General features: G+C 52.7%; 4 protein-coding genes across 7 annotated transcripts; 3 read left to right on the forward strand and 1 right to left on the reverse strand.

The window, feature by feature from the left end:
* The first annotated feature begins 11,057 nt into the window (after positions 1 to 11,057).
* Positions 11,058 to 14,964, forward strand: SRP14 (signal recognition particle 14). The gene is made up of 5 exons (XM_068162876.1): positions 11,058 to 11,156; positions 11,866 to 11,938; positions 12,507 to 12,619; positions 13,821 to 13,853; positions 14,210 to 14,964. The coding sequence occupies exons 1-5, from the start codon at positions 11,133 to 11,135 to the stop codon at positions 14,297 to 14,299; spliced, it is 333 nt and encodes a 110-aa protein (XP_068018977.1). The 5' UTR covers positions 11,058 to 11,132; the 3' UTR covers positions 14,300 to 14,964.
* An 818-nt stretch (positions 14,965 to 15,782) lies between these two features.
* On the reverse strand, positions 15,783 to 55,666 carry EIF2AK4 (eukaryotic translation initiation factor 2 alpha kinase 4). Of its 4 annotated transcripts, none has more exons than XM_068162875.1 (39): positions 55,586 to 55,666; positions 51,085 to 51,200; positions 49,789 to 49,891; positions 48,884 to 49,057; positions 48,536 to 48,616; positions 47,928 to 48,076; positions 46,427 to 46,542; positions 45,305 to 45,462; positions 44,367 to 44,902; positions 43,900 to 44,009; positions 43,218 to 43,375; positions 42,149 to 42,552; positions 41,530 to 41,599; positions 39,107 to 39,190; positions 37,984 to 38,106; positions 37,469 to 37,573; positions 37,216 to 37,273; positions 36,476 to 36,555; positions 35,706 to 35,807; positions 35,104 to 35,154; positions 33,584 to 33,820; positions 32,322 to 32,397; positions 30,588 to 30,709; positions 29,518 to 29,567; positions 29,263 to 29,431; positions 28,685 to 28,801; positions 27,957 to 28,022; positions 27,264 to 27,434; positions 26,517 to 26,651; positions 26,303 to 26,410; positions 25,442 to 25,570; positions 24,616 to 24,702; positions 23,229 to 23,341; positions 21,844 to 21,905; positions 20,675 to 20,772; positions 19,505 to 19,573; positions 19,032 to 19,076; positions 17,848 to 17,972; positions 15,783 to 16,237 (listed from the first exon to the last, which is right to left on the reverse strand). In XM_068162875.1, the coding sequence occupies exons 2-39, from the start codon at positions 51,180 to 51,182 to the stop codon at positions 16,183 to 16,185; spliced, it is 4,794 nt and encodes a 1,597-aa protein (XP_068018976.1). In that variant the 5' UTR covers positions 51,183 to 51,200; positions 55,586 to 55,666; the 3' UTR covers positions 15,783 to 16,182. The 4 variants fall into 4 exon arrangements, with proteins under 4 accessions (XP_068018976.1, XP_068018973.1, XP_068018972.1 ...); XM_068162872.1 differs by lacking the exon at positions 55,586 to 55,666 and adding an exon at positions 52,936 to 53,177 and having other exon boundaries at positions 21,847 to 21,905; XM_068162871.1 differs by lacking the exon at positions 55,586 to 55,666 and adding an exon at positions 52,936 to 53,177.
* Positions 55,667 to 57,655: 1,989 nt separating this feature from the next.
* Positions 57,656 to 84,282, forward strand: GPR176 (G protein-coupled receptor 176). The gene is made up of 3 exons (XM_068162877.1): positions 57,656 to 58,688; positions 79,627 to 79,879; positions 81,311 to 84,282. Exons 1-3 carry the CDS (start codon positions 58,460 to 58,462, stop codon positions 82,416 to 82,418), a joined length of 1,590 nt encoding a protein of 529 aa, XP_068018978.1. The 5' UTR covers positions 57,656 to 58,459; the 3' UTR covers positions 82,419 to 84,282.
* A 5,857-nt stretch (positions 84,283 to 90,139) lies between these two features.
* On the forward strand, positions 90,140 to 111,140 carry FSIP1 (fibrous sheath interacting protein 1). The gene is made up of 10 exons (XM_068162879.1): positions 90,140 to 90,207; positions 90,335 to 90,507; positions 91,369 to 91,467; positions 92,801 to 92,973; positions 93,954 to 94,041; positions 98,950 to 99,042; positions 102,161 to 102,267; positions 102,944 to 103,051; positions 106,108 to 106,254; positions 110,683 to 111,140. The coding sequence occupies exons 2-10, from the start codon at positions 90,405 to 90,407 to the stop codon at positions 110,875 to 110,877; spliced, it is 1,113 nt and encodes a 370-aa protein (XP_068018980.1). The 5' UTR covers positions 90,140 to 90,207; positions 90,335 to 90,404; the 3' UTR covers positions 110,878 to 111,140.
* Positions 111,141 to 138,309: the final 27,169 nt, after the last annotated feature.

Consider the following 138,309-nt stretch of genomic DNA (forward strand, 5'->3'; position numbering starts at 1 on the left):
TACTTTTTCCTCCATACCCACCAGTCTCCCTCCCTCCTCCCTGCCTTTCCCAGACTGTGTTTATTTTTACTGCTCGTGAATCAGCCAGGAACTTGCTCCCTGCAACAGAATCAGCTGAGAACAAGCTGCAGATTGAATGTTCCCTGAAATCCTGAGTTTGTTTTGTGGCTTACAACCAGCAGCAAAACAGTGGAGAAAAGGAGAGAAAGTGATACATGTCATCTTCTACCCGGGGAGATGGGACCTTCATTCTGCAGAGAGGGACTTCCCCAGCTTGCTTTGAGTGCATGGCAGCTTTCACTGAGATTTGGAGCACGCTTAGCTTATGTAAGACACTTAAACTGTGAGAGCTCTGGGAAGGGAACCATTGTTTTAGACAGGCGTGCCTGAGGCTGGCAGTAACCCAGCCCCACCGCACCACCACAGCATCTCTCCTCTCAGCCAGTATCACAGTATCACTTAGGTTGGAAAGGACCTCGAGGATCATCGAGTCCAACCTGACACCGCAGACCCCATGACTAGACCATGGCACCAAGTGCCACGTCCAATCTCCCCTTGAACGCCTCCAGGGTCGATGACTCAACCACCTCCCTGGGCAACCCATTCCAATGCCGAATGACTCGCTCAGTGAAGAACTTCCTCCTCACCTCGAGTCTGAACCTCCCCTGGCGCAGCTTGAGACTGTGTCCCCTTGTTCTGGTGCTGGTTGCCTGTGAGAAGAGGCCAACTCCCTCCTGGCTACAACCACCCTTCAGATAGTTGTAGAGGGCAATAAGGTCACCCCTGAGCCTCCTCTTCTCCAGGCTAAACAATCCCAGCTCCCTCAGCCTCTCCTCATAGGGCTTGTGTTCAAGGCCTCTCACCAGCCTTGTTGCCCTTCTCTGGACACGCTCAAGTGTCTCAATGTCCTTCTGCAGCCCCTGCAGTACCTGCTCCCTCCAGCCCCGTGCTCAGGCATTCCACAGGCTTCTCTGGCTTTTGCCCTTGGCCCACTCCTGTGACCTGACTGCCATGCAGCATTGCGGCCCGGGTGCTCTTTGGAGGGCCGGGAGGGCTGCCTTTTGGGAGCTCACTCCGGAGGTGGGAGGCTGGGTCCCCCAGCAGCACTGTGCCTGACCTGCCACTGGGGCACCAGCCCGGTGCAGAGCTGCTAATCTCGGTTGGATTGAAGAAGCTGTTTGCTGCCAAGACTTCTCTGCCAAAAGATAACTTTATAATGCTGATAGTCAGGTGCCCTGTGATGATAAACTGCCTGTTGCTCGCCTCTGCAGCGAGCGTTTCTTGCTGACAAGCTGCCTATTCCGGCAGGCCATCTGGTTTCAGGCAAGAGCAGAGCCTTTTACGGAAAAGCAGCAAACCCAAAATCTTATCTTAGCCTACAAGTGGAGAAAGTGCAATTAATTAATTTGTTTCTGAGTCTGACCTCTAGACACACTGTGTTTTATAGCACAGCTATACATTGCAGTTCCAGGACAGAGTGAGCCTGTGCTGCAGCTCGTAGCTGAGCGTGTAATGAGGAGTGAAAGATTGATGCTGAGGGTGGTCAGGGCAGTGACGCACTGGGAACAACAGAACAGGTCCAGCAGGAGTAACAGGCACCTGAGATAGCATTTAATGCCTTGCTGAATAAGGATGTTGTTTCCTATGTTGATTATCTTCCTCTAACCTGGTAATTAACTTGTCCTAACAGCACTGAGTACAACACAATGTTCAAGACACCGCTGCTGCACCAGAGCCGGTGTGGTGCCACCGCTCTTCCCTCTCCCTGAAGAGCACACAGACTGCACATGGCAGGCCTGGCTACACAAACACGTGTGACAGCTGCCCTCTGAGACACCTGTGGTGAGGATACTGGGAAAACAATGGAAGGAAAGCTGAAGGTGAGAGAACATCATACTGCAAAATAACATCAGGTAAAGCTTTGGTGCCAATGAAGCCAGTTTCAGCCTAGGATCCTTGGGAGCATTTGTATGGCCTTAACACAGCTTTTTTTTGTGATGGTCTGCATAAAGGCCTAAAGCACTCTTCCTGCACTGGAGTTCAATGGAGCTCTAGCTCTCCTGCTCTGTGCAGATGATGGTAAAACACTGCTGGCTTTCAGCAGGATAGATGCCCTGCATTACTGTGGCTCACTGACTAAGCTCTTTGCCAAACTTCACCATGCCCTTGCTGGTTTAAGTCCTGCTTTATACTGGCACTAGAACCCTGTCACAACTTGGCTGAAAACAAAACCAAACCATAAGACAACAGGTGGGGTTCTTAGGTGAATTTGCAGGAGAGGAGAGGGGTGGAGAAACTACACACAAAAGAAGTCCTTTGCTGTGGAGGTTTCTGGCAGGCTGTTCCTTAAGCCTAGTGCAAAACTCCAGTGCCTTATCTTTAAGCAATGCCACTCCTGAACTTCAAGAGCTGTAGGAATCGATTGGCACAGCTTTTTAAGGCTACAGGCAATAACAAAGGAGCTGCATTTGTAATACCTCCACTGCTTCTGAGAATTTCCTTGACAGGGTTGCACTGAGTGCTCCTGAGCCTGACTGGTAGCGGCTGGGTTACCTGCTGCTGCAAGCAGGGCTGACTCACCTGGGATTTCCACAGCCTAAGCTCTAACAAAGAGCCTGTGACTTCCAGTCTGCCTGGGGCTCCTGTCTGCTGCTCTCTGTGCTTTTGAAGACTGCATGTATTCAGAAACAGAGGGGGAGGCAGAAATAAAGGGGCAGGAATGGCACAAACTCAGATGACAGTTTGAGTGCCTGTGCCTCCTGTTTCTGAGTGACTCCAGTTGAGTGACAACGGTGAGTTGAGGCTGCTTCACAGAGCTACCTCTGCAACCCCTGGTCTCAGAAGGTGCTTTTGAAAAACAAGGGCAGTAAGTGAGGTAGGACTTGGGCATGGACAGAGATGACCAGAACCAAACTCCAGCGTGGTCGCATGGGATGCTGCCTGGGCGTGTAGGCAGTAGGAGAGGAGTAGGAGCATAAGAGCACTTTGTGAGCTGATAAGAGTGGATTAAGGATTTGGCATTAAGCAAACCATTAGAGGAGAAGAACATCATTCAGAAAGGCAGAGTGAGGAATCTCCACCAGTGCTGTTCCCACCCTAATGAACTGACCACTGCTGGAAATGCTTATCTCAGGACAGTGCTGAAAACCTTCTCCTCAGACAGACAAGATGCTGTAGGTGTTGTAAGAAGCCATGAGTGCCTCTTGTCGACATTGACACTCCAGAAGTGCTGCACATGGATCTCATTTTCCCTCTCTTGGGAAGAAAGATACAAACTAGCGATGCTCAGCCTGCTGTTTCAGACCTGCTGCCAAGGGGTCGAGGCTGTTCAGGTGGCAGAGGTGCCCTCGAGCCCTCGCTGCCTCAGCCTCCGGTGCCTCTGCCCCCTCTCTGCTGCTGTCCCCTGGCCGGGGTGGGTGCAGGAGGTGGGGGGTGGCTGGGGTAGGTGGAGGAAGCAGGCAGACAGCTCATGTAGCAAACAGTTTTGCTATGCTTAGATCCTGCAGGTTTTTCTTTCCCCCTATTGTTAAGTGGCATTGAGCACCAGCAAAACAGGAAACCGCCTCCTCCAGCCGCTGACCCCGAGAGCCCTGGGCAGCTGCTGGCTGCACACAGCAGCCTCCCCACACCACCCTGTTCCTAGAAAGTGTCTGGACATTTGGAGCAGCATTAGGGAAGAGCAAGGAATAGCAGTGAAGCTTGAACAAGCAAGGACGCTTGGCAGCTCTCACGAGAGAGTCATACTGGAAATATCTGCTGGTGACCATCAAAACTCTCTGCTTTTCCAAAATTAGGGCTTCTGGGAGCGAGAGCAATCATGTCTAAGCCAGCCCCTGTCACCACACTCATCTGGTAACCAACTTCATTGTCCCTTTGTTGTGTCTCTTTGTCGGCTGCTGTATCAGACATCCTCACTCGAGGTGTGAAGAAACTATTGTTTTACAGGCACTGCAGCTTGTTGTGATCCTCAAACCTCAGGAGCCCAGCCAGGGCTCGCCTCGCTGGGCAGCCTCAGCAGAGGCAGGAAATAGCCCTGGTGAGGTGGTGGTGACCCTGTTCTTCCTCAGACAGCAGCACTCCAGGGTGTCAAGAGAGCATGCACTGCTTGAATCTCTGTCCCTGAGAGCAGGCTGCAAATGGAGCACAGCAAAGACCTCGTGGCTCCTTTTCTAATTACACGTTCCCTGGTGTTCTCTGATACCAAGGACAATGTTGTCCTCCTTGGTGACATTCTACTGACCTGGAATTCCCATTGAGTTGTTTTTGTTGGGTTTGTGGTGGTGTATTTTTTTTTAGCATGGTGTGATATTCTTCATTCTGTCTCTTAAATACTTACATAGAAAAAAAACCTCCTCTGTAACCTCACTGGGAACGGCTGGTGGAAATTTTTCACCACTATGTTTCTGTGTTTCTGAAAGTAGGACACATCAACGTGAAAGAAATGATGCTCAACCCAGTCTCTGTCACCTCATTACTCTTGAGCTCCAACTTAATTACCTCCCTGATGCTTTGCACAGCTCTTACCTAGACATTCTGTGTCTGCTTAGAAATCTGCCATACCAAATGAAGCGATGACTCTGTACCCTCTGCCTGCTGGAGAGAGGAGTCGCGAGCCTTGGGAAATAGAATTCCCTGAGCACCCAGAAGGTGCATCAGACTGTACAGGGCTGATCCTGCACCACTGGAGTTCACAGGTGACTTACCAAGACCCACTGAAACCACACTGAAAGCCCATATCACAAAACTGGTTTAAAGATAACAGCAGTTTTAACCCAAATGAATCTGTGGCTTATAGTTCACAGCTCCAAAGCTACAGTTACATTAACAGCTCCCAAAGCCTGACCTCCTGTGCACCACTATGGCTGTACTGATGCCAGTGGGATTGCAGTGGGATTGCCTCCGAGTCCCTTGTTTGAGCCCAAAGTGGAAAGAACCCCAACAGGCCTGAACCCCTTGCAAAACTTACTCCTAGTTCAAAGGCAGGCCAAGGTCTGCCGTGTGAGTAGCCCTCCAAAAGCGTCTGGGCTGTCCGCTGGAAGCACACCCCTGACAAACGCACATCCATTAGGTTTGAAAGGAACAGATAATAGGAAGGATAACTACCAAGAGAGTCTGAGCTTGGACACGGAGAAGATAAAGCCACAGTAAGCATCTCTGGGTTGTAAGGATGGGAGCCTGGCCTGATACTTTTGGTTTGTTTCCATGAGTGTCACCTTGATCTGGGCTCAAACCTGATGCTATTGCTAAGTCACTTTATTAGAATATTAGAATAAACCTTTATTAGAATAAACCAAACCAGGTTGGAAGAGACCTTCAAGATCATCGTGTCCAACCCATCAACCCACCCAAACAGCTAACCCATGGCACCAAGCACCCCATCAAGTCTCCTTCTGAACACCTTCAATGACGGCGACTCCACCACCTCCCCGGGCAACCCATTCCATAGCGCAATCACTCTTTCTGTATAGAACTTCTTCCTAACATCCAACCTGAACCTCCCCAGGCGCAGCCTGAGACTGTGTCCTCTTGTTCTGGTACTGGCTGCCTGGGAGAAGAGACCATCATCAGCCTGTCTACAACCTCCCTTCAGGTAGTTGTAGAGAGTGATAAGGTCACCCCTGAGTCTCCTCTTCTCCAGGCTAAGCAGCCCCAGCTCCCTCAGCCTCTCCTCATAGGGCTTGTCTTGCAAACCCCTCACCAACTTTGTTGCCCTTCTCTGGACTCGTTCCAGCAAGTCAACATCCTTCCTAAACTGAGGGGCCCAGAACTGGACACAGTACTCCAGGTGTGGCCTAACCAGTGCAGTAAGACTTTGAAAGACTCATCCTGCCACAGGTCAGTGTTCTTGGCCTCACAGTCTCTGCGTCACAAGGTGTGTTCAGGGTGGTGTCTCTTGCCAGCAGCAGCAGGCAGCCACTGGTGGGGAACCAGAGAGGCTGCCGGAGGAGAATGGCAGCGAGAAGGGACAGGGCAGCTCAGCTATGTCACCTTCAGAACAGGTTGTTCTGACACTTCCCTCTGCTCTGCTCACAGCTGAAAGCTAGCAGGACAAAGGTACCTTCAAAACACAGGATGCCCACACTGCATCAGTCTCTTTTCTTATCTGACTCTCTCAGGGCAGTGTTTTGCACTGGCCATGGGTATCTGTGAGACCTGCCCTGTCCTTCAACAGCAAGCCCGAGGTGACACACTGCTGCCTCTTGAGGTGACACACTGATGCTTCTCGAGGTGACACACTGATGCCTCTGCTGAGGTGACACACTGCTGTCTCTCCTGAGGCCCTTCCTCATACTCTGGGAGTTAAAGGAGTTCCCTCTTTGGTGTCACTGTTCCCAGAGTGTGCTATGCATGCAGCATTGTCCATGCATTCATGACAGGGCTGTCCCCTGTCACAGGCAGGCACTCCCTGATGCACTGTCCCCAGGGTGAGCTGTGCTTCAGGGTTTCCCTGGAGAGCACAGAAGGCACCTCAGGGGTACAGGTGACCACCTCTACATCTGGACTGCTTTCTTTTGGTGAGCTGGGGGCTTGTCAGCAAGCCATTCTAAGCACATGTAAGACACTCGGTACAGTATTTCATCATCCCTTGTCCCCCCTGACAGAGAAGCTTTCTAAAATCTGGACAGTACTTCAAAACCATAAAGCCTTTTCCCACCAGAGAATCCTTTTGCATCTCACTCCAGACAGGCTTTGGTTTGCACTGCAGCAGTAATGTGTGGAGTTGCAGCAAGTGTATTTATATCCATTTCCTGGTCTTCCTCACAAAAGATGAATAACCATTACCATTGCTGCTGCACAAGGCAAGCCAGCACCCTCTAGACTCCAGCTTACACTTAACCTATCTTTGGAAGTCACTTGGTATAAATAAAGCATAATATTGAATGAAACAGAAGGGATTGGCTGGGATGAACTGAACTGGTTAGCAGAGAGCTCAGGGTACATACTCCTAAGACATGAGAGAACACCTCCTGCTCCTTGTGGAGAGCTTCTCTTTGGAAGCTGGCCTTCTCCCCAGGAATCAGCAGCTTTCTGGTGGCATATCCTGGTCTCACAAAGCTCCTTCTAAAATTCTCTGTCTGGGTTTGTGAGATATTCAGAGCCCCTCTTAGCTCTCTGATCACTGTCCCTTCTTTTCTGTTCTTGAGGGCCATTTAAGAAGAAGGCTAAGACCTGATCCTGGGACTGATCTTCACCTGCAGCCATGCAACCTGCTGATTGCTTCGTTGGCAATCCACCGAGCGCTAGAAGAGAGCATCAGCTTCCTCCTCCTGTTAAAAGTGGTCTCTGCTTCCCTGGCACAGGGATGTTTTGGGAGCTCTCCCAGGGCTCAGAGTCTGCCCAAGCAGCCGCTGTTAACCCCTGGCTCCGGAAGGCTTCTCTTCTGCCCGTTGGTCCTGGCTGCGGCGGGGCCGGGCGGGCGCTGCGCTGCGCACCGCGGCTTTCGCAGCGCTAATGCCAGGCTGGCAGAGCGGGGAGGCTTGCTGCCGGCGTTTGCTCTCGCTCCTCTGCATAGCTACGCTTTGACTTGGTGTGCTGCAAAGGGACTTGCCAGCTGTGAGCGTGAGCCATTACCTGCTATTGACTCACCCTGGGCGCCGCGGCGCGCAGCCCTGCACTCAGATCTGTGCTCACGCTGGAGCGCAGTGGTGTGGTGGAACCTTTCCTAGCTAACGCAAGCGGAGCTCTGCCAACTTCTGCTAAGGCTGAGCAGGAGTTTAATTTGCTTCTAATAATTGTGTTTTTCTGCTTCCTGCTCCTCCCACCACGTTTAGGAGAGGAGAAGGTTTCACCTTCTCCATTTCTCTTCAGTACGTGCATTGCTTCCAGGAAAACTTGGAAGTGCAGCAGCAACCTCCTCCAGTTCTCTGCCAGATTTCCTTCAGGATTTAATGATTCAGGTGGCTTCATTTGCTCTTTTTTGGCCAAAAATAAAATACAAAAAGGGAGAAGTGGCTCTCTACTGACACCATATAATAAAGCTGAGCAAACAGGAGGGCTGGTAGGAGGCTTAATTTTATTGCCTGGCTCTAGTCACATGGCAGATCAGGTTACAAAATATGAATGCCCCTGCCAGCTCCGGGGATCCACCAATTCCTCTTGCTACCGTTTTAGCCGGTCTGTTTTGTTGATTTATTTTGGAAATTGCCCCCCTCCTTTTGTTGTCCTTCTCCTCCCCCCATCCCATTTTCGTTCTGAGGGCAGGGGCTGAGGGGAAAGGCATTAGAGCAGGGCAGGAGGCAGAGTGAAAAGCGAATATATCATGATTGGGAGTATCCCTTTAGCTCCTTCAGTGTTTGTTCAGCACTTTTTCGCCAGCTGAACAGCTTTTTCCCTCCCAGTGTTGGCAGCCTTTGGCAAGAGTAAAGCAGTGTCAGCATTCCCCTGCTCCATCTATTTCTTGGAGAAGAGTTGTTAAAAATATTCCATTTTCACCTTGTTTGCAAGTTGGGATGAAGGCTTCTCCTCCAATTAAATGGTGACATTCTGGCTTGAAAAGCAACTTCTAGATGAGGAAGATAAGCTGAGACACACACATTAACAAGACTCCTTTCTTATGGAAATAAATTCAGCAATGCAGCAGAGCCACTTCTATCAGCACTGAGACAGGCAGATTTTTAGAGAAATTGCTGATAAAAGAACAGATTTGGGGAAAAGTAAACCTGGTGCAACTCTGGAGTCCTTCCCAGGGGTTTCCCCTTTGTCCCTTCCTCCAGCACACAGCAGAACCAGCAGCTTTTGTGTTACAGGGTCCCGCAAGGAGTGTCCCAGACAGGTAGATGCCTGCTACCCCTGCACACTTCTCTCAGTACCTCAGCTGCACAGCGATGGGCACCACTGTGCCCACAGCATCCCCATGGCACACCCCAGCAACAAAAGTAACTCCTAAGAGAGGGTTGAGATTTTTGTGCAGAAGGGGTAAAAGCCCACAGGGTGCTCCCGGCACAGGCAGCAATGCTTTTCCTTGCCTAAAGGCACAGGAATAACCACAGCTCCTTCCCCACCATTACACAAGAGCAGTGGTACAGAAATTAGGAGAGCAGTTGAAGGCCACACGAGCCTCCTTTGCTGAGGTCAAGCATCAGGGCCCAGGTGAGAGTTGCAGTCCCTGTGTGTCAGCTGCGAGACCACCACCTTCTTGTGGCAAGCATGCTTGGAAACGCACTTCTGCCTCAGTGTCCATGACCATGGGAGCTCCCACAGGGAGCGTGATGGTTTAGTTTTCCCATTTCTGCCCTTCTTTCACAAGTAGCCTATAAAAATTGCCACAATAATGCATTCTCCTCCTCCAGAGCCACCCCACTCCATTTCTAACCAAGCAATGCCTTGTAGTTTGGGATTTGTTACCACTCCTCCTGCAACAGACAGGGTTAAGGAAGTGTCAGCAGTGACCCCCCACATCCACCTGCCTGCAGGGCTGTGGACACTGACAGCAAGTTTCTAGGGGCAGAGACCATCGCTTGCTGCAGCTGTGCGAGGCTCTGGCATGTCACTCCTTCCAGTCACAGCACTGCTGCTGTCCCCTTGGAACACCCATCTTCAGAAGACTTAAGAGAACATAAATTCCTCATTTTGGGTTTTATGAGAAAATGAAATTTATTTTTCCAAAGTCTTTCCCCCTCAACTGCAAATGACAGAGGTGTAAAACCCTCAGGAGGATAACACCATCCACAGCCAGGGAAAGGCAGCGTCGGCCCTCCGCACCTCCAGCACAATGGAGACAACAAACCGGCGAGCCAGGCCCGGCTGGGATGACCTTTCCTGGGGCAGTGCTTCCCTTGCTCCTCGGGCAGCTCCAGCGCTGTGTGTGCAATCACAGCACCCTCTGCTGCCCCTCGCTCGGTCTGCAAAGGGCCGACCGCGATCGCACTCCAGACACCGGGAGTGACCAAACCGATTGTGGTAGTGCTGGGTCAGGTGAGGCAGCATCCCCACCGCGAGCGGCAGCGCAGGGAGGCATTGCTGCTCTGGCTGTGCTGCAGCCCGGAGCTGAATGAGCAAGGCGAGTTCCCTGCTGGCTCAAGCACCTATCTGCCTTGCCCGGGTTCTTCCCTTTGAAGCTGTAAGGCATGATCTTCCACTTTCCCGGGGCCCATGGAGGAAAAAGAAATCCATTTTCCTAGTGAGAAACAAGGAAGGGCATCAGACCGAGCGCTCCTTCTGTGTGATCCCACACCAGCTAACGTGGGCCTGATGCAAGACTCCCCTTCGCCAGACTCTGCCCCTCAGCACCTCGGAATCCTCCCCCCGCAGCAGGCTCTGGTTCCCTTTCAGCTGCTTCTGACGCGCGGGGGCGCTGCTCCTCCAGCCTCAGTCACAGCCTTCCCCCTGCACCCCTGCGGCCAGCCGGGGCCGCCGGGAGCCCCTCGGCACCTCCGTCTCAGCGCCAGGCAGTGCCAGCTGCCAGCCCTGCCGGGGGACGGCGGCACCACGGCCTGCGGCGGCCACTCCGGTAAACGGCAGCAGGGAGTCGAAGCTGGCCTGTGACCCCCCCGCGCCTGCCACTGCTGCCCGGCGAAGCGTCCCCGCTCCTCGGCAGGCCCAGCGCAGCCAACCGCGGCAGCGCCGAGGCTGACCCGCAGGCGCCACCGATCCGGCCCCGGGTCGAGAGAGGCCGCGGGGACGCCTGGCTCAGGCAGCCACGGGCCTGAATCCCGGTGCCGCTCCTCCAGGCCGGTGCCCGAGTCGTTCGCCGGGAAAATCCCCGCAGCGCCACCGATAGCGGCGAGCCGCAAAACGTGTAACAGCGGGCAGGGCGCAGCGCGGCGGCCGCAGCGGCGGCAGAGACCACCGGGGCTTGCCTTTCCCAGCCACCCCGGGCAGGGCGCAGCGCGGCGGCCGCAGCGGCGGCAGAGACCACCGGGGCTTGCCTTTCCCAGCCACCCCGGGCAGGGCGCAGGGCGCAGGGCAGGCCAGCAAGGGGCGGGGGTTGGCGCACGGCACGAGCCAGGCTCGCACCGGCCCTGCCCGCTCCCCGCGGCCGCCGCCGACCGCACGACGCCGACGTGGCGCTCCCCGCGCGCTGCCACAGGCGCGAGCGTCACGGGCGGAGGAGGGGGGGGGCGTGGCCTCCCGCGCGGGCCCTGCGCGGCGTGGCGTGGCGTGCGCGCGCCCGGCGCTTCCGGCCGTGCAGGATGGTGCTGCTGGAGAGCGAGCAGGTGGGGCGGCCCCGGCCGCGGCGGCAGCGGGACCCCCCCCAGCCCCAGCGGCAGCGGGATCCCCCCAGCCCCGGCCGCGGCGGCAGCGGGACCCCCCCCAGCCCCAGCCCCAGCGGCAGCGGGACCCCCCCCAGCCCCAGCCCCAGCGGCAGCGGGATCCCCCCCGGCGGCAGCGGGACCCCCCCCCAGCCCCAGCCCCAGCGGCAGCGGGATCCCCCCCGGCGGCAGCGGGACCCCCCCCCAGCCCCAGCCCCAGCGGCAGCGGGATCCCCCCAGCCCCGGCCGCGGCGGCAGCGGGATCCCCCCAGCCCCGGCCCGCGCCGTCCCCCTCCTGAGCCCTGGCCTGCGCCCCGGCGGCCTGGGAGCGGCGCGGGGAGGCAGCGAAGCGCATCGTGGTGTCGGTGGCTTGGGTGAGGGAGGAGGGTAGGCCAGGAACGCTGGGGCCGGCTGCGTCCGGGCTCTCAGGCCTCGTTTTCCGGAGTTAGAGCCTCGGGCCGGGCCGTCCCGGGCCGGGGCTTCCTGTCCTGTGGCTTCCTGGCGGCGGAGCTGAGCCGATGCCCTTGCCGCCCGCGGACGTGGGGGAGCCAGGCCTGCAGGAGCGGCGGCGGAGCCAGGCGGCTGCCCTGGCAGCGAGGGGAGCCCGGGGAGAAGGGAGAAGCGCCCGTGTGGCGGTCTGCAGCCATGGATGGGGCTCTCTGTTCTCTTGCAGTTCCTGACAGAGCTTACCAGACTCTTTCAGAAGTGCAGAACCTCGGGGAGCGTTTTCATAACGCTGAAGAAATGTAAGTTTCGGTCTGCTACCGGATTAAAGGCAGGTTCCTCTGAGCCCACCCTAGAGCTGCCAGCACGCGTTTAGAAGGTGCAGTTGCGGTTCAGAGCATCTGAAAAGCAGAGGGGTTGTGTGGAAAGATCGCTCCTCTGAGCTGCAGTGCTGAGAGCCTGGAAGAGAGTCTGGTTCGGGCTGTAGGGAGTTAGGAGTTTCTCATGAAACAGTAGTTGTGGCTCCCTTGATGTCTGCCAAAGGAGACCCCCAGGGTTGCTTTCCTGTGTTGACGTTTCTCTGTTTTCTGGCTAGCTGGGACTGCTTGAGGAGTCAAGTCTGCAGGGCTGCATTCAAAGCAGCAGCTGGCAGGGCAGGGCAGGGCAGGGCAGGGGCTTGCAGCCATGCTGGGGGTGCAGTTCAGGGACCAGACGCTGGGGCTGCAGGGGAAGGGGCTGCGCGGTGCGGCAGCAGTGTCAGCACCGTCAGCTCGGACAGCCCTGAGCGCTGCGGTGCCGCACAAGGCTTGTGAGCAGGAGGCAGGGCTGGTGTAGTGCTGCTGAATCAGTGCTCTCTGTGCTCCAATGCAGACGATGGGAGAACGAAGCCAGTGCCACGCAAAGGCCACGTAGAGACCTTCGAGCCAGCAGACAACAAATGTCTCCTGCGAGCGACCGATGGGAAGAAGAAAATCAGCACAGTGGTGAGTGCCAGCTTTGGGTGAGGAGGAGAAGTGGCTCTGCTTGGCTTTCATTTACTGCCCCATATGGCAAGTGGAATCTCTCTTTCCATGAATTCCATGAGAGCTACAGACAGCTGAGGATGGGCTGCTGAAGCCTTCCCCTGACCCCCTGCAGATGGAACTGGATTTTGCTTGGGTGGTACTGCAGGGCAGTGAAAGGGAATCTGTCTGTCTGCAGCAGCAGCTGCTTTGAGCCAAGTGAGATTGTTTGGAGGGAAGGGTTCCACTGCTTGTGGAGATGTGGACAGGTATGGAATCTGCAGTGTGAGGACAAGTGGTGTGGTTCCAAGCAGAAGAGAGGTCCTGCACCCCTACACGCCAGCCTCAGGTGACAGAGCTAGTTTCCTCAATGGAACTGATGAATGTTCTTGCAACCCAGGGAAGAACTGAATGTTCCTGGAAGGGCAGTGCAGCAGTCCTTGTTTCCTGGCAAGAGAGGGTGGCCACGGGCAGGCTCACAATTCCAAGGCTGATCTTGCTGAGCATGCCTGTTTTTTAACCTGGTTTACAGAGCCATTGGTGTTTCAGGGCATGTGAAAAGCTGAGAGCCTGATGGGTCTCACTTGGAACAAGAGACTGGGAGAGGCTTTAGGTCTCCTCTGTGATGTAACCCAAGGAAAAATGTTGAGAAATACTTGAGGGAATCTGGGCTGCAACATATTTTTATGGTTCTACAAGCAAACTAAGTTTTCCTTAGAATGTTTCTTCACTTGCTTCCTATTTGCAGACAGATTTGGGAGGTACTCTTCACAGTGAGGGTGGGGAGACCCTGGCACAGGCTGCCCAGGGAGGCTGTGGATGCCTCCTCCCTGGGAGTGTTCCAGGCCAGGCTGGATGAGGCCTTGAGCAAGCTGGGCTGGTGTGAGGTGTCCCTGCCATCCCTGTCCAACCCAGGGGGTTGGAACTGGATGATCTTGAAGGTCCCTTCCAAGCCAAACCATTCTATGGCTCTCTCAAGGGGGTCCAGAGGGTTTTGGCAGTGGCTGGGTCAGGAGTGTGCTCAGTTTCCTCAGTCAGTGGAGTCCTCTGCCTGTCAGGACAGGCACTGAGCTGATCCAGCTGCTGCCACAAAGGCTGCATGGTCACTGCTGGCTGAGCAGGTGCTGATAGCCTGGTCTGCAGCCAGTGCTTTCTTGCTTAACCTCCAGTGTTGTTTTTGTAGGTGAGCTCAAAGGAAGTAAATAAGTTCCAGATGGTAAGTTCTGTATTGCCTTCTGTCTGCCTTCCTGTGGGTCCTGGGGAGTGGTCAGTAGGGAGCACTGGACAGCTGCCAAGGGACTGGCTGGGTGCTGACCTGCCCTGCAGATTAACCTCACACTGCCCCTCTGCCTGCAGGCCTGAAATACCCAAACCAAACCAAACCCCCACCCAAACCAAAGCCCAAGCCTGTGGTGTCATGTGTGACTCTCTGCACATGCACTTGCAGTGCAGGGTGTAAGGGCATGAGCATCTTGACTGGGAGTGCAGCTGCCTCCCCAGCAGTGCTAGCTGAGCTGTCACCTCTGCTGTGCTGTCACTTGTGTTCTTCCAGTGCTTCCAATTGTTTTTCAGGCATACTCAAACTTGCTGAGAGCCAACATGGATGGCTTGAAGAAGAAAGACAAGAAAAGCAAAAACAAGAAGAGTAAAGCCACTCAGTGATGGAGCAGTGTCCTGCTGGCACTGTGAGAGACTTGACCCTCGCTCAAAGCAAAGTCCATTTCTGTTTGTTCCCACTTTGTCTTTCCTTCCAGCAGGAGGTTGGGCTCTGGTCAGGATTGAAGAGAGCAGAAGGTGCTGTCTGTGGATTGTTGTGTGGCAGGAGCATTTCACTGACCCTGCTTTACAGCTGCCTGCCAGCTGGGTTTGTGCTGGGGCTGCTGCTTGCTTTCTGTTGTACCAGTGGGCAGCAAAAACCTGTCTGAGGGGTGACCCAGCTGCACTTACCTGGAGTGAAGCAGAGCTGGAGCAGGGGTGTGTGGCAGGTGTGCAGGTTTACAGCTGAAGCACAGTAGCAGGAGGGAAAGTGGGTGCCAACCTCACCAGGAACAGAGCTTTCCTGTTTCTGCCATCTTCTGAGGGCCCTGCCTGCATCGTGCAGTGCAGAGCCAGGCAGCTGTACCCTCCCTCCCTGCCGACCCTGGTTCAGTGTGGGGGGAGGGCAGGGCTCTGGACACTGTTCCCTTCAGACAGGGCTTACAACTGCTCCTGTCAGCTGAGCTTCAGCCTTAGGGATCAATCTCCCCCTACTGCACATCTGAAACAGCTCTTTGCCCTGAGCAGATGTAAAGGGTGACCTGTTCCTATTAAACACAACAAGAAATGGACTGGGCTGTGGCTTGTCTTGCTGAGCTGCTGGGGATGGGGTGCCTGCCTCTGCCCTTAGCACTGCCTCCCCTGCTGCCACCTGCTGTGTTTCCATTACAGCTTTCACACTCCCCACCAGTCCTATGGTTTGCCTTTAAAGTTTCTTTACATAGTTGAGCTTTGTCCTCCACCACAAGCAGAGGGCAGAGGAAGCAGGGATCAATGCAGTGAAGCTGCAGTGCTGAAGGCAGTGCTGTGGGGGTCACCTCTTTAACCAGGAGGTGCCAGGTGGGGAGGGTAAACAGCAGAAATCCTGAGTGGTTGTGCAGCTGGTGTGGCATGATGGCTGTGCACAGGTGACTGGCTGCTGGGACTGAGCTTTGCTCAGCTTCACTTCTGATGGGGCCGTGGTACAGTTCAGCATTGAGAAGATTCCCATCAGTAATGACTTCAGGCTTCATCTGACACCCCGTGAGAAATAAACTAGCTCTGCACTTCGGTCATGCAGGCTATTGGTCAGGTGTAGGCCTGAAAGGGTTTTTGCTGTATCAGGTCTTGTGTCACCTCCCAAAAAGCTGCTGCTTGATCAGCATGCACAGGCAGGCCAGGCAGGGAGGCAGGCCAGGCAGGGAGGCAGGCCAGGCAGGGAGGCAGGCCAGGCAGGGAGGCAGGCCAGGCAGGGAGGCAGGTAGGCCTGCAGCTGGGATGGAAAGCTACTGCCTTTCAGAGAGAAACAAACAGTAGCTTAAAACCCCCGAACAAACCAGCCCCCCAAAACCACTCCCCCCCAGCACAAGGAGCCTGTCGTAGACCTTTGCACCAGATGCCTCCAAAAGGCTCAGGAGCCAAACCCTTTATTAAATAAAAACCCTTCTGCAGAAAAGTGTAAACCAGTTGGGTAGAGCTGAAGATCATCCAGCCTCTAGCTCTGCAACCAAGTTTCTCCTCTCACTGCTGCTGCAGGTTGACATCAAAGGCTTGCTGACACTAGGACAGGTCTGGCAGCTGCCCAGCTGCTGCCCTCTGTCACAGGAGAGGCATTACCTGACCCTGCAGAGCTGCAGGCAGCCTCGCTCCTTCCTTGCCTGTAAAGCATCTCTGCTTTTGGACAGCCATGTGCAGTTTGTATTGCACATGAGACTCAACCTGGGCATGTCAAGAGGCAGCAGTTGCCTGCCTTGCATCATTAGCTCTTGATGAAGACTTGGAGGAGGCACCCAGGGGAGATGCCTCAGGCACTAGACCAGGACCTTGTACTCGTCGCGGTAGCTGTACAGGATGAGTGCGGGAACCCTGCAGAGGGAAGGACAAAGAGTCAGCAGTGCACCACAGCAGAGGCACAGCAGCAGCAAGCTTGGCTTCCTCTCCACTTACCTTGCCAGTGACCTGAAGCAGTGCTCCCTGTGCAGGCACTAAAATGGGAAGGGAAGCCCTGGCCAGGGACCGTGCTGCGTTCACAGCCCGCAGCAGGGAGCAGTGCTGGCCTGTGGTCACCGGCCAAATCAAAGCCTCATTTGATGCCCAATTGCCTTAGTGAGCATTAGAGATGCACCCAAATGGCTTCAGCTTTGCTAAGAACAAGCCATTCAAGTCCACTTCTATCTAAAGTTAAGTGGTAGCTTCAACATGGGTTTAAGAAAACATGCTCCATGAAGCCCAGAGCAGTGCCTAAAGCCCAGCGCAGCGCCTAAAGCCCAGAGCAGCGCCTAAAGCCCAGAGCAGCGCCTAAAGCCCAGAGCAGTGCCTAAAGCCCAGAGCAGTGCCTAAAGCCCAGCGCAGCGCCTAAAGCCCAGAGCAGCGCCTAAAGCCCAGAGCAGCGCCTGAAGCCCAGAGCAGTGCCTAAAGCCCAGCGCAGCGCCTAAAGCCCAGAGCAGCGCCTAAAGCCCAGAGCAGCGCCTAAAGCCCAGAGCAGTGCCTAAAGCCCAGAGCAGTGCCTAAAGCCCAGAGCAGCGCCTAAAGCCCAGAGCAGCGCCTAAAGCCCAGAGCAGCGCCTAAAGCCCAGAGCAGTGCCTAAAGCCCAGCGCAGCGCCTAAAGCCCAGAGCAGCGCCTAAAGCCCAGAGCAGCGCCTAAAGCCCAGAGCAGCGCCTAAAGCCCAGAGCAGCGCCTAAAGCCCAGAGCAGCGCCTAAAGCCCAGAGCAGTGCCTAAAGCCCAGAGCAGCGCCTAAAGCCCAGCGCAGCGCCTAAAGCCCAGCGCAGCGCCTAAAGCCCAGAGCAGTGCCTAAAGCCCAGAGCAGCGCCTAAAGCCCAGAGCAGCGCCTAAAGCCCAGAGCAGTGCCTAAAGCCCAGAGCAGTGCCTAAAGCCCAGCGCAGTGCCTAAAGCCCAGCAGATGTGCCCAGACCTTTCCCTCCTTGCCAGAATCCGCAAGGGGACAAGCTGAACCCAAGTGTTTCTTATGCTTAGAAATCAGGAGCAGTCTTTATGTGTTGGCAGAGCACATTGTGCATGCTTGGAGCTGGGCAGGCTGCCGGCTGTGCCACATCCCCATAGCATTCCTTCAGAGCAGGAGGAATTTGGTGGGCTCAGGAGCTTCAGAAGGTGAGCCCCTGCTGTGAGGACAGAGGGGCACTGAGCAGCAGGAACCCAGCATGCCTGAGTGGATGGAGTTGTTTGCCACTCATCTCTGACCAGAGCAGCAAAGAGCAGCAGCAGTATGTTTGGGGAGCTCCTGCAAAGCCTGGTAGAGATGAGGCGTTCTCATGGCCAAGAACTGACTTTGCCACAAGTGAGACCTAGATGAGTAAACTCTTCCCACAGCACTCAAGGAAGTCTGCACACTGGCTGAGTGTTTTGAGCTCGAGGAGGGGGAAGGGGAGAGCAATGAGGAGCAGCTTCCTCAGGACAGAGGGACTGCAGAAGCACTGGTGCTGCTCTCTGCACGTGAAGAGCCCAACAGATGTGTACCTCCTTTCCACCTTGATGGTGTAGATCTCATCACAGATTGCTTGCAAGTAGGAACACCTCTGCTTTGGCCATTGTGACATCAGTTGTCTCACAGTAGCATCAAAGGCTTGTCTGTCTCCTTCAAGCTGAGGAAAACAATTGCCAAGGAGCTGTGACACAGCTTCCATCCCCGCCACAGAAACGCCTCCCCCAGCAGCAGTCAGCCTCTGAGCACCCTCACTTCAGTGCTCCTTCACTAAACACCCTTCAAACAAAAGCCACACAAACAACAGCTGCAACTTCATTTTGAAGATTTGCTTTTTGGGCAGATTTCTCAGGAGCTGAGTGCCCAGCTGCTGCCACAGCTTAGCAGCGAGAAGACAGAAGGCATGGAAAGGCCTCCAGCAGTTTCATGACGCTGGACAGAACAAGAGAGCTGTGGTGTAAGGGTGGTCAAAGATGAATGGTGCAAGCTGATGGTGGGCATGGGTACTTCAGCTTTTTGAGGTAGAAAGCTGCTATCTTATTTCCATGATTTGGGCACCCTGGATGGCCTGAGTATGCTGAAAGTGCTCTCAAGTGGGGGCTGGTGACCAGCAGATGAAAGGTACGAGAGCACTGCATCCGCCTGCAGGCAGGATGCTACTCCTGAGTTTGCTTTCTGTTGGGGTGGGGAGGCAGCCATCTCTCTAGTAAGAGCTTCTGACTTCCTAACTTCTGCTCTCGTGGGAGGAAGCTTTGCCTTTGCTGGCTCTTCCTCAGGGAGCACTCTGAGTTGTTAAAGGTGTCAGTGCCACACATCCCCTTTTTATCCTGCCTTCACTTCTCAGATGCTGTCCCCAAGACAACTGCCTCTGGATTTTGGGCCCTCCTTTGTTAACAACCTCAGGAAACACTTTTGTTGAACCTGTCCTCAGTGCTTGCTTGTTCCTAAAAACGAGCATCAAGTCTAATTTCACTTAACAATCCTTGGGGGAAAAACAGCTGTGGCTTAGGACTCCCTCGCGGTGTCCTGCTTAACTTCAGCATTCGACAAGGCTTTTCCAGCCTCAGTCAAACTTCTTGGGCAGGAGTAGGTTTTAAAACCCAACTCAGACTCCATTAAGGAAAAGATCTCCAAGAGGGCCATTTTTCATCACACTCCATCAGGAGCAGCCTTCATCCTGCAGTGTCAAGAGTCTGAATGGCAGTACTCGGTTGCTCACCTCTAAGGACAGGAAGTGCATCACCGCTGCTTTTGGGAGATCCACCTGCAAAGACATCACCAAGACATGACTGCAAAGCAGTGCTCTGAGCACTTCACCAGCTAGGCACTGGCTGCAGTGAAGGCAGGCAGGTGTGCAAGCAGGCAGCATGTCCCCTGTAGCCTTTTGTGACACAGTGAAGGCTATAGGCCATGGACAAACAAAAGCTGTGCTGCTTTAAATGCAAGAGCAAATCTAGCAGAAGCCAGTTATCAAACCTCCCCCAGCAGTCAGCACAAGTACAGCTGCAGCATCTACAGCCAACTACTGCAATTCTGCTCCATGCCCCTGCCCAACACACCGCATTTGGCTACAGAAGGAACGTGCCAGGGGCTCCTTTAACCAAACTCGCTTCACTTGGCATCAGACAGCAACTGCATGCTCCAGGCCAACTCAGAACTTGCAATCAGTTCAGGCTTGTGGCACATACTTACTGCTAAGACCTCGATCTCACTGGTTCTCTGCTGCAGCCCAGACAGGAATGTCTGCAGTCTTGTTTGTACCTGGCCACAAAAGAAGGGCAAAAGTAAAACGTGGCTCTGTGCAGCAGGGTGGAACCCCTCTGGCTCACAGCTGGTAAGAGAAGAGGCTGCCTCCAACACAAGGGTAGATCTACATCCCATTGAAAGTAAAATTCCCATTTTCAGTAACCATTCCACTGTAATCCCTGAGGGGCAGATGGGAAGGAGCCTGGGGCTGGGCCCCTCTGGCAGCCATGGTAGAGCCTCACCAGCTCTGGTGCTGAAGTAAAGCAGAGGGCAGTGCAGGTCACAGTGCCAGCACAGACTGCCTCTGCTTTGCTGAGGTCAGAGGAACAGCAGAGCCTGGCACTGGAGCCAGGGAGTCATCTCCAGCTGGAAGAAGACTACTGATTTGAAATCCAGCCCAAAAGCATGGGTCACATCTCCCAGCACTTCCAGAGCAAGCTGTGATCCAGCAGCAGTAGCACTTTACACAGGAAGTTTCAGCCTTGCACTACTCTCTCTTTGGTACCTTGGGAAGATGCTTTTATCTATCAAGAACCTGCTAACAGCAGGCCTGTATGGCTCAAAGCTCAGAGAATTAAATGCCCTTCTTTATTTGGCTCCTGAGAACTCTTTACAGGGTGGCTTTCCTCTTGTGCATCCCAACTTGGCTTGAAAAGAGCAAACTCTGATCTTCCCTTAGCCCCACAGAATCCTTCCTGCATTGCTGTACACCACCTTGCAGCCCAGGCTCTGTGAAAGATCTGCAATGTCTTACACCTTCAGTCTGAGCCAGCATAATGAACTATGTACACAGAGTACCTCTTGGAAACTTACTACCAATCCAAGTGTGCTGAACTTGCACCTTGAACACCCTTCAGCAGCTATTAAACAGGACAATTCCAGAAGCCTGGCTCCTGCCAGCACAAGATTTCTGCTGCCTGTGTACAGTGATGGCTGAGCTACAGCAGCCAAGATCCAGAATACTCAAAAGGTGGTCTTGGCCTTCACCAGTTTCTCACAGTCTGGTGATAAATAAAGAGCCAACAGGACACATTTGTGTGTTGGGTGACAGTGAAGGTGTGAACTCTACCATTCCTGAACTCCCAGGAGTCACTTCCTGACAGGTCTTTGGTGTACCTGGATCTCCTGACGCCGCCGGGCGCTGGCAGACAGCTTCTCCGGAGCTATCACACTAACGTTAGGCACCACCAGAGTTCCATGGGGTTCAAACACACCTGAAATGCAGAGACAGGGACAGGCTTAGCTGATGCACTTCCTTTAGACAAGAAGCAGCAAGAACAGAAAATTCAGAGAGATCAGTGAGCTGGCATCTGCACAATGCAGGGCTCTGCTGAACCCCCCTGAGCCAGCCGGGCATGGAGGGAAATCCTCAGCGGCTCCCTTAGGATTCTGAACAACTGGTTGGCAAGACTAAGAAATTTGGGGGTTTGTGTCTGTCCCCTAAAACTCAGGAAAGGTTCCCAATGGCTCACAGAATTTTACAAAGAAAGGTGGCACAGCTAACACCAAAAAGAAAGCTCTGACAAGAACCAGGCAGCTATTCAATGCTCAGTCCCACAGCAGAGTCAGTGACAAAACAAACAGCCCCCAGCTAACAATAACTGGAATCTGAGTGGCAATCCAAACTGCCACTTCTGCTACTCACACACACAACTAAAAGTCAGGGTGACAGCTGAGCATGGCCACTCATCCTTCAGCCCTATGCCAAGGTGGGGACCAAAGTGTTTCTTTCAAAGCAAGCCGTGCACACTGCCTTGGTGCCTAAGCAAAGCACTAACAGTGCCAGCTTGAGCCACACAAGTAATGGCTGTTGTTACCTACACCCAAACTCCCCTGATCAGACTGAGGAGGGAGCAGAATGCACAGGCATTGTCACTGGAGAACAGCAGGCCAGAGTGCAGGGGTCTCCACTGTAGCACTCACAGAATCAGAGAATCCCCACCCCAAGCCATCTCCTTGGTCAAGCAGATGCCACCCAGCTTCTCCTCAGCTAGGAATGCCATGGGTTTGGGCTTCTCTCCACTCCTGAACCACTGCATCAGGGACTGCTTGTATGGGCACTACTCTGTCTGTTGTTCTGAGCACCTCTTTTGGTAGTCTGGAGAAAAACATTAGCTTTAGGTCACCTGGAGCAGCAGGAGGTGAGGCAGAAGTGCCTCTGACCAGAGGCACTGCCAGAGAACATTTTCCTCCTGACCTTTAACTATGTTCCAGCAATATTTCTTATACAATGGTTTTTAAGAAGAAAGAGAAATGGTTTTTATGTTCTGGAGGTAGAGACTAAATACCTGAAACATTAGTAAATGATCCCTTTTGATTGGGTACTGAAAGGGTGTCTGAGGTTTCTCTAAAAATAAAGAGAGACAGGAAAATGAATGTACAGAGATGAAGAAATCCTGCAGCAAGACAGGGTTCCAGCTTATCAAACACACTCATTTCATTCCCACAGACACAGGGATTGAAGGCCAGCTCCAGCACACAGCTGCAGAGCAGACTGAAATCAGACAAAATCACAGGACAGAATCAGACCCAGGAGCAATTTTTGTGAATACAAAACATCTGCATCTGCAAATCATTCATTTAATCACCAATGCCTCACAGCCAGCACTAGAGCATCACAGTGATGTTTGTGCTTAAGATCACACATCCAGAGAAGCTTTCAAGAGTTGCTTTGGATCCCTTCGCTTTCCACATCCAGGACTCATTACCAAAGCACTCTGCCAGGGTTAGCACCGTCACTGCATCTCAGCATTACCAAACAGGGGCTGGTCTAGAGTCTGTTCTCAAGAGCTACAAATAAGGTAACTTAGAAAGAGCAATTTTCTTTCACAGCCTCTGTTAGATCCTGTAGATCTGTCACAAAACACATGAGAACCAGGTTAGTTGCAAAGTTAAATGCTGAGTGGGTGAGGCCAGGGAAGGGAGAGTGCAGAGGTGGGTGGCAGGAGGCACCAAGCACCTGAGAGACTGCTTGGGTGAAGCACTTCCCAGCTTACTGATTCCCTTTCTGGTCAGGAACCCTTGCTGGTGTGCCCAGGCCACGCGTGTCCCTGCTGCCAGTACCTCCACACACAGCGGTGGATCCAGATGCATGCAGGATTCTGTAGTCCCACAGGGCTGGATGTGACTGCAGGTGCACACAGCTGTGCCCACAGCCTCCTGTGGCTTCCCTGCCACCTCCTGGTAACTTCAGCAAAGGCAGGATGATGATGGTGCTGTGCACTCTGCTCTTTGCCAGCTGGTGCCTCCACCCACAGCACGCAGGTGTGCTACAGCCAGACCTCCATTCCAGCCCTCTCAACACTACCTCAGAGGGAAAGCATCTGCTGCTTTGACTCTCTGACCACACAGCACACAGGGGGTTGGCCTCCTGCTCAGCAAGGGGCATGTGCAGCAGTCCTGCTGTCCACACCACGCTGGTGCTCTAGTGGCCCTTGAGCAAGGCAAGCACTGCACCTTTTCATGTCTGAATGTAGCAGCAGCTGGGGAAGTCAGCCTCTTGCTTCACCTCAATACAACTCTACACCCCAGCCTTTTGCTTCTTTTCCCCTCAGAAGGCATTTGGCAAAGCTCTTTACAAAACCAAGGTTTAACTGAGCACATCTTAAACCTGCTCCACCAAAGCAAACATGCAGTCCCTTCCCACGTGGCAGTGCAAGATGCCCCTTACCTGCTGCATCTTTCATCACAGATCTTGGTTTTCAGTTTCTGGATCAGGTGTTCCACTAAGTCAGACTCTAGAATCCTTTTCTCTGTCTGTCTGTCTTTCTCAAAGGACTTCACCTGTGGTACAGTTCAGTGGTTCTTAAGCTGGCTGAGTCAAAATGGCACATGAACAGGCATGAAAAAATGTCAGCCCAGCTGGATTATTCAGCCCTTAGAGGAGAAGCCATTAAAGGGAGGGAGCTGGCATCATTGCTCATCAATTGCTGCCAATTAGAGCTTTGATTAGCAATTTCCTCTGCATTGCCAAAGCTTAAACTGACTTGGCTACTTGTAGTCAAGGTGTGATTAATCCTTGACAGAGTGTTTCAGAGGTGCAATGTTAACAAGAGCTAGAAAGCACACCCAGAAGCAAGTGTGCTGAGAGGGCCTGCTAGGATGAGGCCTGCCCACGGGCTGCAAGAGTTGGGCAAATATTTAGAGCCTAAAGGATCTGCCCCAGCTTCACTGGGAAGGGACTGATTTGCAGCACCATTAACTTTCTCTTGGTGTTGCTTCAATACACAGAAAGCTGTGGTGGAAGGCACTGCTCTGCCACATGCCATCACCAGTGCTTGTTCAGACAGGGCTTGCAGTGTCTCTGCCCCCTCTGTGAGCCTGGCACGGGCAGCAGGCAGCAAGGCAGACCCAGCTGAGCAGAGCACAGCAGCGAGGCGGCACGGCCAGGGCAGGTGCTGTCCAACACTCACTGCTTTCAGTCAGAGGGGGGATCTTTAGTCAGAGAACAGTCAACTTCTTCCTAATCACCCAGAATCAGCAACTTTAACTTCTCAAAGGGTACCATGAACAGAGGCTGCAGAGCAGGTCACTCCTGTGGTGTGGGACACAGCCCAGCCCTTCCAGCCCAGCCTTAGAGATGAGGAGAGTGGTTCAGGCTCTGCTGCTGCAGCCACCTGGGGTTTCTAGAGGGGTGTTTTAGTTGTGTCAGTCTGGTAGCATGGAAAGCTGCCTGCTGCTGAGATCACAGACAGCAAATGAATTTTGTAGAGTTAAAGAAATGAGGGACAACAGGAACCTTTTTCCACATACTGACACCCATTGCTCAAAGCCAAGCCATGTTTGCACCAACTTTGGGACTTCCTAGGGGAAAGGAGGTCTGTGGGTGACTGCCCAGTTATGGAGGGGTAAAACACAGGCCTCTTCAGAAGAACTATCCACTGCTTAGCAGCTGGAACTGGGGTTGGACTTGATGATCTTCAAAGGTCCCTTCCAGCCCCTAAGCTCCTATGAGCTGTATGCACCTGAGTTCCACCCACTGAAACTCTTCTGGAACAAGTAGGACACTAGATTATAAATCTCCAGCACCATCAAGCATCCTCTGGTCCCACACTTACCTTCACATGGCTCCCTTCCTTATCTGACACAAGAGCCACATAGGTAATCCCAGAGCATCTGCAATATTCCTGTAGCTCTTCCTGGGACTGAAACAGGAACAGGAAGGGGAAGGGAACAGAAGCCAGACAGGTTATGAAACGGTCACTTGAGTCATCAAAGCCTCCTGGCCTCACTTAAACCAACTTGGTATGAAGCAGTTCACTGAGTGTAAAAGCTTCTAAGAGATTCCTCTCTCAGCTTTATTAACAAGCCCAGGAGGTGAAGCTTCTTCATGCCTCTATTTATGCATCTAGTGACTCTTAACACCCACGACCTAAGTCTGCACTAGCCAGAGGGAATGCCCAGGCCCCTGCAGTCCCACTGCCCACAGAGAAGGACCAGCTGGGCCAGACATGTCCTTTATTAAGGGTTAACTCATTCATTCAGAGATCTTACTTGCATCTCTCAGCAAAAGGAAAATTGATTGCCTTGACTGGTACAAAATCAGCTCCTGCTTTGAAACACCCTCACTGCACTTAACTGGAACTATCTGGCGTTATGTCAACCTCACTATGTGACTTTGACCCTTGATTTCAATAGGCTTAACTCCACTGTGCTCTGAGGAACACACTAAGATCCTCCATCACGCTTCTAAATACCCTGGGAGGTAGAAAAGAAGAATGCTGCAAGGTCAGTGAGCCTTTCTGAACACTTGCATCTGAACAGCACCCTGCAGGCTCAGCTTTAGGAACTCATAACAGAAAGTTCAAAACAAGTGAGAAAGCATCTCAGGCTGCACTGACCTCAGAGAGCAATACAGTTAACACATGGAGGTAGAAACTCTACCTGGGACCAGTCATACATGATCTCAGCTGGAATTCCTGCAGTCCAGAGCTTCTGAACAATATTGATAGCTCTGCCCATTGACAGCTGGCCAGCACTTACAACCAGGAGGTCACACGAGCTGACAGAAACCTGAAGCGCAGGGAAGACCAAAGGGGACAACATTAGCCACGAGACCTCCTTCGCCCCCCCAGGTGTCAGTTGAAGTACCAAAGAGGATAAATACACTAGCATTTTCCAAAAGACATCAGGCTGGGAAGAAGGGGTGAGATCCACCTCCCTTTAGAGCCAGGATCTGCCCAAGACTGTTCAAAGTCACTGAAATGGAGTCTTGGGCAAAAAGCATCTGCACCACCTCGGCCTATGCCGTTCCCTTCTTCTCAGCCTGCTCAGCAAGGTGAAGCTGTCCTTAGGAAGTTCCTAACAGCCACACTGCAGCTTGTGCACAGCCAGGTGCAGTTGTGTGGCACTCTACAAAGCAGTCCAGCCTCTCAAGTTTACTTCCATCTCCACCCTCCATACTTTGCTAAAGGGAGAGGTGGCAGGGGCCAAGTAACACCTACTGGCTAAATGTCTACTGCTGTAGCCTCCAACTGCAACAATCCTGAGGCTGAGGAAAATGTCCCATTTAGAAACATAAAGCACCTGAAGAGCATCTCTTCCCCTAACTCTTGCTTTACTCTTAAATAACTCTGTCTGGAGAAACACAGAAGAGCTCCTCCTGATGTTTGCTGGCTGCTCCAGCACAGCCTTAGACTGGAACACATCTGAACACCTGATCTTTTTGCCCAGCTGTGGCTGCAACACAGTCACCAAACAACCAGAGAGATGACTTGCCCCCAGCTCCCAACCAAAGAGACTTACAGAGTCCTCCCCAGCGGAAACAGCCGCAGTGATTTTGTCTATAGCTATGCTGACTCCGACAGCCGAAGGCACCGGTCCGACCGCCTGCGGCCCTCTGAACTGCGGAATCTGGAGAGACAAGGCCGAGTGCAAGGCCCCAGCAGGCCGTGCTGCCAAGCCCAGCACGTTTGTCGTTTCAGACAGCTGATTCATGAGAAGAGAGCTGCTCACATACCAGGTGATCGTATCTGCCTCCTGCTGCCAGGATCTCGGGCACAGTTCTCTGCCTCCGCTTGATGTAGGCGATGAACTGGAAGATGATGCCGTTGTGCTGCTGGATCTTGTACACCAGCCCCAGGTTGATGGAGACCTGACAAAGGGAGATGAATGTGTGCAGGACCTTTACCACCACCAGCAGCTGACAGAATTAATTTCCTATGAGCAGGAGGGATTGCTCTCCATAAGGAAGTATGCCCCAAGTAGGGAAGCCACACCGAAACAATGGTCATCCCCAGACAGCTCAACACACAGCTGGGGAAATGCTGCTCTAAAGCTCTTAAATGCTCTTAAAGCATCCCAGAGACCTAGAGCACAAAACTCAAACAGCAAGCCTCAGGGTGGGTGGAGAAGGGGAGGCCTTTACTAGGAATCAGCTGTCTGTGTTTTTAAAATATTCATAGTTTGCTTCAGAAACCAAAACCCTTCAGGCAATGCCCCCAAGCTGGGCTGGAGAATCAAATCAAGCCTGTGTGTTACTAGACAGAAAGGCAGTCAGAAACTTCTGACCAGAAGAGGCCTTCTTCTGAAATGCCTTTTAAAACCCACAGCTGCCAGAAGACCCTGCCAGCATTATTACTGGCTAGCAAAAGACACTTGGATGTGTTTTTAAGATTCTGAAACCTCATAGCTTTGTTTTCCCTCGAGTTCCAAGGCCCAGCAGCCTACAAGATCCATTAATTTATCAGCAGAGTATTTTACAAACCTGGAGCTTGATTCCAAGCTGCTTCAAGAGATGGATGATCTCCTCCAAATCCTTCATGCCATGCTTCAGCAGCTGAGTGACACCTGGCTTTTGTTTGACCATGGAGTTTAAGAATGGGAACACATTACTGGCCTCTCCCTTCTGCTCAATGAACCTGTACAGGCGAGAAAGCTACACCACAAGAATCAAATTAGCAACACACTGCTGCCAGCACTCAGCTCAGCTCACACCTGAGGAAATGAAACAGTTTTTTATCTGCTGGGAGTAAACTAGCTGCCTTTTTGGGCTTGATTTGCCTAGCAGCCTGGTTTTGCCCAGTGCCTGCAGGAAAAGGAATGGAGAAGTCTCATCCAGGTGTCCAGGAGTGAATCTCAGCTCCTTCTACACTTCCATCAACACTTGCAGACAGTTTGGTTTCAGCTTTCCTCAGTCTGCTTCACTAGACACCACTGTACACTGGTCCATTCACTCTCTGTCTCCACAGTCTGAAAAGCACATTTCAAAGAAGAAACTTGGACAGTTGCAATGCTGCCTTCCAGAGAGAGCAGAGGACAAACCCAGACCACTCCAGGAGATGGAGCTGCTTTGAACAGCAGATGAACAGTTTATTTTCCTTATTCTGGTTGATGAAACTGCAGAGGAGGTGAAACATTCCTGGCTTAGGACAATTCACACTGCATGGGAATTACTTACACTGTTTGATGTGAGAGAGAGATTGCAGAACTTGGCTTCTACTTCTCTTTTAGTCAGCTTTTCAGTCTGCAAGAGAAACAGACCCAAATGTGTTCAACAAGTAACAAACAGCAGTAAACAAATGACTGCTGCTGGGAAGAAGGAAAACACAGCTGGCCCACACACCTCAGCAACCTCTGCTCTTACAGACTTCAGCAACACTGCAAAAGAACAAACCCAAACTTTCCACCCATCTTACAGTGAGGTCACATTGAGCTTGGTTGCAAGAACAACCACAAGGATAAAAATCTCAACTCTGTTGCAAAGCTCTTCTGCAGGGATGCCAAACTGTTTATGCAAATGAATAACCAACAAAGAGAATAAAATGGAAATACATCAAGAAGGCATTTTGAAGGGACTGAAACACTACCTGAATGATTCACAGGAATTTCACACATCTCCTCTGCTTCTCAGGCAGCAAAGAGTACACATGCTAAAGTTCTTACTGAGTGACTTGCCAGTTCTAATTATCCAGGGGAATAATTCTCTCCTAAATACACATTTAGAACTCATAACATCCCAGAAGGAATTAACTGTGCAGCCCAAAGACAGGCAGCATTATTCTGTCCCAAGAGGGTACTCCTGCTCGTGCTGGCCGTGAGCTGTTGCTCATTCCTGAGGTAGCTCCACAGAACAGGATGCTCTACAGTGATGATTACAGAGATCAGACCAATAACTAAATATCTTACCACAGCATCATACAGAATGATGTAGACTTGATTGAGTTTATCCTCTGGTATCCCACAGTGCAGAAGTATGGCTTTCAGTATGGCAGTGTGGTTCAAATAAATAGTGTAATTCCTTTCCTGAAGAAGGGCACAGAAAAAGGGGGGGGAGGGGGACACCCAAAATAAAAAAGGTTTTACTGGCTTCCCATTTTGCTAAAGATAAAAAAAATTCCTAACCCTTTAATAACAGCTCAAAACTAACTCCACATCTCTCCTTCCACCACCTGACCTTTCCTCTGCTACTAGACTGGCCAGGCCTGTCCCCCTCTGCAGTAACCCTTGCCTGACAGCAGATGTCATTTCCATGTCGCTGCAGGGATTCAATTAACATTTCCTTTGCACACAAACCTGTGCTTCCCTTGAAGCTTGCCCAGCAGCCAGCTCTGTTGTTTAAATGGCAGTGTTCTACAGCTGTCAACCAACATGCACAGTGCTGCCCTTCTCCAGCTTACAGGAGCCTCCCTTTCCAAACACACTACACTGACAGTGTAGTGTGTTTCAGGATGGAAAAGAGCAAAGGGCATGATTGGAGAACCTGCCTGTAGCACTGAGAACTCCTGAATGATCTCTGAAATGGCATAGATTGTTTCTGCTACAGGCAGGAAGCTGTTTCCAGTCGAGGTAATGATGTCAAATGCACACTCCAGGAGCTCTTTGGGATGGCAGCGGTCCAGCTTCCGAGGTCTGAACACTCGCTCTATGCAGTACCTGAAGGAAACATTGCAGAACAAACTGGCATCTCCAGGGGTGACTCTCATGAAGCAGATGTGCAACACACCATCTCTGTCCCTTACCTTTTCAAGTTGGAGATGTTGTTTCTAGCTACGAATCTTGCAAAAGGAATCTGAAATGGATAAGAGAAATTGCTGAAGCTAACTGCTCAGCCTGATGGGCTCTGGGCCTGCAGGTGAACCACTGCTCTGCAGCAACGTTTGTGCCTCAGTGCATGTGCCACACAGCCAAAACAAAGTCAGATTAACCTGGCACCCCTGCTGCAAGTCGTGAACAAACACATACAGCCCACCACCAAGAGGGACAGAGGGACAGTTCCTGATGCCCCAATGCCAAGTGCCCCCTGAACCGACCATGAGCACACCAAAGTGGACAAGCAGGTGACTTGCTGCTTCCATAAAGATAGAAAGATGCATTTGTTCCTACATCTGTGGTTAACACACTTCCCAAGCCAAGGAATTCCAACAGAAAGGTCAGCTCTGAAGATCCTGCAGAAACCCTTCAGTGTGAATCATCCTGTACAGCTTGGCATTAGAAATGCAAAGGAAGGGCGAGCCAAACTGACCTCCAGTTAGGGAAACAGGAGAAGCCAGGCTCTTCAACCACCAACAACCACAAAGTAGAACTTGAAGCATGGAGGTATGAAATGAAGGGCAAGGCAGTTAGGAAGCATTGCATATGATTGGGTATTAGTGATGGAGGGAGCCCAGAGAGTCAGATCTGAACTGTGCAAGTGCCTCTCAGGAGCAGAATGATCCTGGACAACACCTGTCTGAGGAACACAAAACTGGACAGACTGTAACCCACATCCTCTATAAAGACATACACACAAGAGAGGGATGGGACCAGCAGTGACTTCTATCACATTTGTAACATGGCATTTTTAACACCTATGTTTAAAAAAGATGAAGTGGGGAGGGAGAGGAGAACGAAAAGGCAAATGAAAGAGCAAACACAAGTCAGTTTGTTCCCTCTGTCACCAGGGCTCCAGCTGCTCGCATCAGCAGAGCACCGTGGGATACAAGAACAATGAGAGATGTACAGCTTCAGCCCACACTGGTGAAGCAAAGGGGCCTACAAAGATCAGAGCAGCCCTGGAGCCCAGCCCGGCCTGCAGAGCTGTGCCACTCACTCTGAGGTCATAGGGAAGCATCACCAGCATCCCGCTGTGATCCATGAAGTAGGAGACCTCGTTGTGTTCATAGAGTTTCTTGTTCCTGGGCATCAGCAGTGGGGTGTGCAGCTTGATGGCTCCTGCAAAAACCAACACAGCATTGTTATCTCCCTTGTTGGGAGCAGCATCTGCTTTCTACAAGCTCATGCCAACCTTGCAGGGCATGATCATCTCAGCCAATACCCTTTAAACATGACATCATTCCAGGTGTCATCCATAAACTTTCCTCTTCCCCCCTTTAGAGAAAGCCATCAACCAAGCTTTAATGCTCTACCTGGCACACTTCCTGGCCTCAGCAGGCAGCCCACAGAGAAACAGATGGAAGCTGGCAGCTCCACAGCCCCAGCACAACCCTCAGCTTGCTCCCCCTCTTTAAAGCCCACCTCTCACAACAGGCTGCACACAAAGCAGAGTGACTCCACAGACACACCAGCAGCACTGCCGTGGTCTGCAGGCACTTCCACAGAGAGCAGATGTTGTTCAGACATGGTGCATCCTATGTCCCAAAAACATACCAGAGCTGTTCAAGGTTCACTCTGAAGCCTCATGAACACCCTTTCTGTCCTGGCTATCTCCTGCATGAATCCAGTCTCTGCTGCAACCTTACTATTCACAGTACCAGCTCTGAGCGCCGAGAAACGCCTGGCTGTCTCCAGCTCCGCTGCTTCTCAGGCAGCTCTTAGGGCAGCTTCACTCACATCTCACACGAACATCTGCATTAGGAAAGCACCCCCAGACAGGAGGGAATGCTTCTAACTGTTCTGGGCAACAGGTACAATCCAATGGGCAAAAACAGATACCCAAAAGCTGCCTTTTTTCCCAGAAGAATGAAAAGAGTCTCTAAAATGCTGACAAACACTTCCCAAAGGCTGTCAGACTTTACATGGGGGCAAGAGAACTTCTCACTTGACTTGGCACTTCTGTTTCTCTTTCTTTTGTACTGCCAAGCCCTGATCATGCTTCATCAGATTACATTAGGAAATCTCCACTTTCTCTCTAAATGCAGAGCAGTAGATATGAAGTGGTGTAGCATACCATAGTGTAACATAACACAAGCCAACGTAACATGAACTAGCACCACTCAGACTGGCACAAGGAGCACCCAGAAATTCACAGGGCTTGCAGCACTCCAAATGTGACAAAGTGTGCACACATTTCCTTCCTCTTTTAAAAGCTAATTTGAAGCAGTCACTGTTCCTCTGACTGGAGAGAGCCCTGGGGAGCAAAACCATCAAGGCCTGCATGACAGCAGCCCAGGCCCAGGAAGCTCCTGATCAGCAAAGCACTGTTAGGAGCAGTGACTCCGGAAGCACCACCACGCAACTTGCTCACTTCCAGCCAGAGTGGGACTGGGCTCTCTTCAGAGGCTGCTGTGCCCATGGAGCTGGCCTTTCCCTTACATTCAGATCTAGCTTTCACAGAACACTCCCTACCCCTACAGGGTCATCCAGACTCAGCAGACCCCCCCACTCCCCCCATCTGATGACACAAGTAAGATTTTCCCTGCAGGCAATCAAAACCTGCAGTTTAAGTGCAATGGCTGTTACTGGGATGCCAAAGTGCCAGCACTAAGCAAAGTAAAAGTCCCAGTGCTACGCAAACAGGGGGGCACCCCTTCTGCCTCCTGTGCCTGCAGTGAGCCCCCCTCCCTCTGCCCAGCAACGGAAGAATGACTTTTGGAAGCGCACCCACCGTGTCTCTTAAATATCCGGCTGACAAGCTCACAGACGTGCTGCTGAATCTTGGCTGCCCAGACAGAAAAGCTACCCTGAAACCATCACAAACAAGAAGCACAAATGTAATTCACATGCCATGGACACTGAGCAACACAGGCAATAAGCATTCTGCTACAGCCCTCTGTGACCACTGCAGTGCTCACACCCTGCAGACAGCCACAGCTCTAGGAGGCTGCAGCTCCTGCACTGTGGCACCTCACGCTCCTCCAGTCACAGATGGCACCCAGGCCAGGCTTCCTGGCTGGGATCAGCAATGCTGTGTGCAGAGGAGCAGGGAGGGGATTGTCCCCTGGGACTCAGCTCTGGGGAGGCCACACCTGGAGCATTGTGTCCAGTTTGGGGCAAATCAGTGCAAGAGAGATGTGGAGGTGCTGGAGCCAGGGCAGAGCAGGGCAAGGAAGCTGGGAAGGGTCTGGAGAATAAACCTGATGGAGAGCAACTGAAGGAGCTGGGGATGGTTAGTGTGGAGAAGAGGAGGCTGAGGGAGACCTCACTGCTGTCTACAACTACCTGAAAGGAGGTTGTGGAGAGGCTGCTGCTGGTCTCTTCCCACAGGGAATTAGTGACTGAACAAGAGACAATGGCCTCAAGCTGCCCTTGGGCAGGTTTAGACTGGACAGTAGGAAACATTTTTCCAGGGCAAGAGTGGTCAGGGACTGGAATGTGCTGCCCAGGGAGGTGGCTGAGTCCCCAAGCCTGGCTGTGTTTCAAGGTGTTTCAGATGTGGTGCTTGGGGCTCTGGTTTAGGGGTGACCATTGCAGACTAGGGTTCTGGGTTGGGCTTGGTGGTCCTGAGGCTCTCTTCCAACCTGAATATTTCTGTGGTTCTGAGAAGGGTGAGGAACCAAGAGGGATGACTTTGACTGGCACCATTAGAAAGGGGAGGAAGCAGTCAGAGACAACACTCTGCTGGCAATCAGATGCTTGGCAGAACTCCAGAGTGAAAGCAGCAATCACTTGGACATACCCTTAAAGCTTTGGCTGCTGCAATCAGACACTGCTGGCTCCTCCACTGAAGAGTGAACCTAAGGCTCCAGGGGCAGTGTGGCTATTCAAGAACACCAGGTACAGGCTGCAGCCTTAAGTGGGAGCTAATGTGAAGATTACTCTGGAGACACAATGCAGTTCTCTCAAACATGCCAGAGTTTACCTGCAGGAATGTCTTTTCAACTCCAACACAGGAAAACTCATCCCCAGACATCCCCAACACCTACAAACCTTCAGCATATCACTGTCATAGGTGTAGTCTATAGCTGGAGAGATGCGCTGGGAGAAGATCTGACTCATCATGGTCCTGTAGGCCTTGCCATCCACGTTGGCCAAGGTGTGGTGCAGCACCTCATGCAGCTCAGACTCCTCCATTTGGGGGGGTGGAAGATGTTCACTTTTTAACAGCTCCACAGCTGTTGGTCGTGCTGCAGGGTCATGGTTCAGGAGCCAGGTAATAACTGTTCTCTACAAACCCAAGCAAAGGTTCACAGTGCATCAGCAGTGCTTACAACCAGCTTCTAGCTTAAAAACATGTTGAGACTGCAGGGCAGCTGAATCTCTGCAGCTGATATTCTCTGCTTACCAAGCTCCACAGATCTTTGATTGGGTTGTTACTATCTGAACACAAACAGCACCACAAATGTGCCTCCTGGGACACTCTAATAGGCAGTGCCCTTTGCTATCCGAGGTTAGGCTGGCTCTGCTGGCTCTGCTGTCCTAGGTTAAGGTGGCTCTGCTGTCCTCAGATAGGCTGGCTCTTCAGGAGGAGACTTGATGGGGAGCTTGGTGCCATGGTTTAGTTGTTTAGGTGGTGTTGGATTGGTTGATGGGTTGGACACGATGATCTTGAAGGTCTCTTCCAACCTGGTCTGGTCTGTTCTGTTCTGCTCCATTCTATTCTATTCCATTCTATTCCATTCTCTACTGTCCTAGGTTAGGCTGGCTCTGCTGCCCTAGGTTAGGCTGGCTCTGCTGCCCTAGGTTAGGCTGGCTCTGCTGCCCTAGGTTAGGCTGGCTCTGCTGCCCTAGGTTAGGCTGGCTCTGCTGCCCTAGGTTAGGCTGGCTCTGCTGCCCTAGGTTAGGCTGGCTCTGCTGTCTCTATCACCAAAGTTAAGAGAAAGCAGAACCAAGTGAGCCATACAAAGTTTTGAGAGTTACAGGTGTTACCTAAGGGGGAACCTTCCTGCCATGTTTATTGCACTGCACAGGATGGGAGCATTTTTCTGGTGCCAGTGAGAGGCAGACTGCTGCTTCAGAGGCAGCAGCCAGGAAGCTAACAGTCAGCAAGAGAGCTCAACAGCAGCAGGACAAAGTTACCTGGGTGAGCAGAGAAGCTGACACTGCTGCTTCTCACTTCATGTCTCTGCCATGGAGGCACCCAGAGCAGCTCCTGGCAGCTCTGCTCAGACTCAGCCTGCACACCTGTTCCTGTTCTGAGATTCCCCACAGAGGTTGAAGAGTCAAACAACAGAGCTGCCGTGTGTCAGAGCCCTGACAGGCTGAACCTTCCCTCAGACTCCATACATGGGAGTGAGCTCTGCATTTCTCTGCCTGTGCTCTGGGGGGAGTCTATTTCCATCCCAGCTTTGTACATGGAGATCTTTTCTCCTTACATGGATTTGATGCCACCAGGTCAGATCATGGCATCAGAATTTGTCAGAGATTACTAATTTAGAATCAAGTGGGGGGAAAATGCTAATCAAGGGGTTTGTGACAGGGCAGAATGTTGGAAATGTCTTCAAAATTACCTGCTTGGCATGCTTGACTTCATCAAAGTCCTTAGGAAAGACAGTGGTGGGCTAGGAAGACAAAAACACGTTGGCACCGTGACAGCCAGCAGAGCTTGCTGAGGATGTGGGAATCTGCAGAACTGGGGGCTGAGGAACTCAGCATTTTTACTGCAGTGGGGAAAAGAACCCAAACAAGCAAACAGCAACCCCCAGGTGACAAATGCAGTTCCCAGAGCTGAAAAGGGAGGCACTGGAATGCTCCTCTGGGCACCACCCAGAACCGCAAGCAAGGCTCCTGAGGGACAGCCACGGGGGCTAGCCCTGGGTGTGCCAGGGCCAGGATGTCTTTGCCTGATCCTTACACTGGGGGTGTTCTGCACCCCAAGAATTAATTTCACAGGCAGAACACTAATTGATGGCAACCCCATGTGGGAGCCCACAGTGCATCAGGGCATGGCAGGACCAGCTCCAGTTTCATTCTTCACTTTTCATTACCTATTTTACAAACACTTCTATTTCAAGCACTCCCTGGGGAAACCTTTCTGCCATGTTTGCATCCTTTTGCCTCTCTTGGACTATTTGCTGCACAGAACTGCTGCAGTTGCTGCCTGTGTACTCACCAGTCTGAGCTGACCAAGAACAAAGATCCTCTCTGATGCAGTGCTCATGGGGTGGTAAGACATTTCAAAGAATATGATGCCCAGGCTGAACAGGTCCACTTTCTACAGGAAAAAACATTGAAACTTCAATCCAACACCTGTGGAGGCTCTGCAGGAGATGCCAGAAGGGAAAGAACACATCTTGGATGGATGTCACAGCACACTACAGCTGGAGAGAGGGGAGGAGCTTGGTGTGGCTTTGTTTTGCTGCTGCTTTTTAAAAGTGATCACAATCCTCTAAGAGCTGCTGCAAGTCAATGCCACCACAGCACTGCCAGGACATGAAGGACTCCCCCTTGGGGAACACCCTTGCTCTCAAATTCAGCTTGTCTTGGCATACAAAGAGCACTGTCTGGTGGGAAGGTGCACCCCACCTCCCAGAATCACAGCCTAGGAGCCCAGGAGAGCAATGCATACCCTGCTGATGACATTCTCCCTTAACTGAGGCTGCAAGGCTTCTAGCCTACTCATTTATAAAGGTCCTCCAGTTTACCAGCAGCCTGAAGTCACTTGCACCTAGCCATGCTCACAGCACAGGCAGACATTTGCCCACATCCTTCTACTCTTGATGTCCTCTCAGAAGCAGTATTTCTCACTCCCTTGCTTCCTACAGCAGTCCCACCACACCCTGCTCCACCTTGGACTCACCTTTGTTAGGCAGGAATGACCTAACTTGGACATGGTACCTTAGATCTCATACTACCTTCTCATCAAGTCCTCTCCAGTCATACCTGATTGTAGGTAGACTTGGTGCTTCCTTGGACCTCTGGGCTGACATAGAGCGCGGTGCCAACCATCCCTGTCAAGTTACCTGTGTGGCAAAGGGCATGGGGCTAGGTTCAAGGAACTGGGTGAGAAATGCAGTAGCAAAGGCAGGAAACAACTCATGTGGAATGCTGTCCTGATTGAGAGACCCAGCCAACAACAGTTTACCAAACAGGGAGCTTTCACCAGAACAGAGAGTGAGGTTTTACCACAAGCACCTGTGTCTGTCTGCAGCAGCTGAACTGATCTGCTGCTGTACAGAGCTGCAGGCCAGTACACAAACTGCACAACCAAATGCCACTTCCAGTACACTCATGGCACACAAGGTACTCAAAACACAAACATGCAGCCTGTCAAAGTTGTCAGAAACCCAAACAACCAAAATCCCTGAAGTCTTGAAATTGTCCTATGGGAGCAAGAGACCAGAAGTGGGGGTGGAACAGACACAGAGGATCTCTGCCCACCTCCCCTGAGAGCAGCAGCGAGCTAGGGCAGAAGGCTGGGTGGCAGCCAATTGCCTTTCAGCTAACAGCCAAAGCTGTCAGATGCTAGGTAAGAGACCTACCCCAAAGTGTGGTGGGGTGGTGGGGCTGGCCCCCCGTGACAAAGGCCTTCTTTTCAGAGTGAATGGAACTTGCACACAGTATACAGGAGTGCAGGAGGGTTTGCTGACAACAATGCAGAACAAGTTACTGTGCAAACTCACCTGATGGGTCAGACACAGCAGAACTATCTGAGTGACTTTCCTCTTGTTTAGAGACCACCTGAAATGGGGAAAACAGAAAAGGCCTTGAAAGGCTTCTGTTGGTGTCTGAAGTCCAGAAGCTTAGGAACTCTAAAGCTGATGGCATTCACAAGGTGAAGCCCAAGGAGCACCAGGTTTGTGTTTTGCTTTTGTCTTTCACGTGCTTTCAACAGCACATTCAGGCTGTCTTTCATTCACTTCCAGCTGTACTCACTGCATTTGCTGGATGATCTGTAGCTAAACCAAAGTCACCAATCTTGACATGATCTCCTGAATCTAAAAAAATGTTCACAGGCTTCAGGTCTCTGTGGATCATTCCCTGTTACAGCAGGAGAGAAGAGAACATGAAACAATCAGTGCCATCCAAAACAAAGCTCTCTACAGCAGGCTGGAAAATCGTGTTGGGTACTTCATTACCGTGGCAGCCCCACTGCAGGCACTCACTGATAATTAATTTGGAAGACCATAGGTTGTAGCCCAGAAGCTAAAACAGTTCTCAGTGCTACTGAGTTTTTAAGGGTGGTCACATTTTTGTGATGCAGGGAAAAATCTGAAGTAGTTCATGATGACCAGGAATGAAATATTCTAACCCCACGGAGCTGAAGGGAAGGGGCAAAGAATGAATCTTACTAAAAATGCCCCCAGATGGACAGACTCTGAGGAGTCCCTGCAGAAGAAAAGGCATGAATGTGCCTGTTGTGGACAGGTCCCAGTGTGCCATCTACCAACCTTCTCGTGGATGTAAGCTAAGCCATCCAAGATCTCTCTGAAAAGCCTCCAGAGCCGACTGGTGTCCTCACACAGCCCCTGGTCAATGGTGTCCCTCAGCGTGCTCTTCTCGCAGTACTCCATCTTCATCCATGTGTGTGGAGGGGACAGAAGGAGAGAGAGCAGCTTGGTCACCACAAGAGACCATCAGAAACCTCTGCCTGTGTGCACTGGAGTGCCTGGGCCTGCCACACAGGGCTCAGGAGCTAGCAACACCAGAACACCAGCTGGCTGGGGTTTCCCACGCATTCACTCCTGGCTCCTCGCCCATGTTCTGGCTTGCAGGGCAGCACACTCCCCAGAAGTGCTAAAGCAGGCTGAAACCACCAAGCCACGGTGTGTGTTTAGGCCAAACATGAAACTGTCTATGACTTTATTTTGCTTGGTGTTTTAAGTGCTTATACTATCAATATACAAAGCACCTGTGAACAAGCTTATTGTATCTGCTTGTATCTTCCCTCCAGACGAGCTCTGGCATGAAGTGTGTGACACAATGACACAGCACTCAGCTAGGAGAGCTGACTACTCCTAACACAAAGGAGATGTTGTCAGTAGTGAAGCCTTTGAAGAGCAGGAAAAAGTTCTCACAGCTGTGAAAGGCAGCCTCCCCTCTGGGAGAGAACCCAGAACACACTGGGCATGAGTGCCACAAGCGAGCTCAGGGACACCAGCTACAGCATTAGGGGGTGGGATGGTTACTCTGAACAAGTAACAGGCATGAGGCAAAACACCTCTTCAGAAGCCATGGGCTCCAAAGGTTGGCTGGCTGGGGTGCTGTAAGACTAGGTCAGAAGCTGCCAGCTTTTACTTGCACACAAGGAATGAGCAATGGCACTGCAAGCCACAGCACTACAGAACTTTGCTCTCTGCAGGCACAGCTGCAGAGCCTTGGAAGGCACAAGCAGCCATGTGTGCTGCCTGGTGACCTGCACCAGCCAAACCCTTCAGAGAACACATCAACACTGACCTGAGCCTCCTGTGCATTCTCTAAAGACCTTTACTGCCCTCAAGCAAGGCAGCCATTACCCTCTGCAGGCCCAAATACCCCGAGCTGCCTTCTCTGCAAACACAAGCAGGCTGGTACCTGGATGTACAGGTAGTGCACTGTCTGGATGACTGCTGTCCTGTCCTCTCCTCCATGGCTGCTCTTCTCATTGTCTTCTTCATCCTTTAGCACAACAAAAGCAACACCAGATAAACCAGAGGAAGGTTGGGTTTGTGCATACTATCTTTTACTGATGAGAACATCAGCGATGGATGAGGGAGCACTGAGGAAGAGCCAACAGGTCAAGTCATGGCTCCGGGGCTGGTGCCATCGACAGGCCTTTGGGCTCCACAATCATGGCTTGGTTTACAAGGCAGCAGAGCTGAAAACAACTTATGGGATGCACTTGTCCCAGAGTGGGGAAAGGATCCTGGGGCAGGAATTGGCAGGGCTCATTGATAGGGCTTTAAACTAGATTTGAAGGGGGAAGGGGGTAATAGTCTCCTGCTGGCCGGTGACAAACAGAGGGGCAGCTCACCAGAGGCAGAGGGATGGAGAGCTGGTGAGGGCTCTCAACTTGCTGCCCTGAGGAAGGATAGGCAGGGAAAGAGAGGAGAAGGTGTTGCCCTCTATGTCAATAACCAGCTGGAATCAGTGGAGCTCCAACTGGGGAGGGATGATGAGCTAGTTGAGAGCGTATGGGTTAAAATTAAAGGCAGGACAGGGGAAGAAGATATTACTGTGGGGGTCTCCTACAGGCCACCTGACCAGCAGATCCAAGCAGATGAGGCCCTCCATAGGCAAATAGAAGCAGCTTCCAGGTCACAAGCCCTGGTCCTCATGGGTGATTTCAACCACCCTGACATCTGCTGGAGGGACAACACACCAAGGCACCAGCAATCCAGGATGTTCCTGGACTGCATAGAAGACAACTTCCTCCTCCAAATGGTAGAGGAACCAACAAGAAATGGTGCTGTGCTGGACCTTGTTCTCACCAACAGGGAAGGGCTGGTAAGCAATGTGAGGCTCAGAGACAGCCTTGGCTGCAGTGACCATGAAGCAGTTGAATTTAACATCCTCAGGGCAATCAGGAGGAAGTATTCCAAGCTTATGACCCTGTCTGTATTGCTGCACTTCCTACTTCTGCTCTGCCAAGACCCATAGGTTTAATTGATTAGGTGGGTTGAATTGGTTGATAGGTTGGATGTGATGATCTTGAAGGCCTCTTCCAACCTGGTCTGGTCCATTCCATTCCATTCCATTCCATTCCATTCCATTCTCATCTCCAATCCTGCCTCCAGGTCTGGTGTCCCCAGCATCAGGCTGGAGGTGAGGAGGAAGTTCTTCCCCATGAGAGTGGTGAAGCCCTGGAATGGGTTGTCCAGGGAGGTGGTTGGGGCCCTGTCCCTGGAGGTGTTTAAGCCCAGGCTGGATGAGGCTCTGGCCAGGCTGATCTAGTGTGGGGTGTCCCTGCCCATGGCAGGGGGGTTGGAACTAGATGATCCTTGTGGTCCCTTCCAACCCTGACTGATTCTATGATGCTAACTCACCTTCTGTGGCTACTGTAACAGTGAAATAATGCACTGACACTTTTGTAATGCCACTGCTTCTGAATCCACCAGAAATAAGAGGTGTGAGCCAGCGCTCACTTTCAAAGCGAAGAACAAGTAAGATTTTGCCAGCATGAGACACTGGAGAAAAAATATTCCCTGAGCTCTGGATGAAACAGTGTGCACCAATTCTAATAAAAAACACCAAGCCACAGCCAAGCAAATTCCCTGGAACAAAACTACACAGAACTTACCAGATGGGATGCAACCTCCACCCCCCTCACCACTTGGGATGCAGTGTAGCCAAAGCTGCACTGCCATACTGTTGTATATTGAAAGGGTTTTCATGCCAGTGCACACTGGCACAGAGAGGCAGGAGAGAGCCTTTCACAGACCATCAAGACTGACAAGGATGCTGCAGCAAGCAGCAGGTTAGCCTTCGGTGATGCTCTGCACCAGCTGCTCACAGCAAGTGCTGGGATACGAAACCCTGAAGTCAGCTAAACCCTTACACATCCCTCTGCCTTCCCACCCCTTTCTGACTGCCAGCAGTATGTAGTCCTCACGTTCAGAAAGCAAATCCACTGGTGCCTACAAGCAGAGCATCTCAGCTGTCAGTCCCTGGGGCTGGCAGGCCACCTGCACACTGAGACTGGAGCTTGCACCAAGCAGGCGCAGGACCACAAAATGCCACTCACATTCAGCCCAGTGAACACCATGGGAAACAGGAGCACAGGACACTAGGGGTTGGAAGGGACCCCCAGAGATCAGGGGGTCCAACCCACAGACTCTGATTAGCAGCATCAGCCTGGTTTCTGCTGAATGCAGCTGGGATGGCACAACACTTACTCTGGCAGAACATAACTCTGTACCCAGAAGTGAAACCAGTCTTCCCAACACACCTCCCTGCTGGTGAAAGGCTATTCTACCACGGGTGAGTCCTCCTCCCCAGCTTTAGCATCACATACTCACTGGAGAGGGAGCTTTACTGTTCTCATCCTCGTTATCAAAAACGATTTCGCTGTCAGAATCTGTGGTTGGCCTGTTTGGAAAACGAGAAAGGGAGAGCAAGAAACACAGCAGAAGTTGGGGGCACCAAGAGCTATTTGCTAGGAAATCTAGAAGCTATTTGCACAAAAAGAAAGAAGAAAATCCAAGCTTCTGTTGAAGCCCTCCCATGTGCCTTCAACACAACAAAGCAACCCAAAGCCAGGAAAGCCACGCTTGCAGTGACAGCCCAGGCTCTCAGTGGGCAGCTGTGGGTTTGCACCAGGAACAATGTCTGTGTGCACTAAGCAAAACTGAGCTGAGTTTACTCACTTGCTTAAACCAAACCCCACCCTGCAGGTAGGTAGGGAATGAGTTAGTAAAAGGAACAGACAAGTAAGAGTCATGTTTCTGTCACTGTTCAGTAAAAACTCTGCCCAAGGCTAGAGAGGGCAGTCCAGCCCTGACAGGAATGGCAAGAAGCCTCCAGAAGCCTAAGCCCAGTTTTGCCTTGTACAGCGACAGCTCTCAGCCATGCATTCCTGCCCCTGGCTGACTGCTGGCAAACAGTGCTCGACCCAGGGGACAGAAGCAAGCGACTTACAGGAAGGACTGTGAGAACACCCCGTCCCCATCCTCCTCCTCGTCACTGGACTCCTGGGCAGCTCCACTGAACTTGCCGCTGGAGGAGCGCTCGCAGGAGGTGCTCCACTCCACGGAGCTGGCGAGGGCCGGGGGCGGCACGTCGGGCTGCAGCTGCTGGGAGGCCAGGCCGAGCAGCCCGGCTCTGGCGGTCGCTCTCCTCTCCTCGGCCGCCTCGGAGGCCGGCGGCGCGGGCACGGGGCTCTGGTGCCTCTCTATCCAGGCGTTGTAGTACCTGACGATGTTCTCGTGGTTGAGGCGGGACAGCAGCGTCACCTCCCCCTTGATCCTGCGGAACTGCTTGCTGGCGGGGCTGAGGCGGACGCGCTTCACCGCGTAGTAGCAGCCGTCCAGCTTGTTCCGCACCTGCGGGGCGGCGGCAGCGGCTGGGCACGGCCTCACCGGCGAGAGCGGCTGCTTCCCTCCCCCGGCACACTCCTACCCTGCAAGCACCAGCCTTCTGCCCGCACTCCCAGCAACCTCCCGTCCAACTCCGCAGGCTGCCCGCTGCGGATAAACCCACGGCGAGGCACGGCGCCAGCCGTGTGAACACCACAGAGACCAACACATCCCCAGCAAGGCTCCCACAGGGGAAGCCACTTCTATCCCTTCAAATCACAGAATGGTCCAGGGAGGGGAAGGGACCTCCAGAGGTCCCTGCAGTCAGCAGGGACATCCCCAACTAGACCAGGCTGCCCGAGGCCTCATCGAGTCCTACCTGGCATATCTCTAGGGAAGGGGCCCCAAACACCTGCCTGGACAACCTGCTCCAGTGTTCCACCACCCTCGCAGTGAAGAGCTTCCTCCTGATATCCAATCTAAACCTGCCCCTCTCTAGTTTGAGGCCATTGCCCCTGGTCCTGTCCCTGCAGGCTTTCGTAAACAGTCTCTCCCCATCCTTCCTGTAGCCCCTTTTAGGTACTGGCAGGCTGCTATCAGGTCTCCCTGGTGCCTCCTCTTCTCCAGACTGAAGAACCCCAGCTCCCTCAGCCCATCCTCATAGCAGAGGTGCTCCAAGCCCCTGCTCATACCTTGATGACTGCTCCAAAAGCCCCCTTGCCAAGCAGCTGCAGCTCTTCAAACTCGTTGTAGTAGCGGGAAAACTGCCGCTGTGTTTCTGAGCAGAAGGAAGCGCCAGGGACCTGACCACTGGGCACCACAGTCTCAATGCAGTCCATGCCTGCTGAGTCTGCAACCAGGACAACCAAGTTACCACCACTGGGAGCATGGGGGCTTGGAGATAAGGCACAGGGGACTGTCAAATCATCAGCAGGGAAGATATAAACCAAAGAACCTTCAAGTGCAACTAAAAGCTAAAGCACAGAGGTGTGGCAGCAGGCTCTGGTACCAGCACACACCCCAGCACAGCTCTGAAGTACTAATACCAACTGTGCTGCACAAAGAACCTGACTCTGACAAGAGTCACAGGAGGGAAGAAGTCTCCCTGGAATAGCATGTCCCAAGGACAAAGCGAAGGGTGCCATTTACACCACGCAGGAGGTGGGTGCACTTGTGGGTTTAATTGAAGCATTGGCTTCCTCTGCTGCTGAAAGCACAGGGAGTCCAGCCCAGCTAGTCAGGGATACAGAAACTAGAGGCTAACCTAGAACATTCATGCAGTCTTGTGAGGCTCTAGCACAGCCCCATTCTTCTGTTACTGCAGGCATGTGGGCTGCTCAATCAGCAGGAGGTGGAAAGAACAAAGCCTCTTACCATCTAGATTTTCCTCAGCCACAGGGATTTTCATCTGTGCAATGTTCACAAAGCTGTGCTGTAACAGCTGCTGAGGAGTCCATCTTGCCTTGTCCTCCAAGCAAACACATCTGCCAGCAAACCAAGATGAGAACTGCTTAAGCACCTACTGCACATCGGGCTGAAACGCTCAGAACCGTCTCCTCATACTTAAGAAATTATCACCTTGATCATTCAGATGGAATCAGAAGCACAAAGTGACTTAGCCACAGTGACACACAAAGTTGGTGGCAGGGCAGAGAGAAAAGCACCACAGCTGTCCCCCCAAGCCCCAGAGCAGCAGCCCAGGCTGGGAGGGAGCGATCATCTCTTCTCTGGCGACTGGTGCCGCGGGGGGGTTAGCTGCTCTCTCACAGAGCCCTTCAGGTCTTTAGAAAGGAATGCTTAAAGAGCCAAGAGAAAAAGCAAGAGGAATGCACCCAACGTACTTCTCCAGGAAATCCTGGAAGTCAGCAGGCAAACTGGCAGGGACAGCAACTGGATATCCCTTGGCCGCCTGGCCCTGGCTGAGCGCCAGCAGCAGCAGCCCCAGGCTCCAGACGTCTCCCTTCTTGCCAGGCTTGCTGGGCAGCAGGTCCTCGCTGAAGCGCACCTTGGGCTGCTCAAACACGTCTGCCTTGCAGATGTCAGCCAGGCGCTTGGAGATGCTGTAGTCTGTCACCTTGAGGTGGCCTTCAGCATCCACCAGCACGCTGGCAGCGCCAAGGACCTTGTGCACCACCGAATTACTGTGCAGGTAGTCGAGAGCCGACAGGATCTGGGTGGCATAATGGCGCAGCTGCTCCACGGGGACTGGAGTCTCCTTCTCCAAGTAGGTAGCAAGGCTGCAGCCACCGACGTGCTCCACCAGCATGTGCACCACGATGGAGTCCTCCCGCTCCTGAAGGGCCAGGCTTTTGTAGTGCACTATGTTGGGGTGGCTCAGCTTGGTCAGGGAGCTGAACTCTGTCTCTGCACCCTGAAGCTGTCAGAGAAACACAAGGTGACATGCACTATGTCACTGCCCAGCACAACCCCTGCAGAGGGGCTCCTTGCAGGAGACACCCTGTCCTCTTCTGGAAGGGCAGTGCTGTACCCAGGGGGTAAGGACACCCTGCCAGGGAAGCCTGGCTCCCTCTGTCCCCCCAGGGCTTGTTGGGGTTTTGGTTATGCACACCCACAAATCTATTTTCTTGCACTGACATCATTGCAGAGGATCTCCTGAGTACCCACTACCCACACTGTCCTTTGTGCTGCAGCCACCTTGAACAGCAGCACTTTCAAGCTCATCACCACCTTCCCAAGCTGAACATCAAGCAGCAGCCCCAGACAAAGCACTGGACCTCATCTAACCTTTATTAAACCAAATACACAACACAGGCATTACCTGCTTCTTACACTTCTCGATCTTTTCTATTTCATGTGCTGTAAGGCACCTTCCCATCTTCTTTTGCCAGTGCAGAACCCACTCATATATCAGAGCAAAGTCTCCACTGCGAATTTCCAAGGCATTGTAGACTGATTTACCAAGCTGCTCATCCTTGCCTGCACACAAAGGCAGAGAAGAGGGACAGGGCTTCTTTGGTTGAAGGACTTGCCAAGAGCTCCTGCAAAGGCTAAACAAACACTAGCAAGGCTGCCTTCTAGAACTTCAGAAACACACAGGCCTACTTCAGCTGAGCCATGTAAGTATGAAGACACCAGGTGTGGTGAGACTGAGTGCTGTGCAGCAGGAGTCAAAAGAAAGCAACAGCAAGCACACTGGCAAAACTGCTGCTTTGTAAATCATGTCAGCTCTTAAATGCACACTCCTCCTGCTGAGCAGATGCTGAGCTTCACCCACAGTAGTGTAATTGTTCCTCCTCCAGCTGCAAAATCATTTTTTTTGCTCCAGAGACTTTCAGGCTGCTCATCCTGTCACTGAGGAACTGCTGTGCTGAAAACAACAAAGCCACTTGATGGCTTCTTCATACAGACCTCATGGAAAATGCCTCTCAGCACTGAAACCTCCTGTCCTTGTATTTCTGCTGCTGCTCAAACCACTGCTTTTATGCCATGGCTACCAGCAGCAGTGGAAGCAGAGCACGTGTGCATTTCTAAGCCTGTGCTTATCCCTGCTTCCACAGGGCTGAGAGCTAAAGGACTTCTTGCTTGGTAGCCATGTGGATCTGACCAGCTCCTTACATTTAAGTGCAAATTGGTTTGGGTATTATTTCAGTTGTGTAGGGAACACAAAATGTTGAGAAGGTGGAGTTTTTGTATGGCTATTCAGTTCTGCAACTGTGTCTGGAGAAGCAAATTTTTAGTCATAATAGTCCTAAGAAAATGCAAAGTAACCTTTCCTATGGCTCTCCCCCACCCTGTGACATTTCACCAGCCACAATATTCTCTCCACCCTTGCTGCTTGCACCTGTGGTTTAAGCTCTTCTTCTAAAACAAGCCACACAAACTCCCACAAAAACCCCAGCCAACCCCCAGTGTTCCGAGCTGCAGCTGCAGTGTTGCTTACCCAGGCACTTTCCTTTATGGACAGTGAGGAGTCCAGCACCACTGGTGCTGAAGTTCAAAACCTGATGGCTCCCTGGGGCCTCCTTGTTACTGCCTGTGGAAAGCTGCCGTTCTCGCCTGCAGGGGGAACACAACATTCCTCTCCAACACACACAGCCTGCATTGCTGCACTCCCTAGTCCCTACAGACACCCATGCTGTAACAGACCTCTGCCTCTAGTGAGTATCCCTTCATGTCAAAGACCCTGAGCCAGTGCAAGGTGTTTGTGTCTGGTTCTGACCAGCAGCAACACCATGCAGTGTGGAGTCTGCATTCAAAGCCAGGAGCTGAAACCAAACCTTAGAACTTCTGCACTCCGAGGTGGGAGTGGGAAAGACAAAGAAGTAAAAATGCCACAGCTCTGAAAAAGACCTTAGTAGGATTTGCATCTCTTGCAAAACAGCACAGGAAGCAAATATGTGCAGCTCTGGAAGCACATTCTAGCTTCAGCTTCCTTCATTTTCCTAACTTAAAATGAACTCCCTATTTGCCTCCCTTACTACTCTAAACTCCTCCAAGGGCAGGGAAGCTTTACAAACCCTTTCCAAGCAAGTCTGACCAGGGTGTTTCTTCTCAGGTGCATTATGGAGCTGCACTGAGCCAGAAAGAACTCGAGACCACTAACCCACAGCAACCTCTATTTCTTACAATCCAATGAAAAGAAATATCAGCAGTGTGAGAGTATCCTCCAAACAGATGCAATCACATACAGAGACCTCAGGAGTCTGTGGAGGGTCATGTAAAAGCTCTTTCAAAATATTGGATTTGTTTGAAAAGAAACAAAGCCAAAGCAGTAACAAAAGAGCAACACAGAAAGGAGAAGCCAAAGGGAACTTCTCCCGAGTGCTGTCTAAAGCAGAGCACACAAAGACAGCAACTGGCCTCTTGAGCTCAAACATGTATTGTATAAAGGAGGTTCTTCTAGATTCTAACAACCTTCTGAAGTTCATTGTCTCTCCAGCCAAAGTTTCAGGCTTCATGAACACAAATCTGGCAGCAGAGCCCTCAGAGAAGTGCACACCCTTTGCTCATCCCTACAGACAGAGCATCATCATCGTCCCCTCAGGCAGCTGCTCTGCCCTAATGGCAGTCAACATTATCCACTTCTCCAGCAGGGGTATCTTGCCAGCAAGAGTCTGGAGAGCAATGGAAGCTCTCATTTATTGTGCTATTCCCAGCATCCTTTGAAGCAAGCAAGCAGGCCCTGAATGGACCTTCCAATGGCTGCCAAAGATTCTCTGACTTCAGCTGAAGGCCAAGCTGAACTGGGGACTTCAGGTTACCCATAGCAGAGGAATTAGTTAAAGCATGCCAAATAAAGAGGAAAAGCAAAAGGGGGTGGAGACCAAACCAAAGGGCTGAGCAACATGACACTTTAGTCTCCTGCCTTCCAATTTCACTTTGAAATCTAACATTAGGGGGAAATAAAGAAAAAAGTTGTCCATGCCACCAGACAGCCTTACTTGGAACGTCCAGCTGAATTTGGCCGGTGCTTATTGCTCGCTCCCTGCTCCACACAGTTCCCATTTAAGCTGGAAGCAGCTCTATGCCCTGCAGTCTCTCTCCTCTGGGAATGTTCTTGACTTGTCAAGGCAGCTATTTCCAAACGTTCCTGTTGGCCAGGAAAGACACCAAGTAAGCACAGAAACTGCTCCTGTCCCCAGCTATCAAAGTACTTGTCTGTCACTCTTCAGAGTCACCCACACCACAGAAGATATGGGGTGCCATAACACACAGAGGTGAGGCCAGGAGGAAGGGTGGGGATTCAGAAAGTGCACTCCAGCGCTGTCCATGGACAAGGATGCAAATGGTTTACAATGAAAGCAGCACTTTTGCTATGGTTGTTTGAAAATACCCCCCCAGACACTTAGGGTGCCCATGCATTAAACTGTCTTCCCTTGCAGCTGGTTACACTCCAGAAATGATCCCCATATAAGACCCTGTTTTAACCTACAACTATTAGAAGTACTGGATGAGAAAAGCTGTTCAAGACAATTCAGTCTCCAATGTTTTACAAGCACCTGCTGCAGCACTGGCATGGAGCTACTGCACACACGCTTAGACACAATACCTGCTTGGCAATCTCCTTCTTCTTCCTTTCTTCTCTTTTCTCTTCTTCCCTTCTCTGAATCTCATTAAGGATTTCTCGTTGCTGGAACAGATTTCAGCACTGTTAGAAATGCAACAGCACCTGCAGTGCAACTCTGATCTTACCTTGGGTAAAAAAACCAAAGCCAAGGCAGCTGTGATGCAGGCTTTTCAGAAAGGCCTTGTGCCAGCTGCAGCAGCATGCTGCTCATACAGCGGCCACAGATCAGCTCCTGCAGACTGCAAGTCCCTGCTGTGCAGGATGGGTTACACAGCCATGATTGTTGGTGTTGTAAGAATACAGGGTTATGCACACTGCAGTTTCCCTCACCTCCTGCTCCTCTCTTCTCCTGACCTCCTGTGCTCTCCTCAGCTCCTCCTCAGCCAGCCTTTCTCGTTCTTTTTGATGGTTTTTCAGCATTTCTTCATGGAAAGACTTGGGAGGTGGCTTGTTGTGCTCACTGAGAAATGACTGTACATGGTCAGCAAGTTCAAATATCATCACCTGAAAGAAAATACACATGAATGACATGCAGAGCTCAAAGGACAAGTAGATGGCACAGCAAAATGACACTCAACTCAAAAGAGCAATATGGCAGCAGTGTGACTGCTGATTTGGTTACTTTTCAGGGAGAGTTTACCACAGCTTACAACGGAGACAAGATCTCAGCTTGACACACACTCCCCACCCCTCTCTTTTTACCCCACTTGGGCAGAACATAACTGCTCCTAAACACAGCAGAAAAAAGGCAGAGTGGATGGAGGGGCTGCCCTACAGACACAGAGTCAGCTGTGGAGCTCAGTGTTCTGGCTGAGGTCTCTTGCCCTTCTCTTCAGCATGAGAGGCACAAGATGACAGTGAACCACTCCCCAGGGAATCGCTGCTGGATTGAACTGCTCCAGCCACTTACCATATCCAAACGGAGATGCAAAGTGCAGAGAGCTCTCAGCCTGAGCGTTAGCTTTGCTCTCCAAGCTGTGAGACAGCATGAGCCTTGAGCTCTGCATCCAAACAGGGCTACAGCTGGCACCATTTACACACACACTCTGCTCTAAGTGTGTGCATGCTCCGGACTCGCACGGGTTGGAAACATCCTTCAGAGAGACTGAAAGCCTCTACTTTCTCAGGCGCTCTGCAGCTCGCACTTCCATGTCCTGTGTCTCACTGCATTACTCCACTCATCACAGGGGCTGAAGCTCACAGTGCATACACTCAAGGACCCAAGAAGCTCTTACCTCTCCGCAGCGCTGCTTTGCTAGTTCAGCCAGTCTGGACTTTAACTCATTGATTTTCTCATTCGACAAGCCTTTGGAATTCCTGAGCTGTATTTCAGGGACACTGGGGGACAGCACAGAACAAAAACTCCTCATTAGGCATCTTGAGTGTAAAAAGCAACAGAATGTTGGTAAAAATGTTGGGTGGGAAAGGAAAGGAGCTCATAGTGGCAATTAGCCAACGCTCAAACAAGCAGCACATAGACAGTATACACACACCACAGAGCAGAGCCAGCTACACTGTTCCACGTTCCCTACCACCAGCTTTTCTGCCTGCGGATTAGCTGTCAGTTACACCAAACAGAAGAACTAACAAATTCAGCTCAAATTCAGCTACAATTCAGCTCTCAGGCAGTAACTGACATACCAATCTCTTAAAAATACTCATAGCATAACAGTCAGGTGTTTGAAACTGCTCAGCACCACTGCACTGGTTACACAAACCTGAGAGGCATGCAATAAATAAGTAACAGCTACGCTGGAAAGGTTTGAAACTAAGAAGTAAAATGTCTGCAGCTATGCTAGCCTAAATAAATAACAGAAAGAGTGGCTGCTAAGCCCCATGCTCCAGGCTCCAACTGAACTGTGACTTGGTAAGGAACACCACTGCCCTTGGGCACCACTCATGCCATAGCTAAAGGTGTGGATGGACTAAAGGGAGTGATGCTTTGAGCACAAGCAGTGGCATCAGGACTGCATGAATGATGAACAGAACCCAGAATGCCAATCCAAAGTGCTGGGGGTGAGTCGATCACCTGCTGTTCTCCTTACATTCTCTATGGAGAACTCCTCCAAAAGGCTAATCCAGCAGAGAGCAGGAACAGCAGATACAACTAAGGCAGCAGACTGCTTTAAAAGAGAAAATCCAGTCCCTCTCAGCACACCCTGAGCTGAAAAAGTTTCCAAAGGGCCCTCAGATGCTAGCAGGGACCTGTGTCTGCCATTCCAAGCTGGTAGCTGTGTCTGCCATTCCAAGCTGGTAGCTGTGTTTATGTCATTCCAAGCTACAAAGTGGGGCTGCAGTCTTGCACTGACAAATGTACCTCTATTATCCTGCACCGCACCAAAGACCACAACCAGCCAGGTGCCCAATTCTGCAGTCAGCTATTCTGACATACCACAGGTGAGCAAATGCTGACATGCAGAAAGCAAAAGTAATAGTGGTGAACACAGCTGCATGTTTTCCAGCTTTCCATCTCACTATGGACACCAGACAAACGCTCAGGGAAGAAAGGCTGCATGTCAGTGCTCACTCACGTGTCAGGGTAAGTGTGTGGACACTTGACCCACAGATCCACCCTGGCATACACTTCATGATCTCCAGTCAGTCCCTGAGGACGCAGAACCAAAGTCATTTCTGGAGGCTGCCGTACCTGCAATGGAACCCAGAGCTTTAGGTTTCAGATGAAAGCACACAGCTCTCACAGCCTGCAGTATGGCTGCATTCAGGTTAGACCACCCAGACTCAAACCCATCTGTGAGTGCACTGGCACTGCTGAATGGGAGTGGACTGGCTGGCTAATCATCACGACTGAGCCAGGGTGGTTTAGAACCTCCTCACCTAAGTGTCGGTACAGTTCCTAGAGAGATGACAGAGCCTGAGCAGAAAGGAGCTTCTCAACCCCTTGCATTCTGCTTACTGTGAGCCAGAAGTAGGAGAAAGCTAAATAAATGTCACACAGGTTATCCATGGAAGGTCACAAATCGAAGCCTCCATCATAGCAGCAATCTTGTTTCTTTCCTGTTCGTTTCGGATCACTAACAAACACCACACAATGCCTCCTGACAGGACAACAGACTACTCACATCATAGCTGTATGCACAGGGTGTGGCCAAACAAATGGACACTAACTTTTCTGCAGCTGTATTTGTGAGTTTGGCACCAAGAAGAACTTCAGCAAGTACTGCCATTCTCCACCCCAGAGGGCTCCCAGTGTCTGCTGCAAATCAGTACCCAGTAAAACAGGACCACAGGAACATCCTAACTCTGTCAATTAGGAAATTAAACAACCACCCAAACCTTAGTAACAGGACAAATAGGGAAATAAAGACCATATGGAACAGCAAATACAGAAGCAGCTTAGCAGACGGACACTACTCCCTCAGTGTTCCCTTTTTCCTTCCAGCAGGGAAGAGAGCAGGCTAAGCCGAGGGCCCACCAGGCAGAATTCAAGGGAGTGAGGTCTACAACACTTCTGAAAATCCAGCAACTTACTAACAGAGTTTACCTCAAGCACCATGGAAAAACAAAGTTTCTAGGTGGCTGCAAGAATTCCAAGTTGGGGTTTTCTGCAGAATAAAGTTAGCAGGGGCTATGATCTACTTTGTAGAAACTAAAGAGAAAAGTGTGTAAGAAGAAACACCAACAGCAGTGGGCTTGGGGAACCGACAAGAATGATCAGTACCTCCAGGTACGGGAAAACAGTGCCACGGAGGCAGCTGGAAAAGAGTCATCAATCAGACATTGTGGGTACAAAAGAGAAATGGAAGTAGTGAGCGCTGGACCTGAGCATTGATTAGTTGTAATTAAAACCAAACAAACTACAAACATGAAAGGTGAAGCATTATCACGGAAGCAGCCACAGCTGAGTAAACCGCAGCCCCGAACACGCGAGGATCAGCAACGTGTACAGCGATGAGGTGAATTAATGAGGCGGTACGTGGCTAGGCAGGGATGCCTTACGAGGCAATTAAGAAAACCAAGCCGGCAATTACAATGCAAACTCTACGCACAGCGTTAATCCCGGTGCGAACGCGTGGATCCAGAGGACGAAATGAGGCGCCCGGAGGGGACCGCGGGCAAACAGCGCCCGCCCGGAAACACAAGAACTTCAGCCCTGCGACAGAGCACCGAGCGCGACCCCACCGCCAGCAGCCCGGCCCGCAGGGGCCAGGGATGCGCTGCGCCTCCCGGCGCTCCCGCCCACCCGAGGGAAGGGCAACGAGCGGCGCTGCCTCGCTGGCGCTTAAGGCGAGCCCGCAGCGCTCAGGCAGCAGCCAGAAGGCCGCCGCGCCCCGAGGGGCCTGACGAGGGGCAGCCCCCGGCCGGAGCGGAGCCCAGCTGGCCCCCCGCACGCAGCCCACCAGCCGCGGGGTCCCGCTCGCTACCTTCCAGGCCTGGTTCTGCCGCAGATCCTGGAAGTCCTGCCCGTAGATGGACTCCAGCACCTGGAGCTCGTTCTCCTGCCGCATCTGGTAGCTCTCCGCCGGCTCCGCGGCTGCCTCCGCCGGCAGCTGCCGGGCGCCGCCGGCCCGGGCCATGTCAGCTGCCCCGGCGGGGGCGGGCGGCAGCCATGGCGGGCGGCACTGCCGCGCTGCCACCCTGCCAAGCGGCCCCGGCCCCGCCCCCGTGACGGCGCAGGTGGAGCCGGCGGCGCCGCTAGCGGATGGTGGCCGCGGGTAGGGCCGGGGCAGGCGGCTGGCGGCGCTTTAGCCCCGGGTCGCATGGGCCGTGAAGAGAACGGCTTCCGGCGGCCTTTCTGCGGCCCTGCCAGCGGTGCACTGCCCGCCGCTGCATCCCCGCCCGCCGCTGCATCCCCGCCCGGCGCTGCATCCCCGCCCGCCGCTGCATCCCCGCCCGCCGCTGCATCCCGCCCGCCGCTGCATCCCGCCCGCCGCTGCATCCCCGCCCGCCGCTGCATCCCCGCCCGCCGCTGCATCCCCGCCCGCCGCTGCATCCCCGCCCGCCGCTGCATCCCCGCCCGCCGCTGCATCCCCGCCCGCCGCTGCATCCCCTCCCGCCGCTGCATCCCGCCCTGCTCGGGACTCCTGGTCCCGGCCTCTTGCGTCCCAAATGCCTCCTCCTGACAGCTGCGCAGCCCCAGAGGGGTTGTGCCTCATGCACTCATGAACACCTCGGCTGGAAGGGACCCGTAGGGGTCACAGAATCGTTCCGGTTGGAAAAGGCCTTTAAGATCATCGATCCCGGCTGCCAACCTAGCACAGCCGAGCCCACCACTAACCCATGAAAGATCCAAATGCCAGTAGCTGCTGGGTGCATTTCTTTTATAGGCCTCGAGAAAGACTGGCAAAGGCGGGGGGGAACCCACAAAATGCAGAATGGATTTCAGGATGTAGAGCTAGGGCAGGATACAAGATTATGCAGAAACTAAAAACCTTTCCAGCAGTAATTGCTGAGAGGTTGAAGACAGGCAGCCTTAGTCTTTGCCTGGGACTTGCAGACAGAGGGAGCTGGGGGTTGTCAGGGGAGCAAATGTGCTTTTATCCAGCCACTTCAGGTGGGAACTGCTGACCAGAAGGATGGCCACAAAGTGACGTAGCCTTTCAAGTTTTGAGAATTTACCAACCCTCCTCCCCAAGTAAATTCATACATAGAAGATTATCTGTTAGCTGTGTAATCTCCAGGCAAAGGCAAAGCTTGCTGCCACACACCCAGACACCACACCGAGGTGGTCTCACTTGCTAGCAGATGCAGGAAACAGAATTAACTGAATGGTGGAGTTTTCCTTCTGCCTTAGCTCTACTTGTGTTCATAGCAGGATGCCCATTCTTATCTTCCCCTCCCTCATCTTAGTTGAAAGCCTGTTTCAGAGCCACACCTGGATCACTTTCAGTCTCCAGTGCAGCAGTATGATAGACTCCATTTTTCTTTTTTATTTAATGTCATGAAACATCTTCTGGTGCTTCTCTGTTTTACTTACAAGGTTTGTATCCCTGGAGTTTTGATCTTCACTTTGACTTTCTAACCTTCGAATAAAGACTTTGTTGCAAACAGGCCACTTAAGGAGGGACTTTCTCTGCCGAGTGGTTTCCACAGCCCTCTGTTTGCCCTGAAATGGAAAGCTTGTTCCAGCTAGACAGCACTTTCACTTTAAATTCTTGCCGTCCCAGCTGATGTTACAACTTAATAACTGGTAGCTTCATAATGTCATTGGTATCTAATCAAACCCAAATCTTCAACTGTATCACTACTCTGATGTTGTTCTCTGTTCCTTAGGCACCTGGGGATGCCTGGGCTGTGCCTTCAGTGGGGCCATTTTTCTGTATCATCTTTTTCTAACAAGAACAGAGATCTTTTGCACAGCCAAGTGTGCCCTAGGGCACTCTAGTTCTTCTCTAGAGTTTCTTGCACCTTCTAAGAACTAGCTGCTGTATTTGGCCCACTGGTGCAGCTGGGCATGCCCATCTACTGCTTTGTGTAAACAGCCTCTGGTGAAGACTAGAAACACAGGTTTCCAGGTCACAAATTCATCTTCTCTCCCACACAACCACACCACAAGAAGCCAATTTCAAGGCATTGTGCAGTAAGTAGTTAAGAAACTGCAGTAATTTTTATGAATCACAATTTAAGGGCTCACACTTCCCCAGTACTCATGTGGGGCACCAGTCCAGCACATGGGAAGCCTCTCCTGTTACACTGCTTAGTGGTGAGTGGGTCAGGGCACTGCACTGTTAAAGGCTGCCTGACTGCTCCTGACTTGGTGACTTGTCAAAAGTATAATCAGTTGGGATGAAATGTTCTGGACCAGATGTCTGTGTCAGGCTATTTCATTTTAATGCTTTTAATTCTTTGTACAATGATTCACTGTTTCCAAGAAGAAAGCCAGAGAAAAACAACATCATCACAAAAGCATCCTGAGGATTTGGTTCAACACATGTGGTACCCCAGCAGAAGCAGGACATTTGATGGGTGAGGGGGAAGAGACAACCCCTTGCAGCCCCGTGGCTTTGCTAGCTAGCCTCGTGCATAGAGAAAACCAAATTATGTTATTTGAGGGAAGAAAACAAAAATACTCACATGCTCCAGACTGGATTTCCTGGAGTACAGGGAAGAACACTTTATAGGACACCTGCTCCAGACATGTGCATCTGGGCAGAAGCTTCCCTTCCTAAATGTAAAGCTCTCTCATCCCACAACACTGAAAGTTAATTGTAGCCATTCAAATGTCACTACGGGAGAGTGCTTTCACTCGCTCCTGTGCATCCAGAGGGCAGCCAGGACTCCAGAGGTGAAGTGCAGAACAGAGAGGAGGATGCTGGAGGACGAGCTGCAGGAAGGAGATGATGTGCAGGTGGCTGCAAGCCAACAGGTCAGTGTGGTCACAGGCACTGGCCAAAACCGGCCACTGGAACCCTGGGGGACCCAGAGGAGGAAGAAGCCGGTTCAGGAGTCCCCAGGAAACAAAGATGGGGCCAAAGCATGGTGAAATCTGTTGACCATTGTCTGGGGAAGGTGGGGAAAGGCTGGAACTGGCTGTAGGGCTGTGGAAGAGACATGAATTACCAGCAAAGAGGCAGGGACAGTGAGATGGAGATTTGTATTCCCAGAGGAGTGAGAGGAGGCTACAAAGGTCAGGCCTCAAGCACAGCAAGGTGCTGAACAGGCTGCTTGCTGACAGCCTGTGGTGGCACAGGGTGGTGGCAGTCCCCATTTCCCTGTGGCTGGCAAACGTCTTTGAACCCATGACACTGCACCCAGCTTGCTCCAACATCATCCGAGTGCACAGGACAGAGACCCCAGAAGGGGGGTTTTGTGCTGTTGAGGCTGCAGCAGCCTTGCTGTGCAGGGGCTGTCGAAGGCAGCACTCTTCCAGCAGGCACTCCCGGATTTGCTGTGCAGGGGCTGTCGAAGGCAGCTCTCTTCCAGCAGGCTCTCCCGGATTTGCTGTGCAGGGGCTGTCCTCGAAGGCAGCTCTCTTCCAGCAGGCACTCCCGGATTTGCTGTGCAGGGGTTATCCTCGAAGGCAGCTCTCTTCCAGCAGGCTCTCCCGGATTTGCTGTGCAGGGGCTGTCGAAGGCAGCTCTCTTCCAGCAGGCACTCCCGGATTTGCTGTGCAGGGGCTGTCGAAGGCAGCTCTCTTCCAGCAGGCGCTCCCGGATTTGCTGTGCTGGGGCTGTCCTCGAAGGCAGCTCTCTTCCAGCAGGCTCTCCCGGATTTGCTGTGCAGGGGCTGTCGAAGGCAGCTCTCTTCCAGCAGGCTCTCCCGGATTTGCTGTGCAGGGGCTGTCCTCGAAGGCAGCTCTCTTCCAGCAGGCACTCCCGGATTTGCTGTGCAGGGGTTGTCCTCGAAGGCAGCTCTCTTCCAGCAGGCACTCCCGGATTTGCTGTGCAGGGGCTGTCGAAGGCAGCTCTCTTCCAGCAGGCTCTCCCGGATTTGCTGTGCAGGGGCTGTCCTCGAAGGCAGCTCTCTTCCAGCAGGCTCTCCCGGATTTGCTGTGCAGGGGCTGTCGAAGGCAGCTCTCTTCCAGCAGGCTCTCCCGGATTTGCTGTGCAGGGGTTGAAACACCTTTTTTCCCCCCAGTTGTTTAACTGGCCACTCTCAATCTCCACACCAAGGGCAGACGTGCTCTCACTATACGGATGCACACTTTTTTCACAATTGCTCCCAATCTCATGTCAGAGTTTTCCGGGCCCCCATGCTGTGTTAAACTCATCAGTGTCGGTACCTGTAGCTGAAGCCATCGCTGGCTCCTGCCGAGCACCTTGCCTGCACACACCGGCTAAGGCACTTCGCCTCCCAGCCGGCGCCTGCGGCGCGGTGAGCGCCCACGGGCGCTTCCCGCCGGCCCGCGCCTGCGCCGGCCCCCAGCGCTCCCCGGAAAGATGGCGGCTCCCCGCGGGAGCGCGGCGGAGGCGGGAGCGCGGCAGCGCCCCCTCCCGACCGGCCGCCGCCGCCTCCCGCCGCTGTCTGCAGTGTGCAGCGGCGGGGCCGCGGGTAGCGGCGGAGCGCGGCAGCTCGGCGGCCGGGCGGGGGTGCTGGTGCCCGTACGAGCAGGGGGCCGCCGCCAGCAGCGCCTGGTGCGGAGCGCGCTCAGGCGGGTCACGCAGGAGCAGCCGGAGGCGTTGCGGTTCCTTGGTGGTTCGAGTACCCCTCTCCTCGGCATCCAAACCCGAACTGATTTTCCCCGAGCAGCGCGGCGGCAGGCGCTGAGCCGCCGGGCACTGCCCGGGAGGCTGTGTGAGGCTCTGCCTGGCGCCCGGTGCCGCGCAGAGCAAGGAGGGGCGCGGGGCGAGCCACGTCTGCCCGAAGGAGCAGCCGGCGGGGACAGGACGCCGGGAGCGGTGCCGCGGGCGTAGAGATGAGTTCCCTCTCTCGGGGCTGGGGGAGAAGCCAACGCCACAGAATCACACAATGTTAAGGGCCGGAAGCGACCCGGAAAGCTCATCCAGTCCAACCCCCTGCCAGAGCAGGGTCACCTAGAGCAGATCGCACAGGAACGCATCCCGGCCAAGGCTGCGAGCTGAGCGGGGGCACACTGCCGGCGGTCCGGCAGCTTCCCCGAGGCGTTTCGGATGTGCGGGGAGTCGGTGTGCGTGCGGGGGCGAGGGGCGCCGGCGGGGGCGGGAGGCAGGCGCCGTGCGGGCTGCCAGCTCCCCGGTCACGGCCGCGGCAGGGAGACGCGCTGAGGAAACGCCGTGGTGCTGTGCAGCAATAGATGGGACAGCGAACGGCGAGGAGGAGCCTGCTTTGTTTGCAGCTTTGCTTTACTGGCTGTCATGATTTACACGGGAGAAACGTGAAAGGCCACGCCCTTTTCCAGGACACAGAAACGTGCTGGAGATGCCTCCGAGCGCCAGAGCTTTATTCTGCTCGGAAGGGCCTTTTTGCCTGCGGACCCCATTCAGTCATTAACCTGTGGAGCGGGGGAGCGAGGAAGGCAGGAACCTCGCCATGGGCTACGACAGAAGCTGGCTGCCGAGGAACGGCAGCGAGCAGGGCCCGTACCAGGCTGCGGGCAGAGCGCTGGGCATGAGGAACGCCTCGGCGGGGCCGCTGGTGTGGCAGGGCGGGAACGGCAGCGGGGCTGGCGCGGCGCAGGGCGAGGAGCACGGCGAGGAGCAGACCTACCGGCACTTCACCACCACCGTGCAGGTGGTCATCTTCGTAGGCTCCCTGCTGGGTACGTGAGTGTGGCTGCGGGCGGCTCTCGGCGCGGTGTCCATCGGTGTGGTCAGGGTCTGCAGACCCCGCGGTACCCAGCGTCGCTTGCTGCCTCAGCGACTCTTCCGTTTGCTTTTTAGGTGCTGGGGTGTATGATTTCAAGATTGTGGGTTCTCGGTGTGTGAAAGGTGTTTCCATAAAGTGCTGTGCATCGCAGATGAGCACTGGTACATTATGTGTGTGTATGTATGCGTAAACTTGGCTATCGGAACTGAAATGGGCAACAATAAACGGGTTGATGCCAGCCTTGTTTTCAGCTGCAGTGAGAGCTGTTCTCTTACCACAGAACAGGGCGTGGGGTGTTGGAACCCAAGTTTCACTGAGTTTCTGGCTCATGCTGCAGTAATTCTGTGTCCTGCAGATTTTAAATGAATCCTTTGGATGTACTTTTTGGTGTCAGTATGTGTGACCATGGGCAATCTTCTTGTCACCCTAAAGGAAGGAATCCTGCACTTTAGATACCTGACAGCAAATTAGCAATCTCTTGGCACACAACTTTGCAAACGTGTATGCCTGCTTCCGAAGTGTCTGTGGTATGCTTTGTTAGGGATAGACGTGCGTCTCCTGCCCCACACAAAACACCACGTTAGCCTTTTGGTGAGTCGGGTCAGAGCTGGGAGGTCAGGAAGCTGGATGTCAGTGAATTGCCGCTGCTACCTGAATCCTTCCCGGCTGGCTGTTCGCAGTGATGAGGCTGTGCACGCAAGGCTTGACTGAGAAAGCCTCCAGGACTTTGCTGCTGGGCGCTGGGTCTTGCTGTCAAGGATTGATTGTTGTTTTTCCTGATCTTGAGTAATGCTAAAATCCATTTCTGCCATCAGGATCATTATCCTAATACTGACTTCTCCTTGGTAATATTTAATACCACTGAAATCATTTGAAGAAGTTGCAGTCTTGGACCAGCGCTGAGCTCTGAGCTCAGTGAGTGATGTGCTTGCTGGGTTTCACTGTAAATCAAGAGTGCTTTGGCTTTCATTACTTCTCTATCCAGTGTGAGTAATCCTCATGCTTCATGCTTCCCCCCCCCCATATTTAGTACATAGGTAGTGTGGGGAAGTCAGGCCTTTTGCCCTGTGTTGGATAGTGCCTGGTACAAATTGACAGGAGCAGATGTTGGTCAGAGGGCAGAAGGGCTCTGCAGAGGGACCTCGACCGACTGGACAGATGGGCAGAGTCCAATGGGATGGCATTCAACAAGTCCAAGTGCCAGGGGCTGCACTTTGGCTACGGCAATCCCATGCAGAGCTACAGGCTGGGGTCGGAGTGGCTGAGAGCTGCCAAACAGAGAGGGACCTGGGGGTGCTGATCGACAGCCACCTGAATATGAGCCAGCAGTGTGCCCAGGTGGCCAGGAGGGCCAATGGCATCCTGGCCTGCATTAGGAACAGTGTGGCCAGCAGGAGCAGGGAGGTCATAGTGCCCTGTGCTCTGCTTTGGTTAGGCCACACCTTGAGTCCTGTGTCCAGTTCTGGGCCCCTCAGTTTAAGAAGGACATTGAAACACTTGAAGGTGTCCAGAGAAGGGCAACAAGGCTGGGGAGAGGCCTTGAACACAGCCCTGTGAGGAGAGGCTGAGGGAGCTGGGATTGTTTAGCCTGGAGAAGAGGAGGCTCAGGGGTGACCTCATTGCTCTCTACAACTCCCTGAAGGGTGGTTGTAGCTGGGAAGGGGTTGGTCTCTTCTCCCAGGCACCCAGCACCAGAACAAGAGGACCCAGTCTCAAGCTGTGCCAGGGGAGGTTTAGACTCGAGGTGAGGAGGAAGTTCTTCACCGAGCGAGTCATTCGTCATTGGAACGGGTTGCCCAGGGAGGTGGTGGAGTCATCGACCCTGGAGGCATTCAAGGGGAGATTGGACGTGGCACTCGGTGCCATGGTCTAGTCATGGGGTCTGTGGTGATAGGTTGGACTCGATGATCCTCGAGGTCATTTCCAACCTAAGTTACACTGTGATACTGTGACAGCCAGCAGACAATGTCCTGAAACTAAGGAGACTGGATGAAAGCAGATTTTTAGGTCTTTCTCTTTGGGGGTTTGAGCCTTAAAGACCATACATTCAACTCACATGTCCAAACTTACTTTCATGAGTGTGGATCCTCCAGTTTCATTTGCAGGAGGAAACCTACACTGCCGTGCAGCCATGCCTTCAGCAGCTAGGGGTGTTTAAAAGCCACCCACCACAAGGTACCACAGCCACACCTTGTGCCAGGCTGCTCCAAGTCACGGTCTGGCACTTCTGCAGTTTGCTTTCAAGAGGTGGGTTCTGTGAAGGTGCTTGGAGCTGGGACAAGGGGGCTATCTGCAGATGGATGGCTGGGAGGCTGATGAAGCTTCCAGATCAGTAACTTGTCCGTGCCTGTCAAAGAGCAGTGCAGGAGAGCAAACGTGGGCTTTGAAGTATGAAAATGCAGTAGCCCAATTAGGAGAGGTAGCAGCAGGCCTTGTGACTCTACAGTGATGGAAACCAATTGCAATGACTCTTTCTGAAGCTGTCTTAACTGCCAGTCTCCCTGCTGTCCCCAAGCACTGTGTTAAGAACACCTGTGACACATGCTGCCATACTGAATACACAGCTGAAAACTTGAGAGACTTTGAAAATGCCTTCCCCTGTCACCCCACCAAGGTAGTGCTGTTCCCTCCTTGATGAAGGGAAGCACAGCTACAAAGAAGCTGAAGGCCAGATCCTCAGCAGCTTTTGGTGCCTGCATGCTCAAGCCTCATCAGTGCCATAACTTTTGCTTGTGCACATGCTGCACACTGTCTGCATCATCAGGGAAGGACAACTTGATGTCTGCCTCACACTTAAACTTGCACAAATGCTCTTTTGGTTGCTTTCCTCAGAATCTGTTCTCTGCTACGGTCCTTAGAGCTGTTCCTTGGTCCAGTGAGTCTTTGGTTCCCCTTTGCAGAGGGGAAGCCATTCAAAGGGAATTAGGCCTTTTCTTCCCCTGCAGCCTGAGATGGATCTGCCTGCTCTGGGTGGGTGTGCAGTCTGCACACTGTGCCAGGGCCCTTTGCTGTTGGCTAGAGTAGCACTGCCTTTTTAAATGGAGGAAGGAGTTTCTGGTTCCAGCTTGAAAGGGAGCAGGCATACACACACGCCTCAGTCCTGATGCTGAGTGGGGGGTGTCTAACACAAGCAGCACTCCACAGCACAGAGAGGCCCAGTCCTGCAAGAGGGCAGAATCAGAGTTAGGACTGTAGATTTAATTTGGGTTCCTGCTGTGCAGAAGGATGTGATGTGATAGTTGTGAGACAGATGCCCACTGTTCTTCTCCTGTTTATTGGAGACCTGCAGAGCACTTACAACAGCAGAAGAGATCTCTGTTGGGTTTCAATGTGTTGTGAAAGGACAGTGCTGGGGGGAGTGTGCCATGGTACCTGCTGAGGGCAAGACACAGGCAAGCTGTTCTTTATGGTTCCTTCACAATACATTCTGCTTCTTTTAGGTAGCAACAGCAGTGGTACTGGATTCTAGAACTTCTGTCTGTAAAAGGGGTTATGGAATATTTGTTGTTCAAAACTCCTGATTTTGTGAGGAACCAGATCATTCCATGTTAAGAATGACCAAACCAATTCAGAGTCTAGAAATCAGGTATAGCTTAGGGCAGGCAGAGGTGGAGTCCTTCAGTTGGTCATGAGTTAATGAAGCTGGGAGGTGCTGAAGTGCTGCGGTGTTCAACAGCTGCTCGTGGGACCGTGGGTCCTGCTGTTGCTCTTGCATGGCTGCTGTGGAACTGCTTGCTTAGCAGGCTGCCTGTGATCTCGATGTGCAAGAACTGAGCAGGAGGATGGGGTAGATCTGCAGCTCTCTGCTTTGACCCAGCTAGTGCTACCTGCTGTGCACTCCTTTGGCTGCAGCCACACGAGGTTTCCACACACGACAGGAGGCACCAGAGGAAGGAATTTGGTCAGTTTAGTTATCCTGAGTAGCAGCTCAGTTTGCCTCTATAAAGGAAAGACTTGCAGTATCCCTATTACAGGAAGGATCTGGACATGCTGGAAGGTGTCCAGAGAAGGGCCACAAGGATGAGCAGAGGGCTGGAGCAGCTCTGCTGTGAGGACAGACTGAGGGAGTTGGGGTTGTGCAGTCTGGAGAGGAGAAGGCTCCAAGGAGACCTAATTGTGGCCTTCCAGTATCTGAAGGGGGCTACAAGAAGGCTGGGAAAGGACTTTCCAAGGTGTCAGGGAGTGATAAGACTGGGGGGCATGGAACAAAACCAGAAGTGGGGAGATTCAGATTGGATGTTAGGAAGAAGTTGTGCCCCATGAGGGTGGTGAGAGACTGGCACAGGCTGCCCAGGGAGGTGGTGGAAGCCTCCTGCCTGGAGGTTTTGAAGGCCAGGCTGGATGTGGCTGTGAGCAACCTGCTGTGGTGTGAGGTGTCCCTGCCCATGGCAGGGGGTTGGAACTGGCTGAGCCTTGAGATCCCTTCCAACCCTGACAACTCTGTGATTCTATGACCTTCAAGACTTGCAAGCCATTTCTGCCTGTTGCTTAGTTGGGTGCATGAAAACTGCAGAATTCATCTGGGGAGCTATAAATGCTCAGCCTGTGTTGGTGAACTCCATTACCAAAGGCACACAGTGGGATACCAGGGAAATCTGAGGCTGGGAGGTTGTGTTTGGGCTGTCTTCCCGTGCAGCTCCAGGACCAGTAGTGGCAGTTCTCCTAATACTGGCATTGCCTAGCCTCTGAGTTATCAACTCAGGGCAGGGCTGCAGGAAACCAGTGCAAACGCCTGCCCCCAGTGTTTGAGCTGTGCTTGGCTCAGGGAACGTGGAGCATGTCACAGCTGTCAGTGTGCTGAGCGTCGGCAGAGCTAGGAGCAGACCTGTGCCTCTCATACCTCTCTTTGGGTCCACACTTGTACTGGGTACCCCTGAAATCAAGAGTGAGTGCCTGAGGAGCTCTGCAGTGCCAAGTGCCTGGGTAGAGGGGTGTCTTGCTGTGGGCTCAGGGGGGCTGCACTCAGCAGCCTCTGCAGGTACAGTACCATTACAGGGATTGCTTCCAGGAAGAGTTCGTGCAGGGGAGGAGCAGACAAAGCAATGAGGCTGCTTGTCAGCTGTCATATGAGCCACTGGGTTTGGCCCCCTGCTTGCCCTAACTGGCTTAGTAAAAGGAAAGCTAAGCTGCTGGAGGTCTGTGTGTGGTGCAGCTGCTTTCATTGCCTTACACAGGGGGGAGAGCTAAGGATGTGATGGGGAGAGCTGGCATATCTTCCTGGCCACCGGAAGGATGCAGAGGGAGCAGCATGACCTGAGGAGGACCTCTTGCTGTCAGTGTTCATTCCCTGTGGCTGGCTTCACCCTGTGGGGTGGAAGCTGTCAGGAGATGTGAGTGTCCTAGCTTGTTTTGAAAGGGTGTAGAAGACACCAGGGGAAGAAGCAGGATGGTAGAGACTTGCTCTGAGACTGACTGCTTTGCTTCCACTAACCCTGCACAGATCTGCCTCTCTGGTTCCCACTGTACTCTGCCTGTAGGAGCCAGAGGAGCTGCTTTGTTTTGTCTCATCTGAGCTTTCAGACCAGTTCCCTCTCCCTGGCATCAGAAGGATGTGGCTGAGATGATGAGGTCAGGATCACTGGTGGAAGCAGATGAGGATTTGCAGCTGCCAGCGATACTGACTTGGGTCTTTAATTCCAGTGGGTGCAGTGGAAGGGATGGGGCTGCTCGTGTGAGGTTGATAGAAGGAAGGGTAGGAGAGAATTTAGCCTCTGTCTTGTCACATTACTAAAGTTTTGAAGATGGAGGCCATGAGGTTTTTAGGCAGATTTTTCTGTTGCTGGGTTCTTGTTTGGGCTGTTCTTCTGAGGCTGCCCACAAGTGTTGCCCTGCTATGGGTGGCCAGGGGCGGAGAGGGCCATCAGGGATGCAAGCTTCCAGCAACAGCACCGTGTTACCTGGGGTTCCTGGAGCTGCTCCTCTTTGGGCACCAGTCAAGTTCTGCCTAGGATGTTGGATTTATTTTCATCTTCAAATAAGAGGAAGATTGTTGCTGGAGCTGTGACTGTCTCACTGTGCTGGGCTGTCTGCATCTCTGCCATCTGTGGGGAGGGCTTGTTCTCAGAGGGCAGCTGCAGGGACTGGGAACTTCAGCAGCTTTTCAAGGGGAAGCTCAGATCTTGCTGCCTGCTGCTGTGAAGAGAGGACTCATTTGACTGCCTGAGCTCAGTGGGCCAGAGCAGTGAGGCTGCTGGCGTCTGCCATAGTGACTGCTGGGTGGGGAGCTGCCCCTGGCTGTGCAGACAGATCTGCACAGAGGACCCTAAGGGAAAGACAGCAGAGCCCTGGTTTCTTTCACTCAGCACTGCAATTCTCTCATTTTACCCTAGCAAAGTGCTTCCTGGGCTTTGTTTTCTGTTCTCCATTTCCCCCCTTCTGTGTCCTGTGTCAACAGATGTTCTCTTGTTTGTTCTCTCCTGGTGCAGACCATACAGAGAGATGGAGCTCATGCAGTGGCCTCACTCTGACGTTTTTGGGGGCATATCTCAGGCAGATAGAGGGCCTGCTGTGAGGATGAAGTGCAGCATGTGTCAGTGATGCACGGCAGAGCAGCCAGGCTGCAAAGAGGGAAGGCCACTGGTGCTGGTGGGGTTCTCGCTGTACACTGACAGTCAGAGGGAACAGGGAGGTCAGCTCTTTCAGTCTGAGGTCAGGGGGGAAGGCAGAGTTTCTAGGCTGGTTGGTTGTGGGGTTCTGTGGGAGTTCAGAATGTAAATTTGTAACCTGAGGTTGCTAGTGTTTTTTAATCGAGATCATTTCTTCTCTCCACCCCCTCCTGTAGAATGCAGACAGGAAGAAGCTCTTGTGGTCTTGGCTGCTATTCAAACCTGATTCAACAGTTCATGAAAATAGAGTATTTGAACACAGTAGCTGTGAGAAAAGAGTAGCTGTTTGATTCAGCAGCATGTGGAGTTGCTGCTGGTACTCCAGTGGCTGTCACTAGCTTGGAAAAGAATCCAGGTGGACAATGACTTCCCAATAGGTGACAACTTAATAGAGTGGTGAACCAAAGCTGCTTTCTTTTGGGTGGGGGTGACACAGGGCTCCTTGCCACTGTGAGTACTCTTTAGTAGCTTCCTTTCCATCAAAGATTCTTGAGATCAGGTTTGCAGTGAATATGGGAATAGGGCAATACTGCTCTACAAGGGATAGTTTCCTCTTCCTGTTAGAATTAATCGACCTGCAGAGACTACTTATTACTTCAGCAGGGCAGCCAAACCTTTGACAGGAGGAGGAGGGAGTATTACTTCTGAGCTTTGGCAAGGAGAGGTCACTGGGGGTGGCTTCAGCTGAGTGCAAGCAGAGGGAGGGGACTCTAGGAAGCAGGGTCTCCAAAGAGCTGCTGCAGCCAGCCTGCACTGTCAGCTTGTCCTGCAGGGCAGGTGGTGGTGGTGGGAATGTGGTGAGCAGCTCTGCCTGCTGTGGTCCTCGGCTGAAGGGCAAGGAAGGGCAGAACAAGAGTCTGGGGGCATCAGGACATGAGCTCTAGCCCTGCTGCATGGCTCTGCACAGGCACTTGCATACAAATGTGCACACCAGCGGCCACGCTGCAGGGAGGGAGCTGCTCCCCCAAGCTGTGCTCTCACTGCCTGTGGCACGGAGGGAGCAGGGGGTGGGTGTCACACTGCTCCTAGGTGAGACTCCCTTCCCAGGGTTTGCAGTTTCTGTTAGGTTATTATTTCCCAGGTCTGAGATCCTGCTTGTGCTCCTCAGGCTCCCTGAGCGTTCTCTTGCTGGCCATGTAGGTGAAACCGCAGGATATTGTCTTAGAAAAGCTTGGTCAGGAATACAGATCTGCGCCAGACAGAAGGAGAAAGAGGTGTCCTCGGTGCCAGCATCCACTCCTCAGACTGAGGGTGCATTCTGCATACCACAGAAAGTATCCCAAGTAATTCCAGATCCAGGAGGCTTTCCCAGACCTTGTGGATCAGTGCCTTACCTGGGCTTGGGGGGGGAGGCTCTCTGGTATTTGCTCTTTTGCCTTCCCAAATCTGCCCTGTACGGAAAGAAATGACACTGGGAAGGCTGAGGATTCTGAGACAGCCTGAGCTCGATTCTAGAGGTTATAGCAGGGTTTGTTTTGAAGCTGTGGGCTAGATTAGTGCCCTCCTGGTTTGAAACCAGGCTGTGGTGATACCAGAGAGGCATCCTTTGGCAGAAGATACCAGATTGCCAAGTGAGAAGCAAGCCTCTGCTACCTCCCCAGCGTCCTGCAGCACAGGAAGGCTGAGGTGACAGAAAGTCTAAAGGACAAGGGGCACATTAGCATGAGCTCTGGCGTGGATGTGTAGCCCTGCCCCCACCGAGGGCAGAACCTTCCGAGGGGGAGCAGCAAGGAGAGGCCTGGGGATGGGAAGGATGATGTCTGGCTTCTGCTGGTGTCACTCTTAGGAAAGCTGGGACTGGTTCAGAGGGAATGTTCCAGAGCGGGCCCTTTGCACAGAGGAACTTTGCTGCTGCTGAGCTGCTGCTGCAAGTTTGGCAAGCAAAGAGCGACTGCAGCTGGAGTGCGAGGCGAAGCCTGCGGCTGGCGTGGCGCCGGGAGGGTGCACCCTCCATGGAGCCTCTCTGCGGTAGGGGTCTGTGCTCCTGGTGCCTTCCCAGCTGAGCTGCTGAGCAGCTCTTGTCAGAGGGAAAGCTGAGTTTGGGGAGCGGGTGAGGAGGGCTGGGGTGAGCCTCCGCCGTCCCCGTTGCCATGGAGACCTGCCGCAGCAGAGGCTCCTTGCCTGGCTTGGGCTGAGGGGCTGCCCAGCAGCACCACCGAGCTTTAAAGGGGAAAACAACAGCTCCGCCGGCCTGCAGACGTGTGAGGGGCAACAGCTGGTGGCTGAAGTGCAGGGACACTGCGCTAGGGAGCTGGGGGGGAGGGGGCTGGCTGCTGGGGTTAAGCTGGTGAGCTGCTGGGTCAGCAGTGGGTTTGAGCCTTGTCTGTGCCGAGGTTGTTAAACTGATCCCTGTGTAGGGTGAAAATGATCGATCGTGGTCCCTTTACTGTCCCCGTGTGAGCGCTGCAGTGACAGTCACGAAGCAGAGCTGTTTAAGTGAGTGGCTGGGTGCCGTGGTGAGTCAGCTGCTGGAGGCACAGCTGCTGCCTGGCTGTGTCAGTGAAAGTTGAGCTACAGCAGGGCTTCGTACTGCACGCTCTGGGCAGGGAGTTGGTGCTGCAGCCATGAATAGACCCAAGCCCTTAGGGAGAACCTGAGATCACAGGATCACAGGATGTCAGGGGTTGGAAGGGACCCCTGGAGATCTTTGAGTCCAACCCCCTGCCAGAGCAGGAGCAGAGAACCCAGCACAGGGCACACAGAACACATCCAGGTGGGGCTGGAAAGGCTCCAGAGAAGGAGACTCCACAGCCTCTCTGGGCAGCCTGCTCCAGGGCTCTGGGAGCCTCACAGTCAAGAAGTTCCTCCTCATGCTGAGCTGGAACCTCCTGTGCTGCAGTTTCCATCCATTGCTCCTTGTCCTACCCCAGGGTGCAGCTGAGCAGAGCCTGTCCCTGTCCCTTCCCTCCTGACCCCCAGCCCTCAGCTATTGATAAACATTGATCAGATCCCTCTCAGCCTTCTCCTCTCCAGACTGAGCAGCCCCAGGGCTCTCAGCCTCTCCTCCCCAGGCAGTGCTGCAGTCCCTTCAGCAGCCTTGGAGCCTCCCTTGGCCTCTCTCCAGCAGATCCCTGTCCCTCCTGAGCTGGGCAGCCCAGAGCTGGATGCAATATTGCAGGTGAGGTCTCAGCAGGGCAGAGTAGAGGGGGAGGAGGGATGGTGTGAGTTCTGCAGATCTCCAGCAGCACCACGAGCACCTGGATGAGCTTTTTATTCTTTTCTGTTCATGTTGCACAGTTAGTTTTTATTGGCATGGTGTTGGAATAAGTAAGTTTGCCATTTAGTTGGAGCTTTTTCCAATCTGTAGGAAATCATATGCTCTTGTACCAACCATCCCCAGAGAAGATGCTGGTAAATGTCAATGTGCTGCTGCTGCTGACAGAAGCCAGCCTTCTGCAGCCCTTTGTCCTCAGGTCCAAGCACAGCAGGGCTGAGCACACATCTCCAGGAGCCACTTGTGTGCATCGGTGCCAGAGCAGCTGCACAGACTGGCACACAAGGCAGCCCCTTGCAAGTGCAGAGAGCACCAGCAGTAGCTTGGGTATGGCAAGGCTCAGAGATCATGCAGTAGATTGTCCTTGTACTAGTAGGAGTATCAGTGTCAGGTGTTTGGCAGAGAAAGGCAGAAGTGGGCTAAATATTCAGCCTGCATATATTGAAGGAAAAGCTCCCACATGATCAAGAGAATGTTTTGTTTTCTGGCTCTAATTCTTTGTATCCCTTCCTTGCACCCCCCTGGCCCATCACCTGGAGCACCTTCCCTGTGGGGACAGCCTGTCAGAGCTGGAGCAATTCAGCCTGGAGAGAAGGCTCTGGGGAGACCTGAGAGCAGCCTTCCAGTACCAAAGGGGCTCCAGGAGAGCTGGGGAGGGACTTTATCCAAGGGCTGGGAGTGACAGAACAAGAGACACTGGAGATGGGGACTGGAGATGAGGAAGACATTAATTCTGTCAAAGCAGTTCTTGCAAGAATTCCACTCTTCCAGAAGACTGAGAAAATATGAAGTGATGCTGTGCCCTGTGTGCCCTCCTGTATCTCTGCATGCCTTGTGGCACTTGGCTTGCCCTTACCTTGCTCCTGTCTCTGTTCCTCATGGCAGAACTGCATCATTTCTCAGAGGGACTGCTGCAGCAGGGGCTTCCCCCAGTCACAGACTTCCTTGGGATCAGTCCCCTGCTCCAGCATGGGGTCCTCCAGAGCCTGCAGATGGGATTGTGCTCAGGGCAGGAAGGGCTCAGCCTGCCATCTCACCACGGGGAGGACGGTGAAGGGCTGCTGTGGTGTGCCTTCCTTCTTCCTTCCTCACTGACCTGGCTGCCCACTTGGCTGTCTCTGCTAAGTCCCACTCCTCTGCAGGATAAAGCTACTCACCCAAGACGTTTTCCCCTCCTAAATATGTTACTGCAGAGGTGCTGACTGGCTCAGCCTTGGCCAGAAGCAGGGCTGAATTGGAACTGGGAGAGCTTCTGGAAGCTTCTTCCAGGAGCCACTTCCTCTGTCACCAGACTCCCACCAGAAAATGTTGTAAAAGACTCAGTTCTTATTTTGCCTGCTTCACCCAAACACTGCTACACTAATAGCAAAGGGAACACTGCAAGGAACACCCTGTACAGGGCAGCAGAATTGCTGTAGTGCTTAGAGAAAGAGCTGCAGCACTCAGGAGTGGCTTACAGAATGTTCCTTTACTTCACTTACACAACATTTTGTCTATTATGCTTCTTTCCACCTAGTACAGATCTCTAATGCTAGATCTGGCCAAGTTCAGGGTTCTTTGTCTGCAATTTGGTTTGAAAACAAGCAATAAACTGGCAGCAGCCTGAAACTTGTCTGGCTGCACCCAGCCTCTGTAGTAGCACAGCACAGACATCCTTCTGTGTGGCTGTTTTAGAACAAAAGCATCTGGTTGAAGGAGATACTAAACCACCTCTGCAGCTGGCAGAGGCTGATGCTGCCTGGGGGGGCACCAGTCTCTGGAGACTTGCTTTGATTGTTTTAAGCAGTTAGAAAGTACAATTGCACTTCAAGTTAGAAAGGAGCTGCAAACCACTGAAGTACTCTTTGGCTTCAGTCCCTCCAGTCATTTCTTTAGAGCCTAATGTGGACAGATGTGAACAAGCAGCTGTCTCAGGGACTGTGCCAGGGGTCAGTGATTGCTTTGTGACTGTGAACGCAGCTCACACAGACAAAGACGTTTGTGTGTGACAGGATCTAACCCAGAGACATTCTGTGTGGCAGTGTCTGGGAAGGGCAATCAGAGCCTCCCAGCCTCTGCTCTCTGAGCACACTGCTAGTAAGGGGTTTGTCTTCCTCTAAGACCATGCAGGATCCCGTTAATAACGTTACAGCTACGTGGAAGCATCACTGGTGAGGTGTTGGTAAGTCTCTGTCCATTCCTTCTGCTGGCTTCAGAAACCAGGCAGCTCTGTGGTGCTGAGAGTCTGGTTGTGGTACCCTCGAGCTCAGGGTAACACTGGAGTGAGGGCAGGACTGGGTGAGTATCAAAGCAGGACACAGCTCTTTCAGTGTCTGCCAAGCGCCTGCTGATCACAGGCACCCAAAGCCTGGCAACAACGATCTGCAGCTCCAGCCCCTGAGGGAGGCTGCTCCAAGCAGTGTCCGGGGTGCTGGAAGTGCTTGTGGGGAACAGGGCATCTGAGAGGGTCCTGATGGAAAGGACTGTTCTTACTAGGGCAAAGCATCATCAGCCTCCTCATCCTCACCATCACCATCTGCTGCAGTGGCCAGCACACCAGTGGGAGGACATTTGTCTCCAGACCTGCTTGCTTTGCTCTCCCCTCACCATGGGGCAGAATTTCCCCCACTCCTCTTTTCTCTCACTGTCTCTCCTTCATTGTTGTAATTCTCTAAAGTAACTCTGAAATCCATGTTTGCCACCAGCTGTGGCCTCCAGGAATCATTTTGTGTGTGTTTAAGCCTTTGGGCAACGATTGGAAAGTGCTCAGACACCATAAAGCTTCTAAACCTATTTCTGGTCTTTCTTTCTAGGCTGTGGCCAGCCTCAGCCAAGCCCAGGCTGCCATGACAATTTACTCCATGTCTAGAACGCCTCTGTTCCTAGGCTGGTTTCCTTAGCTGTGTCCTGACCTAATGGACTGGGCTCTTTTCTTCTTCCCTGGCTTAATGACTTTAGTGAAGCTTTAAACTTGAGATGAGTTTGACTGTTTTGCATTATGGGCTGGGCTTTGGAGTTGTGCTTCCCCAGCGCTTGGAAGCCTTCTCAACATCTGAGTCACTCTGAAGCCATCTGAAGAGCTACAGCGTAGAGTTCTAAATGCCAAAAGGCAAAGGCAGCAGTAACTGAAGGCAGCAAAGGCAGCAGTAACTGAAGGCAGCAAAGGAGGCAGTAACTGAAGGCAGCAAAGGAGGCAGTAACTGAAGGCAGCAAAGGAGGCAGTAACTGAAGGCAGCAAAGGCGGCAGTAACTGAAGGCAGTAAAGGAGGCAGTAACTGAAGGCAGCAAAGGAGGCAGTAACTGAAGGCAGCAAAGGAGGCAGTAACTGAAGGCAGCAAAGGAGGCAGTAACTGAAGGCAGCAAAGGAGGCAGTAACTGAAGGCAGTAAAGGAGGCAGTAACTGAAGGCAGCAAAGGAGGCAGTAACTGAAGGCAGCAAAGGAGGCAGTAACTGAAGGCAGCAAAGGCGGCAGTAACTGAAGGCAGCAAAGGAGGCAGTAACTGAAGGCAGCAAAGGAGGCAGTAACTGAAGGCAGTAAAGGAGGCAGTAACTGAAGGCAGCAAAGGAGGCAGTAACTGAAGGCAGCAAAGGAGGCAGTAACTGAAGGCAGCAAAGGAGGCAGTAACTGAAGGCAGCAAAGGAGGCAGTAACTGAAGGCAGTAAAGGAGGCAGTAACTGAAGGCAGCAAAGGAGGCAGTAACTGAAGGCAGCAAAGGAGGCAGTAACTGAAGGCAGCAAAGGAGGCAGTAACTGAAGGCAGCAAAGGAGGCAGTAACTGGAGGCAGTAACTGAAGGCAGCAAAGGAGGCAGTAACTGAAGGCAGCAAAGAGTGTGAGGGTACCAGTGCAGGAGAAATGGCTGTGATGTGCACATGCATCCATAGAGCCGGACGTGCCAGCAATTCCCAGTGAGTTCTGCCTGGCTGCCCTGGGAAGCTGTAGAGATGGATGTTCACAGTCTCTGAGTATCAGGCTTGGGGTCTCACCCATCAGACTCATCGCCAGCTCTTGCAAAACTGGGCATAAGTCACTGCCCAAGGCAAGGTGGCTACTTAGGGAGCAGCCTGACCTCAGCTCCAGATTCCACTTCCTGGGCTCTCCTCCTCGACAGAGGCAAGGCCCTTCCTCTGGGGAGTCCAGGAATGACATTCTATTATACTTCTGCTTTTAAGAGAACAAACCACACACACTTTTAGAAGCCCACTTCAGTTTGGCTTTAGCTGGGTTGCTTTTCAGATAAGTTTTCATCTGTGAAGTGGTTCACAGTGGATTGGGAGAGCCTTAATTAGAAAATCCCTGCTGGCTGTTGAGTGCTTTCTGTGGCTCTGATTAATTGGATTCTGTCCCTCTGTGCAATAATTCTGACACCACTTGGGGAGTCTTTGGAACAATTTGTTGCTGCTCAGGGGTTCCCAAAAGATTGATTAATAAGCTCAGAGCATCACCCGAGCATGCAAAAACCCCCAAACCCCGACCATTCCTTGCCCTTTTAAACTCCTGACAGTTGCAAAGCCTGTAAAGAAGTGGAATAGAGACTGAAACCTGGCTGTGGATGTAGAGCTGAGCTACAGCAAAAGACTTTGGTGTGCGGAGAAGACAGCAGTCAGCAGGATCCTTCTAACTCTTTTGCTGCTAAATCTCCTGAGTGCAGTCAGAGATCCTCGGGAGGATGTTCTTTTTGGCCTGGTGAGCACAGCTTGTAAGAGAGCAGTCCCAGGTATTGGCAGTGTTAGCAGTCAGCAGAGGGTCCCCAGGGACAGAGCTGTGCTGCAGCAGCATTCCCCAGAAAACATGCTGGGAAGTGCTGTACAGGGCAGTGAAGCTGTGGGAACCTTCACTTGATCTCAAGCTTTAATGACGTTTGGGCAGCCTAAAGCCCCTAAGAAAGCAGTGTTGGTCTGGCTGGAGGTGTCAGAACACTTCCTGCTCTTCCATGGGCTAAAGGACAGGTTGTTCTTTAGAAAACATTGTCAGCCCTCTGCCTTTGTCAATGTTCAGCTTCTTCAGCATCCCAAAGAGCTTGTCTTAGGTGAGTTTGCTTCCAGTGTCCCATTCTGAATTCAGGTGTGACCGTTTGAGGCTGTCCCCTGAAGAAAGGGAATATTGTGGTCAGATGTTTGTAAACGAAAGACGGGTCTAAACTAATTTCATTGGTGGATTGGGGGGAAGCACCTTTTGAACTGGAAGTACAGCAGAGAATCCTGGGCATTCCTGCACTTTTCTGGTCAGTCTGTCTTCCCCCTCCTTCGGTGGCTTGCAGCTCGCAGCTCCTGGGCTTTCGGCCAGGCTTGACCTTGAAACTGATAAACTGCAAGGCCTGTACTAACTGCTTTCCAATTAACACATAACTGCTTCTAATCTTTTTCTCTTTTCTCTCTTTCTAACCCTCTCTGGGGAAAGGGGGAGAGAAGGGGGAGCAGAGGTGGGGAACCCCCTCAGCAGAGGGGGGAACTCTCATTTCTGTGCTACTTTGTTGTATATTTCTGTATATATTGTAAATTCTGTATATATTTCCCTGCATTTCCCTAAACTGCTTTGTAAATACACAGCACCCCCTGCCTTGCTAATCCAGCTGTGAGTTTTTTTCCCTTCACTTTCTGGGGGGAGGAGAAGGCCCGGCCTTTCCCTTCCAACCCTACGACATCAGGTGAGTTAGCTTGATTGGATCTCAGCCTCCCTTGGCCTGGGCAGTAGGGCAGGATTTGATTTTGAATGGTGCAGAGAAAGGAACAGGAGAATTTCCCAAGCATATTTGATTGGTTTCTGTTCCCCTGTGCATCTTCTGCTAAAGATTACAGAAGTGTAAATCAGCTTTGTCCACAAACAGCAGAACAGAGGACTCCAGACCATCCAGGCACTGGTACCAAACAGCGAACCCAGGCAGTCACCTCCAGCTGCTCCACTTGCAGGCTGTGCAGCAGTGTGCAGCAAGTGTAGTGATAATCCAGAAGGAGAAAATGAAGTTCAAAGGAGCTGAGTGAAGGGGTTTAGGCAGATAGTGCTGGGAAGTGCCTCTGAAAATAGCTAGGCACTGTTACTGCACCTGAGTGAGCAGGAGAGCTGTGCAGTGCAGTGTTTGGCTCTGGGGCAGCAGCCCTAGAGGCACAGAACTTAGGTTTGGAGGTCTCGGGGCAGACAAATGTGAATACTGCTTGGAGTTTTGTTCTGCATTTCAGTAAGTGCAACAAATGTCCTCCCAGCTTTGTGCTAACCCAGATGGAAAAGAGCTCTTGTGAAGAGGAACACAGATCCAGGAGTCCTGAACAGCTCTCATGTCCAGGAGAGGTCTGTCTCCTGCCTGCAAGATCCTCTTCTCCCCTAGCTCTTGCTGTTGGGTTAAACCAAGATTTGCCTCCCCTGCCATCGCTGCCTCTCTTGGCTTTGCAGAACTGTGGCTCTTGTGGGTTGTTGTACTGAAATGGTGCCTTCAGATGGGATTTTGTTCTATTGTGTCCTCTGAAAAGTGGCAAACCCCTCAGCTGTGGAGCCTGAAATGTTCATGACTGTCCAATATAGCTTTGGTAACAGGCATTGAAAAGGGAGTTTCAAACAGCCAACCAACCATGAACAATTCAATAGGGTAGAAATGGGAGATTAATAAGTGAATTAATGTTCACAAACACAACACTTGGCAGAGAGGATACAGTCAGAGGAAAAAAAAGTAGCCACTAATGTGTATTGTGGCCCACAAAGACAGCGTGGCAGCAGGCTGTGTACATCTGCGTGCTTTGAAGTGCTGGAAAGAACTCTTGGAAACAAAAAACTCACCTGAAGATTAGAGATGCTTGGCTGCAGGGCAGGGAGCGTCTCTCCAGCCTGGGGTCTGTTTCCCAGCAACATGAAATTGGTACAATCACTAAACAGAAGTTAGAGGCAAGGGGGTTGCATTGCGTTTCAGTCGCTGCGTTTTCAGAGCAGCATGGATCTGATAGCTGCACTCTCGGTGCCCATCCCGGTGTGGCGGCGGAAGGAAGCAGGAAATGCAAGCAGCTGCTGCCTGCTGCGGCCGCCGGCAGGCTGAGCAGAGGTGCTGCTCGCTGACCACACCGCCGTGGGAGAGGCTGGGGGGGAAGGAGCTCTCAGCCCGAGCTTGGGCTGGGCTCTGTGGTGGAGGGAATTTGAAATGGGGATCAGGGCAGTGCAGATCAGTCTCTGCTCTGAGCCTCAGGGCGGCTAAAGCTGGGCTTCACCTTGGCCTGTGTGGCCTTTCTTCCTCTGTTTCCCCCTTTTGCATTTCAGAGGAAAAAACTGGCCTCCCTCTTTTGTAAGGGGCTTTGCTCTTACTAGTTTGATGAAAGGGTTGAAGAAGTGGAGGCAAACTGTCTGTCTCCTCTTTGCTCAGCTGTCTGTGGTAGGAAGAACTGGAGGTGACCTGCAAGTCCTGCTTCCCTGCACTGCCTGCCTCACCGGCTGAGCAGAGCTGAGGAGGCGGCCAGGTGGCCACCTAAACTGGGACTGAGACAGCCAAAGGCAGTGACAGTGGCCTGCTGAAGGAGGAAAAGTGGCTTCGGTGCTCAGGTTTGCATTCTGGTTTTCATAGAATCATAGCATGGCTCAGGCTGGAAGGGAGCTCAGAGCTCAGCTGCTCCAACCTCTCCTCCATGCCCAGGGACACCTCTCAGCTAGACTCAGCTGCTCAAGGCCTCATCCAGCCTGGCCTCCAACACCCCCAGGCAGAACTTTTCCAAGTAGGTTTATTTAGAATGTCAGTCTCCTTGCATGTCTGGCAAAGGAGAGTGAGTTATGAACTATCAGGCAGCTTGGGATCAGTGGAATGACCAAGAAAAGGACATACAAAACTGCTTCCCAATTCAATCTGCTCATTTCCAAGGACTGGAACTAGTCCTTTGGCTCATCCCACAGCTCTCTCCATGCATGGCATTATGCAACTTCTGTTTCACTTCCATTTTCTTGGCAGAGTATCAGGTCACATTAAAAACACAGCCCTGTGAGTAGTGCCTTCCACTGCTCTCTGTAAGGGAGCTGCCCGTGAGCCACCAGCACCTCTCTGGTTCCAGAATGTTGCAGAAGCTGCAGCTGCATGGCTGCCAAGAATACTGCAATGAGCCACATGGCACAAATCCCTGGCAAGGACCTGGCCTGGGAGAGAGCTGCTTCTCTGGGTTTTAAAAGCAACCTCAGGCATGCTGCAAGTCAGAGAGGAAGTAACTGTTGCACTGTTTGGTTTAACCATTTAAAATGAGGACCCCCCTGCCACACTGGCAGTGCCTGGTGCTCTGTACTGCCAGGTCAGGAGCTGGAGCTGGGCTATTGAACAGCAGTGATTAATGCAGATGCAGCTCATTAGCACTGCATTGATGGGTTTGCTCTTGTGTGTGCACAGGGGGTCTATGGAACATTCATCTGCCCACGGTAGCTGTCAGTTACTCCTCTCTATTTGCATAATTTACCAGTAAAGCTTGAAATGCTAAATGAACTCTTTCACCCTTGACACAGCAGCAGCTTCTGACTGATTTGCTGTGGGAGCTCTGAGCTTACATCGTTCCAGCTGTGTATGGATTTATTGTGTATTGGAAAATTATGAAGTCAGCTCTCAGCATGCTTCCAGACCTCGACATCCTGTGCCTCAGCTGCACCTGGCAGCAGAACACGGGTGGGACCCTGTGTGCTGCACAGGGGAGGCTGATGGGGAGTTGGTGTCCTAAGCTTATACCAGTGCAAGGAATCAGATGGCAGAATTGTGGCAGCTTCAGGTTTCAGTGCAGAGCTGCTCTGTGCCTAGCAGTTTGTGGAGGCCAAACAGGAGTGGCTGACTGCATTTCTAACACCAGGGAAGGAGAGGAGTGCAAATGGCCACCTCCCCTTCCCTCTGCAGCAGGGCACTCCCCTGGCTGCTTGGAACACCACTGCTCCTGCCGTGCATCAGGGGTGCCTTGGGGTGGATGTGAGGCAGTCTTACAGCCTGGCTTACCTTCAGAACTCTCTTGCTGGAAGAGGGTGTCCAGACCTGGAATTTTAAACACTTTTCTGATTCTCAAGGTCAAGAACAAAACAACAGAAGTATTTCTTCAGTGTGATTACCTGGATCTGGTTCCCTTTACTTCAGCTGGTTCTGGGCCCTTGCAAGTCTCTCTGCATTTGGAGTCATCAGCCCTGGCTGGATCATCGACTCCCTCTTGGCCTTGCTAAGGAGATGCATCTTAGAATCCTTCTTGGGTTTTTTTAATGCTTTGTGTTTTCCATTTCCATTTGGGATCAGTCATCACCAGAGCTAATGCCATTTCCCTGTGCCTCTCTGGCAATGTGGCATGACTTGTAGAAAGGAATCAAAGAGTTGGTCCCCAAAAGACAGCTCCTGGGTTCTCTAGCAGCTCCTGGACTATAAATGAAAGCACCTCTGATCTTTTCTGGGTTCCCATTCTTCATTTATGTTCACTCTAATGGAGGGGAAACTTGCTGTCCAAGTCAGGTTATGAAGTCAGTGAAATTCAAACTAAATGAAGACTGAAATACACAGAAATAAACCAAAAGTACCCCAGCTTGCCCCCTGCTCCAGGGCACTGCCATAACAGATTAGAGCCACTTGGGAGGTACTTCTTTAACAACTGAAGGGTTTAAGATCTTCCTGAAAGCAACTGGCTTGAGTGACTGAACACCTCTGAGCAGCTTGGGAAGCTTTAAATCAGCTGCTTGAGTCCTGCCTGTGGAACAGGCTGTCAGGCGCCTGCCAAAACAGGGTGATGATTCTATTCTCTGCAGCACAGCAGGTGCTGAGTGCACAACTCAATATTGTGTCAGCTGCTCCAAGGGAATTTGCAAGGCACATGACACCACAGACAGAACGTGGAATTCCAAATGACACCAAACCTCTGCAGACCTAAATGGTGCCTCGGTGAGGCCAGGTTGGGAGTGGCTCCTGCTGAAGCCGAAGCAGTGCCTTGTCGCGTCAAGAGGCTAAGCCTGACTTGCTGGCATAGCTTTGCCCTTGCCACCTGTACACACCTTGGCCAAGAGTGTGCTCTTGCTGGCATATTGTGTGAGCAACCAGAGGAAGACTCAGCAGATAAAAGCTTGGGGGGGGTGGTGTTGGTAAGAGGAAAAATCAAGCCAAGCCAAGGAATGGTAGTGTCAGCAGGGAGAAAAGCAGGGGGCTGCAGCTGCTTTTTTGTGTCTCAGCAGCCTGAGATGCTGCTTTCTTTTATTGCATGTGCTCTACAAAGGCACTGACAGGTCTGACTGCTTCCTAAAGCACTTGCCCTTGGCCTCAGAAGAGCTCTGGTTACTGGCAGCAGTGGCATGTGGTGGTTGGGGCGGTCTGCAGAAAGCACAGCCTGACTTTCCTCGCAGGCAGGAGGCTGAACTCTGCCTGCTGTCCAGCTGCAGGAGAGGAGGTGGAGTTGTCTTGCCAAGCAGTGTTTTTATGGGGGAAGGTCTGCTGTGGTGGTTGTACACAGTACAGCCAGGGGGGATAAAGGAAAGGAGAGCTACAGTTATTCAGATGGCACTGCTCTTGCCCTGCAGTTACTGCTGCTGAGCAGCTCACACAGGAGCCCTGCACTGAGCACACCAGGGTGCAAGGCAGCCTGGCTGCACTCACAGAGTGCATGTCTGCATCTCCTGCACCTAGAGTGGCAAAAGCTTTGAGAACTGCAGGTTTTTGGTGACATTGGAGATAAGACTCTAATATTGAGTTCCTAAGACTTTTAATACCGAGTTCATAAGACACTGAGTTCATCTTTGTTACTGCACAGTCTATTAAGGTGTTGGTTTTGTTCCTGGTAGCACTCTTGCAGTGTATTTGAATACTCAGGATGGATCATTTAATGCAGGAGTCAAACAATCATCTAATCCCACTGCTTGGATATGCCTCTGGAATTCCCCAACCGATTCATCACTGGGAGCTGGGAAGAGAGAGCTGGGGGTGCTCGTTTGCAGTCAGCTGGGTTGCAGCCATTACTACTCAGCAGTGTGTGCTGGCTCAAAGCAGTGGCTGCTGGTAAACCCCACACAAGTGCTTGGATTTGCAGGGCCAGGGAACACTCAGGTCTGTTCCAAGGACTGCTGTTGGGCTTGGGGGGTGCTTGGCTGTTGGGCTCGGTTTCGCTCTGTTTATCCTTCCTGTCTCTGCTGCAGGTAACATCATGGTGCTGTGGTCAACGTGCAGGACGTCGTTGCTGAAGTCTGTCACAAACAGGTTCATTAGGAACCTGGCCTGCTCGGGGATCTGTGCCAGCCTGGTCTGTGTGCCTTTTGACATTGCTCTCAGTGCCAGTCCACACTGCTGCTGGTGGATCTATACCATGCTCTTCTGCAGAATTGCCAAGTTCCTGCACAAAGTCTTCTGCTCAGTGACCATCCTTAGTTTTCCAGCCATTGCTCTTGACAGGTAAGAGAGCAGGACTACCACATTCCTTCATGCCTGTTTCTTCTTTCTCCCTCTGAACCCCTTTTCTCCCTTCCACATTGGTCTTGCTCTTGTTCCAGTGCTTTGCTTGAGATCTGTGGCTTCTCTCTGGGATGTACTAGGGTATTCTGAAATGTGTAGTGTTGAGTGTGCTCTGGCATCTGTGGACATCTATAGAGGACTTTGAGCCTGTAGATCCACCTTCAGAGAAGCTTCTGCTTTTTCTTCCTTCCTGTTAACAACTCTTGGTCATTAATGGCACTTGGAAGCAGACAGTTTCAGGCTCTAGACAAGGGGCATGTTTTGAACTGTGGAAGCTGAAATTCCTCGCCTGTGCCTGAGGCAGGTGCTGCATCAGTATCAGACTTGGTTGCAAACAGATGAAGTGTGTATGTAGCCACCTGTATGTGTGTGGCAGTACATTTAAAGCCCCTCCACACCCCACAGAGCTGGGGTGGGGGAAGTGGAGAAGCTGGGACAGAGGGAGCCAGGGGGAGATGCCTCCCCCACCCAGGGCTGCGGGTCAGAGAACTCACATGAGCCCTTCCCCCAAGCCATGTGCCCTGCCAGGCAGGGTAAGACACAGACCCCATTCTGGGCAAAGGAACAGATCCTCACCTGCTCCTGGTGCCTGCTGTTGTCTGGCTTTGGCCATGCTCTCCTGGTGACATGTGACAGAAACTGGAGTTGGCCTTCATGAGAAGGGCTGAGCTGTGGAGTGAGTCAGCTCTCTCTTGGGTTCTCCCCCACACACACCAGGGCTAAGCAGCTGGGGTAGTTCAGGAGGATTCTGCAATAAAAAGGGGCAAAAAGAGGAATTCCCACAGGCAGCTAACAGCCTTGTGAGTATCTGAGGTATTCCTTAAGTCTGAGTGTGTGTCAGAGGTGCACCTGACTTCTTCTGGTGCACACAGAGTGGTCAGTGTTTGCTCTGCTCAGGGCCTTGCCAGCCTGAGCTTCTGCACAGCAAAGCCCCACTGCACCTGCAGTCGGTGGGTTCCTGGCACTTGTGACCAGCAGCTTCCTGCAAATGCCCAGAGCAAAAGCCTTCTGGAAGCAGCTGTGCACATGCAGGGTCTGCCTCCCGGTGTGACTCCACCGTGGCCGCTGGCAGGTGGTGCATGTGCTGTCCAGCAGGTGACTGCTGGAATCTTCACAGCAATGTTCAACCACATCTCCCAAAGGGATGCAGCCTCAGTTAGTGAGAGGCTTGCTCGGCACAGCACCTGCTAGTCCTTGTTGTGCTCTCAGACCTGCACAGGCAGGGCCCTTTTCTCTCACAGGCAAGCAGCTGGCAGCCCAGTGAGGGATGTGGGCCAGGGTGCTCAGGAAGCTGCTGAGAGGCTCCTCGACAGCGTTGCAGGCTTCCCCCTCTCCTCGGATCCCTCCTGGTAACCTGTGGTTTTTTGACAGGTACTACTCTGTTCTGTACCCCCTGGAGAGGAAAATATCTGATGCCAAATCCCGAGACCTGGTCATCTACATCTGGGCCCACGCAGTAGTGGCCAGCATCCCGGCGCTCGCCGTGACCAACGTGTCTGACATTTACGCCATGTCCACCTGCTCCGAACCCTGGAGCTACTCCCTGGGGCACCTGATCTACGTCATCGCCTACAACATCACCACTGTGATCGTGCCGGTGGCTGTGGTGTTCCTCTTCACCATCCTCATCCGCAGGGCGCTGAGCGCCAGCCAGAAGAAGAAGGTGATCATCGCCGCCCTGAGGACCCCCCAGAACACCATCTCCATCCCCTACGCCTCGCAGCGGGAGGCCGAGCTCCAGGCCATGCTGCTCTCCATGGTGGTCGTCTTCGTCTTCTGCAGCGTGCCCTACGCCGCCCTGCTGGTCTACCGCTCTGTGCTCGCCGCGCCGCGCGTCTCGGGCTCCCTGCTGCTCACGGCCATCTGGCTGCCCAAGGTGTCCCTGCTGGCCAACCCCCTGCTCTTCCTGACGGTGAACAGGTCGGTGCGGAGGTGCCTGCTGGGGACGGTGCTGCAGCTGCACCGCAGGTACAGCCGCAGGAACGCCGTCGGCGCCGGGGGCGCTGCCGACGGGGGCCTGGAGCCCAGCCTGCGCTCGGGCAGCCAGCTGCTGGAGATGTTCCACATCGGGCAGCAGCAGATCTTCAAGCCCACGGAGGACGAGGAGAACGAGAGCAGATCCGTGGGCTCCGGTGACTTCCCACAGAAGGAAGCTCCTGCCGGCGGCTCCGAGGGCGGAGAGACTTCGGCTCACATACTGATGGCACAGACGGTCTCGGACTCTGCTGCTCAGGTGGCACCAGCTGTGCCCACAGATGCCGAGGCAGCACATGACAAATACTCCATGCAGTTTGGGTTTGGACCCTTTGAGCTGCCCCCACAGTGGCTTTCAGAGAACAGAAACAGTAAGAAGCGACTCCTGCCTCCTCTGGGGAACACCCCTGAGGAGCTGATCCAGACAACGCAGCCCAGGGGCAAAGCAGAGAGGAAAATCAGCAGGAACAATAAAGTCAGCATCTTTCCCAAAGTGGACTCTTAGTAAGAGCAGGAGATGGCAGTGACAGAGGAGGGTCACCTTCTGCTCTCTGTGTGATCCCATGGATCTTTGTTATGCTGAGATTTGTTCCAGGCTGATTGGTTCTGGTGCCAAATGGAACTGAGACAAAGGGAAGGGAATGGTAAATACAAGTGCTCCTTATTCTTGTGTGCAGCAGGTGGTGCTGGTTCTGATTTCCCTGGGAAAGCCCTGCAGTGGTACCTGACTGGCTGGGCTTCCCAAAGCTCCTCTGGCTTCAGGCACACTTCCTGTGGCTGAAGTGTGGAACTGCAGCAGTCACCTTGGTGGAATCCTCCCCTTGTGTTCAAGTGGCCTGGCTGTCCTAGTCCCGGACAGGAAAGGCTGGAGGGAGCAGAAGACAGGTGCAGAATGAGTAAGCTGTAGGCAGGCACAGCAAGGTTGTGCAGAGCTGTAAGCAGGCACAGCAAGGTTCTGCACAGCCCTGAAGGAAGGAAGGTGACTCTTAAGTACATCTGTTCTCAGCCCTTTTCTCAGCTCAGTGTTAGAAGTGACCCCTGCTGGACTTCTTGCTTCAGCCACTTCCCAGAATCTGCCAAACAGCTACTTTTTAAAAAACCAAACCCACTATTTGGCTTAAAACGTCAGCAGAGCCAGGGATGCCCAAAGCATCATGTGTCAGACCTGAGAGCCTTCCTGAGAACCCCACAACCAGGTATTCCTAGAGCTTTAACTGCGAGCTGGATTGGAACCCACACAGGACAAATCCTGACTCCGGGAAACAAGGATGTGTGTGCCAGGGGCAGGAGCAGAAGCCTGTGGTCCTGTGGTAAAGGGCATGTGCAGGGATCCCAGCAGGGTGAGAGGTGTATTGTGTGTGTAACCAATGGGCAAACCTATCTGCTGCAGCACCCTGCTGCTCTCCCACGGGAGAGCTGGTGACAGAAGGGGCTCAGAAGCGCTGGCAGCCTTGTTTGGAGCTGCCGAGCCAGGAGGCTGGAGACAGAGCCCAGTAGGCAAGCTCTGTTCGTGCCCTGGCTCACTGCTCTCAGGGGTAGGGAAGTTCTCCTTCTGCCTTCACAGATACAGATGCCAAGCACTGTCTCAAAGAGTAGACATGAGGCTGTCCAACCTGGTGCCTAATTGCTGAGTGACTGAGTCAGGCCATCCCTGGTGTCAGCATAGCAGCCCCTCTGTGAGAGCTGAGGTGTGCTGCAGCTTGCCCCCACATCAGCACAGCCATTCTGCCTGCTTCCCACTGTGAGCTTCAGGCCAGTCTGCTGGACTGCTGTAACCCTGCCCTTTGAGTCCTTGCTCAGTTGCAAGTGGTCTTTCCTTCTTCCTTATCTGCAGCCACTGTTATCTCTGTGGGTAGTTGGGAAGCACAGCCCAGTAGCACTGTGTAGCCCCTGTGGTTCTCCTGTACTTCAGTCCTTTGGTGCATGCCGAACCTCCATCTCTCCTTGCTGCCTGTTTATGAAAGCAGTTTTCTTTAAAGCAGACTTTCAGAAGGGCAAGGGGAAGAATCTTGCCAAGTTCATAGTAACTTACTAAATCCAACCTGTTAGTGCTCAAAGTGAGAAGGACTTTGCAGGATTTTGAGATGTACCTCTTCTTCCTTTGCTGTGTCTGAAGAAAGTCAGCAGCTTCCAGTGGCTTTGGGTGGTGGATTTCTACAAGGCATTAAAAGCAGATGTTTTAATTAAAGGTTTATACATTCCTGTGTAAATGCTGTGTTTCTCCAGTTCCTCTTTGGCTGCAGTGCACCTCTCTTCTTGCTAGCTCAAGAACTTGTCAGCTTGGCATTGAGGAGCAATCTTCAAGGGGCCTGGATGGGTGGTGGGAACCCCAGCTGCTCTGCTCCCTAAGTACAGCCAGGAGAAAGCAAAGGTAGCTTCCTGCCATCAGAGGAAACATTCCAGGGAGAGGGGTTCCTTCTGTGGCAGAGGCAGAGCAGTGCCGTAGCAGGCTGCTTTTTGGCATTGCCAAATGTAATGGCTGGGCCTCCAGAGAACAGGTGCCATTAAAGCCCTCTGAACACCCCAAAGACAAAGCAGGGCTTTGGTTCCATTTAATACTTGGAGCCCCCTGTATAAAGGCCTTGGTCAAAGGTGCTGTGATCAATGTGGGTAACAGTTGCTGGGCCCTCAGCTCCTCTGAGGAAGGCAAACTTGCTCTCAGTTTTGTCCTTTGCTGCTGCAGGTGATGGCTAGATTTCTCCAGAGCTTGCTTCTGCTCTGCTCCCTGCTTCCTGGGAAAATGTTCCTGGATCAGTGGGCTTGAAGAATGGAGAGGGAAGTCAGACTGCAGGTGCAGAGCAGCAGCAGCTGGTTGCAGTCCCACAGCCAAGCCCTGCAGGTGGTGAGTCTGCAGGACTCGGGTAGCTGCTTTGCCCATGCCACCAGACCCTGCACTGTGTGACCTGATAGAGAAGGCAAACGTTGAACAAGTAAAGCCCTTGCCTGCTGATCTGGTTTGGCAGAAGTTAGGGTGTGATTGCTGCAGCCTGCACAGGAGCTGGTGTGAGATAATCAGTGGCATTAGGTTGTGGTTTGTTCTGTGACCATAAAGGACTCACCCCAAAGAGCTGGCTGAAGTCATTGCTTCCGAACTTGCAACACTCTCATCTCTTCCAAAGACTGCTGCTTATTGCAGCTGTGACTTCCTCTGTGCCCAAGGAGGCCATTGGCAGGGTTTCCAGCCCAGCTGTAGGGATGTCTCCTGTAGTGCCTGCACTGACTGCCGGTTGGAGGGCAGCTGGGCAAACCAGACCACAGCTCACAGACAGCCCTGGCTGTGTGCACTCAGGAGCAAGCTGATTCCTCCCTGGGAAACAGGGAGGGACCTGCAGGAACCAGCTCCACAGAAGCTCTGTTCCAGGCCTGTTTCTACGCTGCTAAACCAGCCATGGGTGAAGAGCACCCACAGGCAGATTTTCCTGATGGCTTTCTCTGGGTTCAACAATCCAGATCTTGTCGAGGCAGGACCTTTCCTGATGCAAGTTATGGAATGAAATCCTGGCTTTATTAAACATAGTGGAAGTGCCACCATTTGCTCTGGACTTAGCATTTCAGTCCTGCCTTTCCTCAGCTGTCAGATTACTCTGCTGCTGGAGCACACTGCACAGCTCATCTCCACTCAGGGTTGCTGGAAAAGTTGGGATATGGCCAAAAATTGCTGGGGTCTTGCCTCCCCCAGTCAAAAGATATTAATACCTAACTTATTTGTCCCTTGCAAGAAGAGGCTCTGTTTATTCCACTAACATTTAGAGGAATTAATCTGGTGAAAAACAGCTGTGTTTTTTCTGCTCTAAGGACTGGAACCGGCACGGTCTATGTACAACTGTTGCCTGTGGCAAAGCCACTTCAGGTGGGCACACAGACAAAAATCAAAGGTAACAAAACCAAATACAAGCTTTACACAAAAGCCTTCCCCTCCAGCCTGTTTTACTTGCTGCTGTTACAATGCTGTTCAGCAGAGGGCTATGGAGGCAGGCATTAGGAATGGGGAAAAACTCCCTGATGATGTGGTGTTTCCTCTTGATTGGATCAGGGAGGAGAAGGCAACTCTGTTCCTATGGTAACTGCTCTGAAGGTGCTCATCGTGCTGTAGCGTGTCCTTGAGGATGAGAAGCACAGCCTGGAGTGCTCTGCTTGCTGTGCCCTTCCTAGCCCTGAGTCTTCTCCCAGTAACCATCTTCTAAAAAGCCATTCTTCAGAGAAGTTTCTGGTTTCCCATGGATCCAGACAGCCATTCCCACAAAGGCAAAGCTCCTGTGCTTCTCTGGTGCAGTCTTCACTGGAAGTAACTGCAGCTGCCACCTGTGAGAGCAGCTCTGAGGCTATGACATTTAGTGGTCTTTACACAGATCAGTGCCCTTGCTAGGGACAGCCCCACAAGAGGGTTTGAGATGATCTCTGTCAAACTCTGCTTTCCCTCTCTGGTGCTTCTAGTACACACAGCACTCAATAGGTTCACTGCACTTTGGGATCTCCCTGCTAAGCCATTCTTGTTTACTCTCAGGTGTAGAGGTTCACTGGAAACCTCCACCTGATTCTGTAATGGACAAGCAGCAGTGAGCAGCCTGTTCCAGTGCTGCTTAGAGGGGCTTTGCAGAGGGACCTCGACAGGCTGGACAGATGGGCAGAGGCCAAGGGCAGGAGATTGAACACATCCAAGTGCCAGGTTCTGTACGTTGGCCACAGCAACCCCATGCAGTGCTACAGGCTGGGGTCAGAGTGGCTGGAGAGCAGCCAGGCAGAGAGGGACCTGGGGGTGCTGGTTGATGGTAGGCTGAACATGAGCCTGCAGTGTGCCCAGGCAGCCAGGAGGGCCAATGGCATCCTGGCCTGCATCAGGAGCAGTGTGGCCAGCAGGAGCAGGGAGGTCATTCTGCCCCTGTACACTGCACTGGTTAGGCCACACCTGGAGGCCTGTGTCCAGTTCTGGGCTCCTCAGTTTAGGAAGGAGGTTGAGCTGCTGGAAGGTGTCCAAAGAGCAACAAGGCTGGGGAGGGGTCTGGAGCACAGCCCTGTGAGGAGAGGCTGAGGGAGCTGGGGCTGCTTAGCCTGGAGGAGTCTCAGGGGAGACCTTCTTGCTCTCTACAACTCCCTGCAGGGAGGTTGGAGCCAGGTGGGGGTTGGTCTCTTCTCCCAGGCACCCAGCACCAGAACAAGAGGACACAGTCTCAGGCTGTGCCAGGGGAGGTTTAGGCTGGAGGTTAGGAAGAAGTTCTACACAGAGAGAGTGATTGACTCCAGTGACTGAAATTGTGCCGGGCTGCGCTGGAGTCACCATCCCCGGAGGTGTTCAAGAAACCTGTGGCCATGGCGCCCCGGGACAAGGTGTAACGGTGTTGAGTTCCAGGCTGGCCGGCGGGGCTGGCTGCCGGCTCAGACTGCGAGCGAGAGGCAGCTCGGCTACGCTCAGAGCGCCGAGCGCGGGCGGGAAGACTCCGTTACCGCGAGAGTTCCGCCCGCTGGTCGCCACGGGAACGGCGGCGCCGCCGGCCGCGCTGCTGCCTGCCTGCCTGCCTGCCTGCCTGCCTGCCTGCCTGCCTGCCTGCCGCCTCCTGCCTGCCTGCCTGCCTGCCTGCCGCCTCCTGCCTGCCTGCCTGCCTGCCTGCCGCGCTAGCGACGGGGCGGCCGTGAGGGTCCCTGCCGCCGGAGGGCTGTGCCTGACCCCTGTCTCCGGCGGGGCTGTCGCGGCCGCAGCGATCCCGTCAGGTCTGCCCCTCAGGGCTCCCCCCCTGCCTGTGCGACCCCCGTGAGCTGGTTGTGCGTTTGGGGCTTTGTCCCGGAGCCCCTTGGGCCTCCGCCGCTGGTCTGTGTCACCGTGGGTGGTTTGCGGTTGCTTCGCCACCCGCCCCGGGAAAGCAGAAGAGGCTCTTAGAGTGCCCTGGAGACGGTGCACGGCCGCCGGCAGCGCCTGGGGATGGGCGCCAGAGGAGCCTGCCGCCGCCCGCCCGCCCGCGCTGGGCCCGCCCGCCGGGCCGTGGTGTCTCGTCCCGCAGGGGAGAGCTCCCCTGGGCCCCCCGCGCGTCAGCAGCGCGCGGCGCAGGCGCCCGGGGCGCGCGGGCTCAGGCAGCGCTGCTGTGGTGCGGACTCGGCGCTGGGCTGGGGCTGGGCTGCCCCTGGCGCCTCCCCTCCTTGAGAGCGCCCCAGTAGGGAAAGGTGTTGGCTGCTCTCTCTCGTATATTCACAAGGCTCCCATTCTTTTGCTGATGGTAATTGTGCCAGCCCCGCGGTTTTAAAAGAGAGGAAAGCAATCCAACAGCGCTTTGGTTGCTGTCAGATTACTTTGAAGATCCAAGCCATCCAAAGCTTCCGCGACAGTGAGCACTCCGGGATGCTTCCAGTGGCTTGGTGATGGATATTTGGACATGCATTCGTGGGTGGATGCTGGAGGGGCAAGCTGGGCTGTGCTGGGAAGACCTCCCCACACTGAACTGCTAGAAGGGGTTTGAAATTGGTTTGTAGCTGAAGCACGCCTGGGGTTGCGTTGCTTTGCTGCAAAACTGGTAGCTTGAAAGGCTGAGGTTTGTTTGGGTTGGGTTTTACCCCCCAGTTTTAGGTCACAATGGGTGTTACGAGAGGGAGCTGGGATCAGATGTCAAGGCCTGCGTCGAGCTCAGATGCTTAGCTTAGCTGCACATCTTTAAATGCTGTGGAGTTACTAGCAGCAGGGCTTTCCTCACCAAAGGCTGTTCTGGTCACCTCCAGTGGGTTAGAAAACCTGGGCCTGATTTTTCTTAGTAGAATGCCAGAGAAATAGGATTCTGCTCCTTTTATCTTCCTAGAGGTATGCTAGGGGGGCTGAGCATGAACTGACCAGTGTGGGCTGCTCCTCAGGCACCCATGAAGTGATGTTTAATGGTATTTATTTGCATCTGTATTGGCCACAGAAAGAGCTGCCTGGCACTACTGCTTGGAACCCCATTGTTTCCTCCTTGTATTTTATCAGGGTATTAACCAAACTCTCCTGGAAGGAACCCAGCTTGGCATGCTGGCAGCGCTGTGCAGGTACACAGCTGCAGGCTGGTGAGCCAGGAGCCACTCTCTGCACCATTTCAATTCCATCCCATTGCTGCTTTTCAGTTGGCAAAAAATTGTGTTGCTTGTTAAAAGAGAGCATTTGCACAATCCTCACAAGCTGCATGTTCCACTCCAGGGCTCAAGGTGTGTTTGAAGCAAGTGTACATAAAGAAGAACTTGTCCTGGTATCCCAAGCAATCTGCAGCTCCAGGGCTCCCACCGAGCCCGTCAGGAGCAGGCGCTCAGCCCTCCTCAGAGATGAGGGAGCGGGATGTGGGATGTGGTGGCTGGGATGCAGGAGCTGGGGCTTGGGAATTCTAGATGAGGACTGACAGATTAGCCCAGCTGTAGTGTGGAGTGAGACCATCCCCAGAGCCTTTGCTGAGCTAGTCCTGGTTTATAGAAACCCCTCTGGAGTTTGGGCAGGAGATCAGGGTGCTGCCTGCTGCACAGCACCCACACTGCCAGCTGCTGCACAGCACCCACACTGCCAGCTGCTGCACAGCACCCACACTGCCCTCTGCTGCACAGCACCCACACTGCCAGCTGCTGCACAGCACCCAGACTGCCCTCTGCTGCACAGCACCCACACTGCCAGCTGCTGCACAGCACCCACACTGCCCTCTGCTGCACAGCACCCACACTGCCAGCTGCTGCACAGCACCCACACTGCCCTCTGCTGCACAGCACCCACACTGCCCTCTGCTGCACAGCACCCAGACTGCCCTCTGCTGCACAGCACCCACACTGCCCTCTGCTGCACAGCACCCACACTGCCAGCTGCTGCACAGCACCCACACTGCCAGCTGCTGCACAGCACCCAGACTGCCCTCTGCTGCACAGCACCCACACTGCCAGCTGCTGCACAGCACCCAGACTGCCCTCTGCTGCACAGCACCCACACTGCCAGCTGCTGCACAGCACCCACACTGCCCTCTGCTGCACAGCACCCACACTGCCAGCTGCTGCACAGCACCCACACTGCCCTCTGCTGCACAGCACCCACACTGCCAGCTGCTGCACAGCACCCAGACTGCCCTCTGCTGCACAGCACCCAGACTGCCCTCTGCTGCACAGCACCCACACTGCCAGCTGCTGCACAGCACCCACACTGCCCTCTGCTGCACAGCACCCACACTGCCAGCTGCTGCACACACAGGCTCATACCTGGCTGCCCTCTGCTGCAGCAACAGTGACCCCAACCATTGGAATGGTTTCCTAGCCTGGCAGCCTGTGGAAAGGGAAGCTTGAGAAGCACTGTGACATCTGGAAACACAGCTGTGAGTCACATGCCCTGGTCTCCTCTGCTGTCTGACACACAGCTGTTGGGAGCCCCTGTGACAGTGTCTGGTTATGCTGCTGCTCTTTTCCTCACTGTGTCACGGGAGTAATTTCTTTGCATTTCAGAGTTTGCTTCACCTGCCAGCTTGGCTGGTGGTCACCAGAGAGGCTGTTTGGAAGCAAAGGTGATGACAGAATGCAGTCTGATCACAAGGAAGGGAGAGCAGAGCAGCAAGCCACAGTGGAGAGCACGGCCTTCTCTCTTCAGAAGTGTGCCCTCGGCCCCAGCCAGCTGTCAGGTGTGCCGGTGACCGAAGCCTTCTTGTCTTGTGGCTAGGCCAAAGGGGTTTGTATAGTTTGGGTGGCATTCCAGGGGTGAAGGCAAAAGAGGGTGCAAACAGGTAACATTCCAGGAGAGGAGGAGCTGTCAGCATTCATACTTTCAGTTCTCTTCACTAGTTTAATCCCATCTTTGAAAGAAATGTGTTACCACTACAGCATTTGTCTGGTGGCATCTGGACACCCTGCTGGTGTCCAAAGGGTCAGGAGAAACTGGCTGCAGCTGTTCTGTGGAACCATGCTGCAATGTTTGCAGTGAGGGCTCAGACTTCCCAGAGCCCATTAGCACCTGTTAGGAAGCCTGGTAATGGGCCTCCAGCCACCACATGGGAAGTGATGCTGGTGATGGTATTTAGGAAGGGCTAATATGTATTTGTAAGTGACAGTACTGAGCAGGTGAGCAGTGCTGGTACTGACAGCCCTTGAAACACACAGGATCTGGTTTGAATGAGAGAGTGCTCAGCTGGCATACTTCTGGTGTTCTGGAAATGGTGATCAATTAACTTGCTTGAGCTTCTTGCCATTTAAGCACAGGGGAACAGGGGCCAGTACGTGGAGCAGGAAGTTTGGATACCTCCTTCAAGTTCAGCTAAGATTGCCTGACTGAACTGGGATCAGAGGAAATTCAGTTCCTGCTCCTGCTTTTATCTAAGTCCCAGTCTACTGGGACCTGTCTCAAATGATAATGCCCTGCAGGGGCTCTGTAGTGACCCCTGACACCAATCTGGTTTGGTCTCTTCATTGCTAGCTGTCCAACACTATCTTTAAAAGTTTATTTCCCATCTGTTGTGTCCTGAAAGGCTTTTCCCTGTGTTTTCCAGGGTGTATTTCCAGTTCAGATTCTGGAGATGAGAGCACTGAAACACAGACTTCTGAACTGTGTGAGCTTCCCCAAGGAGACCTGAGCAGTGCAGGGGCAGGTATGACTTTGCAGGGGCAGGGGTGACTTTGCAGGGGCAGGGGTGACTTTGCAGGGGTGACTTTGCAGGGGCAGGGGTGACTTTGCAGGGGTGACTTTGCAGGGGCAGGGGTGACTTTGCAGGGGCAGGGGTGACTTTGCAGGGGTGACTTTGCAGGGGCAGGGGTGACTTTGCAGGTGGTAGAACATGAGCTGTGCCATAGAACTTTGGGGTTATCCTGTGAATGCTTATGGAGAGTCTGGGGCTGCAGTGTTCTTGTGCATGTGTTACACAGTCCCAAAGAAATACTCCAAGTGAAAATGTCTGTGGGTTGTTGTGTCTGAGAAGTGCTGGATGAGTTCTTTATTTCCAGATGGTTTTATAAAGGTATGTTCACCTTCTTTAACTGCATCACAGTGGCCAAGGTTTAGAAGTGTATGTGGCAGCAACTGTGACTGTACCTAGGGCAGCAGTGCTGCTATCTGACAGAACATTGATCTCTGCAGAACAGAAATGGGAGAGAGCTCAACTCAAAGCTTCACTCACTAGTTTGGGGTTCAGGACCACGTAGTGGGTTCAAGCCAACTCCCTGGGGCTCCCCTGGAGTTGAGTTAGATTCTTACAGTTCTCCCTTTGTGGTGTCACTCATGTCTTTCCGTGGCATAAAGCTGACCAGGATATAGCAGTGAATGCTTGGGGCCAACTCCAAACATGGAAGTCTGTGGGCTAGGGACAGTGTTTCCTCTGCTGAGTTTGACCATAAAGAGGGCAGGGCACAAGGGTACTACGAGAAGGGGGAAAGCTAAAAGTGATCAGAAATCATAATCTGCATGTTTAGGGAGAAGAGACAATAGAGACACCTGCTTCAGTTCAGTAAGGACACTCTCCATCACACCTCCCCATGTCTGTTTTCAGAACAACATTGGTCTAGAACCAGTACCAGAACCTGTTCTGGCTGACACAAGATGAACCCTCTGTAACATTTAGAAGCAGAGGTAGTGCAGAGTCTCCCTTCACCCCAGAGCTACTCATTCCAGTGAGTGACATTCCAAAGCTGGCTGAAGAAAGGGCTCTGATTTTCAAGCTTGGCTGTGATTTTTGCTGTGCAGACTCTTCCATTATCAGTCTGAATCACATCACTTGTTCAGAGTGCTGGGGCTCTTCCTCCTCCACCCCCTGCATCACATTGCTGCAGCTCAGCCTTTGATTCAGGGTTCTGTTCCAAGGGCTTTGGGAAATCAAGATGCCATCTGTGCCTGATAATAATTGCACTCCTCTCTGTGGTTGTTATTCATACTGCCTTTGCAAGCTGAAATGCTTTAAGCTAACAGTAACTTTAAAAACTGCTCTACAGCAAACCCTTCCAGCCTGGAATATTCTGAAGAGACAGATGCAGATCCTCTGATTCAAGCAGCTATAAGGAGAATGAATAAACTTGACACAATACTGGCAAAAAAACATCTGAAGGAGAGAGCCATTAAAAAGCAAGGCAAAGAGATGAGGGCAAAGCTCTGGGAAGAACTTCAGGTTGGAGAATGTTCTTCTTCTTTTGCAAACAGTCTGCCTTGAGTGCTGTCCCACAGAGTTGATGCACTGCACAGACACAGAGTTTAAACAACTCACACTTGGCTGGTTCAAGTGAAGAGATGGATCTTAAACAGTAACTCTGAATGAGTCTTAGCATCTGTTGGCTGGGCAGACTTTGAAAGAAGGCTGTGGTGCTTAAAAGTTTCTCTCACCAACAGCCAACTTATCCAGCTGCCCAAGTGGGGTTTCCTAGCACAGTCCTGTGCTTGAGATCGCTGCCTGCAGATGTGAGAAGGTAGGACAAGAGGTCATGTCTGTGAACCCAGGCCTACAACTGTTTGTTCTGCTCTGGGCTCACCATTCTAAGGCTCATCTTACTTCAGTGCTGTCCATCAGTGAAGAAATTAGAGTTGCCTCCTGAAGAAAGCATAAGAGTGGTAAAGCACAAAGTCCTTCACATTGTTCCTCTCCTGGTCTCTGTCACTGAAATGCTGCTTTAAGCTTTAAAGCATGAGTGTTTCCTCTGAGGCTAAGTGCTGCACAGCTCTCTTGGATACACATACACAAACCCCATGGCAGTGCATTTGGATCCAGAGCCATGGAAGCATTACCCAACTTGCTTTGTTCTGTGAGATGTGTCTCCATGTTAGAGACAACATATGGCAGAGACTGTGAAGTTCCACCACACCTTTACTGTAACTGTAGGTGTTCAGCTAGCCTCAAGAAGAGAACAAAGCAGTAAGGACAAGAGATGTTTAGATAAGAACTGGGAAGCAGACAATGTGTTTTGCTGTAAAACTCAGAGACTGGATGGGGTGCTTGGTGCCATGGTTTGGTTGTCAGGTGGTGGTGGATGATGGGTTGGACTCGGTGATCTCAAAGGGCTCTTCCAACCTGCTTTATTCTATTCTGTTCTAAAGTATTTGCTTCAAAGTAAATCAGCACTTCTGTCTGTGCATTTGTGCTCTGTCCCTCTGGAGCAGCCCCTCAGAAGCACTGGAGGCCAGGAGGAGATGGAGAACACAAATCTGTTCTTAGCTTTGAGCTCATCGTGGCAGGATACAGCTGGTAAGTGAGCAAGAGAAGTAAAACCCTGTTACAGTTGTCCTGGGTTTTGAGGAAGAGTCATTTTCTGTAAAAGAAAATAGCAAGCATTCAAAGAATAGTGTCAGTAACAATAACAGTAGCCTGTCCAAGGAGGGCAAGGGAATGCTTGACACTGAACTGAGCTGAGGTTTGCCTTCTCACAATGTAGATGTTCTTTAGGATGAATTTTGTTGATGGAATCTGCATTTTCTCAGAGCACTGGCTGCTCTGGAAGGGTGGAGATCCAGCCTGAGTAAAGCTTGCATGCTTCCAGTTGATGGCCAACAGATGGCTGCAGAAGGGATGCACAAATGATGACACTGATAAGTGAAAGTAGTGATAGCAGGTACAGGGGAAGAGTAGAAACCTGCTGGAAAACTCTGATGTCTTTACCACTGTGGAGCATCTTGGTAATAAGCAAGGAATTCAGAACTGCTTTGGTAAAGAAAATGATGAAGGTGCTGATGTGCTGTTCCTGGTGATAGAGACCTCACCAGGCTGCAGTCCTTGGTGTAGGGGCAGCAGGGAGCTGAAAAATCCCAGGCTTGAAAGTGTTCCTTAGGAGCTATGGGAATGTGGGGCTGCCACACATGTACTTGGGAGAGAATTTTCCTGTGGCTGTGGGAGAGAGTGAGAAGGAAGCAGTGGCAGAGTCGTGGTGAGCATCTCACAATGTGGCAGGGCTGAGCCTTTTTAGGAGCTGTTAACAGAAACACCCAGAGAATGGAACCAAAGGCTGATGCTGGTTGTGTGTTGGAAGTCAGTACAGGAGGCTGTGCAGCCCAGGTCTTAGAACATGCTCCAGAAGGAAGTATGGGTCATTGACACCACATTTTTTACTGATTGTTACACCCAATCCACTTCCAAAAGCATTTAGGGTTCTGAAGGTGGGGAAGAATGAATGAAAGGGCCCAGCAGGTAACACAGAGTGTGACTGGCTGTAAGGGAGAGGTGTGAACCTGAAACACCAACTTGGGTTTTCTACTGGCTTTCTTCCGGAGCACTCTGGGGAAGAAAATGTAGCCTAGGTGGCAGTGTTAGGGACTGAAGGCATGGCACAGGTATGATAGCAGACTATACTCAGGAAGGAAGGAGCAGGAGCTCTGAGACTTGCTGAGTTTCACCAGATGACAATGAAGACAGAACACATCCACAGGGGAGATGAGCACACTGCTAGGAGCAAACGTTGGCACTTTGCCCTCCCAGCAAAACTCACTTCTGCTGAAGCAGCACTTAGGCACCAAATTCTACTGCTCCATGGAAGGTAGATCAATGAGTACTGAAGGACAGGGGAACAAATATTAAGGAGAGAAATGTGGTCCATGACAAGAAAGGACTCCTCAAGGCTGCAGTGGGTACCTCTGGTGTGCCCCCGCAAACGCTGCTCTCCGTTTCGGCTCAGTCTCGGTTACTGAGTCAGGGCACAGTGCTGCTGGCTCCTGAAGCAAGTCTCTGAAGCCCTTCCTGAAGGACTGGCAGTGTTCCTCAAGAACACACAGGTGTGCATGCTGGCAAGGACCTGGAGAAAGAAAATACTGGGTGTTTTAAAATGCCCTTTTCTTGCTGTGGCTGGACTCTTCCTGAGGGAGACACTGAACAAACTCTGGGCATTCTGCTCACACCCTCTCCATTGGGAGGGAGGGAGGGAGGGGGCACAAAACCTGACTGATTTTCTCAAGTCTGAACCAGGGCAAAGCTGCTTGAGAGGGGCTTGCCAAAAGCTGCTGTTGGAATGTTCTGTCTTGGTGCTGGAGTCCTTGGGTCTGTGTCAGCTGTGTGCACATTCTGCATCCTGTCCCTCAGCTCATAGTTTCATAGTTTCATAGTTTCATTCAGGGTTGGAAGGGACCACAAGGATCATCTAGTTCCAACCCCCCTGCCATGGGCAGGGACACCCCACACTAGATCAGGCTGGACAGAGCCTCATCCAGCCTGCTCTTAAACACCCCCAGGGACGGGGCCTCGACCACCTCCCTGGACAACCCATTCCAGGGTTTCACCACTCTCATGGTGAAGAACCTCCTCCTCACATCCAGCCTGAATCTCCCCACCTCCAGCTTCATTCCATTCCCCCTAGTCCTATCACTACCTGAGATCCTGAGAAGTCCTTCCCCAGCCTTCCTGTAGGCCCCCTTCAGATACTGGAAGGCAACAATTAGGTCACCTCGGAGCCTTCTCTTCTGCAGACTGTACAGCCCCAACTCCTTCAGTCTGTCCTCATAGGAGAGGTGCTCCAGCCCTCTGATCATCCTTGTGGCCCTTCTCTGGACACGTTCCAGCACCTCCACATCCCTCTTGTAATAGGGGCTCCAGAACTGGACACAGTACTCCAGGTGGGGTCTCACCAGGGCTGAGTAGAGGGGGAGGATCACCTCCCTCGACCTGCTAGCCACACTTCTCCTGATGCAGCCCAGGATCTGATTGGCTTTGCGGGCTGCAAGTGCACACTGAGAGCTCATGTTGAGCTTTTTGTCCACCAGCACCCCCAAGTCTCTCTCCTCAGGGCTACCCTCCAGCCAGTCACTGCCCAGCCTGTATTTGTGCCTGGGATTGCCTCGACCCAGATGCAGGACCCTGCACTTGCTCTTATTGAACCTCATGAGGTTGGCCTGTGCCCACCTCTCCAGCCTGTCAAGGTCCCTCTGGATGGCCTCCCTTCCCTCCAGCGTGTCTGCTGCACCACACAGCTTGGTGTCATCAGCAAACTTGCTGAGGGTGCACTCAATGCCACTGTCCATGTCCCCCACAAAGATGTTGAATAAGACAGGTCCCAGGACTGATCCCTGAGGGACTCCACTTGTCACTGGCCTCCACTGGGACATGGAGCCATTGACAGCCACTCTCTGGGTGCGGCCATCAAGCCAGTTCCTTATCCATCTAGTGGTCCACCAATCACACCCATGTGTCACCAGTTTGGAGACCAGGATGTGGTGCGGGACAGTGTCGAAGGCTTTGCTCAGGTCCAGGTAAATGACATCAGTTGCTCGCCCCTCATCTATTAATTTTGTCACCTGCTCATAGAAGGCCACCAGGTTGGTCAGGCAGGATTTGCCCTTGGCAAAGCCATGCTGACTGTTCCCAATCACCTCTTCACTATTCTTTTGAGCCAGTAGTGACTCCAGGAGGATCTGTTCCATGATCTTTCCAGGCACAGAGGTGAGACTGACTGGCCTGTAGTTCCCTGGTTCCTCCTTCTTGCCCTTTTTGAAGATGGGGGCAATGTTTCCCCTTTTCCAGTCTGTGGGGACTTCACCAGACTGCCAGGACTTTTGAAATATAATAGAGAGGGGTTTAGCAACCTCCTCTGCCAGTTCTCTCAGTACCCGTGGCACCTTGTGCACCTTGTGGCAAGGAAACAGCTGTGGTGCATCCTGGCTGCCGTATTGCTGGGGAGAGAAGAGGGACTTGAGGTCTGTGTGCTTACTGCTGAGCAAAAGTCTCGGCTGGAGCGCTGGAGGCTGCCGCACGGTAACGGTAGCAATGCTGCCAGGTATCTTTGCTGCGCTCGAGTTGGAGTTGTGAGGCAGGGAGCCCAGCATTTCGTGCCGGTGATATCCGAAAAGCCTCCAGCAGATGTCAGGGTACAGCAAAAAACCAGCAGGAAGCAAGCGCCCGGGCTTGTGAGGTCCGTGCTGCTTGTGCTCCGAAGGCAGCCCTGTGCTGCAGAGCCCCTGTGCATCATGTGGGCTCTGGGCTGCTGGAGAGGCAAAACTCTGCAGTTTAGACTTACAATCTCCCTCCAGCTCGGCCTTGGCTTTTCTGTGACATGCTGGTGCCTTTCCAGGGCCCTGCTGCTTCCCTGGGGGCTACTGAAATGGAATGCACTCCAGCTGTTGGGCTTTCCAGAGCTTTCATTTGACAAAGAGCTACACAAACATACTAGAGAGGATTGCTAGGGAATCGCAGCTTTTAAGGTGGCAGTGAAATCAAACACATGGTCTGAGTACATCCTCCTTAATAACTTGTGTGCCAGCTTCTCATACAGAGCCTCCCAGCAGAAATGCAGATCAGGAGTGAATGGCCTTGACTGAACCTTTATCAGAATAAACCAAACCAGGTTGGAAGAGACCTTCAAGATCATCGTGTCCAACCCATCAACCAATCCAACCCACCCAAACAGCTAACCCATGGCACCAGAACCAACCTGTCACCCCACACCTCATGACTAGAGAGCACACTACTGCCCACTGCAGGCTTGAAGGCATTACCAACTGAGCCACCTCAAGGGTGAATGCCCCTCTGCTGTGTGTAACAAAGTCATCCTCTGAGCTGAGCTCGCTGCCAGAGCATGTTGGTTGCTCTTGGTGGGAAACTCTTCATGTGTGCTCTGTGTGGTTCTTGGCACTGCAGGTCCTTGTCTGTAGGTGTGAAGTGCACAGGCTGCTTGTTCCTGCTCTACCTTGCACTTCCCACTGATAAATGTCAGGCCCAGGACCGAAGTTTTCTCTCCCAGTGGCAGAAGCTGCATGCTGGAACCTTTCAGCACCTTTTTTCTAGACTATACCCTGGACCTAAGCAGCTGGGAAGCCTGATAATCCAGGCACAGGCAGACACCAGCTGTGGGAGCCTGGAGACTGTATCCAGAGTTCTAGCTGGCTTGCACATGGTGTCTGCAGAGGCTTTTGAACTTCAGGGCCTTGGGCTGTACCTTCTAGACTGTACTTACTTGTCCTGTGTGTGCAGCAGTGGAGAAAAGCAGAGGCACAGCCACCATTAGTGCTGAGACACACCTGGCAGCTTTCCACAGGCTCTTGAGGAATCTGCTGGTGATGGGATTCAGCTGAGTACTTGTCTTTGGCTTTCTTGTGAGACCCTACAGTGTGAGACACCTGAAACCAGAGTTCCTTTGAACACATCTCAAATCAATCTGACCCAAACAATTCCTTGCAGAGGCCTCCCATGCTGAAGAAGATGAAGTGTGTAGGTCAGTATTTCACACCCCAGACAGCCCAGGGGATGATGACAGCCATAAGCATAACCAAGGTAAGCTGGAGGGGCTGTGTGCTTTATGTCTCTGGGTGTGGTGACCCAGCAGGGCCAGCAGGTGGGGAGGGAAGCCTTGGCCGTGGTGGCCAGGCCAATGCAGCCAGGGCTGCTTCGTGCAGTGGCCACAGTGCTTTTTTCTTTTGACAAGTGGTAAAAGAGGATAATTTAGCTTGTGGCTTATTTGCAGTGCTGTGTTCTACGTGCTGAGGCCCTACTTGCTGTCATTTCAGTGCCCAGGGTGAGTCGTGCATGCTGCAGTGCATCCCTGGCTCCTCATGCAGGTGCTTTACACACTGGCTGCTGCTGTGGCCTTCAGTAACAGGCTTGTTTTCAAGGAGCTAGCTGCAGCTTCAACTGTGCTGTATTGGGTTTGGCTTCAGGAGAAGCTGCATGGATGCTGTGACAAAGCTGAATCTTCAGGCAGCTGATGTTGTGATTTGCTAAGCTGATCACAGTAAAGGCTGCCTTGCTGGTATGGATCAAGCACTTCTGTGCCAATCCAGCACCTCTGCGCCAATCCAGCACCTCTGCTGACTCCTTTAGACATCACTGGTTTCCAGGCACTGAATAGAGCTTTCAGATGGCTGTAGTGTGCCCAACACTCCAACAGAAATGGGATTGTGCTTTTGTGCCTCTGGTCCTTCCCTATTTGCCATTCAGGTTTGCATGGTTGAGTAACTCCTCACATGTGCTGTGACATAAGAATAGCTTCAGCTGCCCTTGCTATCAGCTGCAGTTGTTTATCTCTTTGTCATCTACCATTCCATGTCAGCAGGAGGAATCTGCCTTCCTGGGGACTGGTGGAGATGACATCACAGATGGATATTCCTTAGGGCTGAAGCGTGGATGGCAACAGAACCTCTGTGCTGTTTAGAGCATGACTGCATGTTTGAACTCTTAAACCCTTCCCACTTGTCTCAGTCCAGCACTGTGTGACCTTAACACCATGTCATTAAATGTCACTGGGCTGGAGCAGTGCTGTCCTTTAGGTGTCTCTGACTCCCTATTCTCTGTCTTCATTCCTCCCTTGAAATGAAGCCTGGCCTGTAGCTTCCACCTTCCCACATCCTGAGTGGTGCTGGAACGTTAATGACCAGTGCTCAGGGCAGCAGTGACTTCTGAGCACAGGTGGGAGCTGCTGTTGCTTACACTCTTAGAAGACCTTCCACATTCTCCTGGTTTGGGAACACAGGAAACAGACCACTTGCAGCTCGTGTGCAAGCTCTGTGGGAGGCTTTGGGGACAGGGTCTGATCTGCTAAGTTTTATTGCTGTAGTTGCTTTGAAGGCAGGCTCTGAGCAAGAGGAGCTTGTGCATTGGCTCCAGAATGTGGCTTAGCAATCTCATCAAGGTTTGTGACAAACCCTTGTGCCACATCAACCAAAGCATAGAATCACAGAATCATAGAATCAGCCAGGTTGGAAAAGACCTCAAAGATCACCAAGTCCAACCTGTCACCCAACACCTCCTGACAACTAAACCATGGCTCCAAGTGCCATGTCCAATCCCCTAGAGTCCAGCAATTGGCCTTCTTGGCCACCTGGGCACACTGCAGGCTCATGTTCAGCCTGCCATCGACCAGCACCTCCAGGTCCCTTTCTGCCTGGCTCCTCTCAGCCACTCTGACCCCAGCCTGTAGCTCTGCCTGGGGTTGTTGTGGCCAAAGTGCAGCCCCTGGCACTTGGACTTGTTGAATGCCATCCTGTTGGCCTCTGCCATCTGTCCAGCCTGGCAAGGTCCCTCTGCAGAGCTCTCCCACCCTCTAACAGATCAACTCCTGCCCCCAGCTTGGTGTCATCCACAAACTTACTGATGATGGACTCAATGCCCTCATCCAGATCATCAGTAAAGATACTGAACAGGATGGGGCCCAGCACTGATCCCTGGGGGATCAGTGCCAGCTGTTCTGAGTTGCAGGCTCTCTTTCACTTGGCTGTGGCAATTGCCAGTGCATTTCTCGTCCCCGGGGTCCAGGGCTGTCCCTTCTGTACTGGAACATTCTGGGATCTTCTCTAGGGTTGCTTCTTCTCAGAATGCTCATTCTGCACCTAGGAAAAGATGTCTCTCCAAAGCAGTGTTTCATAGGTGCTGCAGGCTCTGTTGGTGCTGGTGTGTTTTGCATCACTGGTTGACAGCATCTCTTCTGTCCCAGCTCTTGAACAGAGCCGAGATGTTGCCCGGTGATGTGAAAGGCAGTTTGGGAAGCTCTCAGGAAACAGTTGTCCATCTGAACTGTCACAGGAGTTTCTTGGGCAGATCCAGCAGCTCAGCCCTTTGAGGTGTGCTGCACTCTGAGCCTAAGTCTGATATGGCAGAACACTACCTTGTTTGGGTCCATAGTGTGTAAAAGGATCTATCCTTGTCTTTGGGAGTTTGCTATTCAATCTGCTCCTTTCCTGTAAGCCTCCAGAGCCTTTCTGCTGTTCCCCACCACGTTCAGTAGTTAACTTCTGCAGGCACACTGCTCACTCATTTGCACTCTGTACTTTCCAGTGGAGCAAAAAGGGCCAGGTCTACCTTTGAGGCAGTTTGAGACTTAGAGGGTTGTGTAGGCTGAGGCTTGTTACTTAATGTCATAAGAGGAATTCTGTAAAGGAGTTGCTGTCAGCCTGGAGCAAGCCCCTGCAGACCAGACCCTCTGCCTGGGTGTGTGATGGGCAGGGAGCTGCTGCTGCAGAGCACGGCAGGGCCCCGCTGTCGGAGCACGGCCGGTGAAGGGCTGCCCAGCCCTGCCAAGGGTTCTGCCTTTAAACAAACACTTGTGTAGTTTGATATCAGCTACATCATCTGCTCTCCAGCTGGCTGAGCTGGAAAAGCATGTGGCCTGTCTCCAGAGAGCTGTGTGGTTTCCAGAGCAGTGACTGTCTGCTTTGTGTTGATGAGGAGCCATAGGCTTCCAGGGAATGCCACCAGCTCCGACTCTGCTGAGGAGAGCAACCCCAGAGGATTTTGGCAGCGTGGAACCATCTCTTGTAATGAAAGCTTGACAGTTGCCTTAGATTTGGACAGTAGTTATGTTTTACATAGGGCAACCAGCCTGTGCAGTGTGCACCCTTAGGGCTCTCCTGGAGTCAGAACAGGAATGATCATCATTTAGCAACTCTCCTTCCTCAAGCTGCAGATCACCCAGGTGAATTAGAAAAAGATGAATTCCCTCAGGAAGCAGAAAAAGCACAGAGTAAAAGTAAAACCAACCAGGACTTCATCATGAAGAACATTGAGGTAAGCATGCAGCATGAAATGATGAACATTTGGGGACATGCTTTTCTTAGTTACCATTGAAGTACTTCTGGGGACAGTCTTTTATCAAACAGCATTAGGAGTTAACTTGGCATAAATGAAGGAAAGCTGGCTGTTACAAAGTGGTGTTCATGGCAGAGTGAGAGCCCCCTCATGCTCTTACTGGTGGGGATAATACTGCTGCTGTGGACTGGCTCCAAAGGACTGGAAATGGAATTGTTCTGTTAGTGCCTGGACATGGCTTGTTTGGAGGGCAAGGACTGCCTAAAGCTTTCTTTGTGAAGTTCAAGGAAGATGTTCTTAAGCTCAGATAAGGAACAGGTCTGCTGGGGGTTTGTGTGTAGCCTGGCTGGGGCCCCTGTTTACAGAAGATGGTGGGGGTGGTTGGTTGGGGTTTTCTCCTCTTTTTTGTTTGTTCCTGTGGTGACCCAGTGGCTGTAATGATGTTTTCATCCTGTGCAATTGTCCACACCCCTCTGGGTCAAAGCCTGGTAAAAGATGATCAGTTCATAATATGGAGGCTGCCAGAGACTTGTGTCAGTGATACTTTGTGCTATGGCAATAAGCAAGGTTTGGATGGTTTAAAAGAGTTTAAAAGCTTTGCTTGAGCTGATGGAGGGCTAAAATGTGTTTATTTTTCTTTCTGCAAACATTTCAGCTGGCCAAGGATTCAGGAAACCAGGTTGTTCTGCTTGAGGATGAAAGGAAAAGGCTAACTGAGCTATTGAGAGATACAGAAGAGGGCACTGAACTGCAAGGTCTTGAGGTATGGCAGCTTTAGTTTGTACTGCCCTGCTGTGTTTGACTGACTTCTGTGACCACTCAAAGCTTGAAGTGGTTTTAATCCTGCCATGAAGTAGAGAAAAGCTGGTCAGACCCAGCTGGCTGTGTCTCCCAGGATGAATTGCCATGGGCCTCTTTCTTCATTGAGCTCACACTCAGACATGCCTGGCCTCAGAAAAACAGCAGAACTTTAAAGCTAGAGAGGGGTGAGGAAGCCTTCAGGAAGCACAGAGGCATTTGTGCAGAGCAGCTGATGCAAATGGTGCCTCAGTTCCTACCTGCTTTGGCACCAGAGGCCAAGCATCAGGGCAGTGGAAAAGTCAAACATGTCCAGTGCTGTACTGGGCACCTGTCATTGTTGTGGGCATTCCTCCACAGGGATTTCACTGCTGCTGTCAGATTAAAGGGGTCATGGCACAGGACATCTTGATAGAATGGGAGCAGCAACTTGTGGGCCAGTCTGGTCTGCACTAGATCATCTCCCCAAACAAAGACTGAAGTGGGATAAAAGGGAGGCTAATACTCAGTGACTTAAACCTGTCTAGTCTGGAGACAGATTCTTCCTGTCCCACATCTGAACTGGGTTATGGGTGAAGCATTTCCTGTGGCTGCTTTCTAAGCCAGGCCAGGAGGAAGTTATCAGCTAATGAGTAATCACTGCTTCAGGCTGGTCCAGGTAACTGTCCAGCTGAGGGCCACTTTCATCTTATTTCATTCTGGCTTCCAAAAGGCTGCTGCAGCTCCACTGGCTCAAGTCATGCTGTGGAGCTTATCAAGCAAGGCAGAGCTGGCTGTGCTGCATGAATTCCTCTGTACAGGCTCCTGTGGGCCAGATAACTTCATCTGACTCACACCACTCAATGTGTCAGACAGCCAAACAGTACTTCACCCTTTTGAAACTGTTTGATGAGTGTTTAGAACATTCTGGCAGTCCCTAGCCATGCTAATCTAATTGCCAAAGCTGCAGGGCTGTAGTCTGGCTCAGGTGTTGCACAGTGATAAGCACTGCCTGTGCTGTTACAAAAGCAGTGTCCTGAGGTGATGCACAGGAAACAGTGACAGGAGAGAAGTCTATTTGCCAGGCAAGGTTTATCTTGAAAATACAAAAGGGAATGTGTGAGTCCATTTAAGCCTGAGGTACACTGACTGCTGGAGTAGGCTGGGTGCTGAGAGCAGGGGGTTAGACACTGAGCTGTAGCTCAGGAGCACAGACTGCTCTGGAGTAGTTCTGTGCACTTGCACTGTGCTCTTGGGTGTCTGCCAGGGAGTGGCTGGCATGGCACAAGCGAGTAGCACATGGGATGGCCACAGTCCCACCTGAACAGATGCTTCCACAGAGCCAGCAATCTTCTAGAGACATCCTGAGTGTCTCTCCTGGAGCCAGGTCAGGCTTAGGAGCTGTGCCACCACACTGCTATGAGGCAGCACCAGAGGAGCTGATTCTGTTTCACAAAACAGCTGACTTTTGTGCAGTGGGGAGGTAATTTATGGCAGGTCTTAGGGCTATGCTTTTTGTTTGTCTTTCTGCAACAAATGTTCTTTAGGGTAAAGGAGATGAGCCAGGGATGACCTCATAGCAGTGGTATTGCAATTGAAAGCTGATATTTCCTCCTCTGGTGTGCATTTGGCTGCTGGAATAGCCAGAGGACCAACCTGGAAGCTGCAAAAGAGTGATGGACAGGAGCCCCTTGCAAGGCAGATGTTAAAGTCCTAGAGCAAGGTGCTGGCCCTTCTCTGTCAGCAAAAGCAAAGCAAGCACCACCACAGTCACATCCTCCCTCACATCCCTGCCCTGTTCTTCTGAGGTGGTGCCTGGCCTGTGCTTGTGGTGGGGACAGGCATGTGATCCAGTGCCAGCCTGGCTTCCCTGAGGCTGTGGGATGGCGTGTCCAGAGGAAATGTGCAGCCAGGCAGTGCTGGGATGCAAGGCACAGCAGCTGTGATTTAGGGTAGTGCTGAGGACAGTCCTAGTGCCATGTCTGTGGGCTGTGCTTCTCCATTTCAACAGCAGCATTACAAACCTGAGCTTACAGCATGTTCTGTCTGGTTTCTGCCTTAGGACTGGGGGGTTGTGCCTGCCAGGCTCTTTCCCTCACCCCTGTCTAATGCACTACCTTACAAAGGAGCACAACACTCCTCAACTGATTTTCCTGTCAGTGGCATCAGACAGTGATGTTTGCTCAGCAGCACTGGGCAGCAAGATCAGTGCACCAGCCAGACCAGGGCGAGCAATTGTTTCTGCAAAGGGGAGCTGGGAGGAGCTGAGTGACTGCAGAAACCACAACAGAGGGGTCTGCAGCCATGGAAGGGAGTTGTGATAGGCACAGCAGAGATCCACCAGCCCTAAGCATGGCATGAGAGTGTTTTAAAGGTCTGACTAACTTGGCTAAGAGGCTGTGCAGTGAGATGCAGAGTTAGCTACCCCAAGGGCTTCTCTTGGGCATAAGAGCAATTGAGTGAGGGAGTTGTTTAACCTTCAGCAGAATGGGTGGGGAAGTTGGGAGCTGCCTGCTGGCTCTCTGGCCAGCTGGCATGGGGCAAAGTGATTTTATTGCAGTGCTTGGGAGTGGCTGAGGACACAGGCTTTGTGCTTGTCTAGAAACAGGGGAAATCAGAGCAGCAGACTGTTTAGGTTCACACACTTCAGTGTTTAGTTACCTTTGAGCAGTGCATGTAGAAGCCTCTGCTTTCTGAGAAGAGCTACATCTCTATTTGCAAGTCCCTTTAAGCTGCTGCTTGGCTCTATTTACACAGGAGAAAGGTATGCCTCTAGCTGCTGTCTCTGTATCTGCCTTTGAGTGTCCTAGGGACATCAGTGTCTAGCAGAGCTCAGCTTTATGCTGAGCTGGTTGAAAACTTGCATTTTATTGGTGTATTTTGGGGGTTGGACTCAATAATCTCCAGAGGCCCCTGCCAGCCCCTAACATCCTGTGGTGATCCTGAAGCAGGATTTGTTTCAGAACTAACCACACCTATGGAGCTGCCTTTAAAAGCCTTTCCTTTGGGCCTAAGGATTAGCTGTTTCCTGTCTTTCCACAGGAGAATGGCTGTGGCTGGCTGGCATCAGGAGAGGGGTACACACCTGACCCAATGGAGTTTCATCAGCTGAAGGAGATAGAGAGGAAGCTGCAAGCGCTGCTGTCGGCTGGGGCTCCCCCTGGCCTTTTGCCCAGCCACCATTATCAGGTACTTGCAGAACACATCTCGAGCTGCAGGTGGCTGAGTGTGTGCTGGGATGTGGAAATGCAACTACAGCATGGCTCTGTGGCTGTGCTTTGGGCAGCTTTCTGTGGCACCTGCTGTTTGTTCTCAAGTATGTGCTCTTGTGGGAGTGAAATCTGGGGCTGCAGCAGTCCTGTGTCGCTGCCTCCAGTGGGACAGAATTCAAGGGCTGGCTGGCTCCTAACCCTTCTTCATTCCACACAAACCAAAGAGCCAAAGCAAATCCTCCCACTCTGCTGCTCTGGAAGTCTGGCTTTCCAGGTGCCTTCCCAGCTGACTCTAAAGCCTGTAGGTGCCCTCATTGCTGCTGCTCTCAGCAGAGGACAGGCTCTCTAATGGCAGCATTGAGAGCCAGGCTTCAGGCAAGTCACTGCTAAGGCAAGTGGTTGGATGCAGCACGTGCAGTGTAAGACTGCATGATGAGTACAGCTACCAGCTTGGAAAGCTGGAAAACTGCCTGCCAAGAAGAGGAGAGAGGGGTGATGTTTAAAGGAAGAAGAGTGTCTCTCTGCTTGGCTGAGAGTTAGTGCTGTGTGTTCCCTGCAGAGTTCTTCCATACCTGATTTGGTTTCTTCTGCCAGAAGAACATCCAGGGTCTCAGTTCTGGCAGTGAACTATAGTTAACAGTTTAAAAGTGAAGAGATGCTCCAAAGGCAAACAGGTTCTGAAAGTTCATGAACTCTGACAGCCTGTGCTCTGGGGCTGCACTTCCCCAAAGCAGATGGCTTTGGCAGGAGCCATGCTCAAAGCAGGCTACTGACCTGAGAGCCAGCTGTGTGGCTCCAGGAGACTGTGTGGCACTGCTGCCTTCCAGTGAGTGGCAATTTGCTGCTTCAGAGCATTTTGGAGTAAAGCGAATGGAGCAAATCACTTCAGCTGTTTGCAGTACTGGATAGCTCTGCTTTGCACTGTGATTGTTACAGCTTTGGCTGCTCCTCCCTTGTGTACTGTACCTGAGCAGTTTGCTTTCAGCCTTCTGGGCTTTTCAGATCTTTATTAATCTCAGTTGGGCTTCCACTGCCTGCAAGTGCTAAAAATGCTGTGCAGCATTTGAAACACTGACAGGGAGATGTTCCTCATGATCTAAGTGTTGCTACCCTTGTTTAATGCTTGTCTTGGGCACCTCCTTCATTTCCATCACCCTTAAGTATTCTGAGACCCACCACCCAGAAGCCAAACCCAGAGGAGTTCCTGGCAGGCCTCATCTCTTCAGCTGGGGTTCAAGGTGACCTCTTCACCTGCTGGGTGCTGAAGCCCCCCTAGGTGGGCTGCATCCCCACTGCAGGTTGGCCTCTTCTGGTTTCCCACAAGTTCTCAGAAGTTTTCAAACAGCAGTAAGTGGAAAACAGCCTCTGCTCACATGGTGTGGGTGTGATCAGGTACTGCTCTGGGAGGAGAGAAGTGGGCCTGTAAGGCTTGGTGCTCCACAGTGGTCTGCTACCAAATGAATTGTCAGGGACAGTTATGAAAGGAATGCAGAGGTAGAACAGGAATGTGTCCATGCTGCTGTACACACCTGTAGTGCCCCATGGAGCCTGAGGGCTGTGCAGTCCCTGGCTCTTATACCCACTGCAGGGAACATGGGAAACTGCTTCCCAGAATGCTCAAAGTGTGCACTGGGTCTGTGCCAGGAGGGCCTTGCACAGAGATGTCCTTTGGTTTGGAAAGAGGCAGTAAGAGGCAATGGGACTGAAGTGTCTGAAGTCATACTGCTCAGGGAGAGTCTGAAGAGCAGCACTTCTGCTGTCCTCTCTAACTAAAGCTCTGCTGGTTGGGGGTGTTGGTGTGGGAGAAGTGTTGGAACAAACACTTGCTGCTGCTTTCAGTTTAGTTTCTGGTAAATGCTCCTAGCTGCAGTTTTGCCCAGCACTGATCAGCATGGCTTGGGTACCACAGCAGAGATCAATAGCCAAGCAAAGCTCATGGAGAAGGAAGTCATCCTCTCTATTCCAGTTAAGAATTGCTTTGGAGAACAGTATTGCCTCACTAGAGAAGCAACCAGGCTTAAAATGCACTGAGTGTGCTGAAAGGAGCAGTAACTTCTGCTGGAGCTCTCCTGAAGCTTGAAGAGTTCCTTGGAAGTGCTGAGCACTGCTGAGCTTCATTCTGAAAAGTGAAGCTGTTGGGAAGACTAGGAGAGAGGTCTGCAGGGAGCTTTGCTTCACAAGTGTGTGGAAGGGAAAGTAAACATCAGAGCCACTGCTTGAGCTGCTTCCCTTCTGTGCTGAGGCTGCTGCCTTGCTGCAGCAGCAGAGTTATGATGCAGTTGCCATCAGAGAGACGTGGTGGGACAACTCCCAAGGCTGGAGCACTGTAATTGATGGCTGCAGGCTCTTCAGGAGAGACAGGCTGGGGAGAAGGGGGGGAGGGGTGGCCCTGTACATCAGGGAGGCTCTAGACACCATGGAACTAGAAATCAAGGATGATCAGGTTGAGTGCCTGGTTGTAGCCAGGTGGAGGTTGGTCTCTTCTCCCAGGCAACACTGACAGAAGGAGAGGACACAGTCTCAGGCTGTGCCAGAGGAGGTTCAGGCTGGATGTTAGAAGAAGTTCTTCCCAGCAAGAGAGATTGGCCATTGGGATGTGCTGCCCAAGGAGGTGGAGTCACCATCCCTGGATAAAAAGAGCCTGGCTGAGGCACTCAGTGCCGTGGTTTAGTTGATTAGATGGTGCTGGGGGATAGGCTGGCCTCAATTTTGAAGGTCTTTCCCAAGCTGGGTAGTTCTGTGTGAAGGATGGGGATTCACTTGTCACAGTGTCCCTGTCTCAGGGATTCCTTCTGTACAGAGGTGGGACTGAGATTTCCAAGCCAGCTTGAACTTTTTCCCCCCCTCTGCATTTAGCACCATGAAACATAACAATGGAGGAGATGCAGTCTTGTCCTGCCTGTTCTTTATGACATTTATCTTGTGATTCATAAGTGATTCTTACTTTCAGCCTTCCCCCTCCCTGAAGGCTTCCTGCTCAGAGCTGATTGATAAGTGAATGCCTTCTCCAGATCTGCTTTATTGCTTTGTCCTCCTTACCTTCCTTGTTTCTGAAGGGAAGCAGTGAGGGGGGAGAAATGGTCTGTAAGTGAGGCACAAAAGCAGAGCTTTATGGGATGATGAGAGCAGGCTCCAGGGGCCTCCAGGTCCCAGCAGTGTAGTTAGCATCACATCCTCTGCCCAACAGCTCCTGCTCCACCTCCACCACTCCTGCACCCAGCCCAGAGCCGGGGGCAAGACCCTCACCAGCCCAGCCAGCACCCAGAGGAGCTCAGCCCCAGCCAGCAGCCCCAGCCAGCACCCGTGGGTGGGGGTGGAGCAGTCATCAATGTTGGCCCTAACAACCGGGGGGCCACCAGGCCCCCCGGCCTTTGGAGTCACCACCACCAGCACCCAGTGTGCAGCAGGGGCACTCACCAGGGTGAGAGGAGGATCCTCAGCCCAGATGGGCTCAGCTTGGGGCTGCTGCCTCTCCTGGTGGGGATTAAATAGGGCAGTGGGTGGGGAGGGCCAAGTGGCCACAGCTGGGGTAGGAGGAGACTCCAGCAGAGCCCAGGTGCTGTGGGTTTGAGGGGGAAAAGGGGGCAGGGGAGGGACTTTGAGGGTGTCAGGGGGTGATAGGACTGGGGGGGATGGAGCAGAACTAGAAATGGGGAGATGGAGATTGGCTGTGAGGAAGAAGTTGTTCCCCAGGAGGGTGGTGAGAGCCTGGCACAGGCTGCCCAGGGAGGTGGTGGAAGCCTCCTGCCTGGAGGTGTTTGCAGCCAGGCTGGAGGTGGCTGTGAGCAACCTGCTGTGGTGTGAGGTGTCCCTGCCCATGGCAGGGGGTTGGAGCTGGCTGAGCCTTGAGCTCCCTTCCAGCCCTGACAGCTCTGTGATTCTAAACCAATTTTGCAGTTTAGGCTGGATGTGAGGAAGAAATTCTTCCCAGAGAGAGACTGGCCATGGGAATGTGCTGCCCAGGGAGTCACCATCCCTGGAAGTGTTTAGGAAGAGCCTGGATGAGGCCCTTGGTGCCATGGTTGAGCTGCTCAGATGGTGCTGGGTGACAGGCTGGGCTCAATGATCTGGAAGGTCCTTCCCAGCCTGGGTAACTCTGTGACTCTCTCATCAGGAGCAAGCTCTGAGCCCCTCCTTCAGTCTCCCTGATTGCCAGTATGTTTTTATTGTTGGAGTAGAATTTAAGCATCAGAGGGTTGGCTTTGGAGACTAAGAAATTCCTCTTGAAATGCAAAGGGAAGAATTGTTTGGCTGAAGTACGTCCAGGCTGATGCTTCGCGTTTGTGTGGCTGATGTGCCCGAGGAGAGCGAGGTGTTTGCCGAGTGTGACACTCGCCTCTTGCTGCAGTCTGGCTTTGCTGTCATACCAGGACACCTGTTTCAGTTCTGCTCTGCCTTTTGCCAGGGGACCTTGGCTCATGCAAAGAGAGGCCCAGAAGCAGCTCCAGGTGAAAAGGTCCTGCGAGACAATAAGGAGCAACGAGACCAGGAAAAGCGCCTGAAGGAAATAGATCTGCAGCTGCAGTCCCTGGGGGGGAAGCTCCCTGCCCCGCAGGGCTTCAGCCCTCCACAGGGCTTAACAAGGCCTGGAGGCACTTGAGCTGATCTCCTAGAGGATGCTGCCTTGAGCAGCCCGGACTGGAGTGCTCCTGACACCCCTCCTCCCCTGTCTGCTGATTTTTTACCTCTGATAGGAGAAGAATGAAGACCTTTGTGCCTTTCTCAGGTAGTGATCTTTGTTCAGTGTTTTCCCTCAGTGCACTGCTAACAATGTGTCCTGGCTGTGTGTTGTAGAATTTGTCTCTCCTGGAGCTGCTTGTGGTGGTTTTCCTGGGGCCGTAAGGTCATTCCCACAGGACTGTCTGGTGTCAGACCAGGAACCCAGCTAGCCTGCCTTTGGCTGGGGGAGATCTGTATTCAGCAGCAAGCTTGCTTTGGCAGTAATCTTGCTCTTGTTGAACCTCCTGAGGTTGGCTTGTGCCCACCTCTCCAGCCTGTCCAGGTCCCTCTGGATGGCCTCCCTTCCCTCCAGCTGTCTGCTGCACCACACAGCTTGGTGTCATCAGCAAACCTGCTGAGGGTGCACTCAGTGCCACTGTCCATGGCACCCACAGAGATGTTGAACAAGCCTGGGCCCAGGACTGATCCCTGAGGGACTCTGCTTGTCCCTGGCCTCCACTGGGACATGGAGCCATTGACAGCCACTCTTTGGGTGCAGCCCTCAAGCCAGTTCTGTATCCATCACACCCATGTGTCACCAGCCTGGAGCCCAGGCTGTGGTGTGGGGCAGTGTCAAAGGCTGTGCTCAGGCCCAGGGAAACGACAGCAGTTGCTCTCCCCTCAGCTATTGATGTTGTCACCTGCTCATAGAAGGCCACCAGGTTGGTCAGGCAGGATTTGCCCTTGGCAAAGCCATGCTGACTATTCCAAATCACCTCTTCACTGCTCTTCTGAGCCAGCAGTGCCTCCAGGAGGATCTGCTCCATGATCTTCCTGGGCACAGAGGTGAGACTGACTGGCCTGGAGTTCCCTGGTTCCTCCTTCTTACCCTTTTTGCAGGTGGGGGCAATGTTTCCCCTTTTCCAGTCTGTGGGGACTGCCCCACACTGCCATGACCTTTGGAATAGACTAGAGAGGGGTTTAGCAACCTCCTCTGCCAGTTCTCTCAGTACCTGTGGGTGTATCCCGTTGGGTCCCATGGACTTGAACACTTTCAGGTTCTTCAGGTGATCACCAACCTGATCCTCACTTACAATGGGCAGTTCTTCCTCCTGGTCCCTGCCATTGTCTTCCATGACTCCGGGAGTGTGGCACTGGACACACTGATTGGAGAGAGCGGCACGGCCGCACCATACAGAACCGACTACAATCGTTCTTACCAGGTGTGGGAAAACCTCACACTCAGGTGTCTCTCACGCAGAGTGCACCGGGTGCCTTGTTTGCACGCCAGAGCCGTGTGGTGGCCATCGGTGCGGTGTTAGCAGCTAGACCGCTCCGGGCAGGGAGCTGCGCGCCGCAGCTGGGCTGAGCGCTCGGCCGCGGGCAGCGTCCTGGCGCTGGGCATTACCCTGGGCCCGCGGCAGGTGGCGCTCTCGGCCGCGTGCGGCGGGAGGAAGGCTCCCGGGCACGGCCCCGGGCATGCTGCTGGCGGTGGCCTGCCGGGCACTGCCCCTCGTGCCGGGCACTGCCCCTCGTGCCGGGCACGGCGCCAGCTGTGCAGCTCCGAACAGTCAGTCCTTCTCCTGGCTTAGCTAATTACATTGTCTATTAAAGGCCCCTTTGATCTTGCCTGGACTCTCCCCTGAGCCCCCGTAAGACCGGGGAGTGAGTGCAGTGCTGGCAGCAGCCGGGGGATCTGGCAGCAGCCGGGGGATCTGGCAGCAGCCGGGGGATCTGGGAGCAGCGGGGGGATCTGGCAGCAGCGGGGGGATCTGGGAGCAGCGGGGGGATCTGGGAGCAGCGGGGGGATCTGGCAGCAGCGGGGGGATCTGGCAGCAGCGGGCGGATCTGGCAGCAGCGGGGGGATCTGGGAGCAGCGGGGGGATCGGGGAGCAGCGGGGGGATCTGGGAGCAGCGGGGGGATCTGGCAGCAGCCGGGGGATCTGGCAGCAGCGGGGGGATCGGGGAGCAGCGGGGGGATCTGGGAGCAGCGGGGGGATCGGGGAGCAGCAGGGGGATCTGGCAGCAGCGGGGGGATCGGGGAGCAGCGGGGGGATCGGGGAGCAGCAGGGGGATCGGGCAGCAGCGGGGGGATCTGGCAGCAGCCGGGGGATCTGGGAGCAGCGGGGGGATCTGGCAGCAGCGGGGGGATCTGGCAGCAGCGGGGGGACCTGGGAGCAGCAGGGGGATCTGGCAGCAGCGGGGGGATCTGGCAGCAGCGGGGGGATCTGGGAGCAGCGGGGGGATCGGGGAGCAGCGGGGGGATCTGGGAGCAGCGGGGGGATCTGGCAGCAGCCGGGGGATCTGGCAGCAGCGGGGGGATCGGGGAGCAGCGGGGGGATCTGGGAGCAGCGGGGGGATCGGGGAGCAGCAGGGGGATCTGGCAGCAGCGGGGGGATCGGGGAGCAGCGGGGGGATCGGGGAGCAGCAGGGGGATCGGGCAGCAGCGGGGGGATCTGGCAGCAGCCGGGGGATCTGGGAGCAGCGGGGGGATCTGGCAGCAGCGGGGGGATCTGGCAGCAGCGGGGAGATCTGGCAGCAGCGGGGGGATCTGGCAGCAGCGGGGGGACCTGGGAGCAGCAGGGGGATCTGGCAGCAGCGGGGGGATCTGGCAGCAGCGGGGGGATCGGGGAGCAGCGGGGGGATCTGGGAGCAGCCGGGGGATCTGGCAGCAGCCGGGGGATCTGGCAGCAGCGGGGGGATCGGGGAGCAGCGGGGGGGATCGGGGAGCAGCGGGGGGATCGGGCAGCAGCAGGGGGATCGGGCAGCAGCGGGGGGATCTGGCAGCAGCGGGGGGATCTGGGAGCAGCGGGGGGATCGGGGAGCAGCGGGGGGATCTGGCAGCAGCGGGGGGATCTGGCAGCAGCGGGGGGATCGGGGAGCAGCGGGGAGATCTGGCAGCAGCGGGGGGATCTGGGAGCAGCGGGGGGATCGGGCAGCAGCCGGGGGATCGGGGAGCAGCGGGGGGATCGGGGAGCAGCGGGGAGATCTGGCAGCAGCGGGGGGATCTGGGAGCAGCGGGGGGATCGGGGAGCAGCGGGGGGATCGGGGAGCAGCGGGGAGATCTGGCAGCAGCGGGGGGATCTGGGAGCAGCGGGGGGATCGGGCAGCAGCCGGGGGATCGGGGAGCAGCGGGGGGATCGGGGAGCAGCGGGGGGATCGGGGAGCAGCGGGGAGATCTGGCAGCAGCGGGGGGATCTGGCAGCAGCAGGGGGATCTGGCAGCAGTGCTCTTTTTGCAGTGTGGTTTCACTGAGCTTTGGTGGTTTGCAAATGCAGTGGTAAAAGAAGCCCTCCAATAAAACCTTCTCTTACTGTCTCACTTGTTTGTTATTGCTTCCTAGGAGAGTTCAGCTGCAATTAGGGAATCACTTAGAGTAGGTACAAGGGGAACTTTAATGACGTGTGTGTGTATGGTAGGATGCTTCCACTAGTGCAGAGTGAGTTGCTCAAATGCATTGGTGGAATGGTGGCTTTATTTTGACCTTGCTTGAGAAGGGAAGGAATACAGTCGTCATAGTTCTAGAGCTGCCCATCTGGATGCTGGCTTCTGACATGTTGTCATTTATGGGTTCTTCCACTCCACTGTCACCTGGTGTGTGCTGTGTGACTTGGTGGTTTCAGCCTGAGTCTGGCAGTAGGCACATAAAACAAGGCAGAGAGTTTAATGTCTTTTACAATCAATATAAACTCCAGCCAGTCTGCTAAGCATTGTGCTTGAGGTAATGAAGCTAAGGGCTCCTGCATGCCAGTTCCTCTTTTATTGGGAAAGAAGTGGCAGTGAGTTAATACAGCAGAGAATGCATTGTGTGCGCCGTGGAACCGCATTGTGAAGCGGCAGTCCAGCTGAAATGGATCTGCACTGTGCTCTGGGCTCCTGGCTGCATTTCTTTGGGGTTTTAGTCTGACCTTAGTTCCCTTGTTCTTCATCTGAAACCATGGCAGACTCTCTCCACATTCTTCCATCTTTCAGTTCCCTGGAAACCATTGAGCTTATCTTTGGTTTGTGAATGCATTGTTAACTGCTGCTCCGGCTGCCCCTGCGTGTTGCTGAGCACCAATGCAAGGCATCTGCTACAGAAGGGAATAATTCATGTACCTCTTCAGCTGAGGCTTCTGCTGCTTGGCCATTTGTGCTGCTGCAGGAGCTCGCTGGTGCTGTGCTGGCTTTCTGCGTGGCAGGGGCTTTAAGAGCACTCCCAAGCACAGTAAGGCAGCTGCCCCTCTGCTGCCTGTGCCTGTCTCTGTTTCCAGTGGGGACTCCTTCCTGCCAAAGCGAGGCACAGCTGCCTGCTTGGGGGGTGAGTAAATACCCACATTCAAAAACGTGTCCAATGCATATTGGAGAGTTGTGTGCACACACATGGATCAAGAGCATTGCCTCTTAGCATGTGAGATGCTGCTACCCACTTTCCAACCCCACTTTCAAAGCAGGAGCTCGGTCTAGTTTGTCCTGTCTCAAGTTGAAATGTACCACCAGATGCCCACATGCCTCCAGCATTTGTTTTCCACAAGTTTATGCAATTTGGTGGCCAAACACAACATGCAATTGTTAATTACTGAGGCCTTTCTGAAGATCAGATAACCTGGGAAAGCACCAATTCTGTGACCTAAGAGCTGAACTGGGCAGGAAAGTGGCACTTGGTGTGGATGGGGCAGAAGAGGAGCTTACTCCAGAAGGAATGACACTGATCTTCCTGATGTAGATGTGGGGAGGGAAACCTCAGGATAAAGTTTCCTATTGTTTAGTGCTGGAGAAAGCCTTGCAAGCCACTTCATGGCTTATCCTGCATCAGGATGATGAGCAGACTCTGTGTTGTGTTTGATGGTGTTCCAGCTGCATCCATGATGAGCTCTGATCACCCTCTGCAGCCACCTGAAAGGACAACAGAGAGAGGCTGCTGCTGGTCTCTCCTCACAGGCCATCAGTGATGGGACAAGAGGCAACAGCCTCAGGCTGCACCGGAGGAGCTTCAGGCTGGACATAAGGAAGAACTTTTTCACTGCCAGAGTGGTCAGGCACTGGAACAGGCTGAGGTGGTGGAGTCCTCATCCCTGGAGGTGTTCAAAGGTCATTTAGATGTGGAGCTTAGCCATGTGGTTTGGTGGTGACCTGGGCAGAGTAGGGTTCATGGTTGGACCTGCTGCTCTCAGGGGTCTTTTCCAGCCTGAATTGTTCTATGATTCTATGAAGCTGAAGGAATTCAGTGCACCTCATGCTCAGCCCATGTTAGACACCTTCCAGGAAAGGAGAAGAATAGGATAATTCCTATTCCTATAATATAATATATTCCTCTAATATTCCTATAATTCTAGGATAATTCCTTTCTTCCCCTCTAAAGGGAAGAAGAGGAGAAGGTGAAGTTCTGGTATTGGAGAAGGGAGTTATTTCTGGTAGGCAGACTCTATTAAATGTATGGATGAGATGGGTGTTACACTAACATGTCATGACAAGCTGGTGGCATGTCCTGACAAATCTGACAGTCAGAGGCATGTGACAAAGCTTACTGGAAAAGCCAAAGTATTCCTGGTACCTTTCTAGCTTCTGGGAGCAGTTTGCTCAGGTGACTGCAGCTGTGCTCCTAGTATGGAGTCAATAATTCTCTCTTCAGAATCACTCCAGTCCTGTTTGCAGAGCCAGGCCAAGCTGGCCTGGGAAAAGCTGTGAGAGTGTTGTCTGCTTGATCTAAGTAATCTATTAGACTTCAGCTGTGCTGCACAGGGCAGGCCTGTGTCAAAATCCACCTAGGAAGCTGGGGTGTCCTTTTCATTTGAAACACCACTTCTCACTGGAACCTGAAGAGCTGGAGGCATACACACTTCAGCTGGCAGCCAGGTAGATCCCTAACACTCTGCTCTGCGTGCTCATGCTGGTTGCCAGCTTGGCAGAGCTGGGCATCTCGTGGCCTATCCCATGCCTGGGTCCCAGACCAAGCATTCCTTTGTCTGGCTCTGCTGGACATGCTCTGAGGACGCCAGGACACCCAGCAGCCCCAGGTACAAAGCCTCTTGCTACTCCTGGTCAAGATTGCTCCTGTTTCCTTTCAGAAACACCACCTAGGAAGCATCTGTCTGAGAGTACTCCTCCATTTTTTCCAGCCTCAGCAGTTTCACCTCAGTAGTTCTGTTTCCATTTTCCTTCAGCCAGGAGCTGACCCAAGTGCTGCAGAATGTTTTCCTGGGTTTGGGAGGAGGAAGGGCATCACCTCTCCAGATGGTAAATGACACCAAAGTCAGCCCCCAGGCAGCATAAGTGGGAAGGACAGCATTTCTCTAGCCCAGTGGTGGCCAGGATGCTCTCTTGGAGGAAAGAAGATGACACTGAGCACTGCTTGTGCAGCCTTGACTCTCTGATGCAGAACACACAGAGAGATTCCTGTGTGAGTCCTGGCAGGTGAGTTTCAGGGCTGTGGTGAAGCAGTTTCTACTCAGACCTGCCTCTGTGATTGGCATCAGGATCTCCCCTCATAAAAGGGGAGGTAGTCTGGGACTTGGAAGCCACTTTCTGGGTGTAGCTCTCATTGTCCTCACACCAGCTGACTGTGTACCTAAGAGGCATGGCCTCTAGCACAGCCCTCTGCTGCTGACAGGAGCAGGGCTGGAGGCTGGCTTTTTGCTCCTGTTGTCTGATTTGGTTTGGGTTTGGTTTCCCCTTACCCAGTCTCCTCTTCCTTGTGGCACTGCTCTGCTGGCTGGGAAGTGTCCACTGACCTGTCCTGCTGCATGGTAGTGGGCAGTGCCTGCAAGTGTTTGCTTTTGGAGTCCTCCTTACAGAGCTGTGCTCTGTGGTGTCTCGCCTTTAGTGTCATCTCAGCAGGTAGGACCTGAACAGAACACTGGAAGACTGAAGGGGCTGTCAGGACTGTGTAAAAAATGCCCTTTTCTATAGCTTGATATTGAGTTTTCTGCTCTGCCAATGGAATCACACAGCCCTGGAATGGCTCAGGCTGGAAGGGAACTCAGAGCTCAGCTGCTCCAACCTCCCCACCAGGCCCAGGGACACCTCTCAGCTACACTCAGCTGCTCAAGGCCTCATCCAGCCTGGCCCTGAACACCCCCAGGCAGGAGGCAGCCACAGCTTTATTGGAATTGCTTCCACAGAAGTCCTTCAGCAGCACTTGCACTGTATCTCCACAGGCTGCTTTTTGCCTCTCCCTCCCAGCCCCCCCAGCCAGTTCACACCTCCATAGTGGGCACCTCCCTTGCTGTGCCCTCTGCCATTCCATTGTCTTGAGGAGCACCTCTGCATTCTTCATATGATCCTTGTGGTGGGGTCTGCTCATTGTTCATGGCTTGGCCTTTCCTAGTGCCTGCTGCAGCCTGGTTGCCCTGTGCTGGGAACTGGACACCAGCACCACCTGTTGCTCAGAAGGATTTCACTCTACAGGTGAGGAAGGGCTTTGTTTTCTGGGGTGTTCCTTGGACAGAGAGGTTGGCAGTGGTGAAGTGCTGATGCACACATCGACCTGTGGCTGGGGCAGACCCTTTTGCTTCCCAGCTGCTTCTCTGTAAATCAAAGCAACCTCAAGGAAAAGTGGTGTCTCTCAGCAGGGGTCTTCATTCTACAGGAAGCAAACATTTTGTGCCTGTCCCCTGCTATTGGCTTAAGTGTGATAGAAGCTTCCTGAGGAGTGCTGGGAGCTCTCTCTGTGCAGGGAGCGGTCTGCTGGGCTGTGCCCTTCTCGTTGGAGCCACACAGGTTTACTTTCCCAGGTTCTTCATATTGAGGGAGCTCTTGCCAGTGCAGACTCCTGCAGTTACTGCTCTAGCTGTTGACAAGTGTCCCCAAGACTCCTGCATGAGGAGAGAAAGGTTTGCATCAAACTGCAGCAGATTTACCAGGCTTTGGGATTTACCTTGTACTTCCCAGGGCTGCCTGTGCAGCTGGGGAATAACCAGAGCTACATCCAACTGCTAGTGCTGAGTTTCCATTACACAGAATGGGTTGCAGTGTAAGCACTGAGAAGTGGCTACTAGAGCTTTTAAGGACAAAGCTAGAAAGCAGTCATGAGGGAAGTGCCTTCCATGGGAGATTTTAGTGTGAAATAGCAGCAGCAGAACATAGACCTTTTTGGTCCTGCACACCAAGCAAGCCTTGCGGCCTATGTGTAAGAGCAGTTGCAAGTGACAATGGCTTCAGGGTGCTTCCTTATACAGGCCTGTCTTGAACTTGAACTTACCAGAACAATTCACTTGGATCCTGTGCATTCAAGAAATGGCAAAAGTAAGTCTTGCATAGAATGTGGAGATTGTGAACTGATTTGTGAAGAAAGGCCTTGGGGGGGCTGCTGGGGGAGAGGCTGGACAGCACAGGAGACCAAGGGCAGCCTGAGCTGCATCCAAAGCAGTGTGGCCAGAGATGGAGAGAGAGGATCCTGCCCCTCTGCTCTGCTCTGTGAGACCTCACCTGGAGCACTGCATCCAGCTCTGGAGCCCTCAGCACAGGAAGGACCTGGACCTGATGGAGCAGCTCCAGAGGAGGGCCAGGAAAATGCTCAGGGGGTTGGAGCAGCTCTGCTATGAGGACAGGCTGAGGGAGCTGTGTTCAGCCTGGAGAGGAGAAGGCTCCAGGGACACCTAACAGCAGCCTGCCAGTTCCTGAAGGGACTACAGGAAGGCTGCAGAGGGACTGTTCCCAAAGGCCTGCAGGGACAGGAGCAGGGACAATGGTTTGAAATGAGAGCAGAGCAGATTGAGATTGGATGTGAGGAACAAGTTCTGCAGCAGGAGGCTGCTGGAACACTGCAGCAGGCTGCCCAGGGAGGTGGCTGAGGCTCCATCCCTGGAGCTATTCAAGGTGAGGCTGGACAGGGCTCTGGACAGCCTGATCCAGTGGGGGATGTCCCTGCTGAGTGCTGAGTGGACTGGGTGAGCTCTGGAGGTCCCTTCCAACCCAACCCATTCTGTGATTAGAAATAATAATGATAGATGTCTTAAACTCCTTGTGAATGATAAACATGGTGTGTAACCTGTGAGTAGGTCAGGAGTACAGCATGGGGAGAAGTAGGCTGCGTGTGAAGAGCTCATGCTGGCAGCCATTATCACAGTATCACTAAGGTTGGAAGAGACCTCGAGGATCATCGAGTCCAACCTGTCATGCAGGCAAACATCTTTCCAGTTGTAAATTGTAAGACAACTGAGTTCTTGGTGTTTGACATTCCGGGCTGGATGACTTTGATTTGTTCTCTGTCTCGCTGCCAGCTGGCTGCCTGTGGCTGCTTAGTTTCTGAACATGGTGAAGGTGAGGCTTTGCTTCTGTGTGAATGGATACACCTCTCAGATGGCTTTGACTGGAGGAGCAGGAGGCAGGATTCGTGCCTTGTCAAGTCATCCTTTAGTAGACATTCTAATACAGAAATGACCTTTTAATCGTTCCCTTCCTTATCTGACAGTTTGGATTCTGAACCTTTGTAACAGAATGGTCCCAGCTGCTTTCTGAAGCTTTGCCACTGACCTGGGAAACTGCAGGTGCATTATGTTGAAGCTAAAAACCTGAAGCATGGGATTGGGAACTGTACTGATAATATCAGCAGGAAGGTCTGCTGCAAACTGGGATTGCCTCTGTGAGTGACTTGTTCGTCCTCTCCTTAAACCGAGCAGCAGCTCAGTCAGGAGGAATCGGTTGTGTGGGTGCATGCTGGAGGAGCTGGGCTCGGTAGCTGTGGGGCTCGGTAGCTGTGGGGCTCGGTAGCTGTGGGGCTCGTTATTGCAAGTGCTGCTCAACAGGAGGCTTCTCGTGGCAGGAAAAGTAAAACCTGTGCCTTGCTTGGTTTAATACCAGGGGCTCACGAGAGCATTTAGCTACAGAGAGGAGTGAGGGAGTAAATCTTTTAATTAACCCCCATGCTTCTGCATGCTGCCCTCCTCATTAAGTAGATCTGGCAGGGAGAGCAGCCAGTTGCTCCCAGCCATCGCCGGCGCCTTTGTGCTTTGCACGCTCCAGCGTTCTGCAGGTCGGCCGGAGCTACCAGACCAGAAAATCCAGCCGGCAGAGCCGCGGAGCTGGGGGAGCTGGAGGCCTTGCGAAGCGCCGGGAGGCTCTTTTGTTTCGCGCCCGTGTTACATAATTGCTGTCACTGCAAGGCCGCTGCAGCTCCCTGCCAGCAATAACAGCCGTGCCGCTCGGGAGCTCCCAGGGCAGAGAAAAGAGTTTCTTAGTCAGCACTCCAGCGGTGTCCCAGCGCAGGGCACCTGCGCTACTGCGGGCCTCCGCTCCTGGCAGAAGCTCTCCTCTCTGGCCCTGCCGTGCTCATTACCGTGTCAATGAAGCGCTGCCGAGGCCGGGGGCAGCCTCCTCCCTGCTGCCTGTGACCAGGCTGCCTGTGACCAGGCTGCCTGTGACCAGGCTGCCTGTGACCAGGCTGCCTGTGACCAGGCTGCCTGTGACCAGGCTGCCAGCCCGCGCAGGCAAGCAGGCACCGTTCAGGCTGGTGTGTTTAGAGGGCCACGTTCTGGCGTGCTTGGGCCTTTCTCTCTGGCCCGGGCGACTTCTAAGTGAATTGCAGCTGTTCAGTTGCTGTGCAAACAGAAGGATCGTTCTTTCCACACAAGGTACTCTCCTTAATAGCGTTCCACGAATTAGCTTAATCCATCCGGGTTTGATTCATAGCCACTGCTAATTATACTGCAGCATACATTCTAATGCTCCAAATGATGTCTGTCCTTACTGCAATGAGCTGTAACTGGTGCTCGAAGTGGGAGCTGTGCACTTTTCTTTGGGATCTAACAGGCTTTACTTTGGCTTTTATGGGATTGAAGTGCTGCAGCAAGCCTAGGGCCCTGAGCTGCAGCAGTGGGTTTGCCTCCTGTTGCTGGCTGGGTTGGGGTATTTCTTTGTCTCATTTGGGTAATTCTGCTGATTTAGGAAGCCTTGGGCGTTTTAAGACGGAGAGTCCAAGTGCAGATTCCTCAGCTGACAGCGCTAAACCGGAGGTGGTGAGGAGCTGCCTGCGTCACCGGTGGGCAAAGAGCGCAAGGCTGAAGGGAGCCACGGATGCGGCTCTGAATCACAGAAATCGTGCTGGGAGCAGAAAAGCCTCAAAAGAACAATCCTTTACTATGGCATCTTGAATTGTTTGGTTTGGTACTGAATGGCAGAAGTCAAAGCCTTTTGGAGAAGTGGCCATGTCCTGAGTGGCGTGGTGCGCACCAAGCAGCGTGGCCTGGGGCGGGCTGACAGAGTCAGTGATGTGGCTGCAGTCTTTTGATTTAAATTCTTCTAAAGGTGGTGCCCTGGGAAGAGCTGGAGCAGAAACTCTGCCATCAGTGTGAGCCCAGGACTAATTGCCTTCTGATTGCTTGGACTATTCTCACCCTGGATAAACTGACTCAGCAGAGAGAACCTCTGAGCTTTTAGAAAGATGGGCTGAAGGGTTTGGGTTCTTGTGCTCGCTTTCCATCTCTGAGGGATGAGTTGCAAGCTGTTGTTTGAAGCTCTAGCCATTACAGATGGTATCTTTGTTACATTCAAAGCAGAATCAGATGAGAGTTCCTCCTTGCTCAGGTCTCCAGGTGGTTTGCAGTGACCCTCATTTTCCCCGGGTTGGCCATTTCTGTCAAGCAGAGCATTCAGGTTTCCTTTAACGTTCTTGATGTGGAGCTGGCAGTGTAAACAGTGAGCCAGAACTGAAGGGAGAGGATTTTAATCTTTGAATATCAGCATTGTGTTTGACTGTAGCAGAAATAATCACTGGTGCCAGAAGCAGTTCCAGCTCAGCTGATTCTGTTACTCCTGTTCCAGCTCCTCTTTCGCCTCAGGTCCTTCTTGTTTTCTGCCGGCTGTACGCTGGGGTTTATTGTGGCTGCTTTCCCCTTTCCTTTCTCCAAGGACCCACAGTGCTTGGGGTATTTTTTCTGGCTGCGGTGTGGGTGATTTCCTGCAGCACTTCAATCACCTTTCCAAACAAAGGTGCCACACAAAAAAGAGACTCTTCTCTGAATAGCTGCATTCTGCAGTGGGAGACACCTGAACTGTTAACGTTGGGGTGCTGCTTGTGTGAGCATCTCGAGCACGCTTCGGGAGAGTTAAGCTAGAGGAGGCACCTCCAATCTACCAGACAGGTGGTACATGACATTAAGGGGCTTTTCCTGTCCTGGAGGAGCCTGTCTTTTTCTCATTTTTGTAAGTTCTTGCTGGGGAGAGCAGAAACTTGATGAACTCTTTAATTCTTTCCTGGAAGTGCCTCTGCTCTGTGCACTGCTGGCAGCTCTGCTGTGCAGTTGCTTTCGTTAGGGCTCTTTTGTACTTGCATATTCTTGGAGATTAGATAAGTTGAGGCATGCTGTAACCTGTGAGAGACCACAGAGAGCTGCCAGGGCAGAGGGTGTTGAAAATTGGCTTCTGAAGTTACTACCTGGTTTTGCTACCAAGACCTTAGTTCAGCATCCGTGCTTGGAATATCTGATTTGGTAAGACCTTTGTGAGAGTATTTGCCCAGAAAGCATCTGAGAGCACAACTAAGAGTGGACAAAGACAATGAATTGATGCTGAGAGGATGGGAAGGGAAGGCCTTGGTTAACCATTAGAGATGTGTTAAAGTTTGATGCACTGCTGAGCTTGTTTCACAGGCAATACTATCACAAAACAACTCCAAGGCACTAATTATATTCTACTACTTGACTTATTATCTGGAGTTTTGCCAGGTAGAAAATTATTAGGCTAAATCTCACTTGTACTTTCACAGTTGACCTCCCTGTAATCCTGTGGAGGAGGAAAAAACCAACCCCACACCTAAAAACCCATGGGAGATAGCATTTGATGGGCAAAACCTGTGTTGGAGCTTTGGCTCACTTCCTGCTGCCTGTGGGAAAGCTGCATCCCAGCGCCCTCCTTCCCTCAGGAGTGCTGTCAGTCCCTGCTTTCACTTGGCTCTCCTCACCCAAACCAGCTGTCAGTGCAGGTGAACCCTTGTTCCACGTGGCACTGAGCATTGGATGCAGGTATCCAGGACACTGCTAGATCCCTTTAGAGTAACTCCAGGGCCTGGCTCACTGGAAAGTCCTCTTGACAGCTTTGGCTGTTGCTGTTGCCTCCCTGCTGCCTCTCAGGTTGTTTGTACTCTCTTTGGTACTATTTGCAGTGCTTCTCTTTGCTTCCTGCTGTGTGCCAGGTGATGTGCAAAGGCACTGCTAGAGCTTTAGGTTAAACTAGGAAGTGTTGACAGCCGCTTTTGGTACCAGACACCAGAGTGCCCTGCAGATATGCAGTGAACCTCCTTGTGTTTCAACAACAGCTTGATACAAGGTGTGTGTTAATCTCTCTGTACATCTTTAGACCTCACCAGGTCATTTTTCCCTACCAAAACTGTTGCCTTCCTCCTACGTGGAGTCAAATGTGCTGCAGCCACAAGGAAGCAAACGTGGGAATGGCTTTGAGCTCTTTAATACAATGGAGCTGATCGTGTCTTTAGCAGCAGGTTAAAAAGAGAGAGGGCAGCAGGGTGAGAGGCAAGGCTGGAAAATGCCCATTCTTGTGGGCTTTATGCTGCAGCAAGCTGCACTTGGAATGCAGAGGTTTTAGCTATGGCTCTGGCTAGACTGGCTAAACATTGTCTGTTGGACAGCATTGCAAGTGCTGCCGAATTAATCATTAACACAGCTGTGTGAAGTGAATGCCCCCTGCGATGGGCGGGAGTCATTTACACAGGGGGCTGTTGTCAGCCACAGCTGACACCTGTAGGTAGTTTCTGCTCCGAAGCAAAAGGTGAAACCCTTGGTCACTCGTTATTGCAAGGGAAAGAAAGAGAGAAAGCTTCCTAAACCAGCTGCTAAGTCTGACTCTGGAGCTTGCTGTGACTCCTCCTTGCAGAGCCATCCAGTGTGCACTGTCTCAGAGCAGCTAGCAGGCACGCTGCAGCTTGGTGAACTGCTGTTACACTGGCACCAGACAAAGAAGTCTGCAAATGATTAAACAGCAATTAAACCAAGAGCAGACTGGATTGCTGTAGTACCAAGACCAGGCTTTTGAAAGCTGCTGTTCTCTCAGCCCTTTGAGTTTCTGTTTGTCAAGAGAGGGTAAGTCTGCTCCAAGTTCTCTGTACTGCCAGCTCCTCCCAGGATGCCTGCTTGCAGGAAGCAAAGCAGCTTGTGCCTGTTGCTCTGCTCCAGAGGGTTTATCTGGAGCTGCAGAGAGCTGGGCTGGTGTCAGACAAATCCAGAGAAGGAGACTCCTTCCATCAGGTGATTTTCAAGTCCATGTATTGATTTTTGCCAGAACTGATGAAGACTTTTTGTCCTGAATGAGCTGGTATATTCTATTGAAACACTGCACCTGTTCCAGGTGCTTCAATCATTACAAGAATGATTTCATGCTGTGGCAGATCTTGATGTCAGGTGACCAAGTGCACAGTGCCAGCAAGGGGATCTGTTCAGTTTAAGGTAGCTGTAGCCCAGTGCTGGTGGTGCTTGTGCCTCAGGTGGCCTGAAAGGTCTGAAGGTGTCACAGCCCCACTGGTGCAGTTCCGTAGCTAGCAGGGGAAGCGTTTCAGGGACCTGCTGAAGTCGAAGCCAGCTGCAGGTTCCAAGCCACAGTCCATGTTCGTGGCTGCCACTAGCAATGTTCAGAAGTCTGCTAGCCTGCTCTGTACCAGTGTGCCTCCTGAAGGACTGGAAAGCAGAGAGCTGTCTTCACTGGGGCAGAATGCTGCTGCTGTCCTGTGTTTGGAGCACAGGATGAGTATCACTGCCTGGGTAGAATGACAGCTCTCCCATTCTCAGGCCCATATACTGTCAAGGAATGGCATTTGTGTCGTTGTTTCCTTCAGCATTTATTGCCTGCCTCAGTCTGGAAGGAATCAAATGAAATACATTACCTCTAGCACAGACTTTCAAGAAAGATCATCCTGGGTATCTCTTGGAGCAGGGAGGAGGAGGTGGAGGACAGCCTGGTGCTCTGCTGCCGCTTGCACTTTGTTCAAGCTTGGCCAATCAGCCTCTTAGAACTGCTGCTGCTTTTGAAAACCAGGAGTTGCCTTTGGCTGTGAGCATGGGTTCATGATTATCATTACAAGCAAGCCAGGTAGTTGTGCAATCAGCTGGGCTCTTTCTGGGCTCAGGAGGAGCTCATCATAAGTGTTGAAGGTGGAGAATCAAGAGCCTTGTTCTTTGTTAGGGGGTTGTTACCGTTGTGACAGGGGAAGAGCAGCATATCAGCTGGGAAAAAGAAGATTCCAATCTGACTTAGCTTCCCCGAAACGTTCATCTGCTTCCTCCAGCTTGTGTCTGAGTGCAGGGGGCTTCACCATGGACAGAAACAGTGGCCTTGCACCTGGCCTTCCCCAGGCAGCTGCAGTCTGCCAGTTTTTCAGAACACTTACCTAAACACCACAAATATTTTAGTTCAGCACAACAGGTATCTCAGAGTCCTGAACTAAATGGGAAGCAGTTAAAAGCCAATCAAAACCAAAGCAAAACAACCAGCAAGGTTCTTTTTCCATGCGTTGGCCAAGGAAGTTTTCTTTATCCATTTGTGGAACAGTTTGGGTCAGAAAAGGCCTTTAAGATCCTCCAGCCCAGCTGTTAACCTCACACTGCCATGCTCACACTAAACCACGTCCCTCAGCATCACCTCTTTCTGTTAAATACCTCCAGGCAGGGGGCTCAGCCACTCTGCTGGGCAGCCTGTTCTGATGCTTGATCACCCTTTTGGAGAAGGAATTTTTCTTCATGTCCAATCTAAGCTACCCTTGGTGCAATGTGAAGCCATTGCCACTTGTTACTTGGGAGAAGAGACCAAGCCCTACCCCGCTACTGCTCCTGGCAGGTAGCTGCAGAGAGTGATGAGGTTTCTGCTGAGCCTCCTTTTCTCAAGGCTCAATAACTCTGGGGTCTCTCAGCTGTTGCTAACCAGACTTGTGCTCTAGACCCTTCACCAGCTTCATTGCTCTCTGATTCTGCCTGACTTCTCTTACATAAAGTGCCCTGAGCAGTCAAAAGCCACTTGTAGTGCTTGCAGGTAAGATCAGTGGCCACGCAAAGCAGCAGTGCAAAGAACTAAGCATTCCAAATGCAGCACACAGGCTGAAGCAGCAGCACAGTGGGGAGCACAATGACCAACCTGTACTGAGCTCAGCAGAGTGTCTGTTGTGTAGCTCCATTTGGTCACAGCTGGGATGTGGGTTGCTGGGCTTGTTGGGACAGGGACTGTTGGTCACTGAACTGCTAAAGCTGTTACTATGCAGAGGATCTTAGGGTTAGTTTTCCTGCTGAGTTCCTCTAACTCTCTTTTTATTCTGATAGATTTATCAAGACTATTCATATAAAACCCCCAAAGTAGCAAGAAGTGTGCTGGGCTTATTTCCTGTGAAGGAGAGCAGTGTCTACAGGCACAAATAGGTTACTCCTATCTTATGGTTTATCAAAGCAGGAAGCAGCTTGGCTGGGGGGTCTGAAAGGGCAATGGCTCCTCTCTGGCTGCTGGCATCCTTGGGTGCTGACTGCAGGGGGTTCACACCCAGCTGCACAGCAGTCTTCATGAAGCCAGAAGCCTTGCTGCAGGTGGGGTTTCACAGTGTGGCAAGCAGAATGCACAGTGAAGGGGATGGAGTGTTGGGAACTGATATTGGTCTTGGAGTAGTTTGCTTCAGAGCAATGTGGCTGAGTGTTCCTTGGTATCATCTGTGAGAGGCACAGCATCAGCTCTCTGCACAGCACTTCCCTCACTTCTCTCTTCAGCTCTTTTCCTTCTCCAGCTCAAACATCACAGCTCTTTACAAGCTGTGGTCAGTGTCTGTGTGTTTGGATGCTCCCAGCATCCTGATCCAGGAGGTGACTGCACTTAATGCAGCAGATGGAGTCCGCAGGTGTCTCAGTGCTGAGCTGACATTCACTGTGAGGTGACAAAGCACCTGGCTGGGCTTGTGGCTCCTCTGGGCACACCTCAGGCCTGTCCAACCACGCAAAGGAGGCTTCACTTACATCTGAAGGGTTTGTCTTAGTTAAATCAATATCCTAAAGCCTGCTGTAGGAATCCAAAGCAATACTTGTGGTGGCATTTTCTCCTGGCTGTACCCAGCACCAGGCCTGTGATCTGCAGTGCTGGAAATGGTGAAAGGGACAGAGAACCAGCAGAGTTCGTTCCTGTGGCCTATGACTAGGAGAAACCTTTTACAAGGAATTCAGCAGAAGGTTGTGAGTGTTTCAGAGGGATGTACACAGAGGTGTGTGCTTGCTCAGACTGCTGCCTTGCCCGGTCAGGCAACAGAAACCAGGGCTGGATCTTCAAGCCCTGGTCACACCACTGCACTGTACACAGAGGCAGCTCTCATCCAAGCTCCTGTTTGCACATCAAGTCACTGCTTGTGGCACAGTCCCCTGGAGCCTGGCTGCCCCTTCTGTACACACCATAAATGAGCTGCTGAAGTCTGACCAGGTGAGAGGCTGAGAGGCTGCAAGGTAGCTGCAGCCCCGTGAGCGAACAGCCGGGGAAAGGGGCGCAGAAGGCAGTGGGAAGGGGAGAGCTGCTCCGTGGTGTGCGCTGGGAGGGCTGTCTGTCACATGCAGGCGGTTTGTACCTCTGCCTGTACAGAGTGTGGCTCAGCTCTGCGCTGGCCCGGCTGCTGAGAGGGACAGCACTCACTGCAGAAGCAGTGCTCCACCTGCATGGCCTCTGTGCCCAGTGGGAAGCGCTGTCCGGTGCGGCCGCTCGGGGAGCCTAGCCGCGCCGTTTTGCTGCGCTCTCCCTGCCCTGCTCAAAGCCCAGCTCTGTTCTGCTTTATGGGAAACAGATGGAATGTCTGGAATTCCACTTACAGAAAGGAATCTGTATCCTGCTGAGTAATAGCGAGGCAGTTGTCTCTTTTCCCCCCCTCACTGCAGATGCAAAATCCAATACCCAAGGCATGCAAAATACGGGAGGCGATTTACTGCTGAGATTTACCACTGCTCCTTCAGTGCTCTGAGGAGTGTGCCTGGCTGCAGGGTTAGTCTGGGGAGATGGAGCTTAAGCTTTAGGGGGAGAAGCACAGTTCTAAAAGGAAGGCATGAAAAGTCATGCATTTAGATTTTCAGACTGCTTACATTATTAGCACTTTTCACTCGGGGTGTTTGTTGCTGTTTCCTGAGCATTCCTTGGGTGAGTGCAGACTTCCTGTGCCTTTCCCAAGGTGTTCAGCTTCCCACACAATCTAAAGGCTGCTGGGCATCTGCATGGCTGTGGATGTGTTGTTTTCTGGTGAGGATGTCAGTACTTGAGGAAAGATGAAGGAAACGTGTGGTTGCCAGGTCCTACTTTGCATCTGCTACTGCAGTGCAGGACAGCGGAGGAGGGAAGAGAGAGCTCTCCTCTTCACATGCTCAGTGCACCAAGTGGAGGAAACCTGCACTTCTCTCATGGGCAAAAGGCAGCTTGGAACATTCCTAAGCAGCCAAATTTGCTTCTACAGTGTTCAAGTGATGCAGAATCAGAACAGGCCAGGCGTGCTCTGCCCTCTCCCCAGCCTCCTGCCCAGCACAAGTGTTTCCCATCTAAGTCCATTCCTCTCCCTTCTGAGTCAGGGCTGTCTGCATGGCTGCCAGCAGTGTGCCAGCCTGTGGCTGCAGGCACACACAGCTGAGTTTAAAGGGCTGCTGGTGCAGAGGGAAAGCTTCTCACCAAGTAGCAGTGTTCTCCATTTGCTTCAGGCTCTACAGTGACTTGTTCCTCATTTCATGCTCTCCATCGGTGCAGTCTGCACAGTCACAGGCATTACCTGCAGAGCTGCTGTTCTGTGGCCCAGCTCTGCTGTGCCCACCTCCCTCTGAACAGAGTTTAATGGCACCATAGCCATGGTGACAGCATAGAAAACAGGCAACAACCACATGTGGGAGTGTTCCAGGGTAGCATCAGCTCCTCTGGGAAAGAAATGCATTAATGAGGACATCACAGTAAGGGCTTCATGTCTGCATCCTGTATGAAAACAGAAGTCAGAGCAGACAAAGTGATTCCTTCATCCTCTTCAGCAGCAAAGCATTTTCCCTGGTAAGTCAGGATGTTCTGCCTGGACATCTCCAAGTGCTGTTCTGGTAGACTGGAGTTAGGGAGTGTTGGAAAGCAGCCCAGAGACACAGTGCAATTGGAGCAGCCTTTAGAGAGCTCAGGCTTCTGATGTGAGCAGAAGTGACTGGGAGGAAGCAGCAAAGCCTCAGGTGCGGAACAGAGCAGCCGAGGGGGGAAATCCACGGCCACAGCTCATCAACACTGCTGCATTGTGCTGGCAGGGCTTTGGCTGGTCTGTTATGTCTGCTTGACTGGTGTGAAACAACCATTTCCACACAGAATGGGTTGGGTTGGAAGGGACCTCCAAAGCTCACCCAGTCCAACCCCCCTGCACTCAGCAGGGACATCCTCCACTGGGTCAGGTTGCTCACAGCCCTGTCCAGCCTCACCTTGAATAGCTCCAGGGATGAGGTCTCAACTCCCTCCCTGGGCAACCTGCTGCAGTGTTCCAGCAGCCTCCTGCTGCAGAACTTGTTCCTCACATCCAATCTCAATCTGCTCTGCTCTCATGTCAAACCATTGTCCCTGGTGCCTTTGGGACCTGCAGGCCTTTGGGAGCAGACCCTCTGCAGCCTTCTTGGAGCCCCTTCAGGCTGCTATTAGGTCTGCCTGGAGCCTTCTCCAGGCTGAACACCCCAGTTCCCTCAGTCTGTCCTCATAGAAGAGGGGCTGCAGCCTCCTCAATCATCTTTGTGGCCTTCTATAGACGACGGAGATTGGAGCCAATCCAGCTGACCAATATGATGGAGTGTTGTTCCTTTATTGTTCCAGTAGTGCAGGCCTATGAGCAGGCCTGTGGTGCCAGTGTAGCACAGTAAAGTAAAGCAGAGAAGAGACAGGAAAGGCAGAAGTGCCTAGCAAGGGAACTTCTACAACCTATATAAACTCGGAGTGCCCTGTTGGCACAGCTCCATTGGTTCCCTCTGATGACCACACATGGCACTGTTACAGATCATTGGTCCAGCTACTAACGACACAACGAGGCTGTTGATGCAGGTGCTGTCCATGTTTATAGCTTCCAGTGCCCTGGTTTAGCTACATGCTGCAGGCACAGCACTGTTCTGCTACACTGCTAGCTGGCTCTGCACTTATGCTGAGCATGGCCTACCATCATGTCAGGCTCTAGGCCTGCACTGCCAGATTGCTCACACTGCTCGTCGCTGGCATTGCCACAGCCTCCTCTGGACCCTCTCCATCAGGTCCATGTCCTTCCTGTGCTGAGGGCTCCAGAGCTGGACACAGCCCTGCAGGCCTGCTGTTAAACAAGAGCCTGCAGCACTCTTCAGCAAACTTTCATACATCACACAACTCTTTGAGATGAGACTTGAGGCCAAAAAATGAGGACACAAAAGCATAGGTATGGAAAACTTAGAGGAGCCTGCAGCTGCTCTGCTGGAGTCTGAAGGCAAAGTCAGATCAAGTCAGAATGAGCAGACCGTCAGAGGAGAGGAATCAATGCTGCAGCACTTCTTAAGCAGGTAGCAGAACAGTCTGGAATTCAGTGGTGTGTCCCCAGGTGTCCTGTGAGAAAGGTACAGCAGAGCAGCCTCAAAAAGCAGTGGCAGTGCTGGCTGTTGTGTTAGCTTGCTTCTCATCAGGGACAAAACAGCAACTTGCTGGAAGGTTTCTCCAGGTGTACTCTGGAAGAGTGAGCAACCAGCTAGTGAAAGGCAGCCTGACATGTGGCAGTGAAGCTCTGCTGCTCCCTGTGCTTAGCAAAGGAAGCCAAAGGGAAACAGTGGATGTCAAGAAGCAGGCTCAGAACTAATGGAACAAAGATCTCAGGGAGTCAGGATTGAAAGGAAAGCTTTTGAAAACCCCAGCAACCCTCCCACCCCCTCACCTGCCAAAGTCATGTGGAAATGGAAAGGTCACCAGTGAAGGCAGTGCCATTACAAAGGGAGGATTGGGAGTCCCTGGTGGATTCCCAGCAGGCTGGGATAAGCACGTGAAAAGGCCTGGTGGTGGTACACTAAGGTGAGAAGTATGGAGACAAAGAAAGAGCTCATCTTAGGGAGAGAGCTTCAGCAGGGCTGGGCTCACCTCAGCTGGAATGTGCAAGTGGAGTGTAGGGGAGCTACCCCTCCTACAAGCTCCCTGTGCCACAGCCCAGCACTCGCCGAAGCTCTCTGCAGTCCTGCTCAAGACAAAGCTTGCTTGTTTGTTGTCTGGTTGGGGTTTGGGGTGGGGTTTTGTTTGTGTGCTCCTTTTCACATCAGTCTTTGCTACAAACCGTGCCTGCAGTGCTGCCCCTCCCTGGCCTAGGCTCGCTGGAGTGGCACCTCTAGCCAGGACTCAGACATCTGCGTAAGGCTGGCCACGGGCTGGGGGCCTTCACACGACCTGACAGACCTCAGAACTCATTGTCTGGATGCAGAAATGGCAGAAATAGCAACAGCCAAGAGCAGAGGGGCTGGGGATGGCAAACCCAGGGCTTGTTTTTGGCAAGAGCCAGGGTGCAGCAGCACAGAGATTCCTCAAGGCAAAGAGGAGTGAGCCAAAGGACTTCTTCCTGTGAGAGGCTAGCAGAGTCCATCTGGATAGAGAACATGAACTAAAGTTGAGCCAGAGTCTATCTGCACAAGCAGGCTAGGAGCAGCAGTGGTGCCCTGTCAGAGTGCCAGTGAAGTGCAGGGCTTTGGCCTTGGCTCAGCTGTATTCCAAATGTTCCTTTCTGCCCTGGAAACTGAAGCAAGCAGCATGGTTATTAATTCCCAGCAGCATGAGCTGGCAGATGTGTCGAGATCCTGACTGGAGGGACTGGTTACAAATGGTATCAAGAGGATGCAGTTCTTAGGCAGGGTGTGGGGAAGAAATTCTTCCCAGACAGAGAGATTGGCCATTGGAATGTGCTGCCTGGGGAGGTGGTGGAGTCACCATCCCTGGAAGTGTTTAAAACCAGACTGGATGAGGCACTCAGTGCCATGGTTTCAGATGGTGTTGGGTGTTGGGTTGGACTGGATGATCTGGAAGGTTTTTCCAACCTGGTTGATTCTGTGGTTCAGTTCAGCAAGGTGCTGGGATCAGCAATAACAGCTCAGACAGGAGGAGAATACCTGTTTGGGTGAAAGGTTTCTCAGGTTTGTAGCAGGTCATGAAGGGCCTGAGTCCCATCATGTTGCCAAAAGTGTGACTCAGCAGCCCATGGTGCATGGAAATGGGGCCAGGTTTCTGCTCTCTGCAGGTTTGTTGCTCTCAGGGAGAAGCCCACTCCTCTATGCAAGCCTGGGCAAAAGGGCTTGGCATTAGTGCAGAGGAGAGCATCCAGCCAGGGGCAGATGCCCAGATTACAGACCTAGGAAATACCTAGGTCAGCGTGGGGGTGAGTGGGAATAGATGAGGGAGCTCTTGGGAGGATGTGGTCCTGCAGTTACCTGAGCCCTAGGAGGGGTTTGGTAAGGGCTGCACCTCAGGGTTTGACAGTCAGTCACCCAGATAGAGATGTAGCCCTGCCAGGGAACAGGATTTGCCCCCCTGTACAGAGCTGCAGGCCCTGACTCATCCAACACCGCTGCTGTCCGCACTCCAGGATCTAGTGCCTCACTGTCAGGGTTCCCTCACTGAACTGATAATCACTGATACCAAGTTCTCATTTTGAATTCATACTTGAAAAAGGGGAAAGGGAAGAAAGCAAGACATGGGGGCAATGGCCTTGGAGAGCTCAGCTGAGTGCTGCTATTCATTCATAGCTGTGGAATAAGAGATCTCAGCCAGGGCTGAAAGGCCTAAGCTGATTTCTGAGCTGTGTGGTTCGCTTGGATTTCATCACAGGACATAGCAAGCACCAGTTTGGGTTTCTTGCACAGCTGTCTAGACTTGTATACTACAAGCCTCTGAAGTTTCTCCTAATTTTCAGTCTGGGGCTTGTTTCTTGTGGTTGAAGAGAGAAACACAGAACTGGAGGAGGCTGTGGCTCCCAAGTGCCTTTCCTGTAGGCTGTGGATATAGCCATGATGCTTAGTACAGATTCAGTAAGGGCTTGGTAAATGAGCTGCCCTGGAGATCAAGCAAAGCTGTGCCACTTCTGCATGGATCAGTGCCACACTAGGAGTGTGAGTGTTGCCCCAGGTTGTGCCATCTCTCCCCTGAGCCCAGCAGCAGGACTGCAGAGTGGTACTGATGACAGCTGTGCTTGGCATGGATTCACCATGCACTGCAAATGCTGCCCAAGAGATCCTCACAGTATCACAGTATCACCAAGGTTGGAAGAGACCTCGAGGATCATCGAGTCCAGCCTGTCACCACAGACCCCATGACTAGAGCATGGCACCAAGTGCCACATCCAATCCCCTCTTGAACACCTCCAGGGATGGGGACTTCACCACCTCCCTGGGCAGCACATCCCAATGACGAATGACTCTCTCAGTGAAGAACTTTCTCCTCATCTCGAGTCTAAACCTCCCCTGGCGCAGCTTGAGACTGTGTCCTCTTGTTCTGGTGCTGGTTGCTTGGGAGAAGAGATCCTGAGCAGATCCTGGAGGAGCTGTGCCAGCCTGAGTGCTCTGCTGCCATGGTGTTCCTGCTCACCACTGTTCTCAAGATAGGTCACACATGGCTAGGGAGAGAGCAGCCACCCCCTTGGGGGGCAGTCCAGGCACAGCTTCAGGCCCGTGTCTCCACTCCACGTGTCGGGCACAGCAGTTCTCAGCCAGTCTCTGACTTCACAACAAGTTGCAGTGTAAAGCTCTGATGAACTCTTCCATGCACTGAGACCTGAAGATGCCTCTCTGCTGTGTTGTGAAGCTTGGTTTGCTGGCTGTAAGCCAACCATGGGCTGATGGCTTTGTCTTTTTAGAGCAGTTGAGCAACAACTAACTTCAGCAAGGCCAGAAAAGGAGGCAAATGTGTGTGGACAACCTGGTGCTAAACTGTTGTGATGAGTTGCTGGCACTGGCAAAGGGCAAGTTAATTCTCTCGGTGCTGGAAGATGAGCTGTAAGCTAGAGGGGCTGCCTTCTGCTTGTAGCTGGAGGAGCAGATCTGGTTAGTGTTTTAAGAAAGAGATTTCAAGCCTTGTGTTGGTTGAGAGTGTGAAATTCCTGGCATGGTGTGAATTCTTTTCAGCCCCTCTCTGTGACTAGTTCAGGCCTATTGCAGTTTAACTAGAAGCAGAATGCAGCTGCTGGAGTCTGGCTGGCAGATGATGCTTCACCAGCAGCCTTTGCCTGTCTTTTCTTGCAGGGAAACAAGAGGCAATTGCAAACTGAAATACAGGACTGCAGTTTGAAACCTGAGAGAGTGACTGACCACTGGAGCAGGCAGCTAAGAGCTTGTGGAGTCACAACGTGTTCTGAGTAGCTTTGAGCAGGGAGCTTGGATGAGGCAGGCTCCAGAGGTCCCTTCCAGCCTCGGCTGGGTTTGGCTCTGTGAGTCTCTGTCTGGTAAAACACATCCATGTCTTTGGAGGAGCCTGCCTAAGCACTTGCTGCCTACTTGCACTGCCTCCTTCCAGGCACTTTTTATGCATTTCCCTGGGGTTGGTACCTTTTCAGTTTACTTGCCATACTGCACTGGTTGAGTGCTTCATGCTGAATGGAAACAGAGGAGGCCAAGGCTCCTAGCAAGAGAGGAGGAAATGCTTCCAAAGCAGGGATGTGAGAATTGGTTACCCTGTGCATGAGCAGCATTCTTCACATCTCATTTCATGGTAGTGTCTTATGACAGCCATCAGTGACTGGGGTCAGGTGAATGGCTGAAGATGTTAGGAATGGAATTGTCTTTTAGGTGGAAAATACCCTGGGGAAAAGTGCCAGAGGCAACTCTTAACATTCTTGTGGCAGGCAGGGCAAGTCCTCTCAGGCAGATACTGAATACTGCTGCAAAGGATTCATGAGCAGATGTCAAGGGAGGGCCACTCTGTCGTGGGTCTGAAGGACCCTGCCCCTGAGCATCCCTGGAACAGTCTGAAATGGGAAAGGCAAGACTGAAAGCTTTCCCCCTGTCCCTGCCTCAGCCCCTGAGCTCCTGGATGCACTCAGGCCTGGCGCACAGCGTCCCCTCCGGGTGCTGCCTGGGGCTCCGCGCCAGCTCCTGGTAGCTGCATGACGAGAGTGCAGCAATCTGTGGGTGCAAGGAGCCTGCCAGTGTGCCAGGGCACTACCTCCTGGTGGGTCCTGGCACCTGGGCTGCAGGTCTGCTCCACAGGTGATGTTCTTTTCAGGCAGGCCTGTGAAAGGGGCAGGCTGCCCTTGGCTGCAGCCTGTTGTGCCACAGCTCCGTGCTCGGGGTGCAGCCGGGGCCGCGGCAGGGGCCGTGCGGGTCGCTGGCCGTGGTAGGATACATAGCAGTCAGGATTAGGGAGCAACAAAGGATTCAGTGAGCTGCACTAACGAATGGGCCACGGCTGCAGGCTGAGGCAACCTGTATGCAGAGATTAGAAGATGTGTGCTGATGAATAGGCTGCAGGCCTTTGGCCTGGACTGTCTGGCTTGGTGTGAGGGAAGGGAAGAGAAAGGGGTGGCAGAGGTGTATGATCCCAAACAGGTTGGAGCACTGATTGGAGGAGGCTGAGTGACAGGCCCCTGTGTGTGCTGGGTGGCACCTCTCCCTGTCAGCCCTCTTCATCCACCTCTGCCTCCTGCTGCTGTTTTCAGTCATCTTGCCGTGAGCCGATTCTCCCTGCGAGCTGCTTGGATGGTCAGATAGCACATTCACCATCGTGCTGTGCCACTGCTTCTACCTCCTCACCTCAGAAGGAAGGCAGCATACAGCTTTCTCTGTGTTTGCTTTGTGCCCACCTTTCTCAGGCTCTAGTTGTACTTGGTCTTTGCAGCCATCTCAATTCTGCAGTCACCTGTATGAAGAGAAGCACAGCAGTGTGTGGAGAAGCTTGCAGGTCTGAGTCCTCCCTCTGAGCGCACACGCCAGGGCATAGCTTGCCCATATGAGTCATCTTCCTTGTGCTCATGTAATAGCTTTTATGCAGGAACTCACAGCTCTCCACACAAGCTCTTTGCCTGAACTGCTTTGTCCCTTAAACAGCACATTTGTTGTTGTTGAGATAGAGGAGCTGAGCTGAGCTGCAGGAAGTGGCACTGCAGACCTCCTGAGAGGTGAAACCCCTCTTGTTTCATCGGCAGCAGAACAGCCACACAGCTTGCTTACATTTAGGAGCAGCTTCCCTTTTGTTTCCTGACAAGAGGCAGAGGAAGATGGGTTATTATTTCCTTGCCTGTCCTTGTCTCAAGGTCTCTCGGCACCTCCTCTGCAGTGCTCTAGCTTCAGACAAGCAAGAGTCTGCTCTGTGATGCTAGCCAGGTGTAGATGCTGGGAGCAGGGCAAGGCTTTCTCTCCCCTCTGGGTCCCAGAGCAGCCCTGTCTGCACAGACAGCAGGCAGTGGGGCCTCTGAGGCTGTCCAGAGGCTGGAAGCTTCCCTCCTGGTGGAACTCTCAAGCAAGTGCTGCTCCTCAGAAATAGAGAGCTTCACCTGCAGAAGGGAACGGCTGTCCTTCCAGTCCTTACCTGGTTAGTTTTGCTGTGCTAATACCCACCCCCCCTTGGCTGGTTTGTTTTCCCCAGAGTAATCTTTGAACAGTTTTTATCTAAACTTTTCCCCCTGTGTCCTGGGAAAAACAAATCTGCAGCTCCCCATAACAGGAATGGCCAGAGCTCTTTGATGAGCCTTCTTGTTCTTGCTGGGCATTTTGAGAGGGTGGATCTTTTCCATATGGTGAATTTCAGGGACATATGGCTCTGGTTTGCGGTTTGGGGAGATGCAGGGATCCAGATTTCTCTGCCTGTCCTAGAGCCAGATCCTGGGATTTCATTATAATGATGTCACTGGCTGCCCCGTGCTGCAGGACAGGAGTTTGCAGTATGTGCACTCACTTCACTTCCTGACTTAGTGCTGTATGGTTTTTCACTGTGTGGCAGCTTCTTCCTGTGCCCACCTGGTGTTTCTGCCTTAGTCAGTAAGTCAGTGAGGGATTAAATGGATTCCTCAGGGTGTGGGCTGGGTACATGCATACAGACTTGCAGAGCCTCACCTCCACTCCACATAGGTACAAATCAAGCAGGTGAGAGCCTCAAATCACTCCCATCATTGATTTGTTTTCCTTAGTGACTCTTTGTTGGTCTGTTCATTTTAGGTTTAGTTGTTGGGTTTGGGTTAGTTTGATAAGCACAATGCAGATTGCTACCTGGCAGGGCCTAGGAGCATCGTGAGAGAAAGCTGGGGGCAGTGGCTCAGCTGACTCTTTGCCCTCCCACCTTGGGCAGGTCAGCTGGGGCTGCAGTGAGTGAGTGTGTGTTAATTCCTGGGCTTTCTCTGCACTTCAGGGAGAGGATTATGTGGGTTTAGAATGATATTCAGAGCAGCCAGTTTACTGAGCTGGAAACAGCCTAGGGCTAATTTACAAGAGCACAAAAACCCCAACCCCAAGACCCAAAGCTGTCTGGGCTC

The sequence above is a fragment of the Melanerpes formicivorus genome, unplaced genomic scaffold, assembly GCF_026170545.1.
Source record: "Melanerpes formicivorus ecotype bairdi unplaced genomic scaffold, bMelFor1.0.p_v2 SCAF_68, whole genome shotgun sequence".
NCBI classification, from domain to species: domain Eukaryota; kingdom Metazoa; phylum Chordata; class Aves; order Piciformes; family Picidae; genus Melanerpes; species Melanerpes formicivorus.

Excerpts from the sequence above, each read along its gene's own strand:
- GPR176 (XM_068162877.1), top strand. The coding sequence starts at position 58,460 with ATGGGCTACGACAGAAGCTGGCTGCCGAGGAACGGCAGCGAGCAGGGC. Across the intron at positions 58,689-79,626 it reads CTTCGTAGGCTCCCTGCTGG|GTAACATCATGGTGCTGTGG; the intron begins GTACGTGAGTGT and ends TCTCTGCTGCAG. Across the intron at positions 79,880-81,310 it reads CCAGCCATTGCTCTTGACAG|GTACTACTCTGTTCTGTACC; the intron begins GTAAGAGAGCAG and ends GTTTTTTGACAG.
- EIF2AK4 (XM_068162871.1), bottom strand. The coding sequence starts at position 53,088 with ATGGCCCGGGCCGGCGGCGCCCGGCAGCTGCCGGCGGAGGCAGCCGCG. Across the intron at positions 29,568-30,587 it reads TGCTTCCCTATGACCTCAGA|ATTCCTTTTGCAAGATTCGT; the intron begins GTGAGTGGCACA and ends TATCCATTTCAG. Across the intron at positions 23,342-24,615 it reads AGGAAGGGAGCCATGTGAAG|GTGAAGTCCTTTGAGAAAGA; the intron begins GTAAGTGTGGGA and ends ACTGTACCACAG.
- FSIP1 (XM_068162879.1), top strand. The coding sequence starts at position 90,405 with ATGCAGTCTGATCACAAGGAAGGGAGAGCAGAGCAGCAAGCCACAGTG. Across the intron at positions 92,974-93,953 it reads AGCTCTGGGAAGAACTTCAG|CAGCCCCTCAGAAGCACTGG; the intron begins GTTGGAGAATGT and ends GTCCCTCTGGAG. Across the intron at positions 102,268-102,943 it reads TCATCATGAAGAACATTGAG|CTGGCCAAGGATTCAGGAAA; the intron begins GTAAGCATGCAG and ends CAAACATTTCAG.
- SRP14 (XM_068162876.1), top strand. The coding sequence starts at position 11,133 with ATGGTGCTGCTGGAGAGCGAGCAG. Across the intron at positions 11,157-11,865 it reads TGCTGCTGGAGAGCGAGCAG|TTCCTGACAGAGCTTACCAG; the intron begins GTGGGGCGGCCC and ends GTTCTCTTGCAG. Across the intron at positions 12,620-13,820 it reads AGAAGAAAATCAGCACAGTG|GTGAGCTCAAAGGAAGTAAA; the intron begins GTGAGTGCCAGC and ends TTGTTTTTGTAG.